The sequence below is a fragment of the Monodon monoceros genome, unplaced genomic scaffold (assembly GCF_005190385.1).
Source record: "Monodon monoceros isolate NGI ecotype Baffin Bay Population unplaced genomic scaffold, NGI_Narwhal_1 Super_Scaffold_2, whole genome shotgun sequence".
NCBI classification, from domain to species: domain Eukaryota; kingdom Metazoa; phylum Chordata; class Mammalia; order Artiodactyla; family Monodontidae; genus Monodon; species Monodon monoceros.
Genome location: NW_021703776.1, coordinates 61,329,984 through 61,474,162, shown reverse-complemented (window position 1 = coordinate 61,474,162; position 144,179 = coordinate 61,329,984). Strand labels below are relative to the sequence as shown.

The window sequence follows — 144,179 nt, the reverse complement described above, 5'->3', positions numbered from 1 at the left end:
AGTTCTGGGCTGTTGACATATTTATAGTTTGGCTAGTTCAGAGGCTTCTTTCCTTTTAAATGGAAGTCTATTTCCAGAATAATACTTCAACGTAGTTTAAACATCAAATAGTATGAAAAGTCTAATTTCAGAAAATAGTGGTTTGTATCTCTAGTCACACTCCCTGTTCCTTTCCCTCCAACCAAGGCTTCAATGGGGAAACTTAATTTTTTCTCTGGGATTTAACTATTTCTGAATTATATGCTTTTACTGCTTTTTTTCGATTGAATAGTAAATGTTACCTATTAAGCTCATGTTATAGTAGATGAGGGTTTAGTTCTCTTTCCCTTCCTTTCTTGTCTCCAGCCTTGTATCTCCTCTCAGGATTTCTGTGTGGCTTCTAACCTTTTTTTATTTCTTTAATTGTCATTTTAAGAGAGTCTGGGAAAGGAAGACAGATAAGTAAGTTGGTCAACCAGGCATGTTAAGTTCCACTGTGGTTTTTTACAAATGGAATTCAAATCCTTTTGCCACCTGGTATGCCCTCTTTAGTTACCCTCACACTCCTCTGGTCATTTTCTTAAACCTGATCTTAATTTTTCTTACTTTTACCATACCTGTCAGGCCCCCAAAGGCATCTGAGTCTTCCACACATGCTCCTGTCCATTTTCCAGCTCTGTCACTCAAGTGCTCCTGGGCTACTGGGCATAACAGAATGGACATTTTGAGTATACGTGGAGTTTCATCTCTGCCTTCCAGCCCCCATAGGGCCAGGCTACAGGAACAACTGGGATGGAGTATGCTTACGTGAAGGACTCTTCCAAAAGAAATCCTACCCCAACACTCAAATACACAAAGAGTATTATTACGTACTTGGCAAAATAAAGATTTTTTTGTCCCATGCCTATTTAGGAGATAATCTCTTATCAAAATTTATCTTAATTTAGTCTTCATACTGCCCAGGGCAACCTGTCACAATCTGAATGATATAATGACAAGGATTTACAGATGGCACAAAATAATGGGCCTCCACTAACTTTTTTTTTTTATTTTGAGGATTTATTACAAAGATAATGCACACTTCTCAGCTGTCACAGCACAGAAGCCAAGCTACTCAGTAAACACACTCCGATTCTCATTTCCAAATCTGTAATTTTCAATAGTTAAATATTACCTTAATCTTTGAGAAATATCTTTTTAACATGCTACCTAAACTAATGAATTATTTAGCCCTAGGAAAAAAATCAACCACATTCCTTTACACTTGTGGAAACAGTTCTAAAATGGACTTTTTTAGGGAAGTCCATTGCTAATAATAACAGATTTCAAAATGTGCAGTTCCACGGGCTTCCCTGGTGGCGCAGTGGTTGAGAATCTGCTTGCCAATGCAGGGGACACGGGTTTGAGCCCTGGTCTGGGAAGATCCCACATGCTGCGGAGCAACTGGGCCCGTGAGCCACAACTACTGAGCCTGCGTGTCTGGAGCCTGCGCTCCGCAACAAGAGAGGCCGCAACGGTGAGAGGCCCATGCACCGCGATGAAGAGTGGCCCCCACTCGCCGCAACTAGAGAAAGCCCTTGCACAGAAACGAAGACCCAACACAGCCAAAATATAAAAATAAATTAAAAAATAAAAATAAAAAAGAAATGTTCAGTTCCATCACATTTTTTTTCTATCTAGGCAAAAACATTTACATATTTTTGAGGAATTCAGATAGTTTGACCATGTTATTTATACAACTCCTATGGCAAAAATAAATTATTGTCGGATTACTGGATATTTACATAGACTTTACCACCTCCCTTCCAAACTCCCTTAAGTCCCAATGCCTAAGACATAGCATTAATGTTTCTAATGAAGGGCTGCTGATGGACCGTATCACCTGCCCAATTTATGCAAATTTCCATTATTCCTCCTAAAAGAGGCCTAGGCCTATGACATGCGACAGCTTTCCATTGGAAAATATTTTAAGAATTTGCTTTGGAAATACCATACCTAAAAAGCTTTGTACTGTATCTAAAAGGCTAATTCTACTTATACCCAGTTGTTTATTGTGTAATCTTCAGGGAGTAAATCTTACTCTGTCCCTTTAGAAGGGCCCTGGATTAGTGACAGTGAGGGTGAGGATGGACACTAGACGCCTCCATCATAATCCTTATTTGGAAGAGTCCAGAGATGTTTGCAAGTCCAGGTTGGTACCTGCTATAAATTGGAGGTTTCCACAACCCCCTCCTCTAGTTTGGTTAATTTGCTAGAGCAGCTCATAGAACTCAGGAAAATGTTTTACTAACTGGATTACTGGTTTATTATAAAAGGTTATAACTCAGGAACAGCCAGATGGAAGAGATACATAGGGTAAGGTATGTGAGAAGCTCTGTAGAGTTTCCATGCCCTCTCCAGGTATGCCGCGCCTTCACGTGTTCACCAATCCTGAAGCTGTCTTAATGCCATCCTTTGGGTGTTTATAGAGGTTTCATTACATGGGCTTGATTGATTCATCATTGGCCATTAGTGATTAATTCAACCTTCCTGGAGGTGGGGCTGAAAGTTCCAGTCCTCTAATCACATGGTGATCTGCTAAGCCTCAGAGGAGGTAGGGATAGATTTGCTGAACCCTGATCTACCACCTCTGCACCTCTGATATACCTCACTGCACCCCACAGGCCTGCAAGTCTTATAACTGCCCAGCCACAAGACCAAAGAAAGAGCCTGGAGATAGCAACAGAGACACTGAAGGTTTCTTGGATAGGGGATCTTATAAGTCTGAAGCAAAGTCTTGGAGCAGCACCCCGCTGTGTACAGCAGACAGCAGTCTTTGCTTGGGGGGTGGGGAGGTTTACCAGTTATAGTGGGGATTGACATCAGGTTGGCTCATCAGTTACCAGGGAAACCAGCAGAGAGGTGTGTCCCTCACAGCCCCTCAGGTTATCAGCTGTCACAGGGCAGAGGTTTTCACTTTGATAAACTATCCTAATGGAGCTGTTAGCTGGGGCGGGGCAAGCACAGAGGCAGTTATTGAATAAGTTCTGTGATTAAGAGGGAAGGTCAGTCATGCAGGAAGGTGTAGGTGAAGCACAGGGACTGATCAAATAGGGGATATAAAGAGAGCCAAAGAACAGCCATCTTAGGTGGCATGATCCTATACCAGCTCACCTGCATGGGGAAAAGGCAGTGATCCCTGGAGCTAGATGTTGAAGAGTCGCATGGCCTAGAAAGGTAGTAAACCCGGCTGGGGATGATGTCTGTAGAAAGTCCACTGCCAGGTCTATGCCCACCTCCTCTTAGGAGCAGCTGGTAAATCCCCATAAAGCTGCAGATCTGTAAAAAGATGTGAGGGTTGGCGAGGCCTCTCTCTTGGGTCCCGATCTTGGCCTTTATGATGTTAGTGCCTAATCTTGAGCTGCCTCATGAGGCTACTAAGAGCACTAACTTTTCTTCAACAGAAGAGGCAGAAGCCAGCATTGTGGAGTGCCTTTCACATGTTGGCTGTGAACTATTTACCCATGAGGAAATTGAGGCTCTGGGGGTTTAACTAACTTGCCCAAGGTAGACAGCAGTGAGAGTGGATCACAATTCAAAGTAAAATTTTTTTACCTGCAAAGCCCATTCACACTGATTTAGAACTGGAAAACATTCTGGCTGGGATATGGGGTTCTCTACTCCAAAAAAACAAAACATCTCCTTTATCAAGACAGTTCTAAAGAATGTCTAAAGAGAAAAATGATACAATTTGTTAACGAGTTTGATGTCCTTAATTCAAAGGAAAACAATCCATGGACTGAGAAGTACAGCACTTCACATGCAGTGGAACACTCTTCCCAGGGATTTTGGACAAGAGCGGGTTTTATGGGGCCTTATAAGCACTTCCTTATAAGACTAGCACGTCCTCTTATCTAGGGTCAGATAAGCTAAGTTAAGCTGAGTTGGAGGATCGTGATTGGGGTATTCCAGATTTCCTTGACAGTGAGGCATTTCCCATTAGTTCAGGCTGACTTAGGTTTAGATTTGTGACATGAGCTGGGCCACTGGGGAGGCCTCCACTCTGGGGGTCCCAAGCTACAAAGTACCTTTGTCAAGAATTACATGGGTGTTTCTGAGAGGAGTTTCAACTTCATGGCTTTTCTAGATTTCATTTAGGAGTACCCTTATCCCCTTAGTTCTCCCTTCTGGTACTTAGCACTAAGCCTGGCATGATTATTGTTGACTGGTTACTTCTGCAAGGAGTAAGTTTTTAAGTTGAACCTTCAATATCTCCTGAAAATTAAGTTTAGTTTCTCCTAATATACCTGTTCTTTTTTGGTAGGTGGAAATAGCAAGTTGGTTAGAGCAAGAGTGAGGATTTAATTACTGAAACAATTAGAGAAATAACATTGAAATTTTAAAACAAAAATGCAGCCTGTATAACTCTATAGCAGAAATGAGCTCCTATTAGCATATTTTTGGCCTTTTTTTTTTTTTTTTTCCTATGTCCCAAGTTACCTTTGGTTTATCTCTCAGACCTTTATTAGCCTGGGCTTATACCAACATAGGTGTAAGGAAGATGACATTAATTTCATTTTTCTTTTGTAACTAAAAAACATTGAGGCAGTGTATTTGCATGTAAATAAATGTAAGTGAAAAATAAAGCTCCCTCCCTCAGGTATCCTATATATATATAATCTCCCTTTTCCCATAACACAAATAGAACCATACCAAACACACTGTCCTATACACTACTGCTTTCTTTAACTTAAACAATTTTTGACTAGTTTGGGGATAATTAGTATCTATTTGACTATTAGATAAATGATTAACCATTTTAGAATTTATTATTTTCACTGTACAAAATTCAAAAAATTAATCATCTCTGAACTCACCTTCTGTGTGTAGCAACTTTGGGACTCCCCCATTTCCAAGTTGTTAGAGCCAAGATACAGTTTTAAACCAGCCACAGCATCCTGATGCCCTCTCCCAGTAAAATTTCGTTATAGAGGCATTGAAAAGACCTCAGATGTTCAGTTGTTCTGCCTCTTTTTCCAACTACTTTCTTTTGGCTGCATTGTATGACATGAGGGATCTTAGTTCCCAAACCAGGGATTGAACCCGTGCCCCCTGCATTGGGAGGACAGAGTCTTAACCACTGGACCACCAAGGAAGTCCCTCCAACTGCTTTTCTTTAAGAAGGAGGTTGTGTCAATTAGGCACTCATTTAAAAGCCAGACGCCCATGCTATGTGCTGCATGGCCTGGAATGTGTCAGTACTTGAAACTGAACATAATTACACCTGAAAGTAATACAGTGTTATATGTCAATTATAGCTCAATTTTTAAATTTTAAAATTGATTTGTTTAAAATGAACCCTAGCATTGGATGCTGCTTTTCTAGATTTGGCATCCATCAGCCTTTTCCAGAAGTTCCAGCGGAGTGATGAGAAGTGGAAATGAGTTGGGAGCACAGGCATGATTTGTATCCTCAGGACCCTGGGGGTCTGAGAGCTCTCTCTGTTGGTGGAAAGGGAAGTACGTTTGCACACTATCAGTCACCTGCCTCTCCAGCGGTAGTTCTTCATTGAGTGCCAGCCTGTCGTCCAGGCACCAAGCAGGAGTCCTGCATCCCTGAGTCCCAGGAGGTCAGTAGGGGCATAAAGGGCAGTCAGAGAGCTGCGCAGCGATGGCAGCCCAGCAGCCCACTCTGCAAACAGGATAGGCCAGTGGGGAGGATCTTGAATCCGGAGCTTATGGGGCTGGGGGAGGGGGGGGGGCAGGCGAGGTAGGAGGGGGAGCCTCTGGGACAGATCACCCTCCCCTCCTTCCCCTACAACAGGCCCTTCCCTCAGGCTTTGCTCCCTCCCCTCTGCACAGCCCCCACCCTTGTCAGAACAGATCACTCACACACCCCCACCCCCATGAGCCTCTCAGTGTTATGGAAGGTGGAAGTTATGGTAGGTAAATCAACCAACAACTGTAATGACAGGCTGGAACCATAATTCGTTCAAGGCTCTTGTTACCTCACATTTTCCCTGCAATCTCTTGCTTTCCCTTATTCCAAAAATAAGATCATTGTCCTAAGACACCAAGTTAGTTATTATTTTGGTGAATTTAAGTGCTATATCCCAGCAGGATATGGTATAGCATCAGTTTATTTATATAAGATCTCTGACTGCTAGGCATATTTTATTAACTATGTTAGTTATAATATGGTTTTAAGTTCTTACTAAAAATATCCTTTTTATTTTGGTCTGCAGTTGCCTTTTGCTGATTGAGATGTGTTACATTCCTATGAACATGGTTCATGACTGGTGTTTTCTTCCTTTCTAGTTATGAAAAACCTCCTCCTGGACTTATCAAGGTCAGTGTGAAGTTTGTACTTTTGGTTTTTCTCTGAGACAGATTTGACTCAGTGCTCAGACTCAGTCACTTACGAAAAACAGCTGCATAAGGTTTGAACCTCCTTTTATGATAGTTCTGTGTCTTCCCTGCAGATGGCAGTCAGTTCATGCACTTTGGGCTTTGTCACAGCCTGTGCCTTCACAGAAATTTAATCAGCCTTGTGTCTGTCCCCTAAGAAACCACTGCAGGCCCCCCGAGTGTTCCTCAGCGCTCACTCCCATTCTTTCTGTCTCACTTGTGACTGCATCTCCTCAAAGCTCTCCTGCCCCATGTTCCTTCTCTGACCGCCCCCCCCACCCCCGGTGCTGATTTCTTGAATGTCATCAGCTCAGAGAACACTGGACTCTGAGGAGACGTGAAGCTCATCCAGTCCAGCCCTACCTGTTGCAGGAGTCCCTCCTCCAGCACCCTGGCCACAGTGTCAGTGTCTTTCTGCAGGAGCGAGACTTAGAGGACTTAAGGCCAAAGTAACCTTTTCTTTTTGGTAACTTTCAACTTAAGAATTTTAGAAAACATTTTTCCATTATAAATTTAGTATTCATGGAAACTTGAAAAAATCATAAGGTAAGGGCTTCCCTGGTGGCGCAGTGGTTGAGAGTCCGCCTGCCGATGCAGGGGACACGGGTTTGTGCCCCGGTCCGGGAAGACCCCACGTGCCACGGAGAGGCTGGGCCTGTGAGCCATGGCCGCTGAGCCTGCGCATCCGGAGCCTGTGCTCCACAACGGGAGGGGCCACAACAGTGAGGCCCACGTACCGCAAAAAAAAGAAAATCATAAGGTAAAAAAACAGCATCTTAATTATATAGTGCAGTTATTTGGTAATGAAAATACATCTCACAAATACGGCGTGTATGAGATTATAAAACATGACAGTGGCCTTCAAGGTCGAATAATCTATTTTACTCTAACACATTGTTCTTATTATTCCAGGAAACCTTACTTGTTTAACTCTATATTCTGCCTCATTCCACAAAGCTTTTAAGTTAGCAGAAAACCTTTTGTGATCTTAGAATCTAATTTTTGTGATCTAGAATCAGAATTTGGAGCTCACAGATCAATCCTATGTAAACACTATAACTCTTCTCTAAGAACAGCTACTTTGTTTTCATGGTATAGCTAGCTCTTCTAGTATAGTTACTTCCGTTTTTTCTGTCAGTTATGATTTGTCTTTCTTTCTAGCTCTTCAGGGGGTAACTTATGATGACATTGGGATCTCCAGCCCATGAGAAAGCCAGGCAGGGCTGTGTTCTCAGACAGGTGGGAGAGAGTTCCGGTGCTTTTTTGCCACACAGCTTACACACTGTTTCCTTTTCAGGAAGATGAGACTAAGCCAGAAGACTGTATACCAGATGTCCCAGGCAATGAACATGCCAGGGAATTTCTGGCCCACGCACCAACCAAAGGACTTTGGATGCCACTGGGGAAAGAAGTCAAAGTCATGCAGTGTGAGTGTGGAAGGGTTTCAAGTAACACCCTCAATACATGCAAGTTATAGACCACCGTTTACAAACGAGTTCACTTCTTTTAGTTCATTCTCACCACAGCCCTGCTAAAGTCAGGGCATGATCTCTGTGCTATAGATGAGGAAGCCGCCTTGCATATGTTATTAAGTGTTCTGGGGTAAGAGGCAGTGCAGTGCCTAGACTCCAGGGCTTCTGGCTGTAAGGGCAATGGTCTTCCACAGGGCCGTAGCTGCCTGCGGAGTATACGCTTCAGTAATATTCCTGTAACAGAAAGGATATTGCATGTAGAAATGCCATGGGGGACAAGGGATGCATTGGAGGGTGGTCCCTTGGGTCTTGCCTCAGTCAGTCATCCTCATCAGAGGTGTTGAGGTTTTATCCAGGTAACCTGAGAGGAGCTCTGGGCCACAGAGGGTGTGTCTGGAACAGGTAGAGCTCTGTGTGCACACCCTCCACCGCACCAGAGCAGAAGCATCTTCATCCAGCGTAAGGTGGCATTTGAAGAAGGGATACGGCTGCCTTTAAAGACATTTTTTTGTACAAAGATTCTTCACGCACATAATTAATATAGCGGTTCTCAGCCCCTTTCCTTCATTCCCCTCACCTAAAAGGCGACCACCTCAACCTCTTTTAGGAAGGTTATTTTGAAGTTTATCCCTATGTATCTATAAAGGTTTTTGGGGTTTTTTTAAATTAATTAATTTGGCTGTGTTGGGTCTTCGTTGCTGCACACAGGCTTTCTCTAGTTGCGGCGAGCGGGGGCTACTCTTGATTGCGGTGCGCGGGCCTCTCACTGCAGTGGCCTCTTTTGTTGCAGAGCATGGGCTGTAGGTACGCGGGCTCAGTAGTTGTGGCTCACGGGCTTAGTTGCTCCGTGGCACGTGGGATCTTCCCAGACCTGGGCCCGAACCCATGTTCCGTGCATTGGCAGGCGGATTCTTAACCACTGCGCCACCAGGGAAGTCCCTATCCCTGTGTGTCTAGATAACAGGATTACATTCCTGCCCCTTGATTTTTCAGGTTTCTTCATTATCTGTTGACTTCTTCCTATAGAAGACAAGAATTCAGCTCTTTTTTTCTTCCTCCATCCCATCTCATACACATACCCTTCCTATATCTCATTGTCCCAGTAATAGTTATATCATAAATTTAGTTAAGTAAACCCTTTGTGTTTATTATTTTCAGAGTTGAATCACATATTAAACTGATTACATTTCTTTCTTTTTTCTTTTTCTTTTTTTTTTTTTTTTAAATTATGGTTAAAAACCACTCCTCTCTGTGATAGGGTAGTTAGTTGTGCTTCACTTACCATTTTAGTTCTTTTCATTGACTTGCAAATTAAAAGTGTTTAGTCTGGACCAGAACCAGTTTTACATGAAGTTAATGAAGCTTAACCTTTAGGTTCCCTTGTACCTTCCAAAGGTCTTTGGAGTCCCACCAGTGCAGTCATATGGTTCTTTCTTTCTATAAAATTTGCCAAGGCAAGACTTTTTTCCCCCTAAAGAGCCCTTCCTCTCCTTAATTTATGTAAGCTTCAGACTCCACAAAACTTGGATCCATCCCAGATGGAAAAACACATGCACACATAACCCCGTATTCATTGATTTCCATGATCCTAGTGTTATCTAGAGCAGAGCTTCTCAAACTTAGGGTGGGCCTGAGATTCTGTATTTCTGACAAGCTCCCAGGTGATGCTAATCTTGCTGGTCTGTACCGTTGACCACACTTTGAGTAACAAGGATCACCTTTCCTTTAACAAAGAGTTTTGATCACAGATGGTATGGATCCTTCTTGATACCCACACATCAATCTGTGGCATTTAAAATCCCCCCCTTTTTATCATAAAGACAGACATGTGTTTGAAGCGGTCTACATTTGCATTAAGAGTGCATTCCTTCTTCCCCAGGTGGAAATAGTGGGGAGATAAGGACAGGGGCAGGTCAGAGAATCCCTAAACTTCATTTTTTCCCAATGGTTTCCTACTACCAACTCTCAAATAAAAATATAAAGGGGAAAACATTATTTCCCTGTCACTACATATTTTCAGTAGCTACCAGCGTGGAGCAAATTGGGCTGATCTTACCTGTAATCCCTCTTCCTGCTTCCTGACCTCCTTGGTTGGAGTTGCTTTATGCCTGTATAGTTTGCTAGGTCTGCTGTAACAAAGTACCACAAACTGTATGACTTAAACGAGAAATTTATTATCTCACAGTTCCGGAGGCTAAAAGTCCAAAGTCAGGGTGTCCTCCTGAGGGCTGTGAGGGAAGGATGTATTCCAGGCCTCTCTAAAAACCCTGTCTCCCAGTAAGGTCACATTCTGAGGTACTAGAGGTTAGGACAATTCAATACAGTGGGGAAGCAGACGGGATGACACAATTCAACCTGTAACACAGTTAAAAAAAAATCACACTTTGCTTTTTGCATGGGATTGTTTAGTAAGTACTTGATTCATTTCTAAACCTCTACGATTAAAGGATACTTGAGGAAGTAATTAGTTTCCCTCTCTTTTCTGGGATCTTACATGGTTCATCCATTAATTATATTTGCTTTTAAAATTGGAATCTAATGAAGAATATCTTTAATATGATCTACTGATACCTTTATCTTGATTGAGTAAAAATGCATTATCTTACAGAAATATATCCCTTTTTCTTTGTTTTCAGGTTGGCGTTGTAAACGGTATGGTCACCGAACGGGCGACAAAGAATGCCCTTTCTTTATCAAAGGCAACCAAAAGTTAGAACAGTTCAGAGTAGTAAGTAAAACCCCAGAGTGTCAATTTACGTTTACTGGAGATGATGAATGTCGGTGAATCAGGCAGTCACCAGTGAACTGGAGGTTCACATAAAATACATTCCGAAAGCCTTTAGGCCAAAGTATCTGGTGTTAACTACATCTCTGTTAAATCGAATTTGTGTGAAAGATTAGTTCATTAACAAAAAAATGCGTATTAAAATGTTATTTGCTTTTGTCTTGGGAACAGTGCTTCTTTTTCTGAAGCAGGCATTTTTATCAATTCAGTTAGTTTTTCTTTTTTTTTTTTGGCATGCAGCTTGTGGGATCTTAGTTCCCTGACCAGGGATCAAACCTGGGCCCTCAGGAGTGAGAGTGCAGAGTCCTAACCACTGGACTGCCAGGGAATTCCCCAGTCAGTCTTTTTTTACTTATGTAAAAAAATCATATTTCATAAATAAAATCAGGGTTCTAGTTTCCCAGTCTTTGTCTAAAGTCTGTATATTTTTCTATCATAAACTCGAAGTGTGTGTATAAACGATGTACCTCTTTAGATGACAGTAAAATCAGTCTATCATTTCATCACTTTATTTTAACAAAGTCACCTCCCAGGGTTAATTCACCATTCACTAACTGTTTTGGTCAATTTAACTATGCTATTACTGGATATATTGGGATTATCAGCATATCAAACGGGTATATAAACATTCTCCAAGGATTTTAAGACATTTAAAATACTGGGTTTTCATTCTACTAATTTACAGAAAATATTCTGGATAAATCACTGCTACCTGGAATGTCAACTTTTACAGTGCCTATAATAGATAATTTAATGATAAATCTCAGAAACTGAAACATATTCATATTTTTAAAATTTAGAAACCTAAATTCTAAGAATTGATCTAAGGATATAACAGAACATCAGTATGCACAAATTATTATGAATGTATAAGGATAACTTTCAGAATTATTTATATGATTAGAAAATAGAAACTGAAGAAAAGTAGGAAACAACTGCAGTGTCCAATATACAACATAAGTTACCACAACATATAAATCATATAGCTTTTAAGAATTATGTTTTAAAAGAATATGTAATGTCATAGGAAGATATTCATGAAAGCATAAGTGAAAAAGAGAATAGGGTTGTATATATAACATAATTATAATCTTCTGTAAATGATGAATAATGACTGGAAGAACCACACTAAAATATTAACAGTGGATATCCCGGCTGGTAAAATAATAGATATTTTTAACTTTATGTTTTCTTTGATATGTAAAAATTTTATAATAAACATACTTTTAAAGATAATTCACATGCCATAAACTTCATTCTGTGTATTCATATTTTTAAGTAATTTAAGTAGCTTTTAATTATACAAATATCATAAGAATAAATTTGCCTTATTTTAACAAAATGGAAACATTACAGTAAGGTTTTTCACAATTGATTTTTCAAGTCCAATCTTGCCTCTCTCCCCAGAGGGAATTTGTAGTAAGTAGCTTGAATATACTTCCAGACTTCTCTTTGGTCATATCCAGTATGTTTTTGTGTACCTATAAATGAATCATTCTTACGCATCATTTCCAAATCACTTGTTTTGCTTAATAATATCTCTTGATCATCTTTCCACATAGAACAAATAGAATTACCTCAAGATTTTTAACCTTGAGTGGTATTTAATAATGATTTTGCCATGGTTTATTTCCTTATAAAGGCTATGTAAATTATACCCTGTATTTGTATAACTGGAAAATCTTTTTTATAGCCTCCAGGAGTTTGAAATGATGGCAACCCTTAGGAAGGATTAGAACGTATTAAATATAAAATCACACCACACAGGAGGGGAAAAAATTAGTTTCAGTGAAAGAGGGATTTAATTTAACAGTCTATGAAGCCTAACCTAACCATAACCTTCTCTAACCCTCAAGGCACATGAAGATCCCATGTACGACATCATTCGAGAGAATAAAAGACATGAAAAGGATGTAAGGTGAGATTGTCCAGATGATAACAATATCCTCTTAAAGTTTGAAATTATATAGTTAGAACCTTTATAAATTAAAAATTTTTTAATTCCAGTATTAGAGGAGTGGTTTTAGTAAATATGGTACTTTAATTGCGAAATATTTGGAAGACAGGAATAGTCCCTGAAAAAGCCAGTGTGTGGGGAATGAGCAGGCCAGCCTGTTCTACTTGGGTTAACTTAAAGCAATGGGCTTGGCCCAGCCCACTCATGTTACTGATAGTTGACGCTGGCAACTGTAATTTATCTTCTCTAGATCTTCTTTAAAGATCTGAGCTTTTGTTAAAAATTCCTAGACAGGGTGAAAAAACAAGAGGACTTTTTTTGGGGTTTGGGGGGTATTTTTTCAAATTGGTGATACTGAACTATAATTATATATAATTATTATATATAATATATATACATAACATATATTCTTCTTCAGATTCTCTTCCCTTACAGGTTATTACAAAATATTGAGTATAGTTCCCTGTGCTGAATTATAATTGTTGAGGAGGTAGATTACTTAGTATGAACTTGAACAGTGGGGGAATGATTTAGGAAAGTATCCATCTGTTAGAAGTTATAATAGTAAGGACTATGGAAACATACAGAAACATTTAGGACAGTGAAAAGAATACAAAATAGCTTGTACACTGGTTACAGTCATGTAAAATAGGCAGGGGTGTAGACAAGAATGGGGAAAACATGCAAAAATAAGTACTGTCTTTAATGAGGTGATGCTTTGTGACATTTTTCACCCTCACTACTGTTCTTATATTTTTATCTAAAAGAATTTTTTAAGTTACATTGAATATGTTTCTTTGGTCAATCTTATGTGTTTAGGATACAACAGTTAAAACAGTTACTGGAGGATTCAACATCAGATGAAGATGGGAGCAGCTCCAGTTCCTCAGAATGTAAAGAGAAACACAAGAAAAAGAAGAAGAAAGAGAAGCATAAGAAAAAGAAGAAAGAAAAGAAAAAGAAGAAAAAACGAAAGCATAAGTCTTCCAAGTCAAATGAGAGTTCAGACTCAGAGTGACAAGAGCTTGACTTGTTCAACATTCTCTTCTCAGAAATCAAACACCGTGGCCAAAGAGCAGAGGAATGTGGAATCAGAGAGGAATAGGAGAGAGAGACACCAAGAGAGGAGGAGATTTGGTGTCACAGGTGTGAATTCTCACCTACCTTCCAGTAAAGATGTGACCCCCAGAAGAGTGAGTTGTATCTTGCCAGGTGCTAGCTCTGGACAGCGGCTGATTTCAGGCTGGAAAGCTTTTCTCATTGTTCTCCTCCCTGCTGATCACTGTGGGTCCTGATTCCTTAGAAATGCCTCTGGCAGGGTGGCCAGACTAAGGGAATCTCTGAGGAAGCTCTTCCAGGTGCTGCCACAGCTTCCACCCTCCATGGTGGGGCTACTTAATGCCCTTAGATTTCAGGCTTGACTTTCCTCTGTTGTTGAGGATAATAAAAGCTCATTATTTATTTTTTTAATGTATTTCTTTTTTATTTCTTAATGCATGCATGTATGTACTCCAGATTTAAAAGGTACCTAAGGTTTACTTATGAAAACTCGTACTACTTCCTTTCTCCCCCAGCTTCCCAGTTCCTTCTCCCAATGGCTACCAATTTTACCAGTTTCTTGTGAAGTCTTCCAGGAATATTGTATACATCACAGACAAGCAGAGGGCTTTTTTTTTTTTAACACAAATGCTATACACATTCATCTGCACGTTATTTTTTTTAACTTAACAGTATAAAACTTATTTTTTTATTTATTTTATTTATTTATTTTTGGCTGCATTGGGTCTTCACTGCTGTGCGCAGGCTTTCTCTAGTTGTGGTGAGCAGGGGCTATTCTTCGCGGGCTTCTCAGTGCAGTGGCTTCTCTTGTTGCAGAGCACGGGCTCTAGGCACGCGGGCCTCAGCAGTTGTGGCACGCACCCGCGGGCTCAGTAGTTATGGCTTGCAGGCTCTAGAGCGCAGGCTCAGCAGTTGTGGCGCACAGGCTTAGTTGCTCTGCGGCATGTGGGATCTCCCCAGACCAGGGCTGGCACCCGTGTCCCCTGCATTGGCAGGCAGATTCTTAACCACTGCGCCACCAGGGAAACCCTAAAACTGATTTTAATATTAAGTACATCCTGCGCTGCTGCATCAAAGGTACAGTGTGTTCATAATCACCTGACCTGAGATGATTTGTTGACTGTGGGAAGGGGTTCCTATAACAATAATGAAAAATCTTGTGTGGTTACATTGTATTTAACTTGCTTGGATCTTACTGCCCCAGTCCTAAGATTTTTCCAGAGTATTTGACTCAGAAAAAATTTTAAGACTATAGGGGAATTACTATTCAGGGTCAGCTCCCCACATCCCAAAATATATCCCTCACTTCCTTCCTCTTCCTGTTGGTAAGTATGGCCCACCTGTGCTCTTCTAGCTTTGTGCCACAGCAGAAGCAGCTTACCTATCAGGGTGGTGCCTGCAGCTATGGGAGAGTAAGTCCTATGGGTTGCTGAGCCAAATGGAGCTAGATCTTGCTCACAGGTAAGTGTCCCTACCTATCCAGCAGGTCTCTTGCTGTTTTCAGGGTCCCAGGAACTTTCTATTCCCATTTCCAAACGCTTACCCTGGGGGTTGGATTCCCCCTTCTTTAAAGAACAGCCAATCCAAGCCCAGAATGGACCCACCTCTTACTCTAATCAATAAATCCTCCTGGGGGCTTCCCTGGTGGCACAGTGGTTGAGAGTCCGCCTGCCGATGCAGGGGACACGGGTTCGTGCCCCGGTCCGGGAAGATCCCACAGGCCGCGGAGAGGCTGGGCCCGTGAGCCATGGCCGCTGAGCCTGCGCATCCGGAGCCTGTGCTCTGTAACGGGAGAGGCCACAACAGTGAGAGGCCTGCGTACCGCTAGCTAGCTAGCTAGCTAGCTAGCTAAATAAATAAATAAATAAATCCATCCATCCATCCTCCTGGTCTTGGCCTTGGAATAGTACCTCAGTAACACAATTGTCCAGATCGGAATCACCGGGGCGTGTTATTTCTGAAAATCCTGAGACCAGTTAAGTTAGGCATGCTCTAAACTTATCCTTGGCATCCTAGCTCAGCATGCACAGCATTGGCCATTTGTACTCTTCTATATGTCTCGCAGTGTTTGCTACCCATTCCCAGCCTCTTCAGGGAATTTCTTACTGTCCCATTCAGGACAAAATGTTCATTAAAAATAGGAAAGAATCTGCATCAATGATTCTCAAACCTTTGGGACATCAAAATCAACTAGAGTGCTTGTTAAAACACAGATTCCTGTGCTCCCAGAATTCTAGAGTTTCTGACTCTGGGGTGGACCTGGGAATTTTCCTCTCTAACAAGTCCCCAAATGATGCTAAGGCTGTTGGTCTGGGGACCATACTTGGAGAACCACTGCTCTATATCTTTAACCTCTTACTGGAGCATTCCTGCTTTAACTGGAATCTGACCATATGCTGCAGCTTTTGTAAATTAACTACTGTCCATACTCCCTCACTGTGGTTTTATCTATCTACTCTTTCTGGCCTAGATTCTAAAGTCCATCACTTAAGCCTGTCATCTCCCTTGACCTGTGGTCCTTTTGGCCTTCTTTCTCAGAAGAACCTCGAGCCAGACTGCTAGAGAAAAATCACACAGCCATGCAGTTGGTACCCCCATAAAGTCACCTCCAAACTGAACTTACACCATAAACCTGACTAGTTGCACACTTTGGGTTGCTAGTCACCTGTTCAAATCTTCATCCCAAAACATCTCCCTTCAAGTTGAGCATTTTCAAGTCCTATCCAGGAAGGCATTACAAGCCCTCAGACCTTCCTGCACCAAGACGTCCCACCATCCATCATCATAGTTGTGGTAGGCAGAATTCTAAAATGGCCCCAGGATTTTCCCCTATTCTCCGGGAGTGTTAAGTATGATGAATTTTACTCTGATGATTAGATTATTTTACAAGCACAAGGAAAGGGAAATTATGTGGGTGTTCCTAACCAAATCATAAGAGCCCTTTAAAATTCCAGTGTTTTCTCTAACTGGTCACAGTATAGGGACTCAGATTTCAAGCCTGTGAGAGATTCCACGTGCCACTTCTGACTTTACAGACAGATACAGATGAAATCAGGATTACAAGGTGAGGAGTGCAGCAAACTAATTAGAGGCCCCTAATAGCCAGCAAGGAAATGGGGAACTCAGTCCCAGTGCCAAAAAAACTCAATATTGCCAACGCCAATGACCTTGGAGGCATAATCTTCACTAGAGCCTCAGGTGTGAGCCCAACCCTGCTGACATCTTGATTTTGGTCTTGTGAGATGCTGAGAACCGAGTTAAGCTTGCCCACACTTATGACCTACAGAATGTGAGATACTAAATGGTTGTTTTTTTAAGCCATTAATGTTTGTGGTAATTGTTATGCAACAACAGAAAACTAACAGCTCAGGTTTCTCTCTTCCTCCACCTGTGCTCTGGACCCCACCTGGCAGCCAGCAGTAGAGGTCAGTGATTAAAAGCACTGCCTCTGAATTCAGACCGCCTGGTTTTGAATCCCAGCTGCACCATTCGTGAACTCTCAGATTGGGCAAGGTGCGTGACCTCTCTATGCCTTCATTTCCTTGACTGATAACATTTACCCCATAGAATCAAGTGACTTGGTATTGTAAAGCATTTAGGACACATTTTGGCACATTTCAGTTGCTAAATGAATACTAGCTACTCCTGCTACTTCTTATGCTATCATCAACATCTCTTCCTGCTTTCTCGGGCATCTTCCTCCTTTCATTATCACATTTCCCATCTTCAGACTCTTTTTGACTGCTATGTTGCCCTCAGCATTTAAAAATTATTTTAAAATTATAGAATTAATACATGCTCATAAAAAGTTCCCCATTCAGGGCCATTATAAAAAGTGAGAGTCTACTTATAATGGTTTGATATAGCCTTCCAGATCTTTTAAAAAATGCATTACCAAACACATAGGCACAGGGTTATTTTATTAGTTGAAAAAACTGAAGAACACTATGAATATTGTTCTATGACTTGGTTTCACTTACTATACCTTGGCAAACTGCTTACCACAAGCTTTATTTTTTTTTAATTTTTATTTTATATTGGAGTATAGTTGATTGACAATGTTATGTTAGTTTCAGGTGTACAGCAAAATGATTCAATTATACATATACCTATTCTTTTTCAGGTTCTTTCCCCATTTAGGTTGTTACAGAATATTAAGTAGAGTCCCCCGTGCTATACAGTAGGTCCTTGTTGATTATCTATTTTATATGTAATCGTATGTATATGTTAATCCCAAACACCTAATTTACCCCTCCCCCCCACCTTTCCCCTTTGGTAACCATAAGGTTTTTTTTAAGTCTGTTTCTGCTTTGTAAATAAGTTCATTTGTATTTTTTTTTAGATTCCACATATAAGTGATATCATATGATATTTGTCTTTCTCTAACTTAGTATGATAATCTCTAGGTTCTTCCATGTTACTACAAATGGCATTATTTCATTCTTTTTAATGGCTGAGTAATAGTCCATTGTATATATGTACCACATTTCTTTATCCATTCATCTGTGGATGGATATTTAGGTTGCTTCCATGTCTTGGTTACTGTAAATAGTGCTGCAATGAAACATTGGGGTGCATGTATCTTTTGTAATTACAGTTTACTCCAGATATATGCCCAGGAGTGGGATTGCTGGATCATATGGTAGTCTTATTTTTAGTTTTTTAAGGAACCTCCATACTGTTCTCCATAGTGGCTGTACCAATTTACATTCCCACCAACAGTGTAGGAGGGTTTCCTTTTCTCCACACCCCCTCCAGTATTTGTTTGTAGACTTTTTTTTTTTAACATCTTTATTGGGGTATAATTGCTTTACAGTGGTGTGTTAGTTTCTGCTTTATAACAAAGTGAATCAGTTATACATATACATATGTTCCCATATCTCTTCCCTCTTGCATCTCCCTCCCTCCCTCCCTCCCTATCCCACCCCTCCAGGCTGTCACAAAGCACCGAGCCGATATCCCTGTGCCATGCGGCTGCTTCCCACTAGCTATCTACCTTACGTTTGTTAGTGTGTATATGTCCATGACTCTCTCTCGCCCTGTCACAGCTCACCCTTCCCCCTCCCCATATCCTCAAGTCCGTTCTCCAGTAGGTCTGTGTCTTTATTCCTGTCTTACCCCTAGGTTCTTCATGACATTTTTTCTTAAATTCCATATATATGTGTTAGCATATGGTACTTGTCTTTTTCTTTCTGACTTATTTACTTCACTCTGTATGACAGACTCTAGGTCTATCCACCTCATTACAAATAGCTCAATTTCGTTTCTTTTTATGGCTGAGTAATATTCCATTGTATATATGTGCCACATCTTCTTTATCCATTCATCCGATGATGGACACTTAGGTTGTTTCCACCTCCGGGCTATTGTAAATAGAGCAGCAATGAACATTTTGGTACATGACTCTCTTTGAATTTTGGTTTTCTCAGGTATATGCCCAGTAGTGGGATTGCTGGGTCATATGGTAGTTCTACTTGTAGTTTTTTAAGGGACCTCCACACTGTTCTCCATAGTGGCTGAACCAATTCACATTCCCATCAGCAGTGCAAGAGTGTTCCCTTTTCTCCGCACCCTCTCCAGCATTTACTGTTTCTAGATTTTTTGATGATGGCCTTTCTGACTGGTGTGAGATGATTTCTCATTGTAGTTTTGATTTGCATTTCTCTAATGATTAATGATGTTGAGCATTCTTTCATGTGTTTGTTGGCAGTCTGTATATCTTCTTTGGAGAAATGTCTATTCTGACTGGTGTGAGGTGATACCTCATTGTAGTTTTTTCATTTCTGCAATAATTAGTAACGTTGAGCATCTTTTCATGTGCTTTTTGGCTATCTGTGTGTCTTCTTTGGAGGAATGTCTATTTAGATCTTCAACCCATTTTTTGATTGGGCTGTTTTTTGATATTGAGCTGCATGAGCTGTCTGTATATACCATATATACCACAAGATTTTTTTTTTTTAGATGTTGGGGGTAGGAGTTTTTTTTTTTTTTTTTTTTTGCTGTGTTGGGTCCCCGTTTCCGTGCGAGGGCTTTCTTTAGTTGTGGCAAGCGGGGGCCACTCTTCATCGCGGTGCGTGGGCCTTTCACCGTCGCGGCTTCTCCTGTTGCAGAGCACAGGCTCTGGACGCGCAGGCTCAGCAGTTGTGGCCCACGGGCCCAGTTGCTCTGCGGCATGCGGGATCCTCCCAGACCAGGGCTCGAACCCGTGTCCCCTGCATTAGCAGGCAGACTCTCAACCACTGCACCACCAGGGAAGCCCCTATACCACAAGCTTTAAATGGCCACAGAATTCCTTGGTTTGAAGGTGTTATGACTCATTTAACCATTCCTCTATCACAATTCAGTTATTTCCTATTTCTCATTCTTCAATACTGTGATTTATAATATATATTTGATCACTCATATGACCAAAATATGTTTCTCAGATATACTTGGTCTTTCTCCAGTTTCTGGCCCACAGCTCCCAAAACCCTTGGAATGTCATGCGTGGCAAGAGCAATAGGAGCATCTTTTGTTATATTTGGTCTCTTGTCCTCAGTTCATGACAGAGCCTGAAAGGTGAAATTCGTGTCTTGTTATTCATAACAAACTCCTTTCCACCACAAGTAGGTTTATGTTCATAAGGTGACTTCTGAAAAGTACCTAAAGATGGGGGGAGGGGATGGTTGCCAGGAAAACTTAACTGAATAGAGTTGGAAATTTCAGTCCCACCCTCTGACTGGGGAAAGAGGAGAGGGACTGGAGGTTGAAACAGTCACCAATGGCCGATGATTTAATCAATCATGCCCATGTGATGGAGCCTCCATAAAAACCCAAGGGGGGGGTTCAGAGAGCTTCTGGGTTGGTGAACACATGGAGGTGCTGGGAGAGTGCTCCGCAAGCAGAGGGTGTAGAAGCTCTGTGCCCCTTTCCACCTACTTTGCTCTATGCATCTCTTCCATCAGGCCGTTCCTGAGTTACAGCCTTTTATAATAAATCAGTAATACAGCAAATTAATCGAACCCAAAAAGGGGCTTCCGAGACCTCCGATCTATAGCCAGTGTGTCAAAAGCACAGGTGAAACCTGGCTTTTGAGTAGACTCTGAAGCTGGGGGGTGCGGTGGCACAGCCCTTATACGATTGAGCTCTTACCACGTAGAATCTGATGCTATTTCCAGGCAGAGAGTGTCAGAATTGAGTTAAATCGTAAGAAACACTGCTGGTGTCAGGATCTGCAAAGGAAGCTTACCGTACCCTTCCTACCCAATCCTTCATTACCCCAACCGTTGCATTCCTATCTCCAGGATTCCTATCTTGAACTACCTCTGTAGTTCAGTTGTCTTCTGATGGGCTTAGAATGCTAGTGGAGACAGGGACCACAGTGCAAAATGGGTTAATCTTAAGTTAAAACTAAGCTATCCATTAAATACTATACACTAAATGGCAGTCTCTGTACAACTACTTAATGAGGATATTATTGATTATACAGCAAATCAGTATCAGCCACAAATGTACAGTATGGTCAGGAGACTGACAGCTACTGCATTTCATTTGTCACGTTATGAAAGTGGTAACAGTACACTGATGACACATGAGGGTCACCTTATCCAGCCATGGGTGGGGATACAGGCCAGAACCACTTTCCAGATGTTACTTAAAGCAGGTCTGAAGTAGGAGTTAGTCAGGCAGTCATAGACATTCTAATAAGACCAGCTTTGCAAACACTATCTTTTGCTTGTCTCTGCTCATTGCTATCACTTTTTACAATCTCATTACACCAGCTAGAAATACTGGGTTAGTATAGGGAGTTATAAGCACAGCAAGGATATGCTCATACAGCTTAGCTCAGAGGGAACATTGGCCGGTCCCATCCATGTATCACCATAATGACCAGACATTCCTGCTGGCACTCCCGTTGTCTCCCACACCTGGAAAACCATGAATTCTGCCATGCCACCTTCTTTCAAAAAACCTGTCTTCAACCACACAAACCTTTTGGGTACCTAGTCAGACCTAACCTGCACCATTTATTGGGAGATTTGTTCCACACATTGACCATCCAGGTCCTAGGGTCTGCGTATAAAGAAGTCTTACTTGCCTAAAGCTTCCTTTGTTTCTAGGAGTAGACACTAGATGCTAGTAAAGAACATGTGACAACCTACCCTTCCACATATCTATCAGGGACCGGCTATGTGCTTGGCCTGCGTTAATAAACAATGAGTCAGCATCCTCTCTATCCCCAGGATAGTTCCTCTTTATGGGGAATGCTTAAATCTTTTTATTCTGTCCTCAACTCCACCATCCTTTTCTCCTTATCCCAAAGTCCCTGGAGATGACAAGACAGAACTATTCATGAATGATCCAATTCTACTGGTGTCGTGAGTGTTGTGGCCACTTTGAGAGGGGAAGAAAATGCTTCAGAATCACACACTTTTGCAATTCAACTTACTTGCTGTTTTACAACTTTTAATTCCAAAGACTTTACAATGTCACATTTTCTTGTTTGTTGGTATAACTTTAGTAGTTCAAATCAAGAAAGAGATCACATGTTCTAATCCATCATGATGATGCAATATTTAGCTCTTCCTTGAAGCTGGAACTCAGCAATTTGTTTCCTATGAAATAACAATGTAATAATACAGTTGTGTAACAGATGTGATATAGAGAATCATTACCAATATCTTTAGTTTCCATTTTTAGGATAAAGCCAAAGGTCTTGACATTTCGCCTGAGCTTAGTTATCATTCTTCCCTTTATGACCACTGCAGGGCAGAAGTGACATTTAAAAGGCCATTAGGGACTTCCCTGGTGGTGCAGTGGTTAAGAATCCACCTGCCAATGCAGGGGACACGGGTTCCAGCCCTGGTCTGGGAAGATCCCACATGCTGCGGAGCAACTAAGCCTGTGCGCCACAACTACTGAGCCTGTGCTCTAGAGCCCGCAAGCCACAACTACAGAGCCCACGTGCCACAACTACTGAAGGCCGTGCGCCTAGAACCCATGCTCCGCAACAAGAGAAGCCACCGCAATGAGAAGCCCATGCACCGCCAACTACAGAAAGCCCACGCACGGCAACTAAGTCCCAGTGCAGACAAGAATAAATAATAAATAAATTTATTTAAAAAATAAAAATAAAAGGGCCATCAATCCACTGCTCCAGGACTAGGGGTTGAGGTGAGGCAGGGTTACCCAATGCCAACACTCAGTGTGAAGGGAAGCCTGTCAAGCTACTGGCTCCTAAAGGGAGATGCTAAGATTCCATTACCCAGCTCTAAACTAGTACACTAAGAGTGAAGCCACCAGGAAACTTACAAAATCCCATATAATCCACAATATATTACCATTAACAGCATTAGGAATTAAATGTGAAAACTAGGATAAAAATAATTCCACAGGGCTCAAGGATGTATTGTACAACATGGAATATAGCCAATATTTTGTAATAACTGTAAATGGAAAGTAACCTTTAAAATTCTATAAAAATAAATTATAAATTAAATAATAACAACTTCCACAGAATTGAAAAACTTTGGTTCCAGTCTTCTTGTAAGCTAGGGTCTTACAAGGTATGTCTGTTACCCAGTTAGAACACTGCCATTTGTCATCTACCATAAGCAGTGTTACCTTTGGAGGGCAGAACAGGCACCAAGTAGGAAACCCCAAACAAAATCCAAAAAGCAAATCATAAGACAAACTGGACATAGGATAGATACCAACCTCTAGAGCTGCTGGGTATTTCCTAAACTTTATAGCATCTGCCTCAAATCTCTGGTACTTTGTAAGGTACCTTGGTTTTAGCTCTCTCATAGTTACCTGAGGGAAGGGATTCATACATTAAACAATCCAAGTGGCTTCAAAACCAAAGGGAAAAAACAATTCAAAAACACATCGTTCAAGAAAATGACCTATTTTTCACAATACAATTCTATGCCATTCTATTGTTCCTGGCAGTAAAAAATACATTTGGCAAAAATAATAGACAATCTAGAGAAGAGAGCCTTCAGCATGAAAATTAAAATCTTGACTGTGTAATCTGCAGCAAACTGAAGTTCCCATTAACTTCTTCACAGGAAGACTCAGTGAGACGTTCTTTCAGACGTGGTCAAAGGAGAAAGTGCTGAAAACTACTAAGCTACAGTATTAAAGGGGGAGGGGTGGGGAGTAAATTTATAACCAAGATAGAAAAAGATTCATACACGCTCTGATGGGCAATGACATGACATGGGAATACAGAGGCAAATAAGACTGAGAAGACCAACGGTATTACGGCTGGTGTTTTAATTTAACTATTGATTTTACAGTGTTAGACGTTATAAACGAGGGCTCACATCTGGAATGCTCACGTGCATTCTGAAGTTTACAAAATGCTGCCATTTCTTATGCACGAGGGGTCCCTAAGCACAGTGGCCCAGATCATTTCTTGCCCTTTTGTAAGCAAGGACTAATTTATCAAAGCCAAAAAAACCCTGCTTATATTGTAAAGGCAACGTGTTTTTTACAAAATCCCCACCAAATCACTGAGCATGAATCAAAGTGACAACAGCCAAGAGTTTAAAATCTAACAATACCCTGACTTTTAAGTAGAAGTGGTAGGCTTAAATATTTCTTGAGTCTAATGGTTTTAGGACTAAGACTGGAACTTATTTAAACTTCTCTGGGGCTCTTATGCATCCCATTCTTCACTTACCTGTCTTGCTTCATTCTTTGCACCCCAGAGGTAATCATCTCCCAAAGCTCTCCTTTGGGCCCGCCCTCCCTCCCCACTCCTGTCAGCTGTGCCCCCGCCAGTCATAGGATGGTCCAAACTCAAGCTTCAACCAGGTGTGGGGAGGCTGCTAGTCCAGTCCCTCAATCTCACCAATTTATGCCCCTCCCACCATAACCCACACAGCAAAGCAAAACAACTTCTCTTCCCAAGTTAACTCTTTTCCATGGATGTTACCATTTTTTTGATGTACTCAAGTTCAAATTCCAGTTTTTTTTTGTTTTTTTTTTTTAAGATTGTGCTAGCCCTCTTACATGTTTGTCTATTTACTCCCATGTGAGTTAGGATCCTCACCACTTGGTTTTGTTGAATTACAATACTTTTTATTGAGTAAAACTAACTTTATGGCTTTCATCCATATAGGCACTCTCCACTCTAATTCCTACTATAAAATACTACCGGTTGAAGACAAAGCACATTTTTGTCTCATTTCTCTACTCAATCTGGATTAGCCCCTTATTGCCTACAGGATAAAAATCTACAAGTGAAGAGAAACACTACTACTTTACCCCATTCTCCTTGGCCTATTTCCCAATTCCTCACAAGTCTTCCCTCTGGCAGGATAGTCTCGAGAGAAATCCTGCCTGAGCTCATGCTACTGTCTCCATTCCCACTCCAAACTTCCTCTTTTGTCTCCAAGCCACAGCACCTAAAACTGTGTCGAAATTCTCTGCCTCCACATGGACTGCCCATTCTCAGCAATCCAGCTAGACTGATGTCCTATCTCAGCCCAACTCTCCTTACCACTATCACCCAGCTTTATGTCATCTTCTACTAGAGAACTTTGTTTCAAATTACACTGCAGTTTCCTAGAATGCAGGAATTCTAACTTGGGATTCCCTTCGCAAATCCTATGAATGTGAGCAGTACGGTTTAAGTGACAACATACTTTCAAAATGAAGAAGTGCTATTGATTCACCTGGTAGGAAACCACAACAGACAACCAAATAGTAATATGAACCCCCTAGTCACTTACATTCCAGTGGTTTGTGAGAGGCTCTCCTGGACTCCAGTCCCTCTGGCTTGGGCATAGTGTGTTTTCTTCGGAGGGTGACACCACTGTTTTCATAGCCATCCTGTCGTTTCAGCTGGTAAACCACAGGGACGACGTACTCATATTCACCACCAGCTTGTAATAACCTGTACTTATTTCTGGTGGGCCAGACCATAAGTTGGGGAGGGACAGAGCACTCAGGTGGCATCCTGATTATCCTTCCAGCCTTCAGATAAGACCTTCCTTTGGAAGATGTCAGAGGGCCCTGTGGACTCACTTCTTCAAGGAGGCATTCTGCCTCGTGCATTACATCTTCAGCTTCCAACTCAGAGTCTTCTGAATCCTCAGGAAGCACGATGGTCAAGGCAGCGCTTTTCTGCAGCAGATAGGCTGTCTTAACATTTGAGACGCTGCTCAGGTCTTTCAGCTTCCTGCCTTGCACAGTCTTTTTAGTCTTCGCACACCTTTTCAAGTTCTCTTTATGCACCTCCCCAATGTCATCATTCACCATCACTTCATCTTTGTCTGCACTTAATTTCCTACTTGTGACTGGCTTTCTCCATGACCCCTTGGTTTTGCAGTCTGGTGAGGTCCCTTCATCTCTGGAGGGCATTTGCTGGGGGGATTTCTCTACCTGTGCTTCATACCAATTCATGTCGCACTGGATGCCCTCTTCTACTTTGGTAAACTGGGCCGACCAGGTAGGGGAGGGAACGTGCCCCTCGCAGCCGTTGTTCTCTACCTCACCAACTTCATCCTGGTTCCTGCTCCCCACTGACAGCTGCTCTGCTCCCTTTCTCCCACTTCCTGGTGAAGACTCAGGGGAATTTTCAGACTGTACCTCATACCACCAACTCATATCACATTGGGTGGCCTGACCTACTTTGTTGAACTGGGCCAACCAGGTAGCGGATGGAACACCCCCCTCAGGGTAGCTATTGCTCTCTACCTCTTCCTCTCCACGCACATTCTCAGGGGAGCCATGGCTCCCACGACTGTTCTCTGGCCTACTTTCCCCTGCAGTAAGGAGCTCCTGAGATGCTGGATGTAGGCTCGGGTCTTTTACTGCTTCCATGCGGGCACAGGGTGGCCCTTCCTGATGCAGCTTGTTGACATCTCCAGGAGATGGGTACAGTTTTGAGTTCAGGCTATTCTGGATCTCATCCCTGCCAGGTGGAGGTGGTGGGTTTTGGGAAACAGCTGCATATCCCTTCTTTTCTTCACTCAAGTTCATGTGGTCTCTACCCTCACGAGGGTTATAGAGCACACCTCTACTTTCACAGGAACTCTGTGAAATCCCATTGTGCTGCGCCTCGTTGCCTGGCATGGCATAAGCTACATCATACAATGGCATAGTTTCTTTTGATGTAATTGTAGGGATACTGGTCACCCTTCCTACATCAGGGCTGTCGCCTTCTGAGTGCACGTCTCGTTTTTCATTCAAGTTTTCAGCCTGTTGAGGTTCAGTGTCTGTTTGTGTGTCCTTTGTTTTCATTTTTTCCCAATAGCCACCATATTGTCGGTATTGTGCCGTGTTATAAAACACAGGGACTATGGGTCGTCGGTTAAGAGAAGTGGGCAACGGGGATTGAGGGACGAGGAAACCAGGATACTCATTGAGCACCACAGGATATGAAAAATACAGACTTCCACTTGTGAAACCTAGAAAGAGAAAGGGATAGCCATTTTGTCTCCTGCAGCTGGTCACAACATTCAGCCAGTACACACCTCACCTGTACAGCCACAACTGTTCAGATCCACCACAGGACTACCACTTAGTCTTCTGTTATCAAAGCCAAGGTCTTAAAGTCCTCCCAAGTCCTTACATGAATAACTACTAACTTTCTTAACCCATCTCCCACACATCTCACAGGTCTGTAATCCATTTTGCTTCCAGAACAATCTTTCTGAACAATCTGTGATCCTCACTTCAGTTACAGTATTTGAATGGCTTATCATGGCCTGTCAGGATAATAAGGGACAATGACCTTAGGATGGCATAAAGCACCTCATTATCTAGTTTCTCACTGTATCATCTCATTACATCCATTAAAATGTAGGTGGTCCACCAAGGCTCTAGCCATAGGCACATTCCTCCACTAAGCCAACTTTGAAAACTTCTCTTTCGTTTTCTGGAACACCCTCCCTTCCCCTAATCATTTTTTTTTTAATCTTTAATGGAGTATAATTGCTTTACAATGTTGTGATAGTTTCTGCTGTACAACAAAGTGAATCAGCCATATGTATACATATATCCCCATATCCCCTCCCCCCAAAACATTTTTAAAAATGGAATCCTGCCATTTTCAACAACTGCTGGACCTTGAGGCATTTTGCCAAGAGAAATCAGTTGGACAGAGAAAGGCAGATGCTGTATGATTACTTTTATGTAAAATCTAGAAAAGACGGCATCACAGAAACAGTAGAACGGTGGTCGGCATGGTAGTTGCTAGAGGGTGGGGAAATGGGGAGATGTTGGCCAACGGCAAAAAGAAACCTCTAATTCCACTTATTATACAAAAGACGAAATGGAGGCAAAGAAAAGAGATACATTTACCCAAAAAAAGAACTAATTCAGCTATTTTAATTCCACAGCACAGTGTACTGCATGTCCAATTAATATTTAAAAGATGGTAGGCTTCATAATTCTGGATATTCTAGAAGCTTGGAAGTCACTCAGTCCTGCCAAAGTAAAAAGCTGAACAAGAACCAAGAATTCTCAGATCATTCACAGCAATGTAGTTACAGGGAAAACTGCTACCACAACACAGAGAGACATGTGAATGCATTCACAGCTTACAGGAGCACAAACTCAAAAAATCAAAACTCCATGGGAGGGACTTCCCTGGTGGAGAAGTAGTTAAGACTCCGCACTCCCGATGCAGGGGGGCCCAGGTTCCGTCCCTGGTCACGGAACTAGATCCCACATGCATGCCACAACTGAGTGTTCATATGCCACAACTAAGGAGCCCTCCTGCTGCAACTAAGACCCAGTGCAACCAAATAAATAAATATTAAAAAAAAAAAACCTCCATGGAAACTCAGTGGGGCACGGAAATCTGAGCTGTTATTGACAGACTGCAAGATCAGGTTGGATGGAGAAGTCTGAGTTCAAATCCGCAGAGGAACCCATTCATAAGGGGACCGCCCCACAGACTTTTTAAAGTTCTACATGCAGTAGTTCAACCAGTTTCTCACAGTAAATCTAGGAGAAAAATCCCCTGTCCGTCCTGCAGGGAGAAAGGAAAAGGAATCACTGTAACATACACCAAAAGCACTGTTCTTAACAAGGTTCATCTTCAAAAGAAACTATTTAACCAGAGCCTGACTGATGCAGGGGAATGAAATACTTTTATCCAGCCCACTCTAGCCACCCTTCCCAACCCAATGGAAGGGGGAAGGTGAAGCATGCGTATTTTGCTGTCCAAAGGCACAATCACACTAAAAGACTGAGACCTAATCATAGTCCTTTCACAAACAGGACTATGATCCCTTCCCCACCTCCACAAGGTAACATCCCATTACTAAAGGCCTATTCAGATCAGTTCCTTTTATCCAGTACAAAATGGCTGACAATCAAAAAGACATTATAAGGCATAAGAAAAAGCAAAAACTGTCTATAAAAAAAAACTCACTTTAAATATAAAAACAGGGATTACATGGAAATGGAAGGAGAAAGGTGTACCATGCTAATAACACTAATCAAAAGAAAGTGAGAGAAGCTGTATTTATTTCAGACAGATTTCAGAGCAAGGAAAGTGACCAGGGATATAAAATGGGGCATTACAAGAAAAAGTCAGTTCTTCATTGAGACATAACAATCCCTAATGTGTATTTCATTAACAGTGGATGAAACTATGTGAAGTAAAAGTCACAGAACTGCAAGAAAAATAGATGAATCCATTGTTGGAAACTTTAACACACCTATAGCAGAAATGGATAGATGCAGCCAGGTAAAAAAATCAGTAAGGACCACTGAACGCCACAGCACCATCAACCAACTGGACATAACTGACCTCTACAGATCCCCTCATCCAACGGAATATTTTTCTCACACTCACATAGAACATTCACCAAGATAGACCACATTGTGGGCCACAAAAAACACAAATTTAAAAGTATACTAATCATAACATGTCTGCTTAGACCACAACTGAATGAATGTAGGAAGCAAAACAGAAGACACAAATTCCTAATACCAGAAATGAAGGAGGGCCCATTACTACAGATCCCATGGACATTAAAAAGAAATGAATATTATGAACCATATTCCCACAATATTTATTACATAGATAAAAAGGACCAATTCCTTAAGAGACAATTTGCCAAAACTCACACAATTAGAAACTGACAATCTGAACGGACTTCTATCCATTAGGTCCAAGATGTCTACCTTCCAGATATTTTCAAGACTTGCTTGTCATCTTCCTCCAACATACTTTTCTGACATCACCATAATAGCTTTTAGAATCTTTTAGGCCATGTCGAAAAATTACAGGGACTAGGAGCACTAAGGCACCTCTGGCCTCACACGTGAGGGGACTTTGGTCGGATTACTCTGTGACCCTGGGCCAGTCACTGACTGCGAGCCTCAGTTCCCTCATCTGGGGAACAAGGACAGCAACAGTACCTAGCTCATGGGCTGCTGAGGTCAATGAGAGAACCTATTTCTAGCCTTCAGCAGAGTAACTGGCATATAGCTAGAATTCGAATGTTTCCTATTAACCTGAACAACAAACACTGCCCCATGCGCTGCTACAGTCTCTCTGGTGTGAGCACAGGGTGAGGAAAGGGAGGTAATGGACACAGGTGTTAGTAAGCTTCAGGCTTTGGCTCACAGGGAGGGTCCCTAGTCCCACTGAACCTCTTTGGGGATTCAGATTCCTTACCTGCCCCAGGAATGGAGAATGGATTATAGATAGCATTCTGGTACCAGGGACCCAGGTGAAGCTGCTGGGCCACGGGGTGCACATAAAAGAAAGGTCTGGAGTTACTGCCCTCAAAATTGTCGTTGTTTCCTGAAGAGTTCATTTCCCAGGCTGAAAAGCAGGTGTTTGTAGTTAGGGAAGGACAGCCGCACTCTACCCTGTAAAGTGCTGTAAAGGAAGAAAGTCGTCCTCGTCCCCCATCAGAACTGGGAGCCTGGGTGGAGGTCCCTTACCTTCTCTTCCCGCTTGCCTGGGATGGGGACACGCGGGGGCTGCCCTTGGTGCGTTTCGACCAGGGGAGCAGCACCCAGAGGCCCGGACCCGCGTCGTGCTGAGCAAGTCTGGCTCCCCAGGCAGGAGCACCGTGGGGAGATGAGGCCTTGGAGGCGCGGGGTACCTAGCGCTGGGCGCCAAAGGCCAGGGGCCGCGCCCCGCGGCTGCACTGGAAGACGCGGCCTTGGCCTCGGCTTCACCGCCCTTGTCCGCAGCCTCTCCAGCCTGCCCCCCAGCCTCCACCCGGGCCGAACCCCTCCTCAGGCCGGGAGTCCAGACCCCCAGCTCTGCGTCTCCTACCAACCCCCTCTCCACAGGCCAGTCTGTTCCCGCGACCTCCACACCCTGCACCCCCAAGCCCCGCAGGACCCGCGCTCGCGTTCGGGACACCAACCTGCTCCAGCTCGACGTCTGCGACTGGCAGCCTCTACGGTGGCACACACGACCCGCACCGACCCCACTTCTGTAACGAGTTGAACCTACGCTGCCGGTGGCCGCGGCTCCAGCCTTTATCTGGGCGGCTGGAAGGCGACGTGCTGCCTCTTCCGCAGGCACCGCCCCTGGCGCATTCCCTCCCGCGCATGCGCCCTGCCAGAGCTCGTAGGCCAGGTGGGTCGGATCGAAGGCGCTGGTGGAAGCCGGGGCTGAGACTTGGTGGAGGGGAGCGGCTCTGTGCATGCTGCTCCTGGGTGAACCCCAGTCCTCCCTTCTGCCCACCCTTGTGTGTGTGTGTGGGGGGGCGCCCTGGCCTAGACTCTTCTAGAGGACAGAGCCGTTCCCGTTCCCTTCGCTCTCCACGACTGTCCCCTCCTCTGAGTGTGTTGAGTGAGGTCGGGTCAGGCCGCTCCTCTGAGCTCCTGGTCTCCTCCTTCCTTGGGCCTAAAGCCGCTGACACTTAAGGAAGAGGAAGCTACCGAGGAGGAGCAGAGAGGAAGGAGGCCAACGTGGACGGAGGACAGACCTGAGAGGAGGAAGACTCACAAAGGAGAGGTGAACAAGCGTGCTTAATGCTGCTGAGCGCAGCATCTCGCGGGGGCAGGGGCTTCGGCAATTAGGACGCTAGTGGTCGGGGGAAGTGGTGGGACAGGAAGGCGCTGGAAGTCTGTGGGGTGATGGATGGGCAGTTAGAAGGGGGAAGCTGGCAAGTACAGAGTACTCTTTGTACATGAGATAAAGGAAAGACATAGGACAGTGGTAAAGCGGGCAGGAATAGTACTTCTAAGGAGCATTGAAAGTTTGGAATGACTGTGTTACCAGGTCGCGATCGTGTTTGGCCAGAAATTGCAGTTGGTGAGACAGAGTAAAGGTTTTCTTTGTCATAAAAAATCTCTGGAGGTAGACTGCCTGAGGGCTGGCCTGGTGTCTTCTTGGTCTCACAAAGGAGTCCATCTAGTTCACTCTTTACCCAGCATCCTTAGAACTGGCTTCTTTCTTCAACTTGCCTCTTTATCCAAATGCTTGTTCCGGGCATAAAGCAGGAGGAAAACAAGGGAAATTGGAGGGGGGAGGGAGGCACAAAGGACACACACCAGCTGCTCGTCAGTCATCAGTCGTGTTCTTAAAGAGTTATAATAGAAAACACATGCAGCTTCAGGTTATATCTCTTTGGTTACCCCCAGTTGAAAGGATGTGTGGGAGCTCTTGTCTTTGAGCTGGGCATATTGCCACTTGGAAGAAACTGGGATGCCGTGACTAAGAGTGGAGAATAGATATTAATTGGGCAGCTAACAGTGTCTGTTATAAGGATTCAGGTAATGAAAGAAACATTCTTCTTCCACTTCCCTTTACTCTTATTGTCCCCAATCATCATCCTACCTTCTTCCCTTCACAGCTAAATTTCTCTGTAAAGGACCATAAACACTCAGCCTTCTCCACCTCCTGTTCCTCTACTCACTGCAAATCCAGATTTTGTTACCATTATGCCCACTCATTCACCCTCACCAAGGACACTAATGAACCACTTGCTGCTAGATGGCATGGAAACTTTTCAGTTCATATCACTAAACCTCACCTCCCAGGTACCAGCCTAATTGATTGCCTCTCTACTGACCCTTCTTAAAGTCTTTTACTGGCTCTCTTCCCAAATTTCTCTCTTTAATGTTCATATTCTCCAGGTATGGTCTTAAATTTTTCTCCATCTTATTCCACTGTCTCTGCATTTTCACCCATTCTCAGGGCTTACAATACAACCAGCATACTGCTCACACCCAAATCTCTCATCTCCAGTCTCTCGACTAGACATGTATATCTCAACAGAAGACTTGTGCTGTTGTTAGGACATGTGCAAATGATGTCTTTTGTTATTCATAATAAGCCCCTTTCCACCACTGCAGAATTTATGCTAATAAGGTGAGTAGGGTGGGGCCCCTAATTAACTGGAGGAAGGAGGCTGGTCACCAGGAAGACGAAACTTGTGATAAGAGTGGGAACTTTTAGTCCCACCCCTCAACCTCTGGGGGGGTGGGGGCGGCAGGGAGCTGGAGGTTGAGTTCAGTAAGTCTTGAAATTGACACTGTTTATTAAGTACCCAAGAAATGTTAGTCATTGATGCTGTTTCCTTTTCGTGGTTTTCAAAAAGCAACATTCAAGGAAAAACACAAATATTCTTCAATGTGTAATGTGTAAAATGGTTAAACAGACTGTTATATCCATATCATGGAAAACAATTCAGCAATATGAAAAAATGAAGTATTGATGCACAAAACAACTTAGATGAATCTCAAGGATATTATGCATAGATCAGTGGTTTCCAGTGGTTAAGTTTGAGGTGAGACTGTGACTATAAAGTGGTCATACAAGGGAATTCCCTGGCAGTCCAGTGGTTAAGACTCGACCTTTTCACTGCCAGGCAGGGTTTGATCCCTGGTTGGGGAACTACGATCCCACAAGCCACAGCTGCTCAGCCAGAAAAAAAAAAAGGTCATAGGGCTTCCCTGGTGGCGCAGTGGTTGAGAGTCTGCCTGCCAATGCAGGGGACACGGGTTCGTGCCCCAGTCTGGGAAGACCCCACATGCCGCGGAGCGGCTGGGCCCATGAGCCATGGACGCTGAGCCTGCGCGTCCAGAGCCTGTTCTCCGCAATGGGAGAGGCCACAACAGTGAGAGGCCCGCATACCGCAAAGAAAAAAAAAAAGGTCATAACATGGGAACTTCTTTGGGGTAAAGGATCCTGTTCTGTATCCTTAAACTGATTTCACCTGACAAAATTTCTTAGAACTATATACCTACCACAAAAATAGTTCTTGTGAAAACTGATGAAATTCAAGAAAGATATATAATGGACTTTCTATATTGTACCAATGTCAACTTCTTTGTTTTGTAATCGTACTATGGTTATAAGATAGAGTTGTAAGATGGTACCTTTGGGGGCTGTGTGAAAGGTACATGGGAATTCTCTGTACTATTTTTGCTACTTCTATGGGAATCTAAAATTATTTCAAAATGAAAATTAAAAAAAGAAAAAAACACTGGAAAGAAAAGAATACAGGAAGGAGAGAGGGAGGGAAGGAAGGAAGGAAAAAGAAAGATGCCTCCAACCAAGGTATCTTGCTAAGAAGAAAGAAATTAGCCAGATTAAAAACAAAAGTTACTTCTGGAACTGAAGAAAAAAATACACAGCAGATAAATAAATTTATAATGAATTTAATATATGTGGAAGAGCTTATAGAAAAAAAATTTGCATCACTCATTATTGCTAATTGCATTATATAACCTTACAAATCAGCCTATGATTACACTTCAAATCTGGCAGCCAGACTTAAATGCAATAAACCCTTTTATTGTACTTTTATTGCTTTTGTTTCATTTGAGAGGGAAGTTACAGTATTTAATAAATGACATATATTCTCATTTATGTACTCCAGAAGCATAGGAATACTATAATATGCCATACTATTGGACAACCAAAGATACATCATTCTCTTGCAGCCCAGATCAGAATGTTCCCCAGCTTCCCAGCCTGAAATACCACCTAGTCAGTCTGAATGCTCTGAAGACCCAGAATCAATGTAGATATTCTCATAGTTTTCCTGGACCTTCTTCAAATCACCTAGGCTTTTTAGTATAGCTTCAAAGTGGAACAAGTTTCCAAACAAGGTTTCAGAATCTTGTGGCAACCAAGCTGCCAGTTCAAATGTATTCCATGACAGTAGCAAGGGTACATATAAAAATAATAATAAATTGAGAGCCATTAGTTAAAGTAAATAAGGCAAGGCAGAAGTGAACTGAAGTTTTAAAAAAAAAAGTAAATGAGATGAAAATTTAAGCCCACATGCCTTTTGATCCTACTTAAATCTGCATCCATATTCCATCAGGTTATTTTTTAGTGTACTCTTGAGTTACTATTGGTTTCTTTCAGATACAAGAAACTAATTCTCTAACCCATAAAAGACTACAATGGTAATTTGTATTCAAAAGAAAGATGAAGGGGAATTATGATCCCTACCTTTCATCCATCCATCCAGACCCAATTCCTGGCATATGCTAAAATGTACCAATATGCTTTCTTCATTCAGTCAACAAATATTTATTGAACACCTGCTATGTGCCAGGTACAATTCTTTGTGTATGTACGTGTAGAAACTTTTTAAATTCAGGATCTTGGTCATGAGGGCTTAAAATACAAAGCAGTCGACACGTACACATTTGGAAATATATTAAATGCTGTAGCTACACACACTCTACCACCTTCTGTTGTTGTTGTTATAGTTACTAGCTTTTTTTATTTTTTAGATTCCTCATATAAGTGATATCATACAGTATTTGTCTTTCTGTGTCTGTCTTATTTCACTAAGCATTAGTACCCTCCAAATCCTCACATGTTGTTGCAAATGTCAATGTTGATGGACACCTAGATTGCTTCCATATCTTGGCTATTGTAAATAATGCTGCTATGAATGTTGGGGTGCCTGTATCTTTTGGAATTAGTGTTTTTGTTTTCTTCAGATATATACCCAGTAGTGGAACTGCCGGATCATATGGTAGTTCTAGTTTTATTTTCTTAAGGAACCTCCATACTGTTTTCCACAGCGGCTACATCTATTTACATTTCCACCAACAGTATACAGAGGTACCCTTTTCTCCACATCCTTGCCTACACCTAAAGAAACTAGAAAAAGAACAAAAAAACCCAAAGTTAGTAGAAGGAAAGAAATCATAAAGATCAAAGCAGAAATAAACGAAATAGAGACCAAAAAAAAGTAGAAAAGATCAATGAAACTAAGAGCTGGTGCTTTGAAAAGATAAATGAAATTGATAAATCTTTAGCCAGACTCATCACAAAAAAAAGTGAGAGCGCCCAAATCAATAAAATCAGAAATGAAAAAGGAGAAGTTACAGGCTTCCCTGGCGGCACAGTTGTTGAGAATCTGCCTGCTAATGCAGGGGACACGGGTTCGAGCCCTGGTCTGGGAATATCCCACATGCCGCGGAGCAACTAGGCCCATGAGCCACAACTACTGAGCCTGCGTGTCTGGAGCCTGTGCTCCGCAACGAGAGGCCGCGATAGAGGCCCGTGCACCGCGATGAAGAGTGGACCCCGCTTGCCACAACTAGAGAAAGCCCTCGCACAGAAATGAAGACCCAACACAGCCAAAAGTAAATAAATAATTTTTTTTAAAAAAAGGAGAAGTTACGACCAAACCACAGAAATACAAAGGATCATAAGAGATTAGTACAAACAACTCTATGCCAATAAAATGGACAATCTGGAAGAAACGGACAAAATCCTAGAAATGTACAATCCCCCAAGACTGAACCAGGAAGAAATAGAAAATATGAACAGATTAATTACCAGTAATGATATTGAATCAGGAATAAAAAAAAAAAAAAAACTCCCCCCAAAAACATCCAGGACTAGGTGGCTTCATAGATGAATTCTACCAAATATTTAGAGAAGATTTAATGCCTATCATTCTCAAACTATTCCCAAAAAATTGCAGAGGAAGGAATGCTTCCAAACTCAATATGTGAGGCCAGCATCACTCTGATAACAAAACTAGACAAAGATGTCATACAAAAAACAAAATTACAGGCCAATATCATGATGAACATAGATGAAACATTGTTGAAATTCTCAACAAAATATTAGCAAACCAAATCCAACAATACATTAAAAAGATCATATATCTTTTAATGAATCTAAAAGGATCAAGTGAGATTTACACAGGGATGCAAGGATTTTTTCAATATCCACAAATCAATCAATGTGATACACCACATTAACAAATGAAGAATAAAAAAACATATGATCATCTCAAAAGCTTTTGACAAAATTCAACATCCATTTATGATAAAAAAAAAAGTCTCCAGAAATTGTGTATAGAAGGAACATACTGCAACATAATAAAGGCCATATATTATAAGCCCACAGCTAACATCATACTAAATGGTGAAAAGCTAAAAGTATTTCCTCTAAGATCAGGAACAAGACAAAGATGCCCACTCTCACCACTTTTATTCAGCATAGTATTGGAATTCCTAGCCACAGCAGTCAGACAAGAAAAAAAAAGGAAAGAAAAGGAATCCAAATTGGAAAGGAAGAAGTAAAACTTCATCGTTTGCAGATGACATGATACTACACATAGAAAATCCTAAAGGTGCCACCAAAAATCATCAACGAATTCAGTAAAGTTGAAGGATACAAAAATACAGAAATCTGTTGGTTTTCTATACACTAACAAGGAACTATCTGAAAGAGAAATTAAGGAAACAATCCCATTTACAATTGCATCAAAAAGAATAAAATACCTAGGAATAAACCTACCTAAGGAGGTAAAAGACCTGTACTTGGAAAAGTAGAAGACACTGATGAAAGAAGTTGAAGACAACACAAACAGATAGAAATACATACCATGTTCATGGATTGGAAGAATTAATATTGTTAAAATGACCATACTACCCAAGGCAATCTACAGATTCAATGCAGTCCCTATCAAAATATCAATGGAATTTTTTACAGAAATAGAACAAATAATTTTAAAATTTGTTTGGAAATGCAAAAGACCACACATAGCCAAAACAGTCTTGAGGAAGAAGAAGAGAGCTAGAAGTATCATGCTCCCTGACTTCAGACTACACTGCAGAGCTACAGTAATCAAAACAGTATGGTACTGGCACAAAAACAGATACATAAATCAATGGAACAGAATAGAGAGCCCAGAAATAAACCCACGCATCTATGGTCAGTCTATGATAAAGGAGGCAAGAATATACAATGAAGAAAAGACAGTCTCTTCAATAAGTGATGCTGGGAAAACTGGGCAGCTACATGTAAAAAAACTGAAATTAGAACATTTTCTACCACCATATACAAAAATAAGCTCACAATGCAGTAAAGATCTAAATGTAAGACTGGAAACCATAAAACTCCTAGAAGAAAACGTAAGTGGAACACTTTTGACATAAATCATAGCAATGTTTTTTTGGATCTGTCTCCTAAGGCAAAAGAAACAAAATCCAAAATAAACAAATGGGACCTAATTAAACTTAAAAGCATTTGCACAGCAAAGGAAACCATTGACAAAATGAAAAGACAACCTACTGAATGGGAGAAAATATTTGCAAGTGCTATGACCAATAAGGGGTTAATATCCAAAATATATAAACAGCTCATACAACTCAACATCAATAAAACAAACAACCCCACTCCCCCCCCGCCAAAAAAAAAAAACCCAGGACTTCCCTGGTGGTTCTGTGGTTAACAATCTGCCTGCCGGTGCAGGGGACATGGATTCGATCCCTGGTCTGGGAAGATCCCACACGCCGCAGAGCAACTAAGCCTGTGCACCAAAACTATGGAGCCTGTGCTCTAGAGCCCGCGAGCCACAACTACTGAGCCCGTGTGTGCTGCAACTACTGAAGCCCGCGCTCCTAGAGCCTGTGCTCCACAACAAGAGAAGCCACCGCAATGAGAAGCCTGTGCACAGCAACGAAGACCCAATGCAGCCAAAAATAAATAAATAAATTTATAAAGAAAAACAACCCGATTAAAAAATTGTCAGAAGACCTGAATAGACATTTTTCCAAAGAAGGCATACAGATGGCCAACAGGCACATGAAAAGATGCTCAAATCATTAATCATCGGAGAAATGCAATCAAAAACACAATGAGGGCTTCCCTGGTGGCGCAGTGGTTGAGAGTCTGCCTGCCGATACAGGGGCCACGGGTTCGTGCACCGATCCAGGAGGATGCCGCAGAGCGGCTGGTCCCGTGAGCCATGGCCGCTGAGCCTGTGCGTCCGGAGCCTTTGCTCCGCAACGGGAGAGGCCACAACGGTGAGAGGCCTGTGTACCGCAAAAAAAACCCACAATGAGATATCACCTCACAACTATCAGAATGGCTATCTTCAAAAAGACCACAAATAAGAAATGTTGAGGATGTGGAGGTAAGGGAGCCCTTGTACATTGTTAATGGGAATGTAATTTGGTACACTTTTTTTTTTTTTTTTTTTGCGGTTCGTGGGCCTCTCACCGTTGTGGCCTCTCCTGCTGCGGAGCAGAGGCTCAGCGGCCATGGCTCACGGTCCCAGCTGCTCCGTGGCATGTGGGATCCTCCCAGACCGGGGCACGAACCCGTGTCCCCTGCATTGGCAGGCAGACTCTCAACCACTGCGCCACCAGGGAAGCCCAGTACAGCCCCTTTTTTTTTAATGTGTGTGTAATAAAGACACTTAACATGAGATCTATCCTCTAAATTTTTTAAAGTACACAATACAGTATTATTAATTATAGACACATGTGGCACAGCAAATCTGTAGAACTTATTCATCCTGCATAACTAAAATTTTATAGCTGTTGCACAGCAACTCCCCATGTCTCTGTCCCCTGGACCCTAGTAACCACATTCTATTCTGTTTCTTTCTATGAGTTTGTCCGTTTTTGACACCTCATTTAAGTGAAATCATGCAGTATTTGTTCTTCTTTGAAGCTGGCATATTTCACTTAGCATACTGTCTTCCATATTTATCCTTATTTTCACATATGATGTAATTTCTTTCTTGTTTCTAGGTACAGTTCTAAAGCCAAAAATACACCAGAAAACAAAAATCTCTGCCGTTAAGGAGGTTATTGTATCAGGAAGAGAGATACAATAAACATAATGAATAAATTCTATACTAGTCTGTCTGTCTGTTAGAGACAGTAAGTGCTATGGTAAGAGTGATGGGGATCAGAATTGCCCGAGCTGGAAGGACTGAAATTACATATAGTGTGGCCAGGGTGATGATCACTGAGAAAGTAACTTTTGATCAAATATTAAAAGAAGATAAAGGAGACTATAGGAATACATATACTTACAGCCCATTGTGAGGACTTTAGCTCTTACTATGAGTGGATTGGGGAACCATTGGAGGGTTTTGAGCAAAGGGGTGATATGATTTGATGTACTGTACAAAGGATCACTATGGATACCATGTATGGAACAGACTGTGAAGGAGCATGGATAGATTTTGGAGGGAAAATTTTTTAGAAGGCTACTGCAGTAATCCAGTCAAGAGATGATGGTAGAATAGACCAAAATGGTCGAAGTGGAGGTGAGAAGTTGTCTGATTCTGGATGTATTTTGGATCCAGATGGTGTGTTTGAGAGAGACGTCAAGGATGACTCCAAAGTTTTGACTTGAGTAACTGTACAGATGAAATTCTATTATTGAGACGGAGAATACAGTGAGTAGCAGACGTTAGGCAGGAAGGTATAATGAGTTCAGCTTTGTACACATTAAGTGTGGATGTCAATTAGACATCTCAGTGGAGGTTCCAAATAAAAAATTGGATATACCTGTGTAGGATGCAGCTCTGGGAAAGAGTAATCAGAATATACATGATACTTAAAGTCATAAAAACAGAAGGAGATCTCTTAGTGACTGAGGTATAGAGAAATGAAGAGGCAAAAGGACTGGGCTCTAGGGTGCTGTAGAGGTCAGGGAGAAGAGGAGTCACCAGAAAACTGAACAGGGGCATCTAAGGAGATCAAAGGAAAACCAGGAATGTTATCTGGAAGGAAGTGGGAAAAAAAAGTGTATCTAGGGAATTCCCTAGCAGTCCAGTGGTTAGGACTTTGCACTTTCACTGCCAAGGGCACAGGTTCAATCCCTTGTCAGGGAACTAAGATCCTGCAAGTGGTGCGGCCAAAAAATAATAATAATAATACAAAATAGAAATAATACCATTGTGACCTATTTTTTTTAAAGTGTATCTAGAAAGAGGGAGTAACCAGCTATATCAAATGCTGCTGATTCACCATAAATAATGAAGACTTGGGGGCACAAGCTCCATTTGGAGTCACAGCCAAGGACAGAAATCAACAGGCTAACCAACAAGTAAGTGATCCTTTGCACACAGTCTGCAGGAGCCAGTTCAAAAAGAGTCTCAAGGAGATAAAATAGGAAGGGAAGATCTGCCCAACATCTGAAGAGGTCTTACTGTCCGCTCATGCGGACAGAAGAGAAAACCTCATGCGCCCTGCCTAGAGAACATATAAAACACCCAAGCAGTGGTGCAAGAGAATTTTTCTTCTTCAATCAAGGCTATTGAATGATATATACAAAATCAAAATGCTTAGATAAGAGACATGGCTTCTGTTTGAATTTAAATAACTTCAAACAAGAAGTAATTGTATCAGGTAAAAATAGCTGTAATGTGACAAAGGCCTTGAACACCTTCGTTAGTGAAAAAATTCTGTCAAGTTGCTAGAATGAAGAGAAAAATGTCTCCATTAAGCAAAACTAACTTTCCAACATTGTCTATATCAAATAGACAATTTCCCATGGACTTCAAACATAAAACTTGGGCTTCCCTGGTGGCGCAGTGGTTAACAGTCCGCCTGCCGATGCAGGGGACGCAGGTTCGTGCCCCAGTCCGGGAAGATCCTACATGCCGCGGAGCGGCTGGGCCCATGAGCCATGGCCGCTGAGCCTGCGCGTCTGGAGCCTGCGCGTCTGGCACCTGTGCTCCGCAGCTGGAGAGGCCGCAACAGTGAGAGGCCCAGTACCGCAAAAAAAAAAACACAAAAAACATAAAACTGAAGATCTATTTCTGTTGACAAAATAACATTGGCAAACTTTAATCCCTTCTTGTTTCTCCTGTTCTATCAATTCTCTTTAGCCACCCCTCCCTCCATTTGTGAGCTCCTTAAAGTCTCTTAAAGCCCCCCAATCACAACTTAGTTCCTTGCTACTGAAAGTGTAGTGCCCAGACGAGGAGCATCAGCAACACCCAAGAGCTTGTTAGAAATGTGGAATCTTGGCCTCACCCCAAACAACATCCCGAGGTGGTTCACATTCACCCCAACATTTGAGAAGCACTGGTTGAAGTGACACTTGATTGCCTTAGGTGGATGTTTCTTTATAGCAGGACTTCCCTCTTCTTTTTCCTAGGACCTCTGCCAAGTTCCAGGGCATGAAAAAGACCATTACTTTCTAATCAAAGAGCTTTAATAGCTAAGAGGTGTCCAAAATCATTTGGTTTTTTCCTTTTGCAGGATAAGAAAGCAAAGCCTAGAGATATGACATTACTCCTCTAAGCACAGCTAATGGCAGAAGCTAGCTTCTGCCTGCTTTCTTCCTGCTCTTTAGTTTCTTGTATGCTGTCACCATCCCACAACTTAATATCCAAAGAAATGAGAGAGCAGGTGTCAGTGGTGTATTTTTAGTTTTGCTTTCTGTTGTTTTAATTTTTAACAGGTGTTAGTGTGAGGAGATCTTAAACCCACATCCAACAAATGGCTCTTCCTCACAAGAACACTACTTAACTATTTCAAACCAAGGCCAAGCCAATTATCCTATCAGAGCAAAGTGTAAGGTCATGCATAGCAAAATTCATAAATTTACATCAAATTCCTGCATATTTTTCCCATGGTTCCTGCTGTCCCAAGTGGCATCATGTATCACTGTAGACAATAATTTACTGAAAAACAAAGATTTACATACTTAAAAAGTTAAAAACAACAAGAGAGAAACCAAACATATGGACTGATAGTAGCCACCATGTGTTTCCCAGTTCTGCAAAAGGCATTCATGCACCCAGTGGTTAATTCCAGACTTGTTTTCTTACCAGATGCCTGCTCAGGTGAGCTCTATCCCACCTTTCTACGAACTCTCCACAAATTTCCCTTTAAGCAGAACACCTGCCAGGGTCCCTGGGCTGGAATGACTAGAGCAAGAGCAGAGGATGCAGAGAAAACAACCCTTACTGCTCCCTCTTACTCTCCTGCTCCAACTTCTTCCATGTCCTGGGCAAAGAGAGCACCTCACCAAGTAGCATCACAGAGCTGGCGTGATTCCCCCCCACAAGTAGTTCCACTGCATCCCCTTCGTGTTATCCCCAGAGAAAAGCAGAGGAAACTGCATCCATCCCTTGAAAGAGACCAGGAAGGTGAGAACAAGTCCTGCTACTCACAGAGAAAAAATGATGGAAGAGGTGATGACTGACTGAGATGTAGGAGAAAAAGGACGAACACCTACTTGTTCCACCCTAACTTCAAGCCACCTTTGCTGTGTTGTCATAGCAAGTTTTTATGTGTGTGGCATAAAACGCATAACGTAAAATTTACCAACATAACAATTTTTAAAGGTACAATACAGTAGTATATAGGCACATAGTTTTGCAGCGGATAGGGTTCCAATTCACATCCTCACCAACACTTTTAATTTTGTTTTTTTGACAATGGTTGTCCTAACTTGTGTGAGGTGATATGTCACTGTGGGTTTGATTCGCATTCTCCTGATTTGTGATATCGAGTATCTTTTCGTAAGCTTCTTGGCCAATTGTCTATTTGAGGCTTTTGCCTATTTTTTAATAGGGTTGTTTTTTGTTATTGACATAATTTTTTAACATAATCTGGATACTAACCCCTTATCAGATAAACGGTTTGCAAATATTTTCTCACATTCTGTAGGTCACCTTTTTACTCCCTTGTTTTCTTAGCTGCACCCTGCAGTCTGTCACAGCACTTTACAGCCAAGCTACTGCGCAAGTCAGATAGCTGAGCCCGGATGCCTTCTGGGGGTTGTAGTCCTGAGCGTCAGAGGCGGGTGGAAGGCAGAGGATATTTTCTGAGTGATGGTTAGAATCAGATTTCTACTGGGCGGGGCTGGAATGAACCACTGCCTGGTCCTCATTAGCAGAGAGAGAGAGAATTAATTCCAAGTCCCCTTTTCTGTCCTCAGTCTCTCGGACCCAGGTTCTGAGAAGATCCGCTTCCCCACCTTCGCCGCCCACGCAGGCTAGTCCCTCCTCCTCCCTCCGGCTTCCCGCCACTGGGCGCTCGCGGGTGGGGCTTTCCTGGGGGCGGGGCTCATGCAAACAGGGCGGGGCGTCGGGGCTTCTTCACTGGCTGGCGTTTCCGAGGCCCGCAGCCACCTAGCGACCTCTTTTCTTGGAACACGAGGCGCGGGAGGTCCCGTCCATGGACCGATCCGCGGTGGCGAGGGTGAGCGCGGTAGCGAGCGCCAGCGTGTGCGCCGTCGTGGCGGGGGCGGTGTTGGCCCAGTACATTTTCACCTTGAAGAGAAAGACGGGCCGGAAGACCAAGATCATCGAGATGGTGAGTATGGGGGCTCGTCGCTACGGAGCGCTTAGGGGGCCGCGGGTGGTCCGTCCGGCCTCGCCTTCACATGCCGACCGCTGCTGGAATGAGAGGGGCCCACAGGGGAGCCGTTCGCCCCGCGTGCGGCCACCCCGCGGCCAGGTGACCTGGTTTGGACCCTCGACGGCGGCGCTCGGCTTCCCATGGGCTTTGTTATGTCTCCATTTGAAACGAAAAGGCAGCAAAATAGGTGCTTCGGAAACAAGCTGCCTCCCGCTGCAAAAACCCGTTTTTTCGAGAAATAAACGGACGTTTCTGGGCAGATTTCTCCTTCCCTCATCCCGCGTCAAATCGTTGCAACAATCCCACTCTGATGAGCGGGTTTTTTTTTTGCATCGTGGCTAGGATGAGTTCGATTATGACAAGGTGTAACTTCTCAGTGGTTAATTAAAGGAATGCCAGTTAACCCAGCTGGAGTTCAAAGTAGTTTATTTTGTATTTGAATGTTACTCCTCCTTGTCTCAAACTGCCGGGGTGTACCTTCGTGTTCATTTTTTCCCCGCAAGCCTCTTACATAACGTTTTAGAAATTTATTTCCAATTTTATTGTAAGACAGTGTTTGAAGAATTCCTCTTGAGGTACATTATAAGCAATATTTTCTCCAAAGTTGGGGATGTTTTTAGGTTTTTGTTTTTTAATTAGAGCCCACTCGCCAAGACAGTTTTCTCAGTGAGTTGCCTTCTAATATACTTCCTGGAGTGAAGAATCCCGTGTATACTCCGGATGAGGTACTACACGCGTGAACTTCTGGGGTCAAGTATTTTTGACAAGTCAGTTGACAGTTTGCCGCTGTACTAAATAATATCATTTTAGGTTCATGTTAGAATACTTAGCCCAATCATATGTTCTAATTGATCAAAGAAACTTTTTGTCCCGTTGTTTGCTATTGGCCCTAGGTTGAATACAGAAATATTTTTCCATAATTAAAAGTAAAAAGAAAAAAATGTTAATTCCCACATATCTCATATGCCAATAGTTTTGTTTATTGGTAGGGTTAAATTAGTCTTAGATTATTATTACATAGTCTTTCTCCATCTCTGTACTCATAGCAGCAAATGTTTTTATCTCAAAAATTTCATTTTGTTTATGTTGCTGTCCTGCATAGAAAACTTTGGTGGCTTCCTTTTGTTCCAAACCAAAAATGTATAATACAAATGTGGGGAAAAAACCCACATTGCCATACCTTCTTGTATGTACTTAGACTGTGGATTAGTCTATCACTTCTCCTCTAAACCAAGTAGAGGTAAAAATCAATGCTTTCACAAAATCCACAATGAAGCCATTATAAGAACAGTTTGCCATCTTTGTGAAAATAATTAAGGCCCATTGTTTGTAGTATAGAAATCAGTCAATCTTTATATATACATAATGTTATATTAATTCAGGCATAGGGACAAGTAGTCTTGTGGCTACAGCATAATATACAGATGTGTATTTGTTTTTGTTTTTTAATTAGTTAATTTATTTTTGGCTGCGTTGGGTCTTCATTGCTGCGCGCGGGCTTTCTCTAGTTGCGGTGAGCAGGGGCTACTCTTGGTTGTGGTGCCCAGGCTTCTCATTGTGGTGGCTTCTCTTGTTGCGGAGCATGGGCTCTAGGGAGGGTGGGCTTCAGTAGTTGTGGCACGTGGGCTCAGTAGTTGTGGCTCGCAAGCTCTAGGGCGCAGGCTCAGTAGTTGTGGCGCACGGGCTTAGTTGCTCTGCAGCATGTGGGATCTTCCTGGACCAGGGATCGAGCCCCTGTCCCCTGCATTGGTAGGCGGATTCTTAAATTTATTTATTTTATATTTATTTTTGGCTGTGTTGGGTCTTCGTTTCTGTGCGAGGGCTTTCTCCAGTTGCGGAGAGCAGGGGCCACTCTTCATCGCGGTGCGCGGGCCTCTCACTGTCGCGGCCTCTCCCATTGCGGAGCACAGGCTCCAGACATGCAGGCTCAGTAGTTGTGGCTCATGGGCCTAGCCACTCCACGGCATGTGGGATCTTCCCGGACCGGGGCACGAACCCTGGTCCCCTGCATTGGCAGGCGGATTCTTAACCACTGCACCACCAGGGAAACCCGGTAGGGGGATTCTTAACTACTGCGACACCAGGAAGCCACAGATGTGTATTTGGAAGGAAGAGATGGGGAATGTGGGCAAAGAGGCCAAATTGTAAAGGAATCTTGTAAAGCCATTCTAAAGGCTTTGCCTATAGGGGGCCATGAAAGGTTTTTAAACAGGATAGCTGCATGTTCAAAACTATATTTTATACAGATCACTTCGACAAGATAGGGTGAAAGCGGAGAGCCTGGAAAGAAGGAAATAATTTAGGAGGTTGTTGGCAGTATTGTGAAAGATGATTAGGGTCTAGACTAGGAGACGAGCGATCAGAGGATAAACATTTCAGAGGTAAAATCAGCAGGACTTAGTGGCACTACAAACTCTGGACTCATACAAACCTAGCTTTGAATGTAGGCTTTCTCATTTATCAAGCTGTGTGATCTTGGGCAAGTTATTTAACTCCTCTGAGTCTGTTTCTTCATCTATTAATTGGAAGATGATAATACTACCTATTTCATGGGATAGTTGTGAAGATTACATGAAATAACACAGTGGACATAATTGCTATCATTTGTGAGCTTATCATTATTTATGATCATTAAATAAAGAGATTAATCACAGGGGTGGGGGGGATTACAAGCTAAATGGTGATACTGGCTACATTATTAGCCAAGATAGAAAGGGGGAAAGAAAGAGGAGGCAGGGACAATGTGGAACAGTAAGTTCACTTTGTCCTGTTTAGCCAAGTAGAAATGTCCATAAATTAGTTAAAATAAGTAAAATGCTTAGAAAAGCATTTGTTGCCATATATTGGCCCATAGTAATATATAGTATATACATTACCTGTTATTATTAGCAACAGCAACTGAAAATGTAGTGCTGGAGTTGCAAAGATAAACTGGGACTAGAAACTACTTTCTCAAGTGTCTAGCCTCTTGGCAGTAATAGTGGAAATGATAACAATTTCTCACCCATAACTTTGCAGCAAAATGAAAAAAGAAAACTTGAGAATACTGACATATAGTGGATGTTCAGTAAAGAAAACAGAGATCTCAGAGATGGGGTAACAGGACATGTTTCCAAAAGAAGGGGCAGAGGCAGAAGTGTCAGTCTGCACAGATCAAAAATTGACTGAAAGCCTTGTGGGTTGGACAGCCACTAGAAGAACAATGGAGTGAAGAAGACCAGAAAGTGATTGTTGAGTACAAAAATACTTGTGCCGTCAGTGTACTTTTGGTTTGGTTTTGGTTCTGAATGGTTGGCACGTGACTATGTTGGCAGGCAGGATGGCAGTGAAAAACGAGTGCTTAAAGAAGTGAGAGAGGAGGAAGGGAGTTCCCTGGTGGTCCAGTGGTTAGCACTCGGCTGCCATGGTCTAGGTTCAGTACCTGGTTGGGGAAATAAGATCTCCCAAGCCCCACAGCTTGGCCAAAAAAAATGAGAGAGGGGGAGAGGGAAAATCAAGCTGAGTTCTAGAGGAGATAGGACAGATGCCTTTTTAAAGGAATAAGGAACATCCCTCTGTCTAAGAGTGAATAGTAGCCCCTCGCTATCCATGGGGGATTGGTTCCAGGACCTGCTTGGATACTAAAGTCCAAGGATGCTCAAGACCCTTTTATAAAATGCTGTAGTATTTACTTAAAACCTATACACAACCTCCTGTATACTTTAAATCATCTCTAGGTTATCTCTAATACCTAATACAATGTAAATGGTATGTAAAGAGTTGTAAATACAATGTAAGTGCTATGTAAATTGTTGCCAGTAAGCAGCAAATTCAAGTTTTGCTTTTTGGAACTTTCTGGAATTTTTTCCCCTACATATTTTCAGTCCTTTGTTGGTTGAATCGCTGATGTGGAACTGACAGATATGGATGGCCGACTGTACTACTCACTGATTTATAGCATCCACTTATTTCTGCATATTTTAATTTACATTATGTCTTATTTTCAGCCCTGCACTGTCTCTACTTACTTTGTTCTTTACTTCTGTCCAGTTGACTTAATTTCTCCTACTAAATGGCACCTCTTTCCAATTTTTATATATCAACTGTTTTCTTTTTTGTTTCTTTTGTATTACCAGAATATATTCTGGTTTTACTTTTTACCAGCAGATTACTTATTTTTCTCCAATAGAAAACTAATTACAAAAAAAGATGAGATGGTTTAATCTTATTCAGTTCTTCTCATATCCTTTATTAAAGGTACAAACTTAGTTATAAGATAAATAAGTACTAGGGTTATAATGTACAACGTAATGACTATAGCTAATACTGCTGTAGGATATATAGGAAGGCTGCTAAGTTCTCATCACAAACAGAGACTTCTTTTTTTTTTGGCTTTCTTATTGTATCTATATGAGATGATGGATGCTAAGTAAACTTACTGCAGAAATCATTTCACGATATATGTGTGTAAAATCATTATGCTGTATACCTTAAATTTATACAGTGACATATGTATATGTATATATTGTATAAATACAATTTATGTATATTTATAGAGTTATATCTCTATAAATTTAGGGGTGGGGAATTCTCCCAAGGTGGAAGTATCTAACAAATGAAATAAAATGGAAGCACAAAACCAGAATAAATGTATAGTCTTAACACTATTCCCTAAAGAGCAACAAAGAGGGTGGAAATTATTTGGACAGCAGGAATAGGAGGGATGAACCTGTTGCTGGAAGTTCCCCAACCAGTTAAAATTTGTCATTTTTAATTTAAACACATCTCAAGTACTTATGGCTTCCTTGTGAACATCAGGAGTTATTCCTTAAATAGCTGGTGCTGTTTTTGAAACTTCAGTGTGTTTCCTTCCTGGAGATAAACTTCTAACAAAAACTTCTTCCTTTCTTCTAAAGATAATATCAAACGTTTTCTGGGTACTATTCTAAGTGGAAAGCCCACTATTGAGTCTATATTTAGATATATTTAGAAAAGGGAGAGGGGGAAACCAAGATTCAAACAGCTGCTTTAGTGGGTCAACACTATCACATAGGCTTTTAAAATATTTCTGTAACTCAACTTTCATCTAATTTATATCAGTACAGAAATTTATGACCTTTTAGCACCTGTTTTGAGTTCTTGATTTGTTCTGTGAAGCATATTCCCTGAACTCCTGTGGCATTTCCTGATGATTTCTCATAATTTAGCAATTTATGTACTCATATTGTTTACTGTAATGTATATTCTTGAAGAGTCTGGATTGGTGCATAGTTCTTTGTCATCCTTTTTTATTAATTGTACTTGACTAAGAGAAACAGAGACCCCAAATCAGTGGCTTTATTAAACAGTTCAGATTTTATTTTTTTATTGTAACGAGAAGTCCAAAAAATAGGCAGTTGCTGGTGTTAATTAGAGGGTACAAGGATATGAAGAGGTCTTTGAAATGTCCTTGGCTTCTCTCATGGTCACAAGATGGCTGTCGTAGTCCTGGCCAACATCTCCATCTTCCAGGCAGCAGAAAGTAGGAGGCAGGGAGGAGAATACTTGTTTAATAAGCAAAACTTTCTTCTTGCATGTCACTGGAGGGAACAGTATCGTATGGTCATCCTAACTGTAAGTGAAGCTGAGGAATTTTTTTTTGTTTTGATTGAGCAACTTGCCACCCTCTGACAAAATTGAGATTCTATTAGTAAGAAGAAGAGGAGGGTGTGTATTAGGTAATTACCGGTCTACCATGCCACAGCACAGTGCCCGTTCTTTTTTCATATTATTGACTATTCAGTAAATATTCAATATTTAATCAAATGAAAACACCTGTATATAATATAATATTACCAGTGGTCAGTAGGCTGGTAGAAAAATAGAGCATTCCAACTATTCCAAGTATTTGGTAATACAGCAGTAGAGAATACAAATTCTGAATAGCTTTGATATTCTGTCCACCCCAAGAGTAAAGATTTATTCATTCACACCTGAAATATCTAGATCTTAAACAACTCCTGCACATGACCACTGCCATCATACATGCTAATGAGATTTAGAAGCTAATCTCCCAAATATGTCACAACTAGCTTAAAAGCTAAAGTCCTAACAGTACTTCTAGAATGAATGAGTATAAATGTCTTGAGAGAGAGATCAACAGAAGGCTTTGTGGAGTTCAAAGGAACAGGAGATGACATTGGGCAATGTTCGATGGATGTGGTGGTATTTGAGGGGTAGCAATCATGATTAGTCCAATTTGAATAAAATATATTGTCAAATAAGGAAAATACATTAAAATCTTAACTTTGGCAAAGAAAATATCCAAGGTTATCTTGAATCTCCAAATTTGGAAGTATGGAAATGTTTCTACCAGGCATATGACTTTGTCTTTTCAAAGCACATTTGTCATGTTTCCTGTGTGTTATCCTCATGCAGCAAGTTAACCACATTTTCAACTTCAGTGAAAAGTGTGATCTCTTATCTAGTGAGGCATTTTTATATTAGCTATAATAGTTCCTGAAAAAGTTTTAGCTTTACAAATTTTTTTTTTTGCTTATTCCTTTTGTTGTGAATTCATTTACATGACAGACAGAACCACCCTTGAACCAGATACTAATATTTTTAATTTATTCAAGAATTTTGTTTTCTGGCTAAAAGCTGTCATATCCTTAGATCCTTTTACTTTCTTCATTTAACAAGCCCCCCCCACCCTACCCCACCCCGTGATTCTGAGGCTTGCAAAAGTTTGAGAACCATTGAAGTAAACAATTCAAATTCTTGCCTTCAGCAAAATTACAAATTTTACAAGTCACAAGACTTCCAAGTCTTGTGCTCACAAATAGTGAAAATTGGGACTGCCAGAAATTACTGTGTGAAGAAGAGAAAGCAGAGTGATAAGGATGTAGAAAAATGGGCACTTTCATTTACTCTGGAGGTGGTATACATTGGTTAAATAAATAACAGTGCATGGTTAAATTATGGTGCATTTGTATAATAAAATATTGTGCAGCTTTGGAAACAAAAAAGTAAATCTGCATGAGTTAACATTTTAAAAAGCTCAAACGAGTTGGCCAAGAGGCACATGAAAAGCTGCTCAACATCGCTAATTATTAGAGAAATGCAAATCAAAACTACAATGAGGTATCACCTCGCACCAGTTAGAATGGGCATCATCAGAAAATCTACAAACAACAAATGCTGGAGAGGAAGTGGAGAAAAGGGAACCTTCTTGTGCTGTTGGTGGGAATGTAAATTGATACAGCCACTATGAAGAACAGTATGGATTCCTTAAAAAACTAAAAATAGAATTACCATATTACCCAGCAATCCCACTACTGGGCATATACCCAGAGAAAACCATAATTCAAAAAGACACATGCACCCCAATGTTCATTGCAGCACTATTTACAATAGCCAGGTCATGGAAGCAACCTAAATGCCCATCGACAGACAAATAGATAAAGTAGATGTGGTGCATATATACAGTGGAATATTACTCAGCCATAAAAAGGAACGAAATTGTGTCATTTGTAGAGACATGGCTTGATCTAGAGACTGTCATACCGAGTGAAGGAAGTCAGAAAGAGAAAAACAAATATTGTATATTAATGCATATATGTGGAATCTAGAAAAATGGTACAGATGAACCAGTTTGCAGGGCAGAAATAGAGACACAGATGTAGAGAACAAACGTATGGACACCAAGGGGGGAAAGCGGTTGGGGGGTGGTAGTGGTGGTGTGATGAATTGGGCAGTTGGGATTGACGTGTATATACTGATGTGTATAAAATGGATGACTAATAAGAACCTGCTGTATAAAAACTAAATAAATAAAATTAAAAAAAAAACAAAAGCTCAAACGAGGGGGAAAATAGCAAGTTGGAGGACAGTTGTGGTTCCAAAAGAGATACATGTATATGCTTGTTATTGGAAATTCTTGAAAAACTATATTAGAAGCTGTTTATAGTTGTTGCTGGTGAGAGTCAAACTTGGGAGGATGAGACTGTGGAGGAAGCCTTCAACTTTTTCATCCTTTAACGTTTCATACTGTTTGAAAGAACATGAGCATGTATTTTATATATTTTTAAAAACTGGTTAGTTAAAAGCAATAACATTATAAAAAGTGTGTTGGGACCACATTGTAGAAGCATCTTTATTATCAGGTGTTTGTAATTAATTTGCTAACGAGCCTTTGAGTTTGTTTTTCTAAAATAAATAAGATCTGGAATGCATTTTAGTATGAATAACCTGGTAGCTGAGGTACACTGAATTAGCATTACTAGGACCAGGAGGAGAGAAGTATAGGGGAGGAGAAAATAATTTTCCCTCCACCTTTCTAAATTCTCCACTGGGGACCCCATAACAAGACAAACTAACAAGAGAAAAACAAACAGAAGTTCATTAACATGTACACATGGGCGATACCAGGGGAAAATGAGTAACTTCTGGATGCCTTAGAATTATACCATCTAAAGCTAAAGACAAAAGAACTGTGTGGGAGCCTGTTAAGAGTTGCGGCAGAAGAGGAGTATGGCAAGCCTGACCTAGGGTTGATACACAAATTTAAGTGCATTCTCCATTAATATGTTTCTTGTGCTTTACTCATCTTCTCTTCCTGGTACAAAGGGAGACACACAAATGGAGATGTCCTTCATAAATGTAAATTTCCATTACAAAAAGGTAATTTCTACTCTGTTTTCAGAGCTTCTCTTGTGTCTGTTGTTTCTTTGAAATAATCATCTCGAAATAATCTTTATGCCAAAGAGGTACACCTTGGGGTGGCAAACCTGCCACTCTGGATGAGCAGGAATTAAAATAAGCCTGGAGTAAAGAGAATGACTATGCTCTCTAGACTGCTGTGGGAGCAGTTCAAAGAGGAGGACAGAAAGAGGATTGCAGAGGTGAAATCTACAGGATTTGAAAGGGAGCAGAATTTGTAACCCCAAAATATGCCTCTGTGGCATTAAGGATTATTTTAGGCTGATTATTTTTTAAAAAAAACAGCTGACACAAGAGAAACTCTGAAAAGCAAGTTACCCTTTGATAAGAACAATTTACACTTATAAGGGAAATCTCCATTTGTAGGGGTGTCTACTTCTCTCTGTCAGAAAGAGGGCAACAACTGAATCTATATATATTATATAAGACCTCTTAAAGGTCTTAACTCCACATGACAACCGTACCCTTATTTACTGAGCTTTGCCTGAAAACCTGGCTTTCCCCTGCCCAGCATCTTTTATCTTTAGTTAGAGGTAGTATTTAAGGCAATGGCTTGGGCCATTTTGAGAGTTAACTCAGTTTTCCTGGGTATCTGTCATGTATACAGGAAGTATACTGTATATGTTATTCAACTTGTTTTTCTCAATCTGTCTTTTATTACAGCAGAGTCTCAGCCAGGAACCTAGAAGGATAGAGGGAAAATCACTTTCCCTCCCCCACAGATTTTATAATTTTGCCAAGTGTTTTGGGTTATCCTTAATTTTTCACAGCAGTTTGAATGTTCCCTATAATTTATGTTAAATCATTTCCATATATTCCTATTTTACTTGTTTTTAAAATAATTATTAAATTAACAATAATAATGTATTAATATTAATAATTATTATTAAATTAATAAGCATACAGAGGGACTTCCCTGGTGGTGCAGTGGTTAAGAATCTGCCTGCCAATTCAGGGGACACGGGTTCGAGCCCTGGTCCGGGAAGATCCCACATGCCGTGGAGCAGCTAAGCCCGTGTGCCACAACTACTGAGCCTGCCCACCACAACTGCTGAAGCCCACGTGCCTAGAGCCCGTGCTCCGCCACAAGGGAAGCCACTGCAAGGAGAAGCCCGCGCACCGCAATGAAGAGTAACCCCCACTCGCCGCAACTAGAGAAAACCCGCGCACAGCAACAAAGACCCAACACAGCCAAAAATAAATAAATAAATATATTTTAAAAAAATACAGAGAATCTGAAAGCCTATTTTAATCTTTATTCTTCTTTTAATTATAGGTTATAATTTGTATCTTCATGTGATAACTAATTTGAAATCTAATGTCATGAACCTTTCCTGATAGGTTTTCACCCTTTAAAAAAACAGCCATTAGGGAAATTATACAATCCTCTTTTTCTGTCAGCAGGTGGCAGACTTCTCCCTCTGCTATGGCACGGTGCTACATTTCTAAACTATTTACCTTCCTTATTAATGCACTTTTATGTTTACCATCTATTTCTTATACCTGAAGGGGAGCAGAATATGCCACCCCAAAATGTGCCATTTTGGCATGTGGATTATTTGGCGCTGAAGGCAGTCAAGACTCAGCAGACTCAGGAAAGGCTTTTTACCTCCTTAACTGCCTAAAAATTTAGAAAGGGGTCCTGTACCAGGAAGAGAGCTATTACCAGAGATCACATTTTTCATCTGAGAGACTTATCTGCATAGCAGGACAAATGTTTGTTTACCAAACGTTTGCTCTTCCCCTCTTCCTGTGAATTGCCTTCCTCCCCTTTAAAGCCCTAGACTCCTACCTCTTTCTCCTTAGCTCAGTATGGTATGTAAGCCTCAATTGCCTGGCTGTCTTTGGGTCTCATATCTTCGTGGGAGCTCTTGTAGGTATGAAAAATTTTTTTTCTGTTAATCTATCTTTTTAGTACGGGGGATCTCAGGCAAGAATCTAGAAGGATAGAGAGACAATTTTTTTTCTCTCCTAAAAACCATTAATCTATGAAATTTAAACCAAGTATGACAGTATTCTGCCATTATAGATGTAAATGCCATTTGTCTACTTTTTTTCAACATATGTTCTTCATTTTCAAGGTGCTAATAGATTACAAAGTTGTTTAGCAGTTGATTGGAGGGTTACTTAATTTGTTTGGCAAGTTCCTGCTTATAATTAGGTGGAAGTAGACGGTCAGATGTTTAACATGATGTGGGTTCCTGCAACATCCTTCCTGCCTCTGTTGTATCTCCTCTGAAGCCTTGTCGTGGCACAGCCCTTTCATTTACCTTACCTCAAATGTCCCACTCAGAGTCTGGGTTCCGAATACACCATCAAAAAAATCATCATGTTATTATACAGTCAGTCTTCCCCCATGAACAGTTTGTCAGTTTATCTTGATTTCTCTGTCAGTCACACCATTAGCGTTCTAGCGTTCTCATTCTCTAAGGGAATGAGACACTTTGATAGAGGGAGATAGGAAAAGTTTGAGAACCTAACCTAGCTTTAAAGCATAGTGAAATGTTACAAAAAAGAAACCCACTGAAGTTCCCTAAGATAAAAGGGGGCTACACTGCATTAGAACTAGAAAACAATTAGAAACCGATTTGCATTTGGGTTAATTTGGCACTGCCTTGTTATCTTGTAACCAGGGAAAAGGAACTAAAACATTGAGGTATCTACTTATGTCCAAGTGTGCCCTGCATGCTTACCTAATTTAATCCTTAAAACACAGTACAGCTGGTAATTATTGTAATTTTCTATCAATTTGCTTAGGAACTTAGCTAATAAATAGCAGAGCCAGCATTCAGTCTGATTATAGCTCTCTCTGAAGCTTTTGAGTAAAGCATGCTTCCAGTTGGGAATGAGAATTACTTCTTTAGTAAGGTGTTGTGTTGCTGATATTTAAAAATTTTGTCTTTCTATGCTAATTAAATACTTTATTCTATTTTGTCTTTTGTGCACAACTGTGTACCATGCATGATATTGTCATGTGTTCCTAGTTTTGGCAGGAGAAGGAACTCAATATCTACTGATCCATAATTATTGTTCTGTTTTTCTCTGCATAATATAAATATTGTGGTTTATCTAGTAAAGATACACAGTATTTTCTTTCTTTAACAAGTTATGTTAATCTGTGATCTGACCACTAGACAATCTTGTAAGGGAATGGGGTCGTGTAATAGATGTTTGAGTTTAGTAGTTGGTAAATCCTTGGTTCAGATCTCAGCACTGCCACATTCTAATGGTTTAGTCCTGGACAAATTTCACTTTTGTAAGCCTTAGTTTCCAGTTCTCTAGAGTGGAGAAGATTCACCTAAAAACTCTCCTGCCCCCTGTTTCCTTCAGGGTATTATATTAGAATATGTTCTGTTTTTGTGTTGTTATTTTTCATTTCACTTGTTTCAAATAATTACACTTTGGGAGAATTCCAACAGTATACTATTCTAATATCCACCTGGGTTATTAAGATTAAAAAAGAAATTATATACATTCAGTGTATATAATAAACAAAGCTATTCTTTTCCCAACTTTATTTTAGACATGATGTTCTCATACAGTATATTATTCATATTAAGTAATACATTTAAAAATGATCTCTAAACAGTATTCCATTTGAGCCCTCAGATTTGGAGATAAAACTGAATGACTAGTTTTATCATATATCTTTTTTAAAGTTAAAAAGATTGGGAATGAGAAATGTCCAGCATTATGCCAAATTCTGAGCAACAGTTTTTAACCTGAGTACCTAGCACTCTGGAAAACAGTACCTAGCCCAATGCCTGCTGTCATAATTGTAGATGGTTCAGCTGACCTGGGTAACACACTTGGAGGCTTGGCATATATCATTTACAATTACTGAGATTTAATTTCACTAAAATTGTATGAGAAACATGAGTTATTGTAAAGGATAAAGCTGTATCTGTTTGACTCACTTTTGAGTCCCCTCTAGTATACTTAGAACAAGCACAGATCATGTGATTCATTATATATTTCAAAATTAACTCACGGGGTCCACAGGTGTGGATTTCCAATCATTTGATTTAGCTTTAGGGGAGTTTTGATGATTAAGGACTCATGAGTACCTGAATTAAGATCCAGCTTTTTACAAGGAATTTCTCCATTTTTAATTATTTACCTATCTTAAACTTAATTTTCCCTTTGATTCTTTCTCTTTTTATTTCTGGTATAGTATATGCTGATATAAAATTAGAAAATCTAGATAAGCAAAAAAAAGTAATCTGCGATTTTCACCACCTAAAGAACCCCATATTTTAGTAAATGTACTCCTTTCTCCTTCTGTACATATAACTATTAAGTATCATTTTTCCCAAAATGAGACCATACTATAACATTGTTTTTAACTTGTTAAAACAATGTTTAACTTGTTAATTTATTTCTTAATAATAAACTTATACTTATTTTAATGACTATATTGTCTTTGGTATTATATCATATACGGATATCATTAATTATTTAGCAAGTTCTTCATTGGTGAACATTTAGATTGTTTCTCACTTTCCGTTATGATAATTAATGGATCCGTGAACATTCTTGTAGCATCTGTGCGTGTCCATGATTGTTTAAATGGAATTGCTTGATCAAAGCCTTTTGAATGTGCTGCCAGGGGTTACCCTCTGAAAAGGTTGTACCAATTTATATTTTCACCAACAGTATATTTAAGTACCTAACTCTGTATTTTCCTGGGAGTAGATATCTTTTTTTTTTTCTGATCTTTGCCAAATGATAGCTTTTTAAAAAAGTATTAATATTTCTATTACTTTTGAAGTTGAACTTTTTAAAAACCTGGTCACTTATTTTCTTCTTTTCTGAGCCATCTGAGTTCTTTTTCTTGATTTGCAAGGGCTTTTATAAAATGACTTTCAGCCATGAGAGTATGTTAGAAATATATTTTTCCAAGTTTTTTTGTTTCACTTCCATTTTTGAGTAGTCTAAATTGACCCTCCTTTTCAAACCTTTAAATGGCTCATTAAGCCAATGACTAATTCTTTAGAGTGTTTTACTAACCTTGATTTGCACATGACTCATTTATACATTATGACTTCATTCGATAGCCAGATTAGGAGGAGAATATAGCATTAAATAGTTTGTATAACTTACTCACTAGTTTACCCTCCCAGCCATAGAATGAGGAAGGCTAACTACAGAAAAAAATAGTAAGGCATTATGATTTTGCTCCAATAGATAATTTTCATTTTACCTTCACAAATATTACTTAATATATGCCATGTCCATTTCTTCTAAAGATGTAGTAGCATTATACACACTTTCACTTTCTTTTATTTTGGGACATGTAACTTTTAAAAAATAATCTTTGTTTTCTTCTAGGTATAAGATATTATTCATTATAGAAAATTGAGAAAGTACCAAAGAGTATGAAGAAGAAAATACAATCACCTGTGATCCTATCATTTCTCTTTGATAACTATTACTTGATCTTTGGAATATATTTGATTCAGTCATGTCAGATGATTATTATACTATTGAATTTAGTTTGTTACTGGGTTGTTGTTGTTTTTTTCTGCTTTATAACAAAGTGAATCAGCTATACATATACATATATCCCCATATCTCCTCCCTCTTGCATCTCCCTCCCACCCTTCCTATCCCACCTTGTCACTGGTTTATTATTTAAAACTTTTGTTATGTGTATTCATAAGTGAAATTAGGTATCTTTTCTCTTTTTGTCTCTTTTTGAGAGACATTTGTTTCAGGGTTTTGTACTAGTTAGTTCATAAATGGCACTGGGTAGTTAACTTCTTTTTATGTGTTATAGTTTATATAGCATGGGAGCTGTTAAAGTTTGAATATAAAGTTAAAGTTTGAATATGTGAAAGTATAAAACCTGACCACAAAGCTTTTTGAAGGTCATTTTCTAATAAACTTATTTTTATAAGTTCTGTTCTAACGAGCACACATTCCATTGTTGGTTTTAGTTTGGTTTGGTTTGGTTTATTGAAGTATAATTGATTTACAATGTTGTGTTAGTTTCTTGTGTACAGCACAGTGATTCAGATATATTTATTTATGGATAGATAGATAGATAAAGATATTCTTTTTCAGATTCTTTTCCATTATAGTTTATTACAAGATATTGAATATAGTTCCCTGTGCTATACGGGAGGACCTCATTTATTTTAAATGTAGTAGTTTGCTGATCCCAAACTTCTGATTTACCCCTCCCCCCCCAGCCCTTTCCCCTTTGGTAACCATAAATTTGGTTTCTGTGTCACACATTCCATTATGGAATGTACTATATGTTATCAAAACTTTTCTAAGATTAAATTAATTACTTTGGTTTACTATGTTGAGTTTATTAATAGAGAGGTTTTGAAAGGGTTATATTTTGTGTTTTCTTCTACTTATATACTTTAAAAACTCAAGTTATCAACCGCTGATATCATCCATATGATTTCAAATAATTCTTTGCTACAAGTTATTAGTTTATGAACTTGAATCTCAGTAATTTTCTTCATTGTTTTCTTACCTTATTACTTTTTAAATGAGTTTATTTAGCATAGCAAGAAGAAGGGATAGTACGTTCTCTTTGTACTCTCCTTTTAGATGTACTGGATATAATACATCAATAATAAAAGCCACTAATAACATAAAACTTTTTTACCATTTTTATTATAACCCATATCAAAATAACAATCCTAAACAATACTGTTTCTTTTCAACATATAGAATGCCAACTTTATGATGTGGAAGGAGTCCAGAATTAAAACAAAAGTTTTTCTTCTTGTTGCATTTCAGGCACAGAAATCCAGATATAATAAAATAGGAACAATAATTTCAGTGCTAAGCATCTTGAAAGATTAGAACATAGTACATTTGAGAGTTAGGAAAGACTTCCTTCATTTATGGTACTGTCTTACATCGGATTTTCTTGAACTTGACCGACTTATTGCAACACAAATGTCGTTTCCTCTAAAGGAGTTTACAGAATTTATTACTTTTTAAATAAGAAAGTAAAAAGATACAGACTGTGTCCAAGAACTTCATTTGAGTTTCTGAAAATTGTTATTCAATCCTAGATTTTTGCGTAGAGTTTTTTTTTAATGTATACATATCAACAAAGATATATATTTTTTAATATATACATTTATTTTATTTATTTATTTTTGGCTGCATTGGGTCTTCGGGCAAGCAGGGACTACTCTTTGTTGCAGTGCCCACGGGCCTTCCACTGCTGTGGCCTCTCTCGTTGCAGAGCTCCGGCTCTACAGCACAGGCTCAGCGGTTGTGGCATGTGGGCTTAGTTGCTCCAAGGCATGCGGGATCCTCCCAGACCAGGGCTCGAACCCGTGTCCCCTGCATTGGCAGGCAGATTCCTAACCACTGCACCACCGGGGAAGCCCTGCATAGAGTTTTTAAGAAATGTATTGAGATTAGAACCATAGGTTTTCCTCAGTTTATATATATGTGTGTAAATTCATAAATGCAGCAATCAACTTTGCTAACAGTCACCTAATAGGATAAGTCTTTGGAATTATTTTAAATGAGAGAAAAACTTATGAGAAAATCTTTACTTGCTGTTCATTTCCCCAACATATAATAATTAATTGTTTTCATCTCTGTTTTTGCTCCTTAAACATTTTAAACCATATTCATATAAACATTTATATCACCTTGTTTCAATTTTATTTTGAACAGTCACACTTTTAAAGTTAGTTGACTGTTGTCTTTTTCCGAGAAGTTTTGAGAGAAGTCAAATGCCTAGACAGGTGTTTTGTATGATTAAAAAAATGGTCTTTCTATTTACATCGTGCAGCAATTAGCAGGAACAAATTTGGCAAGAGTCATTATAGAGAGTATTACATCTTACCTCCTACTGAATTGTCCTCCTTTTATGACTTTATTGTTTGGTTTGGAATAACTTCCTAGGGTGTCAAGCAAGTTCAGAATGAAGTTTAAAAATACATTCCACAGAGAAATGGTAATTGGATTATGGTAAATTAACTGTGAGTTAGTAGTTAGGTCATAGATTGGATTATTGAGAAATAACTAGGGCTTCCCTGGTGGCGCAGTGGTTGAGAGTCCGCCTGCCGATGCAGGGGACACGGGTTCGTGCCCCGGTCCGGGAAGATCCCACATGCCGCGGAGCGGCTGGGCCCGTGAGCCATGGCCGCGGAGCCTGTGCTCCGCAACGGGAGAGGCCACAACAGTGAGAGGCCCGCGTAACGCAAAAAAAAAAAAAAAAAAAAAAAAAAAGAAATAACTACATACCACAGGTGTTATGTGGGATTATGAAATGATTTTTTTCATATATAACAATTAATATAATACCTTTATTCCCTTTACTCCCTGCCCAAAGATTAAAGGCAAAATCAATTAATAAGTTATTAAGATTTAAACTGATAGATTTTCTGTGGACTTTTTTGTTTTTTCATTATTTCAAAATTTTGAGAAACTTTTTTGATGGCAAAATATGAAGTGATCATTTTTAGCTTTTCAAGTTAATTGAAAATTGACGGTATCTAAAAGTTTTAACAAGTTACTCTCAAGTACAAATGCGTATCCCTTTCTCCGTTGATAAAGACAGCCAGTTTCAGTGTTATAAGGGGAGAAAAATCTGCCAAATATTTGAGTCCTGTATGATTCTTTGCTCTTGGCATATCAATTTCAGGTTTAGAGTTTGCATCAGGAGTGATATGAGTAATTTTTGTTTCTATGACAGTAAATAAAGAAATTCCAAGGCAACAAGGCCCAGTCATTGTGTCCAGAGATGAAAGTCCACTGTGCTGCTAAAGAGACTGCCTTTATGACTTCTTTTATTCCTGGATCCTTTATGTCTCCTCTCAAAAAAAAAAAAGAGGATCCTAGAGCTATTTGAAACAAAATTCATTTTCTTTCATTCAGTACTTGTGTCCTTGTTCCTTTTCTATGGCACAGTTTCAAAACATTACTCTTATCATACACATCTTTAGCCCTCTCATGTAAGTGTTATGCTTATAATATTGCTGATCAAGTAAGAAAAAAAGTCTTCCAGCTCATGTATGTAAGTAACAAGTGACTTCTCCCAGACGTTAGATTCCTTACCTATAATGAAGGGGGAAGTATTATCTTTCTCTTAAGGTTTTGCTGATTAAATTACACAGGCATACCTCGTTTTATTGCACTTTGCAGATATTGCATTTTTTTACAAATCGAAGGTTTGTGGAAACATGCATCAAGCAAGTCTATCAGGACCATTTTTCCTACAGCGTTTGCTCACTTCATGTCTCTTTGTCACATTTTGGTAATTCCCGCAATAGTTCAGACTTTTTCATTGCTATCATATTTGTTATGGTGGTCTGTAATCAGTGTTCTTTAATGTTACTATTGCAAAAAGATTTTGACTTGCTGGAGGCTCAGGTGATCATTAGCACTTTTTAGTAATACATTATTTTTAAATTAAGGTATGCGCGGTTTTTTAGACATAGAGGGACACCCCACGAGACACACAATCCCACCCCCACCACGTGTACCCACCTACTAAATGGAATTGAAAGGCTGAAGAAGTCCCCTATATGTGGTCAGGAAACAATGCTCATATTTCCTCTCTTCTCCACTCTCCTTAGAGTAGCTGGACAGAGCACTATCAAAGCCAAAGTCATCTATCCCTTAGAGACCAAAACATCCCTCTTGATAAGAAACTAGCCATCTTGGTTTTCATGCTGTAAAGTATTTTGTTTTGTTTTTAGGGTAAACTGGCTGAATTCCTTGCTTCTGTCTCTACTTTAGAACTATTGTTTAAAATAATCCATCCGTATAATGTTGACTGGTTCTGATTTTTTTTTTTAAACTTTCTTTTCCGATTATGGACATGATCGGTTCTACTACTATATCATTTTTAACAAGCCATTTTTTCCCCAAGGAACTCATTTATTTTATGAAGCTCAGAAAATAAAAATGGCCCCTTAATCCCATTACTGATACTGTCTTATGTATTCTACTTTAGACTTTCCTGTGCTTTTATAAAGATTTCTCCCCCAAAATTCGACTCTTGCTATAGATACTCTCATAACTCTTTTCACTCAATAGTAGATCATGTATGTCTCAGTATATATGTAAATATTAATCTCACAGAGCAGTACTGTATAGTGCTTTTTTTTTTTTTTTTTGCGGTACGTGGGCCTGTCACTGTTGTGGCCTCTCCCGCTGCGGAGCACAGGCTCCGGACGCGCAGGGTCAGCGGCCATGGCTCACGGGCCCAGCCGCTCCGCGGCATGTGGGATCTTCCCAGACCGGGGCACGAACCCACGTTCCCTGCATCAGCAGGCAGACTCTCAACCACTGCGCCACCAGGGAAGCCCTGTATAGTGATTTACAGGCATGGATTCTGAAGTCACAGAGACCTAAATTTGAATCCATTTCTGCCACTTGCCAGCTACAAGCCTTAATTTATTCACCTTTAAAATGAGGATAATAATAGCACAAACCTTCTAGGGTTATGAAGATGAGATGAGATGAGGTATGTCAAGTGCTTAAAAGTATCTGGCACACAGTAAGCATACAGTAAATTTTAGCTATTTAGAATAATCATGTTTGAGAACTGTATAATTTTTTATGTGTTTACCCCAATTTATTCACCTCTCCAGTATTAATAAACATTTAGATACTGGGCATTTAGGCTGTTTACAGTTTCCCAGTATTATAAAGCAACCCTGCAATATACACCCTTGCAACTAAATCTTTGTGTACTGTCTTATTTCCTTAGGACATAAAATTGGTGTGCCAAAGGGAATGTATATTTCTAAAGCTTTTAATAGTATTTCTAAATACTCCTCCAAAAAGGTTATGGAACTCTAACTCCAGCATTCTTTGTTATTTTTGTTGAAGATGATTTATCTGGAGTCATGTTTCAAAGAGATATCTTTAAAATTCTTATCATTACTAACCATATTAATATATTAAAGGACAGTTAAGTCGTCACATTCATGCATAATACAGAGGTGTTTTCAAAATGGATCACCTGGTTGCCCTTGAGCCTCCATTACTAGAATATAAAAGATTTTCCTCTAAGAGAAATGTTATGTTGGCAATCTTCTCATATTAAGATAGCAATGCCAATTTTTAACATTTTGTAGGATACCAAGTTTGGTTAATTTGTTAGTGGCCTTTTTTAAAAGCTATTTTAAAATTTTTTGTGTTGTTTGTAATAGAGAATGCCACTTCACAAAGTTTGATTACTGAAATGTTTTGTGGGTTTGATTTCTCTTGAGCGTAGAAGAGAGAAGGCTGATATAAAAATTTATTTACGTAAGTGTAGCATAGCCATGTTTCTAATGATAAAGCTTCCCAGAGCCCGTAGCATAACTTATGTATCAGGACCTGCCACATGGTATTAGCATATTTAATCCTACTACTCAGGTTGAAAACAAGACTGATTTTTCTTTAAAGGTTGAAAATATTTTTCTTCACAACAGTTTGATTTCATTTCCAGCAGGAAGGGAACTGTTTTCAATTTTTTTAACCATAAAAATTAGTTTTCATTGTGTTCAGATTTTTTAGTAGATCTATGCATGGTCTTGTTGAATTTTACAGTGTAGGAAAATATGAAGAAAAACATAAAAGTCACTTTAAATCCCACTGCCCTGCAATAAAGACTGTTAACATCTTACTGACCACACTTTTATGCATCATGTTTTTTTCACATGTCTTAAATGAACTAATCTTTTTAAAACTGTGAAACATACATAACAAAGTTTACCACTTTAACTGTTTTTGAGTGTACAGTTCGATGGCATTAAGTACATTGACATAGTTGTGAAACCACCACCACCATCCATCTCCAGAACTCTTTTTATCTTCCAGACTGAAACTCTGTACACGTTGAGCAATAGCCCCCCGCTCTCCCCTCCTCCAGCCCCTGGCAACCACGACCTACTCTTTTTCACTTTGTATTGAAATATAATATTCATACAGAAAAGTACACATACTACAAGTACGCTGACAGCCAAAAAACACATGAGGAAGAGAGTGTTTCAAAGTGTTACTGTTGAGGTTCCTTTTTTCTTTGCAGAGCAAGTTGGCAGTGCTCTAATAGTATAGATTTACCTTCTCTTAACTGCCACATTATTTTATTTGATCATGTTCTGTAGACTGACTGGTGACTAACTCAGAGCTAGCAAGCCTGTCACCCAGAGCATAATAAAGCACTGTGTAGTGATGCGTCACAAGACTGTTTTTGCATAGAGTTATTAGCCAAGGCTTTCGGAACCGCCCTCAGCTGCACCTTGTTCTATATTAGTACTCCTCAGACAGGAAGAATTTTCTTTTGCTGCGGTAGCTTGTCCGGTTACCTTCAGGGTAAGTGTGTACAGTTCATGTAAAAATGAGTTTCTCTTGTTTAACTTTATCTGATTCTTATTTGATTCTGTATCTTTTGAAATTTTAAGCATTTAAGCATCCAAATTAAGGAAATAAAAACAGAATGATCCTGTATAATGTAAAAGTTCTTTATAGTTTGCAAAGATATGAATATGTAAAACTTTGCAGTGTCTTGAGTCTCAGAAATTATAATTTGTAGGATCTAATTTTAAGAGCTTATTGTTTAAAAAAAAGAGCTTATTGTTTCACACATAGATGTTAAAGAAAAGCAAAGTACCCTCAGAAATCTCTTTTCAAGGGGAAAAAAGATCCAATTTTGTTGTTCATTAGTTGTTGTGTGACTCAGTTTTGCTGATAGCCACATGCTTTGTGTACCTAGGGTTAGGAACTATTTATTATGGCTAATAATAAAGATAATTAATTTTTATTTTGTGCCCATAAGCATTATCCAGGATATCTTGGAATGGGTTTATACTGGTATGTTTTATAAATTAATAAAAGCTGGATTACTGTCTGTAAGGATTATAACACATTGTATATTGAAAATTAAGATTCAAACATATATATCACCATAATAGCCTAGAATGTTGTAGTTAACTTAGATTTAAATACTTGAATTTATTTTTTATAGTTAGCTAATGCAGCAGACCATTTCTTAAAGTAGCTTACTTGGTTTTTATTGGCAGCCTATATCCAAGCCCTGCATCTCTGGATGCTGCTTACTACCTATGCTGTTCTAGGACATATTCAAGGACAGAGGAACTCAGAGTACTCTAAGGGTAATCAGTATAAATTATCTACTTTCTATGTGCCTTGGTTTACTCACCTTGAAAAACACTATTAGCTATTAGGTTAGTGGAGATGGGGAGGATAGATGAATAAATTCTAAGCTTTGAAATTGTGTATTTTCATAAGTATCTACAAAATTCTAACTGAGAAGCCACATTTTACTATTTAAGAAAATTGGTATAAATTGCCAATTTTTAAATAACTGGCCTTTGAAATCTATTTTCTTTTCTTCTACCACCTTGTCTTACCATCCCACCTTTTGCTATTCAGTTTCATTGTTGTTTTGTCTCTGTATCAAGAGAAAGTTTCATTTTCCAGTTTGTGTATTTTTTTTTCACTGCTGCCTTGAAAATCTAATTAGGGAGAATTCTTTAAATGCCCCCAAGAAATTGATTTTATAATGTTATACAAATAAGGAACTTATAGTTTGATTTTCCATGTGCTAATCACCCTAAAAAAGTGTCATTATTAAAAACCCAAGCTTAGGACAAGTAATATATGTTGCTGGAGATGGGCAGTAAGATATTTAGGACTGTTGCTGATACACTGTCCATACTGTAGTAATGCATACCTTTTCTTATGTAAGTAGTATACACTTTACCATTCAAAATTTCCTTAATTTATTGTGTAATTTAAATGTTTCTAAAAGTATCAAGCTTAAAGCAGAATCACAACTTTTTAAGCTAAGAATATCAATGAATTTAATCTTTTTTCACTTTCCCATAAGACAGTCAAGTGGGCCTTTAAAAGTATTCAATTTGCATTCAAATAGATACTTTAAAACTTGTATAAAGGCAAGTAAATTTTTTTCATGTAGATATAGAAATTTTCAGTCATTTTGATTTGTAAATAACTTCAAGGTGTAAAGAGAATCATCTCAGAATGAAATACCACGATAGCTAAAATCAGTTATCAAGTTTGTGCTATGCAAGTGAAGTTCTTCTTACCTCTTGCTTCAGTCTTTAGCTTGGTCCTACATGTTCCTTGTAATGAACACTGTTACAGGAGAGACCTTGACCTCACAGTGAAAGAACACAAAGTAATTATTTTCCAGCTTCCACATTTTCCAGTCCACATATAAAGGTTCCAAATACTTAAAACTTCAGAACTTTCTTAGTAGAGAGTTCATAGTTCAAGGGTGATATTTTCTATTTTTGAACATGTCTTCTACACTTGATGTTTTTTTCAGCAGCTTTTCTCTTGAAGCATCTGCAACAGATGACTGCTGGCAAAGTAAGCCAGAAGTTTATATACCAAGTATAGGTTTACAAGCCTATTGGTTTAAAAATATCCTGCCCTAATTTTCAATGTCTTCCTTAGAATAGCGCCAGAATGCTGACATTTATACCTTAGTCTTTACACTTCTATAATGATAGTGATTTTTCTATTAGGACTGCAGTGTCACTTCATGTGAGATTATCTTTGAGTAAGGATAAATTCTGGTCAGATTGCCAGTGAAGATTAGGAAGAATGAAATATCGTCATTGAAATTTGCAGAGTATCTAGTAAACTATTAGGTTTACTTATTAAAAATAATGTCCTAAAGTTGGCCATTAGCAGATTTCTGATCACTCTTTGTTTTCATTTGTATAAATAAAATAATGAAGAGACCATGAGAAAGATGATTAACTCCTTTACCTACTAACACTGGCTTTTTTTTTTTTCCCTTCTTCTTTCCTTTTCTACTAAACATGAATGAATGCTCCAAAAAGAGCCATACTTGGGGGCGGAGAGTGGAGAGGAATTGGGCTGCTTGGCTATGTGTAACAAAAGACTTTAGATTCCCAGATATTAAAACGTATTCTTCACTACTTGAATTGTTTTCCTTCGAGCTTTTCAACTGTTTCAGAGTATGTGATATTTTTGTAAACTCCACTGTACTTTTTCACATCCTCCTTCCTCTTTTTCAAGGTAATAAATGGTTTTATTTAAATAGTGCCTTCTGAGAAATCTAGAAATCCTTTTCAGATATTAAATATTGAAGAAAAGCCATAAGCATTTAATATTTTATGCTTTGGATTCTATAAATGAAGAAACAGACTTGCCAGGCAGTTTTGATGACAGTATTTTTCAGATGTGAAAAAATGGAGGTATCTTACTATTTGGAAATACTGTTTATTCAAATCTAAGATACCATCAGTTATAAGATCATCAACTTAACTAACAGCCTTTCTGAGAGGGGTGGGAAATACTTTTTTAAGTAAGATATTTCCCAATTTTATATATGTACTTTAAGTGGAAGGGGGGATGGATTTTAGAATTTGAGAAATTTTTTTTATGTCTGCTACACACATTTTAATTATAAAGAACACAGATCTAATGTTCAACTTCTATTACTAGAGTTTAAGAAAAAGTCAGTTTTTCCCTCTCAACTAACTTACCCTTTTTAAACAGTGCTTTTATTATAAAATTTTGCTTACCTGGAATAAAGTAAAAGTAAAGTCATTGGGCTTCCCTGGTGGCGCGGTGGTTGAGAGTCCGCCTGCCGATGCAGGGGACACGGGCACGTGCCCTAGTCCGGGAAGATCCCACATGCCGCGGAGCGGCTAGGCCCATGAGCCATGGCCGCTGAACCTGCGTGTCCGGAGCCTGTGCTCCGCAACGGGAGAGGCCACAACAGTGAGAGGCCTGCGTACCGCAAAAAAAAAAAAAAAAGTAAAGTCATTGAGGAACAAAACTAAATAATTTTCCCTAAGATTTATACTGCAAAAATGAAACTTAGTATAATGATAGGGTATTTTTTAAACTTTTGGTTTAACAAATAGATGCATATAAATTTCACCCAAAACCCTTAAATGATCATTCAATTACATACCTATTTTGTGCCAGACACTATGCTAGATTCAAACACAAGTCAGATCTTAGTCACATCATTTCACAAAATTAAAGATTTTAAAATGAGAAAATTGAAGAATAAATTTGACTTGTGTGGATTATGCTTCTCCTTACATTCTTATTCAGTAATAATAATGCATAATTTTCCCACAAACTTCACCCTTACATGTAGAGATGTTGATAAAGTGTTCTTGCAATAAAGCATTTTCTTGCAAATATACACTTCACTTTAATTCTATTCAAATCTTATTAACACCATATAAATTCTTATAGGACAGCTGCAACTTCTCCATACACAATTTTAACCCAAAACTTTGTGAGATAGAGTAAAATCTTTGCTGAGCTTCTTAGGAAAGAAAAAAAAAAATGCCTTCAGTAACTCGGTATTTCAGTCAAACCAAAAGCACCTTCCGGGTATGTCATTAACATAAAGGAAGAGACTAAAATGTATGTATGTCACTTGTACTTTTTTTCTCTCTCTTTCACTGTGACATCACCTGGGAAAATCCAGAAGATTGGATAACCGAGAAATGCCTAATCAAGATTCTGCTGTACATGTGAAAATGGTGGGTATTTGAATATTTCCAGTTCCATTTATTAATGGTGAATCTTCACCCACTTTTACCTCTGTCTCTAACCAGATAATTAATTATGGGACTGTAACTGTATACAGATCTTTCTTCCCAATGTTAGACACACAGTAGAACTTCGAATGTTTGTTGAATTGAATTTCTTTGGAATTCTTTTTGCTTGAAATATAATGTGCATTAAAGTGTTTCTCGGCATATAAAATGATTACCCCGTTCCTTTTTGTGGTAAATTTTCCTTGCTCAGCAACAGCATACTTAAATCATACAACATGAGATCTTTTCTCTTAGGCCTCTGAATTAAAATGACCAGCATTTAAGAATTTTTAAAAACTTCTTGAACAGCAGTAGCTTTCATTGCATTATAGAAATTAGGATGAAGTAGGGAAAATATAGGCTTTGGCATCAGAACTGGCTTCAGATCTTAACTCAGTCCTTGATAGCTGTGATACCCTTGAATGAAGGCAACCATCTCACCTTTAAGAAATGGGTGTGAAAGCACCAACCTTGTGTTGTTTTCATTCATATCTTTTCCCAGCTTTATTAAGATATAATTGACAAATAAAATTACAAGATATTTAAAGTGTACAGTGTGATGATTTGATATGCATGTACATTGTGAAAGTTTACCCCATCTAGTTAACACATCCATGACCTCACAAATTTACCTTTTTTTTTTTTTTTGAGAACATTTGAGTTCTACTCTCTTAGTAAATTTCAATTTTGTGATAGTGTTAAACATTATGATCACCATGTTATACATTATATCCTCAGACCTTATTCATCTTATAATTGAAATGTTCTTATACATATTTAATGAAAAAGTATATATAAAGTACCTCATAGCACATAGTAAGCACTCAATGAATGTGAATCTCCTATATTATGTTAGTAAGTGTTTTAGCTCTGTAAGTAGCATTTATTTGTATGTGTGGGGAAAATTATGTCCATCCTCCTTATTCATAAAAATTTTTTAAATCACAGTTTCCGTCTTTTAAAGAGGACAGCTGCCCCATGATCTCTTTCGTATTTTCTCTTTCTGTCCTTTTTGTTGTTCTTCCTCTTCTCTATTTTTTCATCCTTTTTCTTTCTAGTTTTCTTTTTCTGGTTTGAGCCTATAAACCAGAACTTAGCATGCAAACAGCTTTGTGTCACAATTAGTAAATCTCATTTAACTTTCCTCATCCAATATGTGATGGGAGGTTAAAGTTGACTCAAAGTGCTGATTAAGCTTGTCATCAGTATACTTAGAGCTGTTAGGATAAAGCATATGAAATTGCTGATTTTTTTTCATACATCAAATATAGTCCAATATTGGCAGTTTTGTATGGTTCAGCCTAATACTTGGACATGATCTTTGCATCCATTGCATGATTGACATTTGATTCATTGGTACTGAGCATGAACATCGCTGACTTAAATCATTCTAAACTCATTTTCTTTCTTGAGTTGATTTTCTTTTTTAAACCAAAATGAATACAAGAGACATAGGAAAGTCTTACCATATAATTTGTTGTTACCTGGATCCTAGAACCTTCTAACATGTGTCTCCTTTAGAAGCAAGTAGCAATGTAGTTAACCCACAATAACACTATTGAAGGAAAACAAGCCAAAAGATGATATATACTTAAATACTTTTTACTGTCATTGCGTGAATTTACACAATTTTTACCTTGGGTTTGCTTTTCTAAAAACATTGATACATCTTTTAAGTTGATATCTCCTTAGGATGTTATTCTTAACTTCTCATGATCTGAGTCCAAATCTCTCATTCCAGACTTTACACACACTCACACTCTTCTCCATGTACACTTAAGTTCTAGAAAAACAGAGCTATTTATCTTTTTCCCACATTAGACCCTGTACTTTGACCCCTCCCCAGTCTCAGCATACCCAAATCCTGCTTCACTCTGAAATCCTAGCTCCATCGGCCCTCCCTCCTTTGACCCCAGCAGAAGTAATCTCAATTTCTTCTGTTTCTCTGGTATTGTACTTGGACATCTTGGCAATGTATTAGTTATTTGGGTTCCTGTATTATAATCCATGTTAGAGAACATGCATTTGAGTATAAGACGTATATCTTACTAAAACTTCTGTATCTTTTACAGAGCTGCTTAACAGAATGCCTTACAGTTAAAGACTATATGGTAAATGAAGGAAAGAATTTGGCCTACACTCCCTTAATGTGGAGACAGGCCAGATATGTGGTAGGCAGGAGAGACGGCTATCAATAAAATTTAGCAGTGCATAATCTTCAAAGTAAATCATAGAATCATCCAGGTATGTGAGTGAGTAAATGTACCAGTCTGAATAGGTGGTTTTAAAAATCTACACTTTTTATGTCATCACATAAAAATTGTAGTGCCCACTCCTTTGTACCAGTAATGAAGACTTTTGCTTGTACCATATCTGAACATTGGAAAACAAAGAAAAAATATTTTCCCTGAGAGCTTCAGACAAAGATTCTTAAGTAATTCAAGCTAATTTTGGTGTGGCTGTGTTTAGGAAAATTACAGGTAGACATCCTTAGGACAATTTTGTGACTACTTTGCAGATATTCATTTATATCATCTCAGTGTATCCATAAGATAATATCAAACACTGTAATATTGCTATAGGGTTGTGAACAAAACTATATAACTTTGCAATCAATTTCTTTAGAAATCATGCATTCTGAATATGTAAGTAGACTAATAATTAGGAATTCATTTCATCTGTACAAATACAATATATTAAAGATCAGCCAGAATAAGTATATTTTAGGTTTTCCATAGTTATCTTTAGCATTGCTTCAGATTAGGCTCCAGTCAACCAGAATACCCTGATTCTTGTCAGGAAAGCTTCGCTCCCTCCCTAACATTTTATATTATAGCCTTAGAAAATGAATTTGTTTTCTTTTGCTCACAAATGATGGAAATTTTTAGCCCCTTATTTTTCATAAAATTGTATTATCAAATTGGAAAGTTTTCAAAAAATTTAAAATAACTTGCCCTTCAAATTTCAAGTATCATTATTTTATGTACCACCAAAGAGGAAGGTGTATTCTGTCCAAGAGGAATATGAGGAAGGGATTTGAGGAGGTAACAAAAGTATGTGACATATGATGAAATGCATACTCCTGCAGTGTGCTTCATAATGTTCTGATATTCATTGACAAATTTCATACATAAAATTGTATTTCTTAGGCTGTATTCTAAAATATTTGAGTAAAATGTCCAATATCTCAAGTTCCTGAGAAGTATTTATCGTATACTTTAGTAATATTGTATGTGTATTGTGGAAAGGGGTGTGTGTGGTGTATTACCATATAGTCCAAGGCAAGTATAATTATAATTTTTTTATTTCTTATGCCGGTGTCCTCCATCCTGTCGTGTTCTCTGGAGAAAGTAGCTGCCCTTCCATCTGTTTTAATCACTGGTATTTCACCCTAGTACTGTTTGAGTATTCGCTACTCATTTATCTGAAAATGAATGGTTATATTTTGTGCAGAAGCAGGGATATGAATGCCTCTAGCCACTGGTTCTCTTTATTTTCACTGTCAAATAAACCAATCTAATAGTTGTTTAGCCTAGCAGAAACCAGCCTACTTTGAAGTCCTGTTTAAACATGGCTTTTTAAAATTAAATGTATTGGGGCTTCCCTGGTGGCACAATGGTTGAGAGTCCACCTGCCAATGCAGCGGACACGGGTTCGTGTCCCAGTCCGGGAAGATCCCACATGCCGCGGAGCGGCTGGGCCCGTGAGCCATGGCCGCTGAGCCTGCGCGTCCGGAGCCTGTGCTCCGCAACGGGAGAGGCCACAACAGTGAGAGGCCCGCGTACCGCAAAAAAAAAAAAAAAATTAAATGTAATATGTAACTTGCTTGAGGCAGGACATCTTCCTCAGTATCGACACACTGAAACAAAATGTCTAATTTTCTTGGCGAAAATACAGTAGGTGACATATACCCTCTATTGCTTTCATCAACGGGTTAGTTATCGAATCAAGCATATGCTGGTTGTTATGCATCTGCCAGTTAAGGCAGAAGTAAGAGCAGAATTTAGTTAGGGTATCATTTACTAGCTAAGGTATTTGTAAGGGAACAACAAAAGTGATATTCCAAAACAGCAGTGATTCCTAAAACTCAACAAGAAAACGGTATAAGCATCATGTCATCATATCTCTAGCTTCTCCTGTCTGACACAAAGTAGACACATGGTAAGTATTTATAAAACAAGTGAATGGATATTAATGAATGAAAAAAAGGAATGTAGGGATAAATGCCTATTGGTTTTTCTCATCTATTAAAAAATCACAATAAAATAGTGATTTATTTAGATGATTTAAATAACCTTTATTCTTTTGAAACCCTTTAAAGTACATTTAAATTAAAAAGATCACTGTATGAAGGTTAGTTGCATTGCAGGTTATCCTATCCTATTTAAATATGGCTTTTTAAAATTAAGTGTATTATAAGTCCAGGTCTTTCATTCATGAAGAAAATTTTAATGTTCCCACTTCTCTTTCCTGTACACTCTGTATTCATCCTCCAGTCTTAGGAAAACATTTTAGCTTTTTTTCTGATTTTCTAATTTTGTCCATTATGTAGCAACAACATGGGACCTAATAGACTTAACTGGTCAGACTCTCTTGTAGCAGACATACAAGGTCTGGGGAATTTTTCATAACTGTGTCCATAACACACATGAAATATGTTAATATTGGTGATAACACACCCATAATAATAGGATATAAAGTAAATAAATATTATCTGATACAAACCACTATAGAATCTTGATTTGAGGTTCATTTTCTTTTTATACTGTGAGCTGACTATTAAATGATTCATAGTTTCCTTCCCCCAGTCTTCTTGTACAGCTGTAAGAGCACTGTGCTGGTGCTGATTTTACTCTGATCAAACTCTGATCAATTTCATTATATCTGTGATATGGTAGAAAAGAGAAACAATATTTACATAACATTAAATTGTTGAGCAAAACTGAAGCCTGCATAAACCAGCCTAGTGGCAGCTTCTAAGCCCAGGTGGTCTAATACCTAGTAGGGTCTTAACTTGAAATAAGTCCATTGTAAAATTTATGCCAAGAACAATGAAGTTTGGGGGGATATAGTACAATAAAGAAGCAAAGATCTTGAAGCAACTTTTCAAATTAAATACATTAATATTAATTTCAAAAAGCCAGATGCAAGGACTTCCCTGGTGGTGCAGTTGTTAAGAATCCGCCTGCCAGTGCAGGGGACACGGGTTCAAGCCCTGGTCCAGGGAGATTCCCACATGCTGTGGAGCAAACTAAGCCCCTGTGCCACAACTACTGAGCCTGTGCTCTAGAGCCCGCAAGCCACAACTACTGAGCCCACGTGCCACAACTACTGAAGCCTGCGTGCCTAGAGCCCGTGCTCCGGAACAAGAGAAGCCACTGCAATGAGAAGCCCGTGCACCGCATTGATGAGTAGCCCCTGCTCACCTCAACTAGAGAAAGCCCGCGCACAGCAATGAAGACCCAACACAGCCAAAAATAAATAAATAAATAAAATATTTTTTGAAAAAAAAGAATGCATTTTTTTTTAAAAAGTACTGTTAAAACTAAGGTATTTACTTAAAAAAAAAAAAGCCAGGTGCAAAAGTGTGTAATGAGAATGAGATAAATTATGTGCATATACATGCAGGATTGCAATCATAAAAATTAAAATAATGGAAAATTGATTTAAATGTTTACTTGTTTATCCTTGGGCAGTAGAATTACAGGCAATTTTTATTTCTTTATACTTTGGTTTTTTTCTGTGGTAAACATGCATGACTTTTATAATTAGAAAAATTGCATTTTCTGATAATGTATTACAAATGTAGTTTTGCCTTAATCTTCTAGATGGAAACTACTGATGTGCTTTAAAATTTTTTGTATAAATGGCAACTTGATATGGTGGTTTGCTTTTTTAAAAATAATGCCCCAACATTTTTACATCTTTAAAGAATATAAGCTTTTTATATTATTCTGCTTAGTATCAAAGGAACCTAGGGAAAAAGGAATTAAAAATAGTTAATTAATTTCTTTGATTTTTAGATGCCAGAATTCCAGAAAAATTCAGTTCGCATCAAGAATCCTACAAGAGTAGAAGAAATTATCTGTGGTCTTATCAAAGGAGGACCTGCCAAACTTCAGGTGAATAATTATCAAGAAGCCTTAAGTATTAAACCTTTATTTTTCATGTTCAAGCAGACTCATTCATCCTATGTGTTGCTACAATCTAAGTAAAGAAAGTTTCGATAGCAAGCTTCGCCCATCCTTTTGGAATGTAAAATCTAAGAGATATATCTAGAATTGGTCTAAAATACTCAGAATGACCCACTGGAAACAAACAAAATTAGTAGCCTTGAGATAAATTTAGCTTTTCTTTAATATTAAGTGCTAAGCTAACTAGTGCTATGCATAAGTATTAAACCATCTTAAGTAAAATATTAATATTAATAATATAATATTCTTTAAAATGTGTACAGTTTCAAGTTGTTCTTTTAATTTAATTAATCACAGTAGTTCAGGACTTTCCTGGTGGCACAGTGGTTAAGAATCTGCCTGCCAATGCAGGGGACACAGGTTTGAGCTCTGGTCCGGGAAGATCCCACATGCTGCAGAGCAGCTAAGCCCGTGCGCCACAACTACTGAGCCCGCGCACCGCAACTACTCAAGCCTGCACGCCCTAGAGCCCATGCTACACAACAAGAGAAGTCACCGCAATGAGGAGGCCGCGCACCGCAATGAAGAGTATCCCGTGTGCCGCAACTAGAGAAAGCCTGCATGCAGCAACGAAGACCCACCGCAGCCAAAAGAATTTTTTAAATAAAATAAATCATAGTAGTTCAAAGTAAAATGTAACTTTATTAGGAGATAGATAACTTTTATTTTAATTTTTTCCTTTTTTTTTAAAGGAATGTTTTACGTGTAAATTAAATCAACAGTCTGGATATTCAGTAAAAACTTATTCTTTTTTTTAAACATTTCTGAAAAAATATTTAGCCCAGTCTCCTAAGTTTCAAGAGTTGGTAAACTGTTGCTACGTATCATTCATTCATTGGTAGAGTTTACCTAAATAGACAAGTTAACTCAAGAATGTAACAGTTTCAATAATGAAAAGCTTCATATAGTTTGCTTCCACTGCATTTTTGTACATTGACCAAGTAGGTTGAAATTGTGCAATGTTTTATTGCTGTCAGGAATAGTAACCATATTACCTGTGAGTGCAAATTCCTATACCGATTAGTCAGATTTTATTTGGCGACAGTGCTGGGGCACTTAAGGTTCACCTTGTAGTTATGGAAATTCTCAGGACTTGATATATGAACTGCATTAGAAATCTCAGTGTAGACCGAATAACCTACAGTGGAGGGCAGGGACAGAACACAGTCTTATGCCTCTAGGAAATGTGCATTAAGTGTCTGGCCTTGGTAGCTGTAATTTTGTAATGCCTTTTTCCCTTTTCTTACAGATAATAACAGACTTTGATATGACACTGAGTCGATTTTCCTACAGAGGGAAAAGATGCCCATCATGTCATAGTAAGTGTGGCATTCATAAACAAATTTATGAAATTAATCATTATTTTAAATTCCTTTTCTACCTGTATTATCTATGAGATTGCTTGGGGTTTTTTCTTCTTTATGGACATTGAAAGTGAGGGAGCCTTATTATTTTATTATTATATTTTTAGGATTTGTTTTCCCCATGTTACATAAATGGCTGTTTTCCTGTATGGTTTTGGTTGCAAGAGGAATGAAGACTTCTGAAATTTTTCTCCCAAATGTGGTCTACTCAGGAAATATTTAAATGAATTTAAACTTTGAATTAGCCTAAAGAAATAGATTTATCAAATGCTTTGTGTTTTCTAGGAATGTTACTAAATTTTTGTGTCATTGATAAACTAAGTAAAAGAGTGAGTTACTAAATAAGTATCCAGTTAAAATCTGTTGTTAGGATAATATACCATTTTTGGTTTCCAAACTTGGCAGTGAGTTTTTAAAATAATACTCTTTAACCTGATATAAGCCCTCTCACTAACTGTTGGAACATGTGTAATTCGACAAATCATTGATAATTTATTTTTTAAAACTACTAAAAATTGTACCCTTTGGCCCAGTAATTCCTCTCTGGAGAATTTCTAATCAAGTAATCCCAAATGTAGGAAAAAAGCTTTAGATCCAAGGTTTAGATTTTAAAACCATTAGATTCTCTAGGAATGCCATGTGAATTACAGCACTAACACCAAAAGTTGTAATGACCATGCTACTTGACTTGGCATTTAAGTTAAAAGTAATGTTATTTATAGAACTAGTAGCATCAGAGTATTTCTTTTCTTTTTTTAAATTTATTTTTTAATTGAAGTATAGTTGGTTTACAATGTTTAGTTAATTTCTGTTGTACAGCAAAGTGACTCAGTTATACATATATATACATTCTTTTTTATATTATTTTCCATTATGGTTTTTCCCAGGATATTGAATATAGTTCAGAGTATTTTTTTTAATGCCTAGTTTGCTTTCTTTCTTTAGATGTCATTGACAACTGTAAGCTAATTACAGATGAATGTCGAGAAAAGGTAAACACTAACTATAATCCAGAGTTACTCAAAAACTTCATTACCCTTTTTGCTGAGAGTTTTTTCAGGTTCATTCATACAGACAAGAATGGTTGCAAAGTGCTTATAGCCATATCTGGCACATAGTAAACACTCACAGATCTTAGGTTTATTGTATGGACTATATGCTCCCAACTTATTTTAATGAAAAAATTAACAGTAACTTTTTAACAATAACAATAAAACTTACATGAGAAACTTTTAATAGATTACCAAAATATTCTGGTGTCCTTACATTAACTGGAGAATTAAAACAAAAATACTGTGATGGAAATTCCCTGGCCATCCAGCGGTTGGGATTCCGAGCTTCCAATGCAGGGGGCACAGGTTCGATCTCTGGTTGGGGAACTAAGATCCCACAAGCCTTGCAGCCAAAAAAAGTACTGTGGTTTTATGTATTTTGTCCCCTTAAATTGATCAGGAAACTGGCTCAGTTCTCTACTTCCTTGAGTAAGTGTCTATCTGTGTCTATTTTAACAAATAAGACTCCAAATATGAATCAAATTGAATACTTTCATAGGAGAACAAGAGTTTTTTGGTAGTGATAATTTGATTACTGGTTTCACTGAATTACTGACCTGAAAGTACTTTAAAAAAGCAAGGTAACTTTTTTTTAAATTATTATTTATTTTATTTATTTATTTTTGTCTATGTTGGGTCTTAGCTGCTGCACGCAGGTTTTCTCTAGTTGCGGAGAGTGGGGGCTACTCTTTGTTGCGGTGCGCGGGCTTCTCATTGAGGTGGCTTCTCTTGTTGCAGAGCACAGGCTCTAGGCACATGGACTTAAGTAGCTGTGGCACACGGGCTCAGTAGTTGTGGCTCATGGGCTCTAGAGTGCAGGCTCAGTAGTTGTGGCGCACGGGCTTAATTGCTCCGCGATATGTGGTATCTTCCCAGACCAGGGCTCGAATCTGTGTCCCCTGCATTGGCAGGCGGATTCTTAACCACTGCGCCACCAGGGAAGCCCCCGAAAAAGCAAGGTAACTTTTTGCAGGTATATTTAGTTATATGTAAACTAAGACCAACAAAGATGTCTTCAGTGGATCTATGCATTAGTTAGGCATGATCTAATCTTTACCATATAAAGCAGTTTGTGGAAAACACTTGCTTACATTGTTTTGCTTTCTGTAAAACTAAGCAGCTTAATGACAACTCTGTAGTCTTAATGATTGTTATTCACTTATTTCTAGTTACTGCAACTAAAGGAAAAGTATTATGCTATTGAAATTGATCCTGTTCTTACTGTAGAAGAGAAGTACCCTTATATAGTAGAGTGGTAAGTGTGTATTCGGTGATGGGAGGTTTAAAAATATAAAATAACATTACAGTTACAACTAATGGTTTTCCCATGTACTGTATATAAATAGATTCATAGATTATCCAGTGAGTTAGAGCAGTGATTAAATATGACAAAATGAACTCGAATTCTCTAATCACCGCAACAGTCTAGAATTTGTTTTGTTAATATGAAGATCAGTGGGAATAAATTTAAATCCTGCATTCAAGCCTTAAATTAAAAAGAAGAAAAATTTTTTAAGTATATGGACAGATGTGGCTGAATGTATAAAGAAAAAGAATTAGGATTTAAGTTGACTCTGAACTTAGTTGGAGCCAGCAGGTGACATAGTTACTGAGAAATGAGCCTCTGATGTTGGTTGCATTAATCAAAATGCAGCATTCCAAGCAGACCACAGTGGAAGCATTGTGTTGAGTCCTGGGAGAATGCTATTAAGAGAAATGTTGACAAACTTAGTCTGTGTCAAAGGAGTCCACTAAGATAATCACAGGAATTGGAGCCATCCCATTTGAGGAAGATTTTAAGGAATAGAGAGGATGCTTTGATTTGAGAAGCAACAACTTGTGGTTTTAGTCTCAAGAGACTAGGAATGATGTTACTGGTTTTCATTATCCCATTACCTAACCTGAATACATTGCACACTTAATTAGTGTTTATGGTATGAAACACTGAAAAGAGGTTAGACTTACTCTACATGCCTCTCGGAACAGAACTAGACTTGGAAGGCTTAAGCCAACTGATTTCAACATGATGAAAGAAAGGACTGTCCAGCAATTAGAATTTTCTAGCAATGGTATAAACTTCCCTGGGAGAATGAGCTCACTAACATGATGGGAGCTGACTCAGAGAGGAGGGTCGCTTAGGAATATTATAGGTGGATTTTTAGATATCAGCTAGAGAGGTTCTAAAGGCCTATTATACTGAGATGCTATAATTATAGGTGGTTTTATGTAATTACAAAGCACCTATATATAAAAATTTCCATAGCAAGAATTTTCTCCGGCTCACTAGGCAACATCTTCAGTACTTCGGCTCTTCATGAAAATTCAGACCACAAACAGGTGGGAAAAAATGGCTTAGCTCTAATTCTCACTGCAATCAGAGAAATGATTTTGCCTCCCTAGCTTCAATTCAGTTTTATCTGTAGACTGAGGACAGAGTTACACCTTGTATCCTTTCATTATCTTATTAACACATTTAAATTAAACCAGACTTCGAGAACTGGGAAATACAGTAAGAACATGCATATCACATTTCGAGACACGTGGGGTATAACATTCATTAGTGATGAATTTAAATCTCTAAAATTTAAATTCAAAATTACGATAAATGAAATGCTCATTTTCTCATACTGAAGAATGCTTTTTAATAAAGATAATAGTCTTAATTTGCTTTAATTGATATTCTCTTTTTCTTTGTTAATTGATATTCTCTTTATACTTTCCAGGTATACTAAATCACATGGTTTGCTTGTTGAACAGGCTTTACCAAAAGCCAAACTTAAAGAAATTGTGGAAGAATCTGACATTATGCTCAAGTAAGTTTCTCGGGTGTTTTTTTTGTTGTTATTAATTGTCTACGGACTTGAACTGTTGTTATATATGTATTCAAGTGTGTTTTTTTATTAAAATAATCTATAAAATATCACCTATAAAAACATATCCAAAATATGCCACCTATCATAAAACAGTGGTAAGATAAGGAATGTAGAATGACATATTAGATAATTTCAAGACTAACTTAAAAATTTATGAAACTAAGACCATTTTGAAATATTTTAGCAAAATACTTTTGAAAGACATGAAATATGAAAGGAATGTTTATAAATCAACTTGAAAAGGATTTTAAGCTCATAAGTCTGTTTCTGTTACATGATCTGCCTTCTGAATTCTCAAACTCCCCTTGAAAACTACTATCTCTAGGAAAGGCGAATATGTTTTAGCAGGTAATAAAAATATCTGTAATATATGAATTATATAAACTTTTTTTTTTTGTGGTACACGGGCCTCTCCCTGCTGTGGCCTCTCCCGTTGCGGAGCACAGGCTCCAGACGCGCAGGCTCAGCGGCCATGGCTTACGGGCCCAGCCGCTCCGCAGCATGGGGGATCTTCCCGGACCGGGGCACAAACCCGCGTCCCCTGCATCAGCAGGCGGACTCTCAACCACTGTGCCACCAGGGAAGCCTTATAAACATTTTTAAGCTTATTTTCAGTACTGTTTACCACCTCTTAAATTTTTCAATTCATTGGGTGAATATGATGATATTTCTTTTTTTCTCTTTTTTTTTTTTTTTGATGATGCTACATTTTAAGGTAATCTGCTTCTAAGGAGCAAAGCATTAAATTGTCAGAAAGAGTGTGAGGACAGCTAGTAAGTATTTCATTCCTTTGTAAGCAGCTTAACCTATAGTGCATTAAGAGTAAAATGAGTTTTGATTTTAAGATCAAGACATTACCTATGGCTGCCACATCTTAGGTAAGAGAGATGCCAGATGTAAAGAGAATACACCACTCTGCTTTTCTTACAATAAGGAGTAGATGAGTAAGATGACAAGCAGGAGGTCTTCCAGCTCACCTTTTGTGGGTTTTTCAAGGTGTGCTTCAATTATTTGCTGTAAAATGATATACATTCTGAACTGTAGGTTTATATCCATATTCAGTGCAAGTCTAAAATCATCTAATTTGTACTGTTAGAACTTATTGAAAGGAGGATAAAAAGCTAACCAGTTTGAAAAACTTGCAGTAGTGTCACAGACAACAGTAACAGCCCTCTTGGGCAGTATTTTGAAATGAGAATATAAATGAGCCATAGAATCAAGTAGAAATATTTAGCTTTTATAACTTCTAGGTGAAAAGGAGATATACCTTGCTCTTTAACACTCACTTCTTACCTCCATCTTACAGGGAAGGATATGAGAATTTCTTTGATAAGCTGCAACAGTACAGTATTCCTGTGTTCATATTCTCAGCTGGTATCGGTGATGTACTAGAGGAGGTTATCCGTCAAGCTGGTGTTTATTATCCAAATGTCAAAGTAGTGTCCAACTTCATGGATTTTGATGACAATGTAAGAATAGCAAATCATTCTTCATGATTAATTTTAGTATCAGAAAATATTTTAATCGTGTAAATGCATTTTAATTTATTATTTAATGTATATTCATTAAACTAGGCCAAGTTGATAGGCCTGCTCTGGAAATCATCATCTCTCCCAGGATTATATCTATATCCATGTTTTAAAAATAATATACCAAAAATAATAATAATATACCCTTCTGTTTCTGAAGCTGCAGACTAATAATAAAATAAGTAAAACTTCTTTTAAAGTAATTTAATGCAGCAATTCTGAACACTTAATATCCATAGATGGGGAAAAAAAGTGAATTAGAACTGACATTATTTGAATGAGTTCTAAGAAAGACAATATATTATGACATACATAAAATGAGACCTTTTGGTTGGGAAACAAATGAAAAGTAAAAATTGGGTTTTCAAAGCATTGTGCTTTCAGTGGTTTTCAATGGTTTTTCAATGGTTTTCAATGCATTTAAAGTGGTCTCTAGGAAGTCATTAACTTCTCAGAGCCCTTCTTACCTATCATGAATGTAAAAATACAACAAGTAGAACTTGCAGAACCTATTGTTTCAGAGGATTTATATTTTTAACAGGGGCTGCTCAGAGGATTTAAGGGAGAACTAATTCATGTGTTTAACAAACATGATGGATCCTTGAAGAATACGGAATATTTCAATCAACTAAAAAACAATAGCAACATAATTCTGCTGGGAGACTCCCAAGGGGACTTAAAAATGGCAGATGGAGTAGCCAATGTTGAACACATTCTGAAAATTGGATATCTAAATGATAGAGTAAGTATATAGATGTGATTTAATTTTCTTTAGAAAAAAATTAGGATAAAACTTTATAGACAATCGTTACCAAAGGTGCCTGAGAAATTAGTTATTTTAGAGACTTTTTCTTTTTTAAATTTATTTATTTAATTTATTTATTTTTGGCTGCGCTGGGCCCTCGTTGCTGCGCACGGGCCCTCTAGTTCGGCGAGCGGGGGCCACTCCCCGTTGCACTGCACGGGCCTCTCATTGCGGTGGCTTCTCTTGTTGTGGAGCACAGGCTCCAGGCGCGCAGACTTCAGCAGCCGTGGCACGTGGGCTTAGTAGTTGTGGCTCGCAGGCTCAGTAGTTATGGCGCATGGGCCTAGTTGCTTTGCGGCATGTGGGATCCTCCCAGACCAGGGCCCAAAACCATGTCCCCTGCGTTGGCAGGTGGATTCTTAACCACTGCACCACCAGGGAAGCCCCAGTTATTTTAGAGACATTTTGATTTCTCTTTATCCCTTTACTTTTGTAATGATTAAAGGAGTTGGTATGTACATATGCATGCTATAGGGGAGGGAGAGTGTACATTCTAAATGAGGCGTCTCTGACCTCTCCCCACTAGAAGCCCATATCATTCCCTAGTTGAGAATCAAAAATGTCTCTAGATATTGCCAAATGTTCCTTGGGCACTGTCTCCCCAGTTGAGAACCACTGGGCTAGAGAGAAATCATTTCAGAAGAAAAGCCACCATGTGGGAAACTTCCTATATCATTGAGTTTTAAAATTTTGAAAGTATTTCAAAGGTTTTATGAAAGCAAATTAATTTACAACATTTTACCCAAAAGATTTAACATAGCAGTGAGATTTATACTGAGATTATTTACTTCTCCCCCCTGCATATTAATTTAATTTTTGTGATTTTTTTGGTTGTTGATTAGGTGGATGAGCTTTTAGAAAAGTACATGGACTCTTATGATATTGTTCTAGTAAAAGATGAATCATTGGATGTAGCCAACTCTATCTTACAGAAGATTCTATAAACAAGCATTCTTCAAGAAGACCTCTCACCTGTGGGTACAATTGATGCAAGAGCTGCTCATCTGTTCATCTTGTTAAAAGATTTTATCTATAATATATTCTTGATCTTGAAGTTTTTCCTCTATATTACAGAAGTATTTTCAGATTGATTGAATCCATCAACTGGAAGCTCCTTTTTCTCCATCTCTCTCAACACACTCCTCACTATATTTTTTAACAGATTAAAAAAAAACTTAGAGCAAAAATTTGAAGAATAACTCCCTACATTTCCATAGTGAATTTTGTAGCTTAATGTTATTATGACATTTTTGAGAAGTCTTTTTACATTGGGAAAGTTTGTAGACGTTTAAAAAGTTTTATGAAATGGTGAAATAACGTGCATGATTTTAAGTGTTGTCATTTTTATAATTTGGGTGAATTATGCTGATGGTATTAATCATCTCCTAAAATTGTGTTACGTTTGGTTATTTTGGTGAAAATCGATATTTACCAAAAAATATTGGCATTTGATGTTTGAAAAAAAATCTATTGGTATCTACATGCTACTAATCATTACAAAATGTTCTATATTGAAGCACTGATGATAAAAATGAAATGAAAAGCCTTTTTAACTCTGTCAAGACTATTATTATTCATTCAGCAAAATCTGCCATGTTTTTGTGTGTGATGTATGAATCCTAATGTCCTTGTCATAGTGGCTATTTAGATTATTTTCAGATTTACACACTATAAAAATAAAAAGATTTTTGTAGAGAAAATTTAATCTGTCCTTCAGAAAATAATGGGGCCTAGGAAAGTTGTTTTCCCCCATTGAAAATATTAGTAAAAGAAGTACTATATTGAAAGTCTAAACGTTTCAGAAACAGCCATAGGCAGAAAACAAAATATAACTGGGTCTCATGCTGACTAAAACGGAGTACTTCAGGGTTAGGAACTGACATTCCTCTGTGCAGTCTGACTTCCCATTCTGAGTTTTGGCTGCCCCATAATGGTTTACACAAGGCTTAGACTTGCCATTGTGATAAATTTTTTTTTTAAATAAATTTATTTATTTTATTTATTTATTTTTGGCTGTGTTGGATCTTCGTTGCTGCGTGCGGGCTTTCTCTAGTTGCGATGAGCAGGGGCTACCCTTTGTTGCAGTGCGCGGGCTTCTCATTGCGGTGACTTCTCTTGTTGTGGAGCACGGGCTCTAGGCGTGCAGGCTTCAGTAGTTGTGGCTCATGGGCTGTAGAGCGCAGGCTCAGTAGTTGTGGCGCACGGGCTTCGTTGTTCCACGGCATGTGGGATCTTCTCGGACCAGGGCTTGAACCCATGTCCCCTGCATTGGCAGGCGGATTCTTAACCACTGTGCCACCAGGGAAGCCTACCATTGTGATAAATTTGACCCTGACTTCTAGCCCTTGAACTGCAGAGTCTATTGGTTTTCTTAGCATGTGAGCTGTGATACAGACAAAGCATGATCCAGCTGGTTCTGGACATCTAGTGTGGTCAGTAATCTCTAGTCCAGTCGAATATGGTAGGGAGGCAAGGTCTTGTGATGCAAACCTTTTTCCTGCAGCCCATCCTTATCTTCCATCACTACTTCTCCTTTTTATAATAAACAGTGAAACAAAGTACTCGGTGGCACAAAGTAGACTGTTCCCTTCTTGGGTATTTCCAGAATGGAACTCAAAACCAAGTTTCTTGCTTTAAAGCAGATAGCATGGCATGGGAGTATCAATTACCTGGAGGACTTTTTCACATAGAAAAAGTTGGGAATCCCTTATCTAATGAGAGCTCTTTACTCCTGTATTTGCTATTAGAGCTTGCCATATTGGCTATTTTCCAAAGGATTTGTAATATGCTTCCACAAATAAGCACACTGCATGGTGTAAGTGTAAAGAATACTGAAGTTATGACCTGCATTCTAGTCATTGCTCAGTCCTTTACTAAGACTATAGGTCATCACCTCCCTTTAAAATGAAAGCCATGAGAGCAGTCTCTACAGCCTCTTCTAGCCATTACCAGTTCAGAAATGGCAAAACTTGCTGTTGGATTAAACATGTGGGGTGAGAGAATAGGGTGACCCCAGGTGTCTGGTTTGAACAAATGGGTACAAGAGAAGAATGAGAGAGAACAGGCTTGGATGGAAGGTGCTGGGAAGGGAGTGGGAATATACATTCTATTTTGAACACACAGTTTGAGATGCCTGTGAGATATATAGGAGAAGATACCATAGGCAGATTAGAGCTCAGAGGAGAAATTTTGGGAACTATAAATCTGGATGTTGTCTGCATTTCAATGAGATTTAAATATGGCCACTGTAAGCTGGAAGGAATTCCCCTGACCTATTGAAATTCCAACATTAAGGATGACCACACAGAATCAAACACTATTTTAATAATATCTGCAACTAGCAATAAATAATCGAGAGCAGTATTCTTATTTTATAAAAAGACTCCGGACCCTAAGATATCCAAGGGAAGAAAGAAAGCAACTTTCAAAGAAAGCAGCTCTGTTCCTAGAAACCTAAGATATTAAAGTGCTTATGTATAATCTTGCAGTCGGGCCAACTTCCCTAACAAAATGCATATGTTCCCTTAGCAACGGAAAGAATGGAAGTGCCAGGCAGCACTCAGTAAGTCAAAGGTTTAGAAAGATAAATACTGCATGGTATCACTTATATGTGGAATCAACAAATAATAAGTTGAAGTCATAGAAACAGTAAAAAAGTGGTTACCAGGGCCTAGAGGGTGGGGGAAATACAAAAAAGGATACAGACTTCCAGCTATAAGATAAATAAGGTCTGTGGATCTGATGTATAACATGGTGACTATAGTTGATAACGCTATCATATAGCTGAAATTTGCTAAGAGTAGAACTTAAACGTTCTCCAAAAAAAAAGGTGATGGGTGATGTATATGTTAATTTAAGTAGATGGGGGAATCCTTTCACAATGTACATTTATGTCAAATCATCACATACACTTGAAATGTCTTACAGTTTTGTTAATTATACCTCAGTAAAGCTGAACAACAAAAGCCTGCAGGACAGAGACCCAAGAAGAGCCGAGACTTCAGTCGGAGTCTGAAGGCCAGAAGAGACCAGTGTCCCAGTTCAGCAGTCAGGTAGGCAGTTTAAATACAAAAACAAATACAAGCTAAAGTTTCCCTCCATTCTTGAAGCTCTAAGGCCCACAGTCCTTAATTTCCCCAGAGAAACTTATTTTTTATTCAGCCAACCTGTCTCCACCACTATAGAAAACAGCCAGTGAAGAAATTCAAACAGGACCATCTAAAGATCTAGGGTAGAGAACAAGCACAGGATGTTTATCTTCATGAAGATACGTAAGGTAAGTGTAATGAAGTGCTACAGGTCAAACGCATTCCAAAGAGCAGTTCAGTTTAGCAGATCATAAACGTATGTAGTGCCCTTAAGGAATTCTGTTAAATGAAAAGGCTGAGTGACTGTGTGCACCGTAGAAGAGGGTTAGGGAACAGACAGGAAGGCCATGGGCACCTCCTTCCCCTCCCAAAAGCACACAGAGTCCCTGAAGTTGCTTCTGCAAAGAGTAAACCAGAACATTTGCTCTTTAAAAAGCCATATATGTATAGTTTTTTCCCTATACTTGTGCCATTTATTCTCCATTTGCTTCCAACCCAACCCCAACTGGTCATTCTCCACCTTCCTCTGCACCCCAAAACACTGATCCCTGAGAACACCAGCCCCTGAGCTCCTTGCCCTCTGGCTTCGGGTTGGCTTCAGCTAATGGGAGCCAGTGGCAGGACAGAGAGGATGGGTGTCTCCCCCCTCAGTACTCTGCTCCACTGCCAGCCACAGCTCTGGGAGTGGCTGCATCCCTCTACCAGCTCCTACCAGGCAGCCGCACCCAGGCTCCCCTGGACCCTTGAGGCCCAAGGGTGGAAGAGCTTCCTACTGTCATTGGCCAACAGCAGTCATGGGTACCTCGACATCCTTACTGGGCCCCCTGAGCCCTGCCCACACTTCGGTAAAGAGTACTTTCATTAGCTTCTCTTCAGAAGTCCCACATGAGGGTGTGTTTGCAGCCAGGACTCTGACTGATACATCCCCTATATACCGTACGGCAATCTTCCACTTCTTCCAGTTCAGTCCTGCTGAGTTTTTATCAAGGGGATTCTGATGGCATGGTGTATTCTCATGGGAAAAATGAGACTTCAGATAAAATACCACAAAACCTGATGATATAATTCAATATTTTATTTATGAAAAAGTCATCTTCCAACATTTATTCCATTGAGTGAGTGCACAGCATTTTCAGGAACTATCTATCTCAGGGCTACATCAGTACAAAATAGTTTAAATTAGTAAAACAAAGCTGTTTCAAAAGGAAAATCATTGGTAAATGCAGGGTGAGTGCCACCACCACTTGGGAACAGAGGACATGAGGCAGCAAGGTGGTTACTGCATAACGTGGGGACAGGCCAGCAGGTACAGTGTCCTTCTCCTATGCAGAGAGGGGCTCCCAGGCCTTAGGGCACCTCCCTCTCTAGGACACGAATGAGAGGCAGAAATATGTCACTTTGTCTATGCTCACCTGTTGGGATGACATTTCCATCTTGGCCACGGTGAGATAACTCTGGAGCTAGGCTTAGCTACCAGCCCTATGTGTATCTATATCTGATCAAAGGATTCAGGGTGAGAAGAGAGGGTGCTATGGGATAGAGTGATGGGAATAAGCAAGAGTGAAGAAGATAATCTTATGTGACAAATGCAGAATCAAATTCTCTACTCATGGTCCAAGATGCCTTTTGTTTGGTCCACTGATTTTCTTTTTAACCTCCAAGTTACCTAGCCAATGGGAGGACCACAGTGAGGTGGGGTATGATTAACTAGAAGAGCACACCTGTGTGTGTGTGTGTGTGTCGTCTGTGTCTGTGTGTGTGTGTGAGTAGAGGCACGGTGGAGGTTGGGCATTACCAGGGCCCATACGGGCCATTGGGAAAACCTTTCTGGGGCTGTATGGGAATCCTGCTGGGGCATGCCCTCTGTCTCTTCTAGCCATCTGGAGAATAATTTTAAAACACCAGCAAGTTAAAAACATTTTTAATCCTCTTTATGTAAATATCCTAGACACGTGTTCTTCTGTTCCCTCCAAGATGATTATAACTTCTGTATGACACTATTTTCCTTTAATAACAAAACTACCCAGAAGGCTCACGAAACTGCTGACAATGCAGCATTTTCAATATTCTACACAACCCATGCTAAGGCACCCGCACTGATTTTTTTAGTATCACCGGCATCAGCCTAAAATTCTCACCATGTGTATCAACCCACCCCGATGTATGTCCCAAGTACTATATGACCCACCTACTACTTGCTGACGATTCCCCTTCTGAGAGACCCTCACACCTTCACTGCACGTTCTGCCACAACAGGGGGCTTGGCATCACACAAGTGGCTCATATCAGGTTTAGAGTTCGTCGTGTTTTGCCTCCTGGTCTTTGAGTTTAAACTCCTCAGCTGTGACCTTCCCATCTCCATTCCGGTCCTGGTTGGTGAACATATTCTTCACAATCATCTCAGCATCGAATCCAGGGGCAAGTTTCCCTTTGCCAGATGCCACCTGGGCATGAATGTATTCTGAGAACTGGAGAGAAAGGGGCAGGACAGACCATGAGATACAGCAGCTGAGGACACCAAGCTGGAGCCTGAACAGAGCAGCCCAAGGGCGATGGGGGAATTTGAGTCTGAGCCAGCAGAACAGACAAAATCTTCTGAGCTACACGACCCGGGTTTTTTCCTCCAGATGCAGGTTAAAAAACCCCTGCCAAAATAACTCCAGGAGCCCTTAGGTCCCAGGCAGCCAATACAGAGCAACCACTGGAACTATCCCTTTTCCCCAAATCAACACTTAGTTTTCCACCAAAGGCCAATCCCCTAACCACCCTCGCCTCTCGTTCATTCATTCATTCATTCATACAATAAAAACTTATTGTCTACTGTGTGCTAAGCACCATCCTAGACCCTGGGGATATATCAATAAACAAGCAAAACATCCTGCCCTTGCAATTCTAGCACATGCTAGTGGACTAGATACATGATCAAAAAGGAACATTTAAAAAGTAAGTAAACTACATGTTAACTTAGAAAGTAAAATGCTCCAGAAAAATGAAAAAGTAGAGCCAAGTAAGGAAGATCCAGAGTGCAGTTAGGGGAACGGGTTGAAGTATCAATTTGGTGGTCAGGGTAAAACCCTAATGCGAAAGAGTCTTGTGCAAAGGCTTGAAGGAGGTGAGGGAACAAGCCCAACAGTTATCTAGGGGAAGTGTCTGAGCTGAGAACAGCTGGTAAAAAGGCCCGGGGTGGACATGCCCAGTGTGTTTACAGGACAGCAAAGGGAGACTTGTTGGAGAGGAGGTTACGGCAAGCAGGTGGTGGAGGGCCTTTGTGGGGCATTGCAAAGACTTTGGAAATAGGGGGATGTATGGTCAGGCCACTCAAGATGGCTGTTCTCTTGTCTTTGTACATCCCCTGTTTGACCAGTCTCTGCTTCACCTACACCCTACTCACAAGAACATGCTTGCCCCCTGCCCCAGTGAGTGATTGTTCCAATCCTTAGGCCAGAATGGCTCCACCTGCTAGTTTAGTAAAGGGAAACCTCTGCCCTCGTGATGGTCGTTAACCTGGGGCTGTGAGGGACATGCCCCAGCTGCTGGTTTCCCTGGTAACTGATAAGCCAACCTGATGTCAATTCCCCTATAAATGGTGGCCTTCTCCCCCAGGTAACGGAGATTCCTGTTATGTCCTGCCTCCTGTCTGCCGTACACAGTCGTAGGGGGTAGCTGCAGGACCTTTTGCTGCAGACTTGTATGATACCCCTGTCCAATAAGTTGTTGATGTCTCTGTTGCTGTCTCTAGGCTCTTTCTTCAGTCTCAAGGCTGGGCAACTACAAGGCTTTCAGGCCTGCGGGATGCAGCCCAACAGGAGGCTTCTGCAGGCTTCTGAGATGAAGCAGGCCATGCTCTGACTTATATTTTAGAAGGATCACTCTGGCTGCTGTGAGGGGCAAGGGTAAGAGCAAGAAGACCTTCGTAGAGGTCCAAGCGGGAGGTGGTGGGCACTGGACTGAGATGCTATGGAGTAGAGGTGATGAGAAGTGGGCAGCTTCTGGATATACTTTCAAGATAGAGCTAGAATAATTTCCTGATGGATTTATTCTAGCCTGTGAGAGGAGGAGAGGAGTCAGAGATGACTGAGTGCTCTCACCTGAGCAACTGGAAGGACAGCGATGCCATCGAATGAGATGGGGAAGGCTTTGGGTGAAGCAAGTTCGGGGGGATGGATATTGGGGGTTCAATAAATGAAGATATCAAGTGGGCAGTTGGATACCTGAGTGTGAAGTGGAGAGAAGATGAGCCCGGAGCTGCCCGTCTGGAAGTCACAGGACAAAGATGGTAAAGCCATGGGACTGGAGGAGACCACCAAGGGTGTGATGTAAAGGGGGAGAAGAGCTCAAGTTCAGGACTTAGCCTCCACCCGAAGAGCCCAGGAAGAAGACTCCTGAGAAGGAGCTACCAGTGAGGTAGAAGGAACACAGAGAAACTGTGCTGTGGAAGCCAGGGAAAGGAGACAGCTGTGCTGAAGTAAGAGTAAGTAAGGTTCAGCGCCTTAGTGAGACCAGGTTCAGTGGCGCGAAGGGATAAAAACCCAACAGGAGTGGGTGTGAAATGGATTAGAAGGAAAGGAATTGGAGGCAGGGAGGACAGACAACTCTTTTGAGGTTTTTGCTGTAAAGGGAGCAAAGACCTAAAAGAAATGGAAAGATGTATTAAGAGAAGGGAAAATAGCAGCATGTTCTCGGGCTAATGTGAACGGTCCAGTTGCTGGGGAGATGATGACAGAAGAGAGATACGGGAGAAGGCTGGAGCCACGTCCTTGAATAAGCAGACGTGGAACAGGCAGAGAACTGGAATTCCCTGGGGCTGTCACAAGACGGAGGACTCTATTGCCCAGTTCCACAAAGGGGTGTCTCATGCAGGAGAAACAACACAGGATCCAGATGCTCCAGACGGGGATGTGTACAAACCGCCGGATGGCTGTGCAACCTTGGGGAAGTCATTTACCTTCTCTGTGCACAGCTGCTTCTTCTGAAAAATAGGGATGATTACAAGGCTGTTGTGAAGGCCAAGAGAGATAATATATGTGAAAAACACTTAGCACAGTGCAGGCCGCAGTGAGCACCCAGGAATGAAGAGCTGAATCCGAGCTGTGAGACCTGGAGCCAAGCCCTGAAGCTCTCAGGGCCTCGGTTTCTTCAAAGAGGAGTTGTGAGCTCAACTTAGAGGCTGTGTGTGTGCAAGTGCTTGGTACATGAGCATGAAGGCTACCAGCATCACAAGCAAGCACAGCTGTCCTCGCTCTGAGAGGCTTCACATTCCGGATGGGTACCCCGGCCCAGTGAGGCTCCCTGAGCTCCTTGGGTCCCACTTCCCTTCAAAAAGTCAGTTACCTCTTCCAGGAGGACTTCTCCATTGCCGTCCTTGTCAATGTCTTCAAAGAGGTTGGCTGACACCTCGCCGTTCCATATGAACATGTACCCCTCCGGCAGGCCAGCCACGAGCTCCAGCAGCTCGATGTCAAACACCAACACAGCACTGCCGGGCACTTCTCCATCTGCCGCAGCAACGGGAGGAGGGGGTGTTAGCAACGAGAAGGAGGGCACGCCCCTCTCATCCTCCCCCCCGCCGGCCACCCCGGTTCTAGCTGCCTCATGGACAGAGGCATCTCTTGCAAAAGCAAGAAAGTTCAGCATCAATCAGTGAGTGGTTTTTCCAAACTGTGGGTAGTGAGTCTCAAAATCAGTTTAGAGAATGGTGACCAATATTTTTTTAAATTAAGGGATAGAATAAAATCAGAGTACATTGCACATAGAAAGGATAGGTATTGTTTTATGAAACTTAGTTTTAATTTTATATATAAAATTAAATGGATATGTATATTAGGTAAAATTTCATGCTTATGTGTAACACAGATTGGGAGATAAAATGTAATTCTTACTGTGTCTTGGTGAAAAAAGTTTAAAAGCCACTAGCAGAGACTACAATGGTGCTTGAACTTTTGAATAAATCTTACCGCTGAACTTTAAGAATAATACAGTATGCCTTAAAATCATGATCCAGGATATGATTTGTAAACACAAATTCTACAACAGTATATGTAGTATGAGCCCAAAAGAACTTATAAGTATGTGACTATAAATGTGCATTATTTTAAATTATATATTATAACTATAATCTATATCATAGGAGCATGGTCATACAGGATATACAACATATTTTTTAAAGTGTTTCTTCTCCGATTGGGGGCATTAGCAGAGAGTATCTTTTACAATTACTTAAAAATTTTGAAAAAGAAAATCCAAAGTGCTTATCACTTCTATAAGTTAGCACTTCCCATCTCCTCCATCTCCAGACAGTAGGGGCATAAAAACTGAAAAAGAAGGGGTTCCCACCCACCCCCATGAGGAGGGCTCATTTTGGCCCAAATCATGAAGTAAACCGTAACAGCTGTGAGGGCAACGTAACGCCAGTATTTCCAGAACTTGAAACCAATCTCTTCCACAAGGAAATCTCCTTGGATAGCTTATAGGTTCAGCATTCCAGTGTCCTGGGAAACAGTTCCCCAAGGAAGCACCTGGCTCACCTAAGAGAAGTCACCTGGCAAGCCCTTTGAGGGACATTTCCCACATGTGGGTTTGAAGAGCCAAGGTTTATTTCACAGAAACCCCTGCTTAATCCCTTTAACGTGGCACCAACACCGAATTCACGGGGTCTTGAAACAAAAATGCTAAATACTTAAATAAAAGTCCCCGGGCTTCCCTGGTGGCGCAGTGGTTAAGAATCCGTCTGCCAATGCAGGGGACACAGGTTTGAGCCCTTGTCCGGGAAGATCCCACATGCCGCGGAGCAACTAAGCCCGTGCGCCACAACTACTGAGCCTGCGCTCTAGAGCCCGTGAGCCACAACCACTGAAGCCCGTGCGCCTAGAGCCCATGCTCCGCAACAAGAGAAGCCACGGCAATGAGAAGCTCGCACACCGCAACAAGGAAGAGTAGCCCCCGCTTGCTGGAACTAGAGAAAGCCCACGCACAGCAATGAAGACCCAACACAACCAAAACTAAATTAGAAAAAAAAAAAGTCCCACAGTCTTTGGGTTTTAAATGGAAGAAACATATTGTGGTTCTAAATAAGCACAAAATACAGATGGTGAATGTGCCCCAAACACCTTTTAACATTGTTGCATACTCACCCACACCAGCCTCCCCATAGCCCAGGTGGGGTGGAATGATCACAGTCCGTTTCTCTCCAACGCACATCTCTCTGAGACCCATATCCATTCCCAACACGACTTGTCCAGATCCCAGAACAATATTATACGTTTTACCTAAGTTCCACCTAAAAATGAAACAGAAGAGTCCCTGGTTAGGCCATGAACCCACTGGTACTTAAAAGTATCCTCCTGAGAAGAACATATCACTTCTGTGATCTTTCTGCCAAAGATACAGAACCCCTATGGAATCATAAGGAAACATCAGACAAGCCCACATTGAGGGACATTCTGCAAAACAACCAGCCCATAACCTTCAAAAGTGTCAAGGTAAAAATCAAAGGAAGACTAAGGGAGTTCGAGAGTTTGAGAGTTTTGGACATACTGGAATGGATCCTTTTGCTTTAAAAGACCTTATTGGAACACTGGCAAAACTTAAGTGGGGTCTGAGGATTAAAAGTAATGTATCAACATTAACTTCCTGATTTTAATTTAATTATGTAGGAGAATGTCCACCTCTGTTGGAAATACACACTAAAGTCTTCAGAGGTGAAGAGCCATCATAGTGGCAACCTTCTCACCAATGGTTCGGCGTAGCGGGGAAGTTCTTTGTATTGGTGTTGCAATTTTTCTCTAAGTTTTAGTCAGTGTTGTAGCTAGTCAGAAATTTCCATGAGAATTTTAAAAATACATAATGTAGTTAAGGTCCTGGTATTTGGATTCAGCAAGACCCGAGTTTGAATCCTGGTCAAATCTAATTTGACCCTAGAAAATATAATCTCTCAGTTTTCCTCATCTATAAAATGGAGATAATAACAGCTATTGCACAGGTTTCAAATAGTAAATAATATGCTTGGCACGGCAGAGAGCAAGCATGAAGAGCTCAATAAATGGATGGCCTTGAGAGTGTGAAGTGCTTGTGCCTGTAATAGCCTATGACTCCAGAAAAAGAACTGTGAACTTGGGCCATGGTGTTAATTATCCTTGATGCCCAAGGTCCCAGGGGAATCTAAACAAATAAAACTTGGCTCAATCACCTCATTCATTACTGAAAGTAAATCTATTTCCAAATTGATGGCATTCTTATCACATCCTAAAGGCAAACAGTGGGAATGTTCTTCAATGGCGAGGAAGAAAAGCCTCCTGGATATCTTGGCGCCCCCTTGATGGCCATCACCAAGTGGTGACAACAGGGAAGGGACTGCCCCTGGTCACCTCCCCTTCTCAGGCTTCCCAGCCTCCCCTGGCTGCAGGGCCGCAGCCTCCTTCCCTCCTCAAGCTGGTTCCCAGGGCCCGGCTGTTTCTCTGGAGCTAGCAAATTAAAACCGCGTTTGCATTTGTCCTACCTGGGAGGAAGCAGAAACAAAGCCACTTCTGGCACAGGATGCCTTGGCCCCAGGCCTGCGGGAGGGCAGGCGGGTCCTCTGTCCTGCCCCACACACAATCCCTCCTTTGTCAGCGGCACAGAGGCGCCCTCACACTGCCTCTCTCCAGGGACCGTGGGGAACTTCCCGTGGGACTACAGGGTTTCAAAGTCTTACAGAATATTTGAGAACTCATTTAGTTATCAAATAACAAACGTTTACTCTTCTCTGAGGCCAGTTTCAACATACATTAAAAAAAATCCTCCAAGGGCTTCCCTGGTGGCACAGTGGTTAAGAATCCGCCTGCCAATGCAAGGGACACGGGTTCGAGCCCTGGTCCGGGAAGATCCCACATGCCGCGGAGCAAGTAAGCCCGTGCGCCACAACTACTGAGCCCATGCGCCGAGAGCCCGTGCGTGCTCCACAAGAGAACCCCGCAATGAGAAGCCCGTGCACCGCAATGAAGAGTAGCCCCCGTTCACCGCAACTAGAGGAAGCCCGCACGCAGCAACGAAGACCCAACACAGCCAAAAATAAATAAGTTTAAAAAAAAAATCCTCCAAGCAAGCAATTTGTTTTCATGTGTCATCTCTGAAAACCCTGCTAATTCTTTTTCCTCAAGTCATCATTTTTATTTTTTATTTTGCAGTTTTTCTCTCAGACATTCTCCTCATTCCTTCTGTGCATTCCCGACTTCCCATTCATTGCAAGCTTCCTGCTTCCTGCCTGCAGGCTGCCCCCTCTGGCTCTCCACCCACATTCCCCTCTATCCTCTCCATCATGGATTCTTCTAGCGCTGATGAACGAGCAACCACAGCAGCACCTGCCTCGTTGTTTACAGAGCCCATGTGGGCTTGGGGTGGGACCAGATCCCCTCTTCCAGAAGGAGCTCCTCTCCCACACCCCGGTAAGCAGTCTCCTGCCACACTTCCCATTATCCCATTATTCTGAAGCTTCCACCCAGCGGAGACCAGCAGGGACGCCCAGACACTGCTCTTCTGTGTCAATTTACACGTGACACAAATGACTCAAGTGGTTCAGAATGGAGTTTCTGAGAAGAGGAAGGAGCATCACGTGGCTCCCGGATGCTCTGTAACAATATTGTGCATCCGCCAAACACACATTAGAAGCAGGAAGACTGATTCTCCCCACCCCACGTGAGAAGCGTATCCTGAACCCACCAGAGAAGAAATTCCTTTGTTCATTTCCCGCCCCCACTTCCCTTTCCAAGGCCACAGGAGCACCAGACAAGAATATGAACGTTGGCCAGAGCAATGACAGCTAGCCATCGGCCTTACAGACTGTTCTAACCTAGTTTTCCCATGCATAAGCTCACTTGTTCCCAAAACAACTACAAGCCATGCTTCTTCCTCACTGTCTAATCATCAGTGCAAAGAGGTTTGTTGCAAGCCAGGTCCCTGTAAATCTGGGCCCCAGAACCTAGAGCATATTTCCTTGATTCTATAATGCATATTTTTTTCACATTTTAATATCTCTTGATTTGGGATACATCTTACAATTGACATCATCTCATTGTTTTTTGGCAGTGTTCTTACTTTCTTGAGACACATAAAATGATGCTTCTAACAACCAGCATGTTTTAGATCTCATGAAATAACGTTAACTGCCTGAGGATACCGGATCTCATAGCACCAGAGAGAATGCTCTGAGGAGTATGTCCCTCAGGCTCTCCACGCTGGCTCTCCCCAGCCACACTCTGTCACCTGAAGCTAGAAGGCAGAGGTACGCGTGAGAGGGAAAGAAGACCCTCCCCATCTAGAATAAATGCAGTAGCACATATTTATATGAAGCCCTTCTTTCTCCTCAAGACTAAACTTGGGAATCTAAGTCAGGCTCAGTACAAAAATGGGTGTACTTATATGGAGACATAAAGAAAGACTGAGGGCTTCCCTGCATGGCACCATGGTTAAGAATCCGCCTGCCAATGCAGGGGACACGGGTTCGAGCCCTGGTCAGGGGAGATCCCACATGCCGCAGAGCAACTAAGCCCATGCACCACAGCTACTGAGCCTGTGCTCTAGAACCCACGAGCCACAACTACTGAGCCCGCATACCACAACTACTGAGCCTGCACTCTAGAGCCCACGAGCCACAACTACTGAGCCCGTGTACCACAACTACTGAAAACCACATGCCTAGAGCCTGTCCTCCACAACAAGAGAAGCCACCACAATGAGAAGCTCATGCACCGCAACAAAGATAAGCCCCTGCTCGCTGCAACTAGAGAAAACCCACACGCAGCAACGAAGATCCAATGTAGCCAAAAATAAACAAATAAAATAAACAGGGACTTCCCTGTTAGCATAGTGGTTAAGAATCTGCCTGCCAATGCAGGGGACACGTGTTTGAGCCCTGGTCCGGGAAGATCCCACATGCCACGGAGCAAATAAGCCCGTGCGCCACAACTACTGAAGCCCGTGTGCCACAACTGATGAGCCTGCACTCTAGAGCCCGTAAGCCACAACTACTGAGCCCGTGTGCCACAACTACTGAAGCCCACGCGCCTAGAGCCTGTGCTCCGCAACGAGAAGCCACCGCAATAAGCCAGCACACCGCAACAAAGAGTAGCCCCCGCTCACCACAACTAGAGAAAGCCCGTGCACAGCAACGAAGACCCAATGCAGCCTAAAGTAAATAAAATTTTTAAAAAGGCCAAAAATGTTTCTTTCCCAAAGAAGAGAATAGTGTATTAACTTATAGATACCTCTGAAGATTCCGATACATAAGAAGGAAAGTTCCTTTTACCTGTGTGATACTAGTATACACTGTTGATTCCTAGTAATATATTTTCAGATTCATCTCAATCACTTAACATTTATAAAGTACTCCCTTTGTACTATGCTCTGGTCTAGGTGTAAGGAATAATATGAATAAACATGTTGGGTGTCTAAGGTTTTCAGACCAGCAACAGCGATAGAAACAAAAATAACTAAAAGGCATGTAATACATAAAACATTATGAGACTATGAGACTGCAGAAATGGGAGCAGTTGATTCTTCCTAGGAATTAAGCAAAGATTTTGAGAAAAGGGAATACATTTAAGCCAAGGCAGAAGCTGGCCAGAAGGAAGGGTGTAAGCAGTGCACATCCTGCACCACTGCACATGGCACCCCTGGGAGGCAGAAGACGGGCCTCAGCAGAAGATGCTGGCGAGGCAGAACAGAGCTGACAAGAGAGCCTAATGTGCCAGACTCTGGAGTTTAGATTTTATTGGTGGGTTAGTTTTTAAAGACAGCAGGATAAGATGAGATCTGCTTTTCAGAAAGACAGTTTCACGGGTGCAGGATGAAACCATTCATAGGGAACTCTTGGAACAATGCACCAGAGTAGCGATGTACACTTGAGATACTCAGCGCAAAGGGCATGAAGATAAAAGCTCTCAACCAGTATCTGATGAAAAGAAAAGGAGGATTGTTGGAACACTGACTGTTATCTGCCAGGCTCACACCCCACCGATCCCTGGCAGCCCTTACGTGGAATCCAGCAGCGTCCCATCCAGAAGTGAGGCGTTGTAGTGATACTTGAGGTAATCCCCCTTCTTACTCAGCACTGAACAGTCGGGAGGCTTATAGTGGGAGGTGATGCTGATGGAGTCTGAAGGGTTGTGAAAGTCAATCACATGGATGTCAAACACCAGCACGGCCGAGCCGGGGATGTTCCCTAAAGGACAGACAAAGGCAATTAGAGGGAACCCTCCAAGCAGCAGCGCACGTGCCTCCCCAGTATCACCAGGTATTCCTCACAGACCTCCAATGAGGAACACGGGGACCCAGCTGTGAAATCCTAGGCAATGCTGGAAGAGTGAAGCTGGAAGGGCCATTAGAAGTAGCCTAACCCAATTTATAGATGGGGAAACTGAGGCACAGATTTGTCCAGGGTCCACAGTCAGGAGCACACTTTGGACTAAAATTCAAGACACGGTACTACTGCCCCATGGAATGGTTCAACCTGAAAGATTTATGGCTTAAGTTCATCACAGATGAGAAAACTAAAGCTCAACCAAATTAAGGCTTGCCCCGCTCCTGCTAGAAGTAAGAGGTGAGATGAGAAAATCAGCTGTAGAATGAAAATCACTTTAGTGCCCTACCACTGCTTAAGAGAAGCAAAACCAACAGAAACTTCACAGGGGAAATCACCTAGCCAAACTTGGCCCATATATGCCCCTTAAGATATACTACACCTAACAACTTACAAAGTGCTTTACAACACATCCTGTTTGTTCTACACAAAATTATTACTCTTTTCCATTTTTGAAAGCATTATCTCACATCTGAATAATGTTTTACAGTTTACAAAGCATTTTTCACATACACTGTCTCATTAAATCCCTGCAGGAACCCTGTTGGGTAAGTATTACCATAAATGCAGGAGTAGCAGGTCATCCATTCATTTAATGACAGCTTCTCAGGAGGGTATCAGTTGTTAACCACACCCCCAGATCATTTCAGAGAAGTTTACACGTAAAAAATTTGTAAATAGTGTTACTTAGAATCAAGGAGGTATAATATTTTCATTAGCATTTTACAGACAAGAAAACCAACTCAGATATAACTTGTTCAAGAAAACAACACAGCTATAGACAGAAGTCAGTAGCGCTATGTGAACATCAACAGCCCCTCCCCACCCCCCATCCTCCAGATCACACCACCCCCACCCCACCATGTGCTCATCTGTTTCTCGGCTGCTGTCTCTCTAACACACACTTAATGGGTAGGTGCTTGTTAGGTATCAGGCACTCTTCTAAGTGCTTTAGATGTATTAGTTTATTTAATTCTCATTATAATCCTATATTTCCAACCTACAGATGAGGAAACTAAGGCACAGATTTTGATGGCTGCCCAAAGTTACCAAGGTAGTAATTAGAGAAGCTCGGGCTTTTACAGCAGCACACAGGTGCCTCATACTCACTAGTGATGGGGAGTTGCTGAAGTGAGTGGTTAACAGGGTCCAGGATCTTTCCCAGAGGAACCAGGTATTGCAAACTGCCATAGGAGGGTGCCTGGAACCAGGGCCAAGGGCAGCTCTTTGCGGGAAACAGCACACACTAACGGGGGGCAGTGGTTGTGGAGCCAGACAAGTGGTTTCTCAATCTTGGTTGCTCATTAAAACCAACTGGGAACGAACCTTGAAAACATTATGCTCAGTGAAAGGAACCAGACACAGAAAGACAAATATTGTATGCTTTCACTTATATGAGACACCTGGAATAGGCAAATTCATAGAGACAGAAAGTAGGACGGTGGTTACCAAGGGCTGGAGGGGGAGAGGGTAATGGGGAGTTTGTGTTGGGGATGACGGAAAAGTTCTGGGTATAGACAGTGGTGACAGTTACACAACATTGTGAATATATTCAACGGCACTGAACTGTAAATTTAAAACGTGTTAAAATGGTAAATATGTGCATTTCACCACAATAAAAAAATAATTCACCACATTCACAGAATAAAAGAAAAAATCATGATAATCTGAAAAAAACATCACCTGGGCCCCACTCTGAGATTCAGATGCAGCTCACCTAGTGCAGTGATCTCGGCCTTGGGCGCCATCAGGATGTCCTGGAGAACTTGGTGAAAACGCAGAGGGCCAGGCCCTTTCCCATGCAGCACCTCTGGTTCTGTGATCTTTAAGCTCTCCAGGTGATTCTTGCCTGTGATATGCCACAACATTGCAGAACGGCTGGACTACAGCGGCACCAGGCATTGGTTTTCCAGGAGTTTCTAAGGGGCAGCCAAGGTTTCGGAGCGCTGTGCTAAATGGTCTGCAAGTGAGCAGCTGAGGAGATTTAGGAGCCCCACCTCTCATCTCCATGAGGAGGATCAAGGCGCAGGCCATGGTTGTGATGAAGGGGATTGGTGGAAAAGAACGCTGCATCTTGAGCAGCTCTAATAACCTCTCTGAAAAAAACGTGTGGACGGAGCCCAAAAAGGGACAAGAGACTGATGGCATTGGGCTGGTACAAACTTAACCTCCCCTTGCCAACTGTATGGTTGGACCATTCAAGAGGGCTGTTTTCTTGCTCTCTGTACAGCCCCTGCTCAACCAGTCCCTGCTTCACTCACATGACTATCCAATTCTCTTAATCATAGCGCTTAATCAGTAACTGCCTACATGCTTGCCCCCTGCCCCAGGTGCTGGTTTCCCTGGTAAGTGATGAGCCAAGCGGACATCAGTTCCCCCTTTAAATGGTGGCCCCTTCTCCCCTGCAAGTAGCGAAGATTCCTGCCATGTACTGCCTGCTCTCTGCCGTTCACGATGGGGTGTTACTCCAGGATCTTTTGCTGCAGACTTGTAAGATCCCTTATCCAATAACTGGTTGATGTCTCTGTTGCTGTCTCTGGGCTCTTTCTTCAGCTTCAAGGCTGGGCAACTACAAGGCTTGCAGCCCAGCACCAACTAAGTGAATGTTGCTCGCCACCTGGATCTACAAGAATTCAGTCATTAGCCACTGCAGTCACTGACCTACAGCACAGCTTGGAAAACATTCAGGGGGAAGATCAGGGATAAGGTACCTGTGCTCTAGGAAAACTGGCAGAACAGGCCTCCAGGTAGTTAGAGGTTTTCAGGAGAAAACTTTATGAACCCAGACTTTTGCATCTTCCTACACTTAGAAAAGCACTAAAGTCAGCAACTGAGATACCTATTCCCCGTGACTAGCGGTTACCTTCTACCAAGATGTGTGCTTTAGGGCTTCCCTGGTGGCACAGTGGTTAAGAATCTGCCTGCCAATGCAGGCAACACGGGTTCGAGCCCTGGCCCTGGAAGATCCCACATGCCGTGGAGCAGCTAAGCCCATGCAACACAACTACTGAGCCTGTGCTCTAGAGCCCGCAAGCCACAACTACTGAGCCCACGTGCCGCAACTACTGAAGCCTTTGTGCCTAGAGCCCATGCTCCACAACAAGAGAAGCCACCACAATGAGAAGCCTACACACTGCAAGGAAGAGTAGTCCCCACTCACCACAACTAGAGAAAGCCCACGCACAGCAACAATGCCCAACACAGCCAAAAATAATAACAAATTAATTAATTTAAGAAAAAAAGATGTGTGCTTTATTGTACATATCCTTCCTCCAAATTCACATATATACTGGCCATCCCCCTTACCTCTTTGGAGCAGTTCCTCAGAGCTATCTGAGAGGCTATCTCCCAGGCTATACAGTCCTCAGTAACCCCAAATAAAACTATAAAACTGAACTCACAGCTCTTACATTGTTGTTGTTGTTGTTGTTGTTGTTGTTTTAATTGACACCCTTAAAGGTACATTCATGTGCAGGACTATCTTAGGGCACCAGGACTACCCCATGCCCCTGTGCTCTGATATCAGTTTGCCCAGCACTTTCCTGATAACTAACCCAGCTTCTCAGGCCCCCAGGATCCCAGGTCCAAGTACTCTGATCAGTGGAGAGGTCAATCACACCCTTTCAAGTACGTATTCAATGTCCGGTTCTATGTCAGCTCCTAGAAGTTAGCATGAGTCAGTCTACCAGGTGTCTGATTAAGGCACAAATGCACATCTACTGAGGCATCAATAAGAACGTAAGCTCTATGTGGGCTGGGAGTTTGTCTTTTTCTCTGCTGAATCCCCAATACCTTAGGGCAGTGTCTGGTCATGAAGGCACTCAATAAATTTTTGTTTAATAAATTTTATTTTTATTTATTTATTATTTTTGGCTGTGTTGTGTCTTCATTGCTGCACGTGGGCTTTCTCTAGTTGCAGCGAGCGGGGGCTACTCTTCGTTGCAGCACGCGGGCTTCTCATTGAGGTGGCTTCTGTTGTTGCAGAGCACGGGCTCTAGGCGCACGGGCTTCAGTAGTTGTGGCTCGCAGGCTCTAGAGCCAGGCTCAGTAGTTGTGGCTCATGGGCTCTAGAGCACAGGCTCAGTAGTTGTGGCGCACGGGCTTAGTTGCTCCGCAGCATGTGGGACCTTCCCGGACCAGGGCTCGAACCCGTGTCCCCTGCATTGGCAGGCGGATTCTTAACCACTGCACCACCAGGGAATCCTGGCACTCACTAAATCTTTGATGGACAGACAGATGGGGTTGCTGGGCCTACAAAAAAACCCAGACTAGACCTCGAGCCATAAGATCCCACCTGCCCCAGGCAGCCAGCACCCCTTCCACCCTCATTCCCTCTATCTGGCTGTGCCTTCTCCAAAGAATATACAGTGTAAAAATAAGTGCTGACCAGTGTAGGGGAGTAAAATTGCCACCCCAAAAATGTCTCTTCGACATGTGGATTATTTCAAGTTGAAAATAAACAAGATGCAAAAGACTCAAAAAAAAAGAAAACCTTTCTTTTTACCTCTTTAACTGTCTGAAGAATGTTGGGGCATGGGGGGAGCTATCACCATACATAACTACTGTATGAACTAGATGTGGAGACAGGAAGGAACCTAGCAAAGTCTGTTAGTTAAAATTTCTCTTGGTGTCCCAATGTCTGTGTGGTCTCGTAAACATTTGTTTACCAAACATTTGCTTTTCCATCTCCAGGTCCGAAACCACTACCCCCAACATCCTCTTCTGTCTTTAGCTAATGGTGGTGTTTAAGGTGAGGGTTTCAGACATTTTGGTGAGTTAGTCAGTTTCCCTAGGTCTCTCCCATATATACATGTCATTAAACTTTGTTTGATTTTCTCCTGTTAATCTGTCTCATATCAATTTATTTCTTAGACCAGCCAGAAGAACCTAGAAGGGTAGAGGAAACTATCTCCTTCCCAACATCAGTAAACAGGTGAAAATAATCTAACATTTCATTAGGCCCAACACCAGCCTCCTCTCTGAATAAACCCTTAACCAATGCAGAAAAGTATTCATCAATTTTTCCCACTAGATAAGCCGCCTCAAGAAGAGACACAGGGCTTCCCTGGTGGCGCAGTGGTTGACAGTCCGTCTGCCAATGCAGGGGACACAGGTTCATGCCCCGGTCCAGGAAGACCCCACATGCCACAGAGCGGCTGGGCCCATGAGCCATGGCCCCTGAGCCTGCGCATCCGGAGCCTGTGCTCTGCAACGGGAGAGGCTGCAACAGTGAGAGGCCCGCGTACCACCAAAAAAAAAAGAAGAGACGCAGATGACAAAAAATAAAGCGGCCGGCCAACTGGGCCAGAAGGAAACACGGCAGCTCTTGGCAGCGTGGGTTTCCTCTGAGAGCTCTGGGACTTCTGGTTGGAGTTCTCAGTTCTTCATATATGGGTATCAACAAGTCACAGCGTAATGGAAACTCATTCTTCCCCTCTGCCTATGACACAGGCAGCAACACTGGGTGCAATTCAACTCCATCACCGATTAGCTATTGTGGCCTCTAGCAAATGACTCAACCTCTCTGGGCCTCGTTATCTTAACAGAGAACTGTTTTGAGGTTTGAATGAGCTCGTACATGAGAAGTCCTTCACAGTGTGGGTAAAATATTAGCTTTCTTCACTTTTGAAAAAGAGTGCTTAAAAGGTCATGTGGAAGTTGGGGAACAGAAACTGAGGAAGTGATGCTGCCACAACCCTCCTGCAGCAGAATCCATTCTCTACTTCAGGGCTGCAAACATCCAAACGCTCTAAATTCAGGGCTGTCCCCATGGAACAAAGCAGACAGCAGAAAGGGCCAGAGCCTTTACAGAAGGCCTACCCCCTCCCCTCCACCAACCCTGCAAGAGAAAATGGTTGCAACAAAATGAAATGCCGATGAGTCGGAAAGTCCAGCATTTCTTCCTTCCACAAATATTTACTGAATGCTTACCATGTGCCTGGCCCTGTGGTATGTGGTGAGAAAGCCACAGGCTTCCTCTGTGTCCTGACACCCTTCTAAGGTCAGTCCCTCAGTGATTAGCATTAGGTCCTGGGCAAACCCCACAAGGAGGCCAAGGGCACTCGCTAATCAATAGGACAGAAACAGACCCTGTGCGAGAGCAGCTGGGTGTTACTTGCCAGGGTGCCCCTCCCCCCACCATGGGAACAAATGATTCAGGGTGAAGTAGCCTCATGCCCAGAAAATTTATGAGACTTCAAATGTTTCCCAGAGCCTTATATAATTCTTTGCAAAACTGTCTCATACTTGTGAGAAAGCCAAAAGGAGAAATAATTTAAGCAAGTGTTTTCCATCAGTATATTCTTTTTAGGGAAAGGAAGAATTAGTCCTGAGGGCAAAATGAAACATGAATACGCTGAAAGTCTATTCCTGCATGTATTTGGCTAGAAGTAGAAATTTACATAATACAAAACAACAGAGCATCAAGACACTAGACAAACAGAACATGAAGCAAGGTTTGTTGAATGATCTGAAGACCTTAAGCTGTGATTTGTTGTGGCTTTATAAATCAGAAATTTAAGTCAGGAAAAATAATGTTTCTCCATGGTACAGCCTAGTTTCCAACCAACCTGATGATTCTTAGATCCTCCAAACAAATCCTACTGGGAAAATTCTGAAATCCACTGTAGCAGTAGAAGTCAGAAGCAGGTTAACGAAATGAATGTGTACAGCCAGCCAGGCCAGCCAGAATCTCATCAGCAAAAAGAACACAAAAGCAAAATAAATACTGTATCAACTCTTCCAAAGTAAGTTAGCAAAAAATGGTATCTGAGAAAAAAATTAATAAAGGAAATATGGTTTGGAATACTATGCAACCATTAAAATTCTATGCAACCTGTTGGCATAAAACATTGTTCACAACAAATTACGTAAAGAGAGAAATTACAAACTAATATGTATAGGTGATCCCACTTTTGTCAGTATTTATTGACAAAAAATACTGTAGTATTTTTTGTCAATAGTGTAGATGGATATGTGTTTATTTCCTTTTATCTACATAGATTCACATATACTCAAAAGTATAGAAGGATAGTCACTTCACGGTTATATGAGTTTCCTATTACTGCTATAACAAATTACCACAAGCTTGGTGGCTTAAAACAACATAAATTTATTCTCATAACTCTGGACTCAAAGTCTAAATTCAAGGTATTGGCAGGGATGTGTTCCTTTTGGAGGTTTCAGGAGAATCTGTTTCCTTGCTTCTTCCAGCTTCTCAAGGCCACCCTCCTTCCTTGACTTGTGGCCCTTTCCTCCAACCTCTAAGTCAGCAGTGTAGCATTTTCTCCTCTCTCTGGTCTCCTGCTTCCCTCTTGCAAAGATCCGTGTAAGTACATCAAGGCCACCTGGATGATCCAGGATAATCTCCTCATCTCAAAACCATTACCTTAATCACATCTGCAAAGTCTCTGGGGATTAGGACATGGACATCTTTTAGGGCCGATATTCCACCTACCACATTAACAATGGTTATTCCTGGGTGGTGAGATTATGGGAGATTTTTGTTGTTGTTGATCTCTATTTTCTTATTCTAAAGTCAACATATATTATTTGTGTAACTTTTAAAAAGAAGTTTGCTGTTTGGGTGACAAATATTCTAAAACTGGATTAAGGTGATAGTTGCACAACTCACAACATTTATTAAAAGTCATTGAATTGTATACTTAAATTGGGTGAATTTTATGGTATGTAAATAATACCTCGATAAAGTTGTTAAAAACAAAAACCAAAATCTAATACACAGTGTAGTGAATATAGACAACAATATTGTCTTATAATCATCAAACTTGCTAATTATCAATTATTCCAACCATCAAAAAGAAATGATAATTATGTACCATGATAGAGGTGCTAATTATCACCACAATGGCAATCATATTACAATATACAAATGTATCAAAATAACATGTACACCTTAAATGTACACAAGGTTATATGTCAAATATATTTCAATAAAAACGAAAAACAAAAAAAGGGGGGTTGCAATTTACTTTCAAATGGTCAACAAAGAAAAAATGTACTGTAGTTATATATATAAAGCAAATATAGCAAGATGTTGATGACTGGTGAATCTAAGTGGAGTTCACTGTACAGTTCTTTCAACTTTGGTGTAGGTTTTAAATTTTCCAAAAGGAAAAGGAAAACGGGCAGGGGGAACAAGGAGTCATGACAGAGCATCTCTAGAAACTAGAGTTATTTGCGTATTCGAGTCTGAAGCTAGACTTTAGCTTCTACGCTTTGCCAGAGGCCCTGGTTCCAAGCAGCGTGGAAGCATCAGTTAGTGTCTCTCTAAGGCAGTCTTAGAAGGCAGCCAGCGCTTACCTCTTCCTTCCTCGCCATACCCCAGGTGAGGGGGGACAACGATCCTCCGCTTCTCTCCAATGCAAACGCCGAGTAAACCTTCATCCATCCCAGCAATCACGTAGCCCTGCCCAATGTACGTGTCAAAGGTGCGGTTCCGCGAGTAGCTGGGAAAGAGGAAAAGAGCTTGGTCACGAGGGATACCGCAGCAGCAGTGTAGTTGGTACCATGAGGCAACAGAGGGCAGGGGCCTCCAGACTCCAGAAGAGGGTGAACCCTAGAATCTGAGTACAAGCCAGGAAACACGCCCCCCTGAAATGATGAACAAGGATCCACACACTGCGTGGGAGCTGCCGCCTGCACAAACGCTCCCAGAAACGAGCCCTCCAGCCCTCTGGTTTGGTCAGGTTATGAATGGGATGCGGGTTACAAGAAGCAATCATGCAGAAATGTAGCTATAATGTAAATCGGACTCTACGCTTGTTGACCATGTCAGGTTAATGAAAAAAGCATCAAGGGGGCCCTTGTCAGAAACTAAGAATTTCTCTGTTATCTCTTGTAAAGAAACAACTTAGAAGTTCTAGAGTCTTCTATTACTCTAACATAAAGTTTCAAATGAAAGCCCAAAAAGGAAAAAAAAGAAAGAAAGAAAGAAAGAAAGAAACTAAGAATTTCTCTAAAGAGGAGAGTATCTGTATATGTGGGACATGAATATTCAGATTGCCAGAAAAGTAGCATATATACTGAGAGCAATTTAACTCTGCAGTGAACTCGCCCTACTGCAATCCATGCTCACCAAGCTACCTCCCAGTGAGTACCTGAATTTCCCAAGTGCCTCTGGTAGGAGCCCCAAGCATTCCACTCAGTGGAGAGATCCAGCCTCTGTATTAATTGCCAATTGAGTCTGATTACTATGAGTTTGGAGAAAACAAAGCCTGATGATTCCAGAATAAAATAATAAAACTTCATTTGCCACTTCAGATACTGAACTCTGAACCACAGTGATCTGTACCCATTACCCACCCCCAGCTGGAGCAGATGTGGCAAAAAGCTTGTCCTGAGAAAGAGCCAGTCAGTTCCACTGTCACCTCATCAAACACAGCCCAAGGATGACTGTGTCAGAGAAGATAGTCAGCAGTGGGACCAGGGAGATGAAAAGGCAGAGTTGTGAGAGGCTCTTCCTCCTCAACACCCCTCAGGGACCACAAAAACAAGGGGCGTGAAGAAATGATAGTAACAAATGATTCTCCTCATCCAGGAAGCAGATTTTCTACATAATTATCTGTATTTCATTGTATATGTATGGAAGACCTATGAAGTGCATAACTCTGGTTCCCTGTGAAGAGGGGAACTGGGTGATTGAGGGACAAGGATAGGTGAAAAATTCTTCATTGTATATTCTTTTACACTTTTAGGATTTTGAACCGTATCAATGTATCACAGTAGGAAAAAATGATGTTTAAAAAGAAAAAGAATATTCTCTATCATACAAACTAAAAAGTTACAATAGCTAAAGGTATGATTGTGGCCCAGAAATAGCTAGATCACTGGAAAAGGATAAAAATTCTAGACCAAGACCCAAAAGTGTATACAAGAATTTGGTACATGATCAATGTCAGATTTTAAATGAGTGAGGAAAATACAGTTATTCAATAAAGGGTGTTGGAAAAACTGGCTAACCATCTGGAAAAAACCATTTAGATCCTTACTGTCATACTGAACACCACAATAAATTCCAGATGGATTTAAGATTGAAACATGAAAGCATTTATAAACACGGAGAGAGCCTGCAGAAGCTTTTTAATATTTACTTCGAGTGGTGAAAATGGAAGGGGTTGATGTGAAATTATTACATTTTATTAAATATCTTTGCATTGTTTCACTTATACAACAAGAACGTAATATTCTTTAAAATAAAAATTCTAATAGAGAATATTTTAAAGGATAAAAAAATAAAGCCATTAGAAGAGCAGGAGGAAAATACAGGTGAATATTTATATACTCTAGGGGAAAAAAAACAAGTCCAGGGGCGGGGAGAGACTTTTTAGCAAGTTACTCAAGACAGAATATATAAGAATTTACATAAGAATAAAGGAAGCCATAAAGGAGAAATGGAATGTATTTAACAACATAAAAGGTTTATATTTAAACAGATCAAAAATCACAACAACCGAAATTAAAATGCAAATAAACAGGCAATATGCTTTCAACAATATGCGACCATAAAAATGTTAATATCTTTAATGTACAGAGATTTTAAATTAATAAGAAAAGGACAAATACCAATATCCTCAATATAAAAACAGTCAAATACACCAACAGGTAAATCACAAAAGAAAATATCCAAATAGTCAATAAACATTTGAAAGAATTTCAACCTTAATAGCAATCAAAGATATTCACATTACAATTATAAAGTTCTATTTTTCTCCTATAAATTGGCAAAGATTATTTTTAAATAATACCCAATGTTGCTGAGTTTGCAGGAAATGGGGTACTCTTAGTGATGTAAAACCTTCCTTGAGGACAACTTGGTACTTATATCAAAAGCTGTAAAAATACACATAACCTTAGACCTAGAGATTCTTCTAGAAATTTATCCTAAGGAAACAATCATATTATTTAAGATTTAGCTACAAAAATAATTATTGCAGTCCCTCTTAGAACATCAAAAATAGAAAATAATAGGGATTGATTACTAAATTAAGGCAAATCTATATAATGGAATATTACTTAGCTCTTAGGATGGATTAGACCCCAGTGTACTAAAATGGAAATCTGTTTGAAACCTAAGAAAACTGGTTCCATTAATATGGAAAGAAATCTGGTATCCACTAGAAAAATGGCTTTTCAACTAAAAATAAAATTCCAGGGAATAAAAGACAGAACCAAGCTCATATGTGACAAGTAATCACACGCACACACTGTCTGAATTTTTTTTAATAGAAAAAATAAAAACAACTCAAATGTCATCAATGGGGAATGGTTAGATAAATATGGTATATTCACTCAATGAAACACTACACAGACATAAAAAATGATTTCTCTCTATGCATTAATATGGAAAAATTCCAAGGTGAAAAAAAGCAAGGAGCAGGGGCTTCACTGGTGGTGCAGTGGTTAAGAATCCGCCTGCCAATGCAGGGGACATGGGTTCGAGCCCTGGCCCAGGAGGATCCCACATACCGCGGAGCAACTAAGCCCATGCACCACAACTACTGAGCCTGCACTCTAGAGCCGGCGAGCCACACTACTCAACCCACATGCCACATCTACTGAAGCCCGTGCGCCTAGAGCCTGTGCTCCACAACAAGAGAAGCCACCGCAATGAGAAGCTCGCGTGCCGTAACGAAGAGTATAGCCCCTGCTCGCCGCAACTAGAGAAAAGCCCATGCGCAGCAACGAAGACCCAAGGCAGCCAAAAATAAATTAATTTTAAAAAAAAGCAAGGAGCATAATAGTGTATATAGTACGTAGCATTATGTTATCTGTATATGTATATAATACATAATGTTATATATGTATGTATATAGTATTCTATATGCTATATACTATAAAGCGGAGAAAATAATATAACAATTGTATTTGCTTATATCTGCTTTAGGAAAAAAATCCACACATTTGAAGAATAAAAAAAGAAACTTATTAATAACAGTGGTTAACCCTAAGTGGCTTGGGGGGAGGGGGATGTGAGGTTGGTAGGGATGGTTGGTACAACATATCTTAACGCATATTTTGTTTTAATTTTGAACCATGAGACTATTGCCTTTTTCCCAAAAAGTCAAATGAAAAATTTAAAAGAAGGGATCCGCGGAGTAGTAAGAATGAATTATGCAAATAAAATTATACCGTATAAAAATTCTGTAATGTTTCTGGGTGACTAATTAAACGAGAAGTTTCTTACCTCAGAGAAACAGGTAGATTGCTGTCACTACTTGCTTGCTCTATAGGAAGCTAAAGGAATCCAAACAACGCATGCCACCTGAATGAGCAACACATACCAGACACCTGTTGCCTCCTCACAACTGCAGGCTAAGCCTGATAAACAAAACAAAGCTTTGAATAACAACAGGCTCCGCCCAGCATCCAAACAGTCCCTGCAGCAGATAAGCCATTAAGGTTTGCAAAGTGCTTCTGCCTACCTTCTCTCTTTAATCTAACCATCTCTTTGAGAAAGGTGCTAACAACAGCGGAAAAACCTGAAGCTCAGGGAGGTCAAATGCTATCCTAAGTCACACACCTAGTGCACCACACACAGGGACTGGAATCCAGGTCTCCCAGCACCAAGTCTGTTCTCTTCGCATCCTACCGCCTGGACCTGCCTCCTGGTCACTTCCCACCTTGGACCCCAGAGTTGGGTTTATACTTGGATAGCTGAGCACAGTCTAGAGGGATTGTGGGAGTCCAGGGTGAGCCTCTCCTCCTTTCCTGCAGATCCATCTCTCACAGGCCCCAAGGAGACCGTTCTAACAACCTCTGAAGGAATTCAGTATCAGAAAATAGAAACCTACACTGGAGACGAAAATACTAACTCAAAATCAGCACTGACAAGCTATAAACTATATTTAATAAGATGTTCTGGTAAGTGAAGGACCCTGTTGTTTGCTTACCTGGAATCAAAGAATGTGCCATCCAGAAGTGTGCCGTTGTAATGATACCTGAGAAAGTCCCCCGTTTGACTTTGCCGCTCACAGTTTTCAGGTACTACCTTATTCTCAATGGAAATGCCATCCTTGGGATTATGGAGGTCCAATAATGCAACATCAAACACCAGAGATGCCTGCCCAGGAATGTCTTTCCCTAGAGTGGAATGAAGGAAGATGATGAAATCAGGACACAAGATTTAGGAAGTATCAATACTTTAACGACAATTCAACACCCACTATGTTGGTGTTACACATTCCTTGAAGTTTCCCAGCCAAGAAAACAAATGTTCTTCCACATCTTGGGTGGTCCCCCATGGTGTCTAACCGTGCTGTCTCACGTGGTGTCCAACCGAGGGCTGGCAGGTATAATTTGAAGCCTGACTTCCTCAGAAAAAGGAGCAAACCGATAATAATGACATGGAGAATACTGTGACCACATTTTCTATGCTTGTGCTTGCAAATCAAGGCTCTATGTGAGTGGTTATATACCCACATGCAAACCCAAATACATACCTCTGTGGGTTTCTGTTTGTATACAGATGCAAATCACAGACATTCCAAAGCTTGGATCTGATTCTGGAGAACACTACACAGACTTGTTCTTTGGAACTCACAGACAATTATTTTAAAATTTATTTTATTGAGTACAGTCGTTTTACAATGTTGTGTTAATTCCTCCTGTACAGCAAAGTGATTCAGTTATACATATATATATATTCTTTTTTTTTAATAGATAGTTATTGGAGTATAATTGCTTTACAATGTTGTGTTAGTTTCTGCTGTATAACAAAGTGAATCAGCCATATGAATACATATATCCCCATATCTCCTCCCTCCCGACCTCCCTCCCACCCTTCCTATCCCACCCCCCCTAGGTCATCTCAAAGCACCAAGCTGATCTCCCTGTGCTATGCGGCTGCTTCCCACTAGCTAACTATTTTACCTTCGGTAGTGTATATATGTCGATGCGACTCTCACTTCAGCCCAGCTTCCCCCTCCCACCCCATGTCCATTCTCTATGTCTACGTCTTTATTCCTGCCCTGCAACTAGGTTTATCAGTACCTTTTTTATTTTTCAGATTCCATATATATGCATTAGCATATGGTATTTTTCTCTTTCTGACTTACTTCACTCTGTATGACAGACTCTAGGTCCATCCACCTCACTACAAAGAACTCAATTTTGTTTCTTTTTACGGCTGAGTAATACTCCATTGTATATATGTGCCACATCTTCTTTATCCATTCATCTGTTGATGGACACTTAGGTTGGTACCATTTCCTGGCTATTGTAAATAGTACTTCAGTGAACATTGTGGTACATGTCTTTTTGAATTATGGTTTTCTCAGGGTATATGCCCAGTAGTAGGATTGCTGGGTCGTATGGTAGTTCTATTTTTAGTTTTTTAAGGAACCTCCATACTGTTCTCCATAGTGGCTGTATCAATTTACATTCCCACCAACAGTGCAACAGGGCTCCCTTTTCTCCACACCCTCTGCAGCATTTATTGTTTGTAGATTTTCTGATGATGCCCATTCTAACTGGTGTGAGGTGATGCCTCATTGTAGTTTTGATTTGCATTTCTCTAATGATTAGTGACGTTGAGCATCCTTTCATGTGTTTGTTGGCAATCTGTATATCTTCTTTGGAGAAATGTCTATTTAGGTCTTCTGCCCATTTTTGGATTGGGTTATTTGTTTTTTTGATATTGAGTTCCATGAGCTGCTTGTATATTTTGGAGATTAATCCTTTGTCAGTTGCTTCGTTTGCAACTACTTTCTCCCATTCTGCGGGTTGTTTTTTCATTTTGTTAATGGTTTCTTTTGCCGTGCAAAAGTTTTTAAGTTTCATTAGGTCCCATTTGTTTATTTTTGTTTTTATTTCCATTTCTCTAGGAGGTGGATCAAAAAGGATCTTGCTGTGATTTATGTCATAGAGTGTTCTGCCTATGTTTTCCTCGAAGAGTTTGATAGTGTCTGGCCTTACATTTATGTTTTAATCCATTTTGAGTTTATTTTTGTGTATAGTGTTAGGGAGTGTTCTAATTTCGTTCTTTTACATGTAGCTGTCCAGTTTTCCCCGCACCACTTATTGAAGAGGCTGTCTTTTCTCCATTGGATATTCTTGCCTCCTTTATCAAAAATAAGGTGACCATATGTGTGTGGGTTTATCTCTGGGCTTTCTATCCTGTTCCATTGATCTATTTTTCTGTGTTTGTGCCAGTACCATCCTGTCTTGATTACTGTAGCTTTGTAGTACAGTCTGAAGTCTGGGAGCCTGATTCCTCCAGCTCCATTTTTCTTTCACAAGATGGCTTTGGCTATTCGAGGTCTTTTGTGTTTCCATACAAATTGTGAAATTTTTGTTCTACTTTGTGAGAAATGCCACTGGTAGTTTGATAAGGATTGCATTGAATCTGTGGATAGCTTTGGGGAGTATAGTCATTTTCACAATGTTGATTCTTCCAATCCAAGAACATGGTATATCTCTCCATCTGTTTATATCATCTTTAATTTCTTTCATCAGTGTCTTATACTTTTCTGCATACAGGTTTTTTTCTCCTTAGGTAGGTTTATTCCTAGGTATTTTATTCTTTTTGTTGCAATGGTAAATGGGAGTGTTTCCTTAATTTCTCTTTCAGACATTTCATCATTAGTGTATAGGAATGCAAGAGATTTCTGTGCATTAATTTTGTATCCTGCTACTTTACCAAATTCATTGATTAGCTCTAGTAGTAGCATCTTTGGGATTCCCTATGTATAGTATCATGTTATCTGCAAACAGTGACAGCTTTACTTCTTGTTTTCCAATTTGGATTCCTTTTATTTCTTTTTTTTTTCCTCTGCTTGCTGTGGCTAAAACTTCCAAAACTATGTTGAATGATAGTGGTGACAGTGAGCAACCTTGTCTTGTTCCTGATCTTAGTGGAAATGATTTCAGTTTTTCACCACTGAGAACAATGCTGGCTGTGGGTCTGTCATATATGGCTTTTATTATGTTGAGATAAGTTCCCTCTATGCCTACTTTCTGGAGGGTTTTTTATCATAAATGGGTGTTGAATTTTGTGGAAAGCTTTTACTGCATCTATTGAGATGATCATATGGTTTTTATCCTTCAATTTGTTAATATGGTGTATCACATTGATTGATTTGCATATATTGAAGAGTCCTTGCATTCCTGGGATAAACCCTACTTGATCATGGTGTATGACCCTTTTAATGAGCTGCTGGATTCTGTTTGCTAGTATTTTGTTCAGAATTTTTGCATCTATGTTCGTCAGTGATATTGGCCTGTAGTTTTCTTTTTTTGTGACATCTTTGTCTGGTTTCAGTTTCAGGGTGATGGTGAAATGAGTTTGGGAGTGTTCCTCCCTCTGCTATATTTTGGAAGAGTTTGAGAACTCTGTGAAGCCTGTGAAGCCTATGAAGCCATCTGGTCCTGGGCTTTTGTTTGTTGGAAGATTTTTAATCAGAGTCTCAATTTCAGTGCTTGTGATTGGTCTGTTTATATTTTCTATTTCTTCCTGGTTCAGTCTCGGAAGGTTGTGCTTTTCTAAGAATTTGTCCATTTCTTCCAGGTTGTCCATTTTATTGGCATAGAGTTGCTTGTAGTAATCTCTCATGATCCTTTGTATTTTTTTTTGTTTTTTTTTGATCCTTTGTATTTCTGCAGTGTCAGTTGCTACTTCTCCTTTTTCATTTCTAATCCTGTTGATTTGAGTCTTCTCCCTTTTTTCTATGATAAGTCTGGCTAATCGTTTATCAATTTTGTTTATCTTCTCAAAGAACTTTTAGTTTTATTGATCTTTGCTATCGTTTCCTTCTTTTTCCTTTATTTCTGATCTGATCTTTATGATTTCTTTCCTTCTGCTAACTTTGGGTTTTTTTTGTGTTCTTCTTTCTCTAACTGCTTTAGGTATAAGGTTAGGTTGTTTTTTTGAGATGTTTCTTGCTTCTTGCGGTAGGATTGTATTGCTATAAACTTCCCTCTTAGAACTGTTTTTGCTGCATCTCATAGGTTTGGGTTGTCATGTTTTCATTGTCATTTGTTTCTACGTGTTTTTTGATTTCCTCTTTGATTTCTTCAGTGATTTCTTGGTTATTCAGTAGCGTATTGTTTAGCCTCCATGTGTTTGTATTTTTTACAGTTTTTTTCTTGTAACTGATATCTAGTCTCATAGTGTTGTGGTCAGAAAAGACACTCGATACAATTTCAATTTTCTTAAATTTACCAAGGCTTGGTTTATGACCCAAGATATATTCTATACTGGACAATGTTCCATGAGCACTGAGGAGAAAGTGTATTCTGTTGTTTTTGGATGGAATGTCCTATAAATATCAATTAAGTCCATCTTGTTTAATGGGTCATTTAAAGCTTGTGTTTCCTTATTTATTTTCATTTGGATGATCTGTCCATTGGTGAAAGTGGGGTGTTAAACTCCCCTACTATTATTGTGTTACTGTCGATTTCCCCTTTAATGGCTGTTAGCATTTGCCTTATATATTAAGGTGCTCCTATGTTGGGTGCATAAATATTTACAATTGTTATATCTTCTTCTTGGATTGATCCCTTGATCATTATGTAGTGTCCTTCTCTTTCTCTTGTAATAGTCTTTATTTTAAAGTCTATTTTATCTGATATGAGAATTGCTCCTCCAGCTTTCTTTTGATTTCCATTTGCATGGAATATCTTTTTCCATCCCCTCACTTTCAGTCTGTATGTGTCCCTAGGTCTGAAGTGGGTCTCTTGTAGACAGCATATATACAGGTCTTGTTTTTGTATCCATTCAGCCAGCCTGTGTCTTTTGGTTGGAGCATTTAATCCATTTACATTTAAGGTAATTATTGATATGTATGTTCCCATTACCATTTTCTTAATTGTTTTGGGTTTGTTTTTGTAGGTCTTTTCCTTCTCGTGTTTCCTGCCTAGAGAAGTTCCTTTAGCATGTTTTGTAAAGCTGGTTTGGTGGTGATGAATACTCTTAACTTTTGTTTGTCTGTAAAGGTTTTAATTTCTCTGTCGAATCTGAATGAGATCCTTGCTGGGCAGAGTAATCTTGGTTGTAGGTTCTTCCCTTTCATCACTTTAAATATGTCCTGCCACTCCCTTCTGGCTTGCAGAGTTTCTGCTGCAAGATCAGCTGTTAACCTTATGGGGATTCCCTTGTATGTTATTTGTTGCTTTTCCCTTGCTCCTTTTAATATTTTTTCTTTGTATTTAATGTTTGATAGTTTGATTAATATGTGTCTTGGTGTGTTTCTCCTTGGATTTATCCTGTATGGTACTCTCTGCGCTTCCTGGAGTTGATGGGCTATTTCCTTTCCCATGTTAGGGAAGTTTTCAACTATAATCTCTTCAAATATTTTCTCAGTCCCTTTCTTTTTCTCTTCTTCATCTAGGACCCCTATAATTCAAGTGTTTGTGTGCTTAATGTTGTCCCAGAGGTCTCTGAGACTGTCCTCAATGCTTTTCATTCTTTTTTCTCTATTCTGCTCTGCAGTAGTTATTTCCACTATTTTATCTTCCAGGTCACTTATCTGTTCTTCTGCCTCAGATATTCTGCTATTGATTCCCTCTAGAGAATTTTTAATTTCGTTTATTGTGTTGTTCATCATTGTTTGTTTGCTCTTTAGTTCTTCTAGGTCTTTGTTAAATGTTTCTTGTATTTTCTCCATTCTATTTCCAAGGTTTTGGATCATCTTTACTATTATTACTCTGAATTCTTTTTCAGGTAGACTGCCTATTTCCTCTTCATTTGTTTGGTCTAATGGGTTTTTACTTTGCTCCTTCATCTGCCGTGTATTTCTCTGTCTTCTCATTTTGCTTGACTTACTGTGTTTGGGGTCTCCTTTTAGCAGGCTGCAGGTTCGTAGTTCCTGTTGTTTTTGGTGGCTGTCCCCAGTGGGTGAGGTTGGTTCACTGAGTTGTGAGGCTTCCTGTTGGAGGGGACTGGTGCCTGTGTTCTGGTGCATAAGGCTAGATCTTGTCTTTCTGGTGGGCAGGACCATGTCCGGTGGTGTGTTTTGGGGTGTCTGTGAACTTATTATGATTTTAGGCAGCCTCTCCGCTAATGGGTGGGGCTGTGTTCCTGTCTTTCTAGTTGTTTGGCATGGGGTGTCCAGCACTGGAGGTTGCTGGTCGTTGAGTGGAGCTGGGTCTTAGCGTTGAGATGGAGATTTCTGGGAGAGCTGTTGCCGATTGATATTACGTGGGGGCCTGGAGGTCTCTGGTAATCCAGTGTCCTGAACTAGGCTCTCCCACCTCAGAGGCTCAGGCCTGACTCCCGGCTGGAGCACCAAGACCCTGTCAGCCACACGGCTCTTTTTCTAGTTTCTGTCCTTTTTCCACACATATAGGTTTTTTCCTTCATATCATTCAGTCTTGCTAAAGTTCTGGGGTCATCTCGGAGATCAATCTGAGTCCCTGTTAGTGTTGGAGGGTCTCCTGCAGAGGCAGGGGGTGGCTGTGGCTTACTGTGGGGACAAGGACACTGGCAGCAGTAGTTCTGGGAAGTACTCCTTGGTGTGAGCTCTACCAGAGTCCCTCACAACCAATTTTTTTAATTTTTGGCTCTTTGGGTCTTCGTTGCTCTGTGCAGGCTTTCTCTAGTTGCGGCGAGTGGGGGCTACTCTTCGTTGCAGTGTGTGGGCTTCTCATTGCAGCGGCTTCTCTTGTTGCACAGCACAGGCTCTAGACATGTGGGCTTCAGTAGTTGTGGCACGCAGGCTCAGTAGTTGTGGCTCACAGGCTTAGCTGCTCTGTGGTATGTGGGATCTTCCTGGACCAGGGCTCGAACCCGTGTCCCCTGCACTGGCGGGCAGATTCTTAACCACTGTGCCACCAGGGAAGTTCCCCAATTTTTAAAGAGGCAAAAATTCAATCCTTTAAGTGCATCCAAAACAAGATATAAGTAAAACTAAATTTAGCTGAGATAAGAGGGGAAAAAACGGCATGCACAATCCAAAACATAAATAGTCCTCCAATCATTTCTATTTCACTTCAGGATGGTATTGCTTCTCATGGATATTCCTAACAGTGAGGATTTATTGAATATGTGCCACACGATAATCCACATGAAGAGATTATTGGGCACTAGCTCTTCCTGCAAAGATCAACATCAACCAAAAAGTAACTCTAAACCCAGGACTCTGGGATAGAAGGAAGTTAGTTACCTGACAAACCACTTACCTCAACACTCTTACTTGCCATTTGTTATGTCATGCAAAGAAGAAGGCCTAGACAAGTGAACCACAGGGCATGCCAAGACTGTGCTCCTTCAACTGGCTCTTTGGCAGAGCCCACCCCTCTGTCTCCTTCCCCTCAGAGGAATGGTGAAATCTGCTGAAAGCAGGCTGCTGAGTCAGCCTCTGGATCGCCAGGTGTGGTTAATCCCTGAAATGCAGGTGTGGGTGTGGGAGGGTGTGTGATAGAATATTAATCTTTTTTACTTTTCTGTATCTTTTAATTTAATAGAAAACAGAAAGCCTTACGGTAACCCCAGGGTGTAAATTTTTCTAGCATTATTATGTACTACCTGAATATTTGCTTTTTTTTATAACAACTTTATTGTGATATAATTCCCATACTATACAATTCACCTGTTTAAATTTATACCTGGATAGCTGAGCACAGTGTCAAAGTATAAAACATTTAAAAATAACTATTTTATATAAACTATTTATTTAAAATATTTAAATTATTTATTATTTTAAATAAACTGTGTTTAAAATATTTAAATTATTTATTATTTATTTAAAATAAATAAATAACATTCGTCACATCGGGCTAGGTATCTACCTTTACTTCGTACCTAATATGCATGTGGTTGATGATAAAAGGATTTGGCAGACAAGGAGAATGAACTTCCATTAGCCAAGGATGAGAGAGTTTGAGTAGTGATAAGAATAATAACATATCTTGGGGAGGGGAGAATTAAGATATATTTGCGGCAGTTACTTTCAAGCTTTATTTTTCTTTTAGCAGGTTTTTAAAGAAACTGTCTGCAGATTCCCAGTAATAAAAGTGGAGGTCGACAGGAGAGAAGGCTCCTCTCCTCCTGCTCTGTAGACCTAGAACTCTCAGAAAACATAGCTTGGAAAACTTTATATTAGGGGGTTATTAGAAGTCAGGTATCACTGTTAGTAAACTTCTTAAATAGCATCACGTTTTCTTTTTTTTTTTCTCTTTCTTTTCTTTTCTTTTTTTTTTGGCCACACGGCTTGTGGGATCTTAGTTCCCTGACCAGGGATGGAACCCACGCCCCTGCCCTAGAAGCATGGAGTCTTAACCACTGGACCACCAGGGAAGTCCCGAGATGTCTTACTTAAGAACAACAATGAGGGTGGAATGAATTGGGAGATTGGGATTGACATATATACACTATTGATACTATGTATAAAATAGATAACAAATGAGAACCTACTGTATAGCACAGGGAACTCTACTCAATACTCTGTGGTGACCTAAATGAGAAGGAAATCCAAAAAAGAGGGGATATATGTATACGCATAGCTGATTCACTTTGCTGTACAGTAGAAACTAACACAACATTGTAAAGTAACTATACTCAAATAAAAAAATTTTTAAATAAAATAAAATAGTACTAGGTGGAAAAAAAAAGAACAACAATGACCATTAATAGGTGGAGATTTCTGCAACTTACTCATCAGACAGCAAATGATCTAGACTAGCACCGTCCAAATAGAACTTTCTGCAGTGATGGAAATGCTCTGTATCTGCCCTGTCCAGTATAGCAGCCCTTGGCAACAAGCAGCTCTTAAGTACATGAACTGTGGCAGTGTGATCAAGGTACAGTATTTAAAATTTTATTTAACCTAATGTAAATGTAAATAGCTATATGTAGCTAGTGGCTACCATATTGGACACTGCAAGTCTAGACCAAAAGCTCTGGTGGGTTTCACATGGTAAGTTAAATTAACCACTGCAAAAGAAATAAAGACAGATGAGAGTGGCTCAAAGAATGAGAAGGACTTACCATCTCCATCTTCTCCATAGGCCAGAAAAGGAGGTATGGTGATGATGCGCTTTTCTCCCACACACATCCCCAGCAGCCCTTTGTCCATTCCAGGAATCAGCCAACCAATTCCCACATATGTGTCATATGTTTTCATGCGATTGTGACTGAAAACCAATGAGAAAGGGGAAAAGTTCCACACCATGAGGGCATTTCCAATTCATCCTTCAAAAGGTTTTTGTTACCCAAAACTCAGCTACCAATGAACTCATACCCATCCCTGGAGAAAAAGCATGTATACATCTTTGTTCCCAATCACAGAGCAGTTGGGAATGAATCCCTTTTCTGATTTCTCCATGGGCATAAAAAAGCGGATGAGAGAGAAAGAACTAAGGGGCATTTCAATGATACTACCATGAATGGCGGGACTTACCTCGAATCAAACAGTGTCCCATCCAAGAACGTTCCATTGTAGTGGTACCTAACAAAATCAGACACCTGGATGGTCCGAGGGCAACTGGCGGGCTTGAAGTAAGTGTGAATCTGAACCTGATCTTCCGAATTCCAAATATCCATCAGAAGTACATCAAAATGAAGAACTGAATCTGGGGGAATCACACCAGCTAGAAAATAAAGAGAGTTCACACTGAGAAGCTGCTGCCTTTTGGGCCAGACAAATAAACACCTAGGATGCTGCCAAGGTGAATGGAAGCCAAAAGGGCTCGAGAGGTCACATACAATTCCAAAATGAGCCACGTTCCCTCCTTTTTTCCAAATGAAAAACAAATTTTTCTGCCGCACCCTGTGGCTTGCGGGATCTCAGTCCCCTGACCAGGGATTGAACCCAGGCCATGGAATTGAAAGCCCAGGATCCTAACCACTAGGCCACCAGGGAACTCCCTCCAAATGAAATTTAAAGAGAAAAACACACAAAAATTTCCTCTCAGCAAGGATAACATTCAGTACACCTGTGTTAATAACACTTCTTTCATATCTAGAATAAATAAACTTCTAAGATGAGATTTTAGCTGTGTGTGTGTGCTCACAGCTTCTCATTTTCCCCTACCCGAAGCTTCCGAAGACTCTAGTCTGCCTGACTGAAGAGCCTGCAAATGTTCTGGTGGTTTCGGCAGATGTGTTTACAAGCACAGAACAAACACTTACAAACTCCTTCACTTCCGTAGGCCAGCTTTGAGGGGATCTTCACAAAACGCCTCTCATTTACACACATCCCGACCAGAGCTTGGTCCATTCCTGCAATCAGTTGTCCTTTTCCCACAAACACGTTGAAAGTGGAGTCTCTGTCATAGCTGAAGACCCAAAAGGTAGGGAGAGAGAAGGAAAAGTATGAATAATCCTTCCCTTAATGAAACTAACCTGTAAAAATGTACCCATGGACAGAGTGAGGTCACTGCAAAGTAAAAAGCCCACAGAGAGGGCTTCCTTGGTGGCGCAGTGGTTGAGAGTCCGCCTGCTGGTGCAGGGGACACGGGTTCGTGCCCCGGTCCGGAAAGATCCCACATGCCGCGGAGCGGTTGGGCCCGTGAGCCATGGCCGCTGGGCTTGCGCGTCCGGAGCCTGTGCTCTGCAACGGGAGAGGCCACAACACTGAAAGGCCTGCGTACAGCAAAAAAAAAAAAAAAAAAGCCCACAGAGGAGTTACTGATGCAGGAAATATCTTCATTGGACAGTACTTGCAGGGTTGGAATTTTTTAATTACCTTGAATATTGCCAGCAAATCTAGTCAGATAAGCATCAGCATAACTCTCTCTAGAGAAAAATATATGTTGTTTGTTGTGAAATATCTACCAATTCTTCCATTAAAAAAAAAAAAAACGTTTATTCCATTTCCATGTGATTGGTACCTAACAGCAATATCACAGATACTCATGTGCAAATTAACACTAATTTTCTTTTTTTTTCTTTTAAGTCAATAAGTTAAACAAAGAGGCAGCGTGGTGTAGCAGGAAGTGCGCTTAAAACTCTCTTAATCTCAGTTTCCTCCACTGCAAAATGTGAGTGATGATAATAGCCATCACAAGATCCGTACCATATAACGATGTGAAAAGTACTCTGAAAACCTAAGGGTTATGCCAATATTACCATACATAATTATTGCAGGTGATAGAAAGTCTGATGTAGTCTTGAAATCACTAATACATGTGTTTTAAAGGCTGACTGGTGATGGCCTTAAGTAGGAAAATAAATAATGGAATCATGGCTATGATCCAAGTTCTCATCCTCTTCCATGTCAAACTTAGCAACAGCAAGGGGGTGCCAATTAGGATACTATGCTAGGGGCTTTGGGGGATATAAAAAAGTCCAAGGCATGGACTCTGCCTACAAGTACCTTACATACTGGCTGAGACACCTACAGAGTTTTAGACACTGTGTTTAAGAAAATGACTACAGAGCTTGGTTTATAATAACTAAACACTGGAAATAACTTACAAGTTCAAGAGTATGGCACTGATTGCATATAAGGCAAGGACATATAATAAAATGCTCTATGGCCATTTAAAAATAACAGATTTCTGCTATAGGGATGTAATGTATAGCATTACTATACATGACTATAGTTAATAATACTGTACAGTGAATAGTTAATGGTGACTATAGTTAATAATATTGTGTTGCAGGGTTCCCCTGGTGGCACAGTGGTTAAGAATCTGCCTGCCAATGCAGGGGACACAGGTTCAAGCCCTGGTCCGGGAAGATCCCACATGCTGCGGAGCAACTAAGCCCGTGCGCCAAAACTACTGAGCCTGCGCTCTAGAGCCCACGAGCCACAACTACTGAGCCCAAGTGCCACAACTACTGAAGCCCGTGCGCCTAGAGCCCGTGCTCTGCAACAAGAGAAGCCACCGCAATGAGAAGCCTGCACACCACAAGGAAGAGTAGTCCCCGCTCGCCGCAACTAGAGAAAGCTTGCGCACAGCAACGAAGACCCAACACAGCCAAAGATAAAAATAAATAAACTAGGGCTTCCCAGGTGGCGCAGTGGTTGCGAGTCCGCCTGCCGATGCAGGGGACACAGGTTCGTGCCCCAGTCCGGGAAGATCCAGCATGCCACGGAGCAGCTAGGCCCGTGAGCCATGGCCGCTGAGCCTGCGCGTCCGGAGCCTGTGCTCCGCAACGGGAGAGGCCACAACAGTGAGAGGCCTGCGTAACGCAAAATAATTAATTAATTAATTTTTAAAAATAATAATAATGTGTTGCATATTCAAAGTTGCCAAGAAAGTAAATCTTAAAGGTTATCATTGGGATCTCCCTGGTGGCACAGTGGTTAAGAATCCACCTGCCTAAATTGATACAGCCACTATGGAGAACAGTATGGAGGTTCCTTAAAAAACTAAAAATAGGGGCTTCCCTGGTGGTGCAGTGGTTTAGAGTCCGCCTGCTGATGCAGGGGACGCAGGTTCGTGCCCCGGTCCGGGAAGATCCCACATGCCGCGGAGTGGCTGGGCCCGTGGGCCATGGCCACTGAGCCTGCGCGTCCGGAGCCTGTGCTCCGCAACGGGAGAGGCCACAATAGTGAGAGGCCCGCGTACCACAAAAAAAAAAAAACAACTAAAAATAGAACTACCGTATGACCCAGCAATCCCACTACTGGGCATATACCCTGGGAAAACCATAATTCAAAGAGTCGTGTACCACAATGCTCATTGCAGCTCTGTTTACAATAGCCAGGACATGGAAGCAACCTAAGTGTCCATCGACAGATGAATGGATAAAAAAGATGTGGCACATATATACAATGGAATATTACTCAGCCACAAGAAGAAATGAAATTGAGTTATTTGTAGTGAGGTGGATGGACCGAGATCTGTCATATAGAGCGAAGTAAGTCAGAAAGAGAAAAACAAATACTGTATGCTAACACACATATATGGAATATAATAATAATAAAATAAGGTTCTGAAGAACCTAGGGGCAGGACAGGAATAAAGACGCAGACATAGAGAATGGACTTGAGGACACAGGGAGGGGGAAGGGTAAGCTGGGACGAAGTGAGAGAGTGGCATGGACATATATACACTACCAAATGTAAAATAGATGGCTAGTGGGAAGCAGCCACATAGCACAGGGAGATCAACTTGGTGCTTTGTGACCACCTAGGGAGGGTGGGAGGGAGGGAGACACAAGACGGAAGAGATATGGGGATATATGTATATGTATAGCTGATTCACTTTGTTATAAAGCAGAAACTAACACACCATTGTAAAGCAATTATACTCCAATAAAGATGTTAAAGAAAAAAGAATCCACCTGCCAATGCAGGGGATACGGGTTCGAGACCTGGCTAGGGAAGATCTCAATGCTGCGGAGCAACTAAGCCCATGCGCCACAACTACTGAGCCTGCGCTTTAGAGCCCGTGAGCCACAACTACTAAAGCCCACATGCCTAGAGCCTGTCCTCCACAGCAAGAGAAGCCACCACAATGAGAAGCCCACGAACCTCAAGGAAGAGTAGCCCCCACTCGCCACAACTAGAGAAAGCCCACACGCAGCAGTGAAGACCCAACAAAGCCAAAAAAAAAAAAAAGTTACCATCACAAGAAAAAAATTTTTTGTAACTATGCATGGTGATGGATGTTAACTACACTTATTGTGGTGATCATTTTGCAATATATACAAATATCAAATCATTATGTTGTACACCTAAAACTAATATAATACTATATGTCAATTATACCTCAATAAAAAAATTTTTAACATTTCTATTCATTGGCACTAGAAAGACATACACATGAAGAGAAAAGTGTAGGTTACAGTGCCACATATAAAATAATCTCATTTTGAATTTACATATATAGATGCATTTGAAAAATCCACAAGGTGACACGTGAAAATATTACCAACAGTAATCTATGGGTAGGAGATTTCAGGTGACGATTTGTCTTCTCTTTAATTCTCTCTTAATTTCAAAATGATCACGGAATACATGTTCACAGGTTTCACTTCATGGATTCGACCAACTGGAAATTGAAAATATTTTTTCAAATTTCAGATAGTTCCAAAAAGCAAAAACCTGAATTTGCTGAACACCGGCAACTATTTACATAGCATTTACATTGTATTAGGTATCAGAAGTAATCTAGCGATGATTTAAAGTATACAGGAGGATGTGCCTTGGTTATATGCAAATACTACACCGTTTTATATAAGGGACTTGAGTATCTGAAGATTTTGGTATCCAAAGGGGTTCTGGAACCAATCCCCCATGGATACCAAGAGACGACTGTACTTATGTAATAAAATGTCAAGGGCTGTTGGAATTTACCTGCCCTTCACTTGGTAAATTACTTCTACATTTTCCTCATTTTCCTTAATGAACAGCTTGGGAGAGCAGTACAGTCCACCTCACCACCTGTCAGGTCATCTTCCTCAGACCTGCCCTCTCCTTCCCTTTCTCCTCCCAGTTTTAGAGTCCATTTCACAGCCTTCCTTTCTCCAAGGTCAGTGAACAGAAAGCAAATGTCCAAGTTCTGGCTGACAAGCCAGAGAACAAAAGCACATAATCAGCTTTGTGCCGAAGTCGGCTCTACGCCTCCACCCTCTGTCTCCGGGGGACCGAAACCCACCCTGGGGAATGCCAGCTCTTCAGTTTCACTTGGCTGGGGCTTTGCCATACCCTGAACCATCATCAAACTGGAGGATTTATGGACCAGAATTCAGGCTTCGAAGACTTCCCAGGCACGGAACTTTATATTTTTCATCCACAGAACCCAAATTTAACGAGAGTTTTTAATAATAACTACTATTTAGAGAGCATTTATTATGTGTCAGGCACAGGGGTAAGCTAAGCTTTTCTATACGCTATCTCATTTAATCCTCATACAACACCTGAAAGTAAGTGCTGATACTCAGGCTCCTGGGAGGTGAAAAAATTTCCCAAGCTCACAAAGTTAGCCAAATGGGAAAAAAAAGCTAGAACCCAGGCCTATCTGACTCTTATCCTCCATGCACAGGGACTCCCTAGATGATGTATAAAAACTGGTATGGCCTCACAGCATTAATTTATGCATTTGATGACTGCCTAAGCAACATGCTAGAAACAAAAAACACCTTTCCGAAAGAAAATGTATAATTTACATACATGAGAAACTAACAAGCAAGGCCAGTTTTGTCTACAGCTGAAAACTCTGACCATCTGGAAAAATAAAGTTGTTCTCAGCAAGTCTGTGCTGATCAGTACTACTGGAACAAATTCATACACAGGGTCCAGCCAGGAGCTGGTCATGAAAATTATTTCTGCAAGCACTGGAATTAGCCCTTATTCAGCCTGTCCCAGTATTCGGCTGATTTGCAGATGTCCCAATCGAGGTCCTGCAGGAAAGAGATGATAGGCACAAACTAGGCAGCTCCAGGACACTTTAATAAAGGGGCTGTGTGCAGGGTGCAGAGAAACAATTAAGGGACAATGCAGTACCTCTGGGGACAAGAAGGGAGTGCTGTTGTCACACCCAGACCTGAAGGATCCAGGAACAGAGAGGGAGCTCAGAGCACCTGACAGAAGCTAAGCTAGGACCTTTGGTCTAGGGACACAGACCATGTGATGACTCTATAGGCAGGGAGCCAGAGGAATAAATATCTCCACCACACTCTCCTCCCTCCCTCTGATCTCCTACTGAGGCCCCATGGCTGAACCCAGCCACAAGCCGGACTACAAGAGGGTCACTGATATAACCCGTACTATGCACAGGTAGTCCATATAGGTCAACCTCCCAGAGCAAAAAGCAAGTGGAACAGGGGTAGAGTGGACCTAGGAAGGCAAATGGAAATTATCCAGCACATCCAACACCCCCTTTCCTCTCCACCAGCTTATTTTTTCTCCCCTGCTCATTCACTGCTGTAGACCCTTTGATTGCTGCCCCTGACACTTCTACCTTCCTCTGCCCCAAGGGGGGTATGGGAGGTGGCTGCAGCATGCTCCAGCGATGCTCTTTCAGCTGATCAGCTCAAGGACCACTACGACAGGAGACATCACGTAACACCCATCATATTCAACTCACTCAAATTCAACTCACTCATCTGCTACAAACAAGCATACACTGTCTTGCGCTTATTCCTCAGGATAGGTAACTACCCCTGTAGTTGCATTCTTGAGCATAAATACTGTGGCTCTACTTCTAAATGCAGGTTTCAACCTGCAGTGAGGATGAACTTTAAAAAGAACATATGGCAAACTGAACACACTCACTTCTCTAGAGCCCCCAAAGTCCATTCCTAGCCAAGCTCCTAAGCTCTTTTTTGAAAAAGGACTGAGAAAACCAGAGCAGAGACCCTTGCTGTCAAGAGATGGCAACATTTTGGAAGATGGAGAGGGAACGGAGGGGCAGAAACTGACCTAGAAGGGAAGAAACAGAATCTAGTTGTATGCAAAAGGGGATCTGGTCAAGGGTGGACGCCATGTGCCTCCTAGAGCCTGCGGAGGCTGCAGGGTAGAAGGAAACCTGGAGCATCAAAGTCTGAATTCAGAACAGCTACACCTCATCCCGGAGCCCCTTCCCCACTCTTAGCAGCTTGGTAACTATAATTTTAAGCTTTATGGAATTATTTAACTGCTTTTAAAACTCTGTGCATCTGTATTATTTTAAAAATTAAATTAGTTTTAAAACATTTTGCCAAAAATTGACATGCATGTATACTACTTGTTGCTGAGATTCTTCTGATCTCAGAGCCAGAAATGAAGTTAAAATGGCCATTACAAAGGGGAGAGAGAATGGCCCTATGGTTAGCAGAGCTGAAGTCCTGATCAACTATGAAAGGAAAAGACAGCTTGCTCTAAATGCCAATTTTAGATTCAGTTTAGACAAATAATAACCAAATACATTACTCCCCCTTGCACCTTTATTGAGGTATAATGGACAAATAAAAAGTGCGTATATTTAAGGTGTATAACTTGATGTTTTGATACATCGTGAAATAATTGTCACAATGAAGTTAATTAACATATCCATCACCTCACATAGTTACCATTTTCTTTTTCTTTTTGTAGTAAGGACACTTAAGAATTACATTCTTAGCAAATGTCAAGTATACAATACAGTATTATTAACTATATTCACATTGCTGTACATTAGACTGAATAAATTTCTTTTGAACATTAAAGACACTGCCATATTTTGAGAATTCATAACAGGAGGGAAGCAAGTTAATAAAGAGCCAGTCGATTGGGCATGGGAACCGCCTTCTGGTGTCTCAGAGTTGGTCAGATGGCTGGCTTACATGGGATGTGCTTGACTTGAGGACTGTGGTCCTTGCCAAAGCCCTTGGTGAATGAGACTAGAACATTCATGAAATGCACAAAAGTAGAAACTCACCTCCTAGTTGGATGCCTAGCCCTGGGATGACACAGGTGAGATTCAACACACTCCCCAGGCTGAATTCCACTGCTGAGCTTGGGCCCAACTCAAGGGAGGGAGGCCACGTCTGATGTTTCTGCCTCCCACCTCCCTCCCCACACCTCTTGCTCCCAAAGGTGACTCTGGGCTTCCCAGACCCTTTGCCCAAGAGTATCTTCCTCAAACAACCACCTCTACCAGCAGCTAATGAGCCCTGGCAGGGGGGAAAGGCAAGCCATTAATGATCTGGCAGACTGCCTCTCTGCTACCCAAATGGAAAAATGAGAGGAAGAGAGAGAAGGTGAGGGAGAAAAGAGGAGCAAGTAGGAGTGCAGAGGAAGGAAAGGAGAGAACGCATCTATTCACACCTCCACGGAAAGTCAGACCCTGACATGCAAGCGGCTGGCTTGGATGGTCTTTGGTGCATTAAAGTATCATTAAAAGAAAAGTTTTGCAAAGGAAAGTAAAATCGTTACATTGCTATTGTGGATTTTTGCTTTTAAGCAACTGCACAAGTTAAAATGTCAGCTCTCTATAAATAATTCTTATTTTACACAAGTTCTCAGCCCAGCAAAATATAGCCAACTTAAATAATCAATATGAATGTATAGTTACTTGCAATGACCCACAAATGAAAATTAAAAGCAATGCCATTAAGGCAGCGGTTAAGAATCCGCCTGCCAATGCAGGGGACATGGGTTCGATCCCTGGTCTGGGAAGATCTCCCATGCCGCAGAGCAACTAAACCTGTGCGCCACAACTACTGAAGCCCGCTCTCTAGAGCCCACGAGCCACAACTACTGAGCCCGCGTGCCACAAGTACTGAAGCCCATGCGCCTAGAGCCCATGCTCCACAACAAGAGAAGCCACCGCAAATGAGAAGCCCGCGCGCCGCAACCAAGAGTAGCCCCCGCTCGCCGCAACTTGAGAAAGCCTGCGCGCAGCAATGAAAATCAAACGCAGCCAAAAATAAATAAAAATCAATCAGTAAATAAATATTTTTTTTAAAAAGCAGTGCCATTAAGTCTTCAAAGGGGGCATCATGTTGGCCTGCCAATAAAAGAAGAACTTTTCCTAAAGTTAGCAGAACTGCACTGGGAAGCTTCTCTTTCTTTACATGGCTTTTCCGTAGAAAGTCTTACCATGCAGATCAACAATTTAAATGCTTCCCGCCTAAGTGAGCAAGTCCTGACCTGAGTCTCTCTGCCGCCACTTAACCCTTCCGGTCCACCCTGACACTGTCCGAGGTACTGCCCAACCCACCAGCTCTCTGAGATCCAGTCCTGCAGAAGGGATGAGCCATAATGCCCTTTCACTTAACACATGATTTAACACCCACGTGGGGGGGGGGGCCGGGAACCTGACGCAAATGGGACCAATCAAATGGGAGAGATCCTGGGAATGTGGAATTGAGACAGATTCCAGTGAGTCAGCGTTACTGGACCCAAGAGGTCATGTATGTGGCATGGAAAGCCTGCTGGAGCTCTCTTTCAGAGAAGGGGAAAATGCGGCCCCTCTGCAATCCCTCAGAGAGATCCAGAAAGTCACTTCTATTCACGATTCTGGATCCTCAGGAGGAATTGGAGATCCTTCCAATAAATTCCCTTCCTTTCTTCTTAAGCCAGCTGTAATGGGTTTCTGGGCCCTCCCCATCCCCTGGCTTGAGGGTGGGGATTTTTTTGAATAGACTGGTTTTTTTAGAGCAGTTTTGAGTTCACAAAAAAATGGAACAGAAGATACAGAGATTTCCCATACATCCCCTAACGCCACCCACCCACACACACACACACACACACACACACACACAGCCTCCTCCATTATCAGCAGAGTGCATCACCAGAGGGGTACATTTGTTAGGATCAATGAATCTACACTGACACGTCATTATCACCAAAAGTCCATAGTTTACATCAGGGTTCACTCTTTTATTTTTTTTTAAGTTTATTTTTAAAGTTTTTTTTTTTTTTAAGTTTATTTATTTATTTTGGCCACACGGCACGTGGGACCTTAGTTCCCCAACCGGGAATCAAACCCACGCCCCCTGCATTGGAAGCGTGGAGTCTTAACCACTGGACCGCAGGGAAGTCCCCCATCAGGGTTCACTCTTGGTGATGTACATTCTATGGGTTTGGACAAAGATAAAATAACATGTACCCACCATCAGAGTATCATACAAAATAGTTTTACCTGAGGGCAGGGATTTTTGTCTGTTTTATCTCTGCTACATCCCAACAACTAGAATAGTAGGTTTTCAATAAATACTTGTTGAATGAATGAATGAATATGTAAAATGAAGTTGACCTCTGTTACGAGTCTATGATTCTTTTAGAGCAATGGTTCTCAAAATGTGGTCCTAGACCACAGCATCAGCATCACCTGGGAACTTGTTAGATATACAAATTCTCAGGCCCCATCCCAGGCCTACCTAATCAGGAACTGTGTATAATAAGCTTCAGGTGATTCTGATGCATGTACAGTTTGAACACCACTGGGTCTGAGCATTTACAACTCTATATACCCAACAGGGCATGTAGTGGTCACGCAGTAATATTTATTGAATGTATAGACCTTAAAGGCCTGCAGACAGGCCTGAGACTGTGAATGAACTGACCAAGATGCTGGTTTTGCCTGCTAAAGATAACAGGAACATGTTAAACTTCAGTCCCTTACTACTAGGAATGCTATGGAACTCCTCAAAAGCTGAATCAAGAGTGGTGGACAAGGAGTTTCCAAGGACTAGAGAGTGAGAGCAGGAGCCCCCCACAGAAACCTGCAGGCGGGAAGCTGCTGTCTTCTCCTTAGATCTGTAGCAGCAGCCACAGAGCATATTAACAAGCCCACGGAGGCTCCGAAATAAAATGAAACCACGTCCAAGCCAGTGACCAAGGGCTGAACGGCTGGGCCTCCTGGCAACTGCAAATGCCCATAAGCTGAAAAGATACCAACTGCCCCCAAGCGCCAGGCACAGATGCAGGAAGAATGCTCTGTGGAAAGAAAGGCCCTTTGTGGTTTATGACCATGGTCAGAGCGACAGCTATCATTTTCTTCTGGGCAAAACCTCCGGATCAACAGCCAAAGCCCAAAGCATGCGGATTTCTCCTTCCCTAAGCTGTTTGTGCAGGAATAGCAAAGTAACACCCTAATACTTCATACATTCCCAAAGGAATAGAGGCCCTAGAAGGAAACTCATTTTAAAGAATCACCTACTGTGTACCCTGCTCCCACCATTCCACTGTCCACACTGCAGCCAAAGGGACCTTTGTAAAATGCAAATCTGATCCCTCACGCCCCTGATTAACTCTTCAATGGCTTCCCATTGTCCCTCGAAAAGACGAAACTCCATAGACAGGCAGAGGAGAGCTCTCAAAAGCTGGCCCTGGGCTTCTCTGGTGGCGCAGTGGTTGGGAGTCCGCCTGCCGATGCAGGGGAGGCGGGTACGTGCCCCAGTCCGGGAGTATCCCACATGCCGCGGAGCGGCTGGGCCCGTGAGCCATGGCCGCTGAGCCTGCACGTCCCGGGCCTGTGCTCCCGAGAGGCCGCAACAGTGAGAGGCCCGCGTACCGCAAAAAAAAAGAATAAAAAAAGCTGGCCCTGTCTTTTTCTCTGGCCTCCCTTCAACCTCCTCTTTTAACCCCCTCTGTCACTCCTCTACTCTCACTCCAAGCTCAGGCTTTTTTGTGTGTGTGTGTGGTACGCGGGCCTCTCACTGTTGTGGCCTCTCCCGTTGCGGAGCACAGGCTCCGGACGCGCAGGCTCAGCGGCCATGGCTCACGGGCCCAGCCGCTCCGCGGCATGTGGGATTTTCCCGGACCAAGGCACGAACCCGTGTCCCCTGCATCGCCAGGCAGACTGTCAACCACTGCGCCATCAGGGAAGCCCAAGCTCAAGCTATTTTGAACAGCTTTCACATGCCCTCACTTCCAGGCCTCGCATATGCTCTTCTCTCTATCAGTCACACCCTTTTCTTCCGACCCCTACTCCCCAGCGCTCACCTCTCAGCTCCTCCTGGTAAATTTTAATCTTCCTCAGGCTTTATTCCTGCTATTCCAGAGCTCCATCTTGACCACCCCTCCCCCAGCCCCCAACCCCTCCACACACACAAACACAAACACACACACACACACACACACACACACACCATATAGTTAAGCCTTTTGGGTGCTTCCAAAGCTCCTTGCCGTTCTTCGATCATATACATGGTGGACTACAGATCATAAACTTTAGACTCTGGCACTAAACTGCCTAGATTCAAAGCCCCACTCCACCACTTAGTAGTTAAGTAGTTTACTTAGTAGTTTACTCCACCTTGGGTAAATTACTTGAACTCTCTGAGCCTCAGTTTCTTCGTTCGTAATGAGATACCTCCCTCACTGTACTGTGAGGTTAAAAGAATTCATTTCAGTTCCTGTATGTAAAGGCACGTAGTAAGAACTATGTGTGAACTCTATGTGAGAGACAGAAGTGTGTGCTCTTATTCTTTCTGTACTTATCGCACTATATAATTGTCTGGACTATAAGCAAAAGGACAGGGAGGGGATACCATCTTCAGGGGCAGACACTGCATACACATTTGCTGAATGGATGGTAGCTCCTCTGTTTTCTTCCCACTGTCCCACACTGCCTCACAGTGGCTGCCATCCTAGAGGGTAGAAAGTATTAGAAAATTTGTTCCAATGGGAATTATTAACATCAGCACAAGGAGGAAATTCTTACCTATTTTCTAATTAATGAAGCAAATTTAAAAAGATACACAAATGGCCAATAAACTCATGAAAAGATGTTCAGCATCTTTAGCCATTAGGGAAACATGAATCAAAACCGCAAGGACGTGACTTCCCTGGTGGCCCACTGGTTGGGAATCTGCCTGCCAGTGCAGGGGACATGAGTTCAATCCCTGGTCTGAGAAGATCCCACATGCCACGGAGCAACTAAGCCCATGTGCCACAACTACTGAGTCTGCACTCTAGAGCCCGTGAGCCACAACTACTGAGCCCACATGCCACAACTACTGAAACCCATGCATCTAGAGCCCGTGCTCCGCAACAAGAGAAGCCACCACAATGAGAAGCCTGACACCACAACGAACAGTAGCCCCCACTTGCCACAACTAGAGAAAGCCTGTGCACAGCAATGAAGACCCAATGCAGCCAAAAATAAATAAATAATAATTTTTTAAAAAATGAAGTGAAAACACACATCCACAGAAAACCCTGTACATGAATGTTCATAACATCATTATTCATAATAACCAAAAAGTGTAAACAACTCAAATGTCCACCAACTAATGAATAAACAAAGTACAGTATGGAATATTATACAGCCATAGAAAGGAATGAAGTACTGATACATGCTACAACATGATGAACCTTGAAAACATTATGCTACATGAAAGAAGCCAGACATAAAGGCTGCAAACTGCATGATTCCATAAAGAGACAGAAAGTAGATTAGTGGTTACTTAGAGCTGGAGGGGAAGTGACTGACTGTTAATGGATCCAGCATTTCTTTTTTGGAACAATGAAAATGTTCTGGAATTAGAGACTTGGGATGATTGCACAACTCTGTGAATATACTAAAAAATAATGAATTGTATACTTTAAATGGGTGAATTGTATGGAATGTGAATTATATCTCAATAAAGCTGTTCTTTTTTTAAAAAAAAAGAAGCAACTGAAACAATAGTGAGAATGACTATTTCTCAGCACTTGCTATGTGCCTGTGGCATACTAACCAGATTTTTTATATTGACTCCTTGTCTGGAATTTCAAAAAAGGCAAGAGAGGCTAAGAGTACTTTTTAAAAGATAACTTCAGGAATGAGCCTAGCCCAGCCTCGAACACAAAACAGATGCTCAACAAACATTTCTCTTTACTTAGTCTGGTGATTCACTTAAGAGATTATAGGGCACAGACCTAGGATTATAACAAAGTCTTGGGAAGGAGAGCAGCCTGGAGCTGGAGGCGAAGAGGCCTTGTCAACCCTAAAGCTAAACTGAAGAGAAGTTGGGAGAGGTGTTGTGATCTTGGGGCAGAGTTTAGGGCTGAAATTGTGGACACGGTGCACGGCCCCATATCAAAGCTGAGTGACTTGCTCTGGATTACCTCTTGCCCAGGGAGTTTTTGGTAAGGCAGTAAAGGAAGGGCAGTAGTTAACAGGCACAATCCTGGACTTGGATTGTCTGGGTTTCAAAATGATTCCGCTTAAACAAGCTTCTTAGCCTCAATGGCCTTAAGTTCCCTCACTGGCAAAATGAGGGTAATGATAGTTCCTACCTCAGAGAATTAAGAATTAAATGAGTTCGTTATATGGAAGGCACTTAGAACTACCCTGGCACACTGTAATAGCTTCATATACGTTAGCGGCTGCTATCATCACCTTCGTCAATATCATCATTATCACCTTCGAGAGGCATGTCTGACTAGACACTCAAGGGCCTTGCCCGAAGGAACAGTAACACATTTGCTCTTGGTGTCTGCTCGCGGGCTGACGACTTTACACCCATTTCGCCTGTTTTATGCGCAGGGTGGAGAAGGAGGGCGTGATCTGTCCCGACCCAGCTGCTGCTCAAGGTCCTATCAAGATTCCCGCTGACCAGGGAAGCAAAGGGGCCGGGAAACTCGCGGCACCCCACCCCCACCCCCAGCCCCCAGCCCCCAGCACTCCAGGCTGAAGGGATGAAGGGTCTGGGAAGCTTTGGGGTGGGAAGAGGGAGAGGGAGGAGCGCGGGGCGGAGCTGGGGGAGGTCCGTCGGGAGGGAAAGGCCTGTCCGGAGACAGGGAAGCTGGGAGAGCGGGCGCTGCAGCCTCGGAGGTCGGGCCGGCACGCCGTGCGAGGTACCTGGAGTCGAACTTCTGGCCGTCTGGGAACATTCCCACGTAGTGGTAGCGCACGAAGTCACCGCTGCGCACGGTGCGTGGACACTCGTCGGGCACGAAGCGCCGCTCGATCTGCAGCTCCGTGTCGGAGCCCAGCCCCAGGCCCGCCACGGGCGCCGCCTGCCCGGTCACCCAGAGCAGCAGCAGGAGGAGCGGCGGCGGCGGGGGCCGCCAACCCCGGGCCCTGATCGCCATCGCGGGCAGCGAGGAAAGGGGGTCGCGGCGCGGAGCTGGAGAGGCGCGCTGAGCTCTGGCAGCGCGAGTCGGGCCTGGGCGTGCGGCGGCGTTTGCAAACGTGGAAAAGACTCCCAGCCCTCCCCGGGCAGCAGCAACCACCCCTTCTCTCCCGCCCCCCGCCCCCAGGCCACATCCGAGGGAGGGGAGGAGCCGCGGCCGTGCGCCAGGACCCGCCTGCTGCGCCCTGAGACGCCTGGGCCCGCAGGGTCCGGTGGGCTGGCCCGCCCGGGGAAGAGGCGGGCCTTCTTTGGCTGGCGAGTTCAAAGGGGACCCGTCCCCAAGGGAGAAACCGTGAACTCCTCGGGACTGGACTTCGGCCCAAAGTTGGGAGGGAAAAACTGTTACTACCCAGGCAAATCCGCTGGTCTCTGCCTGTCGCTAGAGACTCTCCGGATTTAGTGCCACCAGAGGCTTCTACGTGGCTGCGGATCCAATTACCCCTTGCTGCTTTGGGGAGGGAGGAAAACTTTTTTTTTTTTTAATTAGTTTCAAGGCTGGATTCTACGTTGAAAATGACTGAAACCGTCTTCAAGATTTTTTTCCAGGATTTTCTTTTAATACTCAGAGAAAGGGGGAGACATGAATTGTGAGACTCCCCGGACCGTTGTCCAGAGGAAAGTTTTAAGTGGCTACCTGTGAGTGCTACTTAATAGCAAACATCCCACGTGGTCCCACCCGCATGACTAAGCCGGTTAAGACCCCACATTAGAGACTCAGATGCTGCGGGAAATTCATTAGAGTAGTTTAATGCATTCTTAGCTTAGAATTGGTTGTTCTCATTTATTGAAACTTTGGACTAGTGAAAGCAAATCACCAAAGGTTTCTCAACTCGTTTTGGAAGCAAACAATACCAATACCAAAACCTGGCAAAGATAGCAAGAGAGAGAGAATGTGGGCGCCAACCTAATTTATAACTAGAAATGCAAAAATGTTAATAAATTGTGACTAAATTGAATCCAACAACTTATTAAAGAAAAAAACACAATTATGCGGACTATTTAGGTGACCTGCAAATTGTCTGTGTCCTCTGTAAGATGAAGATAAAACGTACTAATTTTAAAAAAAATGATAATTATTAGATTATTATAGATTTTATTAGATGCAGGATCTAATGAGAAACTACACATAGCACTAAAGAAATGTTCATTATTCCTAATAGAGCTTATTCTATTGAAATAGAAAACCTATTAATACAATTCATCCTAACACTGGTTATTTATAGGTGGTTGAATTTGGGGTGATCATTTTCTTCCTTCTATGTACTTTTCAGTAGTTCTTTATGGTTTTTAATAACAATGTCAGGTTTTAAACAGAAACAAACAAACAAAAAAGTCAACCTGGTTCCAGTCAGTAATCTTCCACTCCCTTACTGTGACTGTGGGCAACGCATGCCACCTTCTGGGCCTCGGTTTCTTCATCTGTAAAATGAAGTGGTTGATTTCTAAGACTTCTTCCAATTCTAAAATCCTATGATCCTGTGAGAGAGAAGACATTCCAGAATGGAAAAGAAGACAGATGTAGGAAGAAACAGGCCAGGTAGTGACCGCCACTTCCATTTTGCCTTGTAGTGCTTCCAAGTGGTTTGATTTCTTGTCATTCCTTTTATTTTATTTATTTATTTATTGGCCACGCTGAACAGCCAGGGATTGAACTCAGGCCCATGCAGTGAAAGCACTGAGTTCTAACCACTGGACCACCAGGGAATTCCCTTGTTATTTCTTTTAAAATGTTAATTATCTGATCAAATAGTATGTGTGCTCTATAATGTCTCTCTAAATCCTAACAGACATTCTTTGAATTGGATTTCTGTAGCAATTTACCAAAGAGAAAATTTACCTCTTGGCATTACTGACATTATCATAAGAACTAATTAAAATCAAGCTGAGATTTTAAAATAAGGATTTCCATTAAACTTCTGGGGGTGACTTTGTGAGGACTTGTCAAGTCTAAAAACTGTAAATCCAGTCAAGAAGAGTCAACAGTAGACTAAAAGCTTAGAAAGGTAAAGATGGAGGGAAGAGGTGAGCAGGTGAGAGACAGGAACCAGAAATAAGGGAAAGGTACTGGAATTTTTTTAAAGGAGCAGGGAGAGAAGTGAGAGAGAAAGCAAGAAGGGAAACATAGAAGAGGAGAATCAGTGAGAGAACAGAGAGCCAAGGAACAAGAGAACGTGACATAGTCAGAAGCGAGGACGTAATAGGAGAAACATCCAAAAGATCTGAGGCCAGGATGGAGGCATGGAACAACATGGAGAAGGAAGCGAAGGGGGACCTGAAACAGGATCGGTCTGAATGAACGTCAGAGAACTAGGTTCTTTCTATCCACCTCTATACAGGAAGTTAGCGGGAAAATTACAAACATAGTCCGTCAAGTAAAGCAGGGCACTAAAGAAAGAATTCCAGTTTTCATTGAGCCTGAAATAAAGAAGGACTCATGCATGAATCAGATCTTCCAAGAGCAGTAAACCCTGGAGGCTAAGCTTTGTAAGCTATTAACTTCAGCTTGGCACACACTGAGTTGGGGATAAAGAAAAGGCCAGTATTAAGAAAAACACCCCCCCCCCGCCCCGCCTGCAAAATTCATCTGAGTTGACCTGAGGCAAAAGTGAAGTAGGAGAAATGTTTCCAGCAGTATGTTCTCTCCCTCCCCAAGAGTTTCCAAGAAATTCTCCCACCTTCAGTATTTGACAACACACCTGGAGTCACCATGTGGTTTGATGAAAAACCCTGGAGTAGAAATCAGACCACCCTGGTTGTAGGGCTACTCATGCCCCTACTCTCTGAACCTCAATTTCCTTATTTGTAAGATGTCTTGCCTACCTCCATAGACTTTCTAGGAGGATCAAGGGAAGCAATTTATGAGGGATGGAAATCTGCAAAGTACTGTGTAAATGTAAGGAATCGCATTTATCTATGAGTGAGAGAAGACCCAACTCAAAAATCACTTAACCCATAAAGATGTATACTATCTCTCAGAAGAGAAAGTCTGGATGGGAAGCAGCTGCAGGTGTGGTTAATAAAGTGTCTCTAGAACATCTTCAAGGGCTCAGGTGTATTCTCCTGTCCTCCTCAGGGGGTTCACTGCTCCCCCTCATGATTCCAACGTGGCTCCCCCAGATCCAGCTACCACATGCAGGGAGCACCACCCTGAGGCACAAAAGGGATCTTTTATCTTTCCAAGTATCCTTTATTAAGAACAAGCATTTCCAGAAAGCCTCCCTCCTACAGACCTCCCCTCATGTCTCATTGACTGAAACTATCCCATGCCCATTGCTAACCTATCAGTGGAAGAGAAATAGGATCACTACGATTGGTTTAAGACTAATCAAGATTCATCTCCAGAGAGCAAGGAGAGCCTCCTCTGAAGTAGATGGCTCCCTAAGCTTCCTGAACAAAACCAGAGTGCTGTGAGCAGGGAAGCGAAGGAGGAATGGCAATTGGTTTGTCAACCAAAAGGTTTTGTCAATTACGTTAGATGTCTCCCCTTTTCCCTCCAAGCATCAAATAAAACACATTGTCTGCAATTTTTCCTCTAATCCTACTGGTTACTAAATAGAATACCAGTTTAAATTATTAGAAATAATAATACGGCACTTCTCAAATGTTTCCACTGTGCTGCAGAGAGCTGTGGACATGGACCCTTGGGAGCTTAGTGACTACTTGACCAGAATTCTTTGAAGTCTGGTGTTTAGCAGGGGGGTAGGGGGGGAGACAGATTCTGCAGTCTACCCTCTAATCTAGCCATGATTCATTAGTATGTAATAGGATGTGATCTTTCCCTTTTACTCATTTTTTTCCTTCCTCCATCTTCCCAGTGGGGAAAAGGTCATTGGTAAGTTAAGAACTAGTTTAAAAAAACACCTTGTGAGCAAAACAATGGCATCAAAGCTATGCTGCAAAAGCTGGTCAAGATAAGCAGGATCGGCCTTCCCTGGTGGCGCAGTGGTTAAGAATCCACCGGTCAATGCAGGGGACACGGGTTCGAGCCCTGGTCCAGGAAGATCCCACATGCCGCGGAGCAACTAAGCCCCTGCGCCACAAATACTGAGCCCGTGCTCTAGAGCCCGTGAGCTACAACTACTGAGCCTGTGAGCCACAACTACTGAAGCCTGCGCGCCTAGAGCCCGAGCTCTGCAACAAGAGAAGCCACCACAATGAGAAGCCTGCACACCACAACGAAGAGTAGCCCCTGCTCACCGCAACTAGAGAAAGCCCGCGCGCAGCAACAAAGACCCAACATAGCCAAAAATAAAGAAATTAAATTAATTAATTAAAAAAATACATATAAGCAGGAGAAAAATCTAGTCATTTGGGGGAATTCCCTGGTGGTCCAGTGGTTAGGACTCCATGCTTCTACTGCAGGGGGCCTGGGTTACATCCCTGGTCAGGCGGTTGAGGAGGGGGGAAGAAGAAGAAAATCTAGTCTTTTTAAAATTGTTTCATTCAGAAAGGCTTCAAACCTATCCAGTAACACAGAGTCAGGACTAGCTGCAGCCACCCCTCTACAATTAGGCCAACACCAAGGCCCTTTGGCTGGCCTTGAGAGTGAATCTGCTATCTTAGGATGAAGCAGAGGGGTAGAAAAGACTGAAGCAGAGGATAGAACATGGAGGGAGGACAAAGAAGGCATCTCTCACTCACCTGGGCTAGGCGCCTGGGTAGAAAGTGAAGGGTGACTCCATGTGTGTTCACAGTTGGGTAAGAATCACTTTACTCTTTCTTTCTGGAAAGGAGCTGTACCTGCACACCCCTCCAGATGCCATAGGCATAAAGAAAGGGTGATGGGTAAGAAGAATGATTCAGAATCATAACCACCAGAGAAAGAATTCCTGTTTGTCTAACTGCTTACTAGATGTCACTACATTGAGTTTATCACAATCAGAAAATGGGGCTGAATTTGAAAGATGGCCCTGGGTCATAAAGAATCTGACTCCATTTTTTTATGTTGACCACTGTCACCCTTCAAGCCCCGCCTCCACTTTCCGCTTCCTCCCCACCTGTGGACAAGCTGATAAGAAAGCCTACACACTCCTTCCCTTGGCACCAGAGGAAAGTTCAAACCCCACAAAGCCTTGGCCTGTGTGCAGGAGTATTCACCCAGGTTCTACCTCCTAAACATAATAAAACCCAGGGTCACTCACCTTTCCTTTGCTGAAGCTATTTTTGAACTGTCTTAGGTGCCTGACCTGCTCTCCCAGAAAGCCTCAATATGTGAATAATAAATTTCTCCCTACCCTCTCGGTGCATATGTGGCATCATCAGTCTTAACAGCAAACCGATTTGGGGTGGAGGAGGGTCCAGCATACTTCTGTGGAGTGACCACAACACCTTGCATATCATCCTGGATCGGTGACCAGGAAACTTCTCAATCTGGTGCCAAAATACATAAAGAACCCAAGCTCACATAAACAGGTGGATATAGCAGCAAAAGAATTTTCACTAAACAAATATTGTATGTTAATTCATATATGTGGAATCTAGAAAAATGGTACAGATGAACCTATTTGCAGGGCAGGAATAGAAAGGCAGATGTAGAGAACAGACGTATGGACATGGGGGGAAGGGGAGGGTGGGATGAACTGGGAGATTAGATTTGACATAAATATACTACCATGTTTAAAATAGATAGCTAGTGGGAACCTGCTGTACAGCACAGGGAGCTCAGCTCGGTGCTCTGTCATGGCCTAGTTGGGTGGGATGGGGAGGGGAGGGAGGTCCAAGAGGGAGGGGATGTGTGTATCCGTATGGCTGATTCACTTCGCTGTGCAGCAGAAACTAACACAACATTGTAAAGCAATTATACTCCAATAAAAAAATTAAAAAAAAGAATTTTCACTGCTTTATAAGCTCTAACAGGGTAATCATCAAAGAGAGATGCCTAGAATGCAGCTCAGGATGTGGTACTGGGTGAGTCTGTCAGACTACTGAACTGTATACCTGTTATTTTTTCCTGCCCAATATTGCTCTTCTCTTCTCCTTCCTCCTCCTCTTCTTTTTCTTCCTGTCTCTCTCTCTCTTTTCCTCTGTTAATAGCACCTGGATTTTGCTTTGAGGAACAACCCCTCCCCCTCTCTTAGTCTATATGGCTTGGATAAAGCTGATCCACCCCTCGGATTTAGGGTGGACATGTAACATAGGCATGAGCAGTCAGTGTTCTGCAACTCGTTGACTACAGTGATTGTTTCCATGACAAGTACATGACTCTTGCTAAGCCAATGAGTATAATACATGGAATTCTTATTGGAACTGAGAAAGAGAAAGTTTCTTCCAGCTGGGGCTGCTAATTTGTTGGCCATCTTTGGATTCCAGTGGCCATCTTTGCCCCCACAATGGGAGAAACTGCAAAGAATGAAGCAATACAAAGGAATGTGAAGCTTTGAAATTGCTAACTATAACATTTCAGCCCCTAGATCCAGCCATTCCTGAAGTTCCATCCCACGACATTTCACATATTTTTATAAATTTTTACATAAATTACTTAATTTTTTTTCTTAGAGCAGTTTGATTTGGATTTTGGTCCAGTTTGATTTGGATTTTGGTCCATTGTTGTTTTCAAAAGAATTTTGACTAATACTTGCTAAAATGGAATTAACAATCCCTGGGTCTTCTTGCTGAGACAGCAAATCACTATGTTAGACAAACTGACTTTGAATTGACTTCTTTCAACTGCAAGTGAGAAAAATCCAACACAATTGCTTTCTGCATATAAGTATATACTAAAGTTTTCAGATTATTTGCTTGCATGCCATAAGGTCACTGGTTGTGGTTAGATAATGTTTGTTGTCTTTTCTTTTTTCTTTTTTCCTTCTTCCATCTTCTTTTACTTTAAGCACATAACTTGGCCGGCAAACAAAGCCTCCCCAGGAGGACAGGAGCAATTCTTGGTTGACGTGAGCCCCTTAAGATTTATCTTTGGCTTGCACCAAGGAGTCATCTGACCAGGGGTAGGGTGTGGTTAGGCAGTGGGGTCTGACCTGACATCCCTTTTTTTATTGTCTCAGGGCCTCTTCACGTGATCTCCCCATTTGTTAGCTTGGGCTTTCTCTTAGCATGGTGGCTTCTATGCAACTGAACAGCTTACATCCCTGAAGGCTTCAGGAGGGAATACTTCAAGAGAACCAAGGGAAAGATCTGGCTCCCTCCGCAGCATCCTCAGCG

The 144,179-nt window shown here is 41.0% G+C and overlaps 4 protein-coding genes across 7 annotated transcripts in view; 2 read left to right on the top strand and 2 right to left on the bottom strand.

Annotated features, from left to right (window-relative positions):
* Window positions 1-14,046, top strand: part of LOC114902012 (retinitis pigmentosa 9 protein) — a 15,660-nt gene extending 1,614 nt beyond the window's left edge. The window contains exons 2-6 of the mRNA XM_029234351.1: window positions 6,276-6,306; window positions 7,663-7,792; window positions 10,474-10,565; window positions 12,479-12,540; window positions 13,399-14,046. Coding sequence (XP_029090184.1) covers window positions 6,276-6,306; window positions 7,663-7,792; window positions 10,474-10,565; window positions 12,479-12,540; window positions 13,399-13,597 — 514 coding nt within the window. The 3' untranslated portion in view covers window positions 13,598-14,046. The remainder of the gene's footprint in view (window positions 1-6,275; window positions 6,307-7,662; window positions 7,793-10,473; window positions 10,566-12,478; window positions 12,541-13,398) is intronic.
* An 8,027-nt stretch (window positions 14,047-22,073) lies between these two features.
* LOC114901355 lies at window positions 22,074-30,407 on the bottom strand. The gene is made up of 3 exons (XM_029233058.1): window positions 30,266-30,407; window positions 25,359-27,038; window positions 22,074-22,232 (listed from the first exon to the last, which is right to left on the bottom strand). Coding segments are annotated over exons 1-3 (1,824 nt in total). The 3' UTR covers window positions 22,074-22,230.
* Window positions 30,408-43,849: 13,442 nt separating this feature from the next.
* Window positions 43,850-85,161, top strand: NT5C3A (5'-nucleotidase, cytosolic IIIA). Of its 4 annotated transcripts, none has more exons than XM_029234201.1 (10): window positions 43,957-44,115; window positions 69,293-69,347; window positions 75,428-75,526; window positions 76,848-76,917; window positions 77,908-77,954; window positions 79,184-79,269; window positions 80,738-80,827; window positions 82,194-82,356; window positions 82,958-83,158; window positions 84,064-84,788. In XM_029234201.1, exons 2-10 carry the CDS (start codon window positions 69,312-69,314, stop codon window positions 84,163-84,165), a joined length of 894 nt encoding a protein of 297 aa, XP_029090034.1. In that variant the 5' UTR covers window positions 43,957-44,115; window positions 69,293-69,311; the 3' UTR covers window positions 84,166-84,788. The 4 variants fall into 4 exon arrangements, with proteins under 4 accessions (XP_029090032.1, XP_029090034.1, XP_029090033.1 ...); XM_029234200.1 differs by lacking the exon at window positions 43,957-44,115 and adding an exon at window positions 64,817-65,136 and having other exon boundaries at window positions 84,064-84,921; XM_029234202.1 differs by lacking the exon at window positions 43,957-44,115 and adding an exon at window positions 65,851-65,936 and having other exon boundaries at window positions 84,064-85,161.
* A 4,052-nt stretch (window positions 85,162-89,213) lies between these two features.
* On the bottom strand, window positions 89,214-137,123 carry FKBP9 (FKBP prolyl isomerase 9). Its single transcript, XM_029234319.1, has 10 exons — window positions 136,748-137,123; window positions 122,727-122,872; window positions 121,996-122,185; window positions 121,584-121,729; window positions 112,552-112,741; window positions 107,963-108,108; window positions 99,316-99,502; window positions 94,440-94,585; window positions 92,641-92,804; window positions 89,214-89,777 (listed from the first exon to the last, which is right to left on the bottom strand). The coding sequence occupies exons 1-10, from the start codon at window positions 136,978-136,980 to the stop codon at window positions 89,601-89,603; spliced, it is 1,725 nt and encodes a 574-aa protein (XP_029090152.1). The 5' UTR covers window positions 136,981-137,123; the 3' UTR covers window positions 89,214-89,600.
* Window positions 137,124-144,179: the final 7,056 nt, after the last annotated feature.

Bases quoted from the DNA above. Each gene is read 5' to 3' on its own strand.
- LOC114901355 (XM_029233058.1), bottom strand. From the start codon at position 30,407: ATGAACTCTTCAGGAAACAACGACAATTTTGAGGGCAGTAACTCCAGA. The intron at 27,039-30,265 runs GTAAGGAATCTG...TTCTCTTTCTAG, and splicing joins ATTCTCCATTCCTGGGGCAG to GTTTCACAAGTGGAAGTCTG.
- NT5C3A (XM_029234199.1), top strand. From the start codon at position 43,978: ATGGACCGATCCGCGGTGGCGAGGGTGAGCGCGGTAGCGAGCGCCAGC. The intron at 76,918-77,907 runs GTAAGTGTGGCA...TTCTTTCTTTAG, and splicing joins AAGATGCCCATCATGTCATA to ATGTCATTGACAACTGTAAG. The intron at 82,357-82,957 runs GTAAGAATAGCA...TATTTTTAACAG, and splicing joins TCATGGATTTTGATGACAAT to GGGCTGCTCAGAGGATTTAA.
- FKBP9 (XM_029234319.1), bottom strand. From the start codon at position 136,980: ATGGCGATCAGGGCCCGGGGTTGGCGGCCCCCGCCGCCGCCGCTCCTC. The intron at 99,503-107,962 runs GTAAGCGCTGGC...TCTGTCCTTTAG, and splicing joins GTATGGCGAGGAAGGAAGAG to GGAACATCCCCGGCTCGGCC. The intron at 92,805-94,439 runs GTGAGTATGCAA...TTGCTGCGGCAG, and splicing joins CTATGGGGAGGCTGGTGTGG to ATGGAGAAGTGCCCGGCAGT.